The sequence below is a fragment of the Convolutriloba macropyga genome, chromosome 3, assembly GCF_964194025.1.
Source record: "Convolutriloba macropyga chromosome 3, txConMacr16.3, whole genome shotgun sequence".
NCBI lineage: Eukaryota > Metazoa > Xenacoelomorpha > Acoela > Convolutidae > Convolutriloba > Convolutriloba macropyga.
This window is the reverse complement of record NC_134470.1, coordinates 29,663,677-29,807,855: the sequence shown is the minus strand read 5'-3', so window position 1 is coordinate 29,807,855 and position 144,179 is coordinate 29,663,677. Positions and strand designations below refer to the sequence as shown.

At 36.9% G+C, this 144,179-nt stretch overlaps 2 protein-coding genes across 2 annotated transcripts; one reads left to right on the top strand and one right to left on the bottom strand.

Annotated features, from left to right (window-relative positions):
• The first annotated feature begins 41,663 nt into the window (after positions 1-41,663).
• Positions 41,664-99,902, top strand: LOC142336985 (meso-2,3-butanediol dehydrogenase-like). The gene is made up of 2 exons (XM_075385988.1): positions 41,664-41,788; positions 98,895-99,902. Exon 2 carries the CDS (start codon positions 99,083-99,085, stop codon positions 99,755-99,757), a length of 675 nt encoding a protein of 224 aa, XP_075242103.1. The 5' UTR covers positions 41,664-41,788; positions 98,895-99,082; the 3' UTR covers positions 99,758-99,902.
• Positions 99,903-106,014: 6,112 nt separating this feature from the next.
• On the bottom strand, positions 106,015-111,016 carry LOC142336601 (uncharacterized). The gene is made up of 2 exons (XM_075385510.1): positions 110,269-111,016; positions 106,015-106,073 (listed from the first exon to the last, which is right to left on the bottom strand). Exons 1-2 carry the CDS (start codon positions 111,014-111,016, stop codon positions 106,015-106,017), a joined length of 807 nt encoding a protein of 268 aa, XP_075241625.1.
• Positions 111,017-144,179: the final 33,163 nt, after the last annotated feature.

Genomic DNA, 144,179 nt, shown 5'->3' with positions numbered 1-144,179 from the left:
ATCAAAGGGGTTGCGTCTGGCAATGGCGACATGAATTCTCAAGAGATCGAAATGAGTCAATCATTTTAAAGGAACGAGAAACCTCCTCAGATTGTCACGTAAATTAGTATTCATAAGTATTCAATAAAGGAGCATAAATTTTTTACATAAACAAATTTGGGAAGGTTTTAAGTAAAGAAGACTCATGATGAACTGCATTGGAATCCTGTGAACAAGAGTGCTATACTGAACAGGTGCGCAAAAACAATAAAAATCAGAAAGCCGTGGGGCACAGCAATGTAAGTGAGCTCCAAAATTTCAACAACGCAAAGCCATCTATCTAGTGGTAATGAAATACTTTTGTAACAATTTCTGGCGGTAAGAAAAAACTAACTGTTTGTATTATAAAGATATTGGTCTCTGTGTTTTACAAAATTTTGAAACAAAAAACAGTGCTTGATATAAAATCCATAGGCAATGATTGCCTATTATTTCGTGATTTTAACATTGATGTACTATCTGATAATAATAAGGTTTCATTGTGTCTCGCTCCTTGAGTACTTTGACTTCAAAAAGCAAATTAAAAGACTTCACTCCTGAAACAGCCCATTCTTCGACATGCTTTGCCCATCTTGTAAGGGCTGATATTTTGAAACGTCAGTTCTAAAAACTAATTTCAGTGACCGGTATTCCGCTGAGGATTCGCCACACTCATCAAAATAACCACTGAATTATTTTTGCAACCAGGTATCTGAAAACATTCAAAAATTGCCGTAGTTTTCTAAAATTTGTTTTGAATCAAGAATTGCAAAAATTAACAAATAAAGATATGGGAAAAAATGAAAAGACTGATCGTCTGTCACAGTTAATAATCACAATACTTGGCCTTTTTTTGCCATCCAAAGGTAAAAAATGAGAGAAAAACGCAAAACTGGACAAATAATTTTTTTAGAAGAGCATCAAAGACGCGATCTTTATTTCAAGTTTGAATGCGTGAAACACAGCCGTCAGTGAAACACAGCCGTCAGTGAAAACTTGTGATATCTGCTTTGAGTGAGTTAGGTACTGTACAAATTCAGAGGTTATTTTCCCGGGTTGCCACTTCTTTGCAGTCATACAAGGATCATGCATGATGTCAGACACATTATACGCTATTTCTTCGTACATTCCTTGTATTATTGCTAGGATATCATTAATGATTCCCCTTTAATCATACTGTAAACGGGTAAAAGGGAGCCCCACCCCCCAAGCGTGCGCCAAGTAGGAAACTAAGAACAAGCAGACCGGATTAACGTTTTTACGAAATAAGGTAACTAAAACTGCTATTAACCAAAGTTTCGGTTTTCACCTGGTAACACCAAAGTGTTAGTCTGACTTTTCTTAAAAAATTACAGCTGCTGCCACTTATTCAGAAGTGAAGTGAAAGTAATAAGAACCCGAAATTCCGCATAATTCTGATTCCACACATTTCAAAGCTTTATAAATTTAGGCGCGTGTGTGTCGCAGATTGCTGCGAAGAATCGGATAATTATGCCTGATCTTTGTTGTGATCAGAAAAACCAGGTTTAGGTTTCTTAAAAACACATGGTGGAAAACCAGAAAAAAACGGGAACTCTAGGTTGAGCAGAACACCAAAAACTATTTGCGGAAGCCAGTTGGGCTTGAATGTTATAGGAATAGAATTTGAACAACAGAATCCAGTCTGCTTAACCGGTTTAGCTCAGATTCAGAAAATCTGGAAAGCTGAAGTTGGAATATTAAGAATTGTCAAAATTGAAGTTTAAAGATTGGAAATTGTCGAGTAAGCAATTTGGTATTGGAAAATATGTTTATACCAGAACAAAGTAAGTCTCACCCTTATCAGTTACTTTTGTGTGATTGAATTAATTGTGTAAACTGATGTCTGTTCATTTAGGATTTTTCATTTAATTTTAAAAGATCAGAATCAAACCTTTGTCCGTTGAATAAGACTTATTGGGTCCTTTTACAGACTTTGGACATTAAAGTTTAATCTCATAATGGTCGCTTAGATAAAAGGGGTAAATCTATTTACGCGATGTATTAGACAAATATTTGCACGACCTTAAGATTATACAGAATACACCCCACCACAAACTTTTAACCGCGTAAATCTGGTGCGACAGCAGCTGAACTCAATATACATTTTGACATTAACATTACAAACAATTTTAAAGAATCTTTAACTGTGATAATTCTTTTTTCCCTAGGCTGACAACTGATTCAAAATCAGTTCGTCGAATGTATTAGGTGGTGGAAGATAGATGTTCGATTCACAGACTTGAGTTTTCCAAACCAAAAATTTAGATGCTACGTCGTCTCTATGGCTTCGGCCCCAGTGACTAACGAAAACCTCTGTTTCGAACCACGATTCAAGTTCGCTGATGGCAAAAGACGAATTCTCCTCTGTGAATTGTGTTCTATTCTGAAACCGAATGTTCCCTCTTAGATCTGTTTAGCTATTTTTTTTCTGGAATATTTTTATTAGTTGCTGTCTAACCAAAATTGCGCTCGCCTATAACTGGTATTTCTTGGTGTTTCTCAAATTTTATATGGACTAGTTTTGTTCTTCTAAAATCTCCCCCCGCACTTTCAGTTTTTAATAGCATTCACTGGGTAAATAAACTTTTTACTTTTATCATAAACAAATCTTTAACACAAATTTTCCCTTTTAGATTGAGTTTTACATAAAGATCAATTTCTTAACTTGGAACATATTTCCCACCCTTGCTCCATTAAAACAAATTTTATCGAACTCTGTGTTATACTTTCCGATATATTCCGAACGCTGATTTTCTCTGCTTTTTGAAAAATTTTTGTACCACATAAATACTTTTAATTCTCTGTGTTTTGCTAAAAAATTTCATAATGGCCAACATTGTTGTTATCCCGACCTAGCATTGGAAGATTTCACCGGTCTAGACCCATCAGAGGATGCACAAGATTTTTTGAACTTAATCAATAAAAAAATCGACTTTTCACTAGGAATCCGACCTGCCGATCCTGGTGACCAACCGGCGTATGACGCTAGAAAACGAGCACTTTTTGGCTCTGTCTTACGAGGCCCGGCCGCTGAATGGTTTGAAATCCTTCCCGCTGGCCAAACCTGGGGTCAAATAAGTGACGCATTTGTAAATAGATTCTCAGATAACCGAGATCAGTACCGTAAGCGCATCGAAATTGAAAATATTAAACGGCAACCAAACGAATTGATTAAAAGTTATATTCATCGGGTCAACACAGCAGTAGAAAAAGGCTGGCCAAACCCCTTCACAAATGAACAAAGAACCACAAAAAATGGTGTTTTTTGTGCGCGGATTAACGCCCCCAAGTTTAAAACAAAAAGCTCACCAACGACAAATTGAGCATCCAGGGGATACTTGGCAAGATCTACAAGCCTATGTAATTAACAGAGATCTAAGTTACACAGTGAGTAGTGAGTATGCTTGCGCCAGCTCCTCCAATTTTGATAATCAATCCGAAATTCAGGCACTAAAAAATCAACTAACAGAACTTACAAACCTAATGAAAGAAAACAAAATAAATGCAACTTATGACCCCAACCAACCAAGAAATCGACAAAATCATACACGTTTTTGTAATTATTGCAAAAGATCAGGTCACACTATTGCTTATTGTTTTGAAAAAAAAGACATGACGAGCAAAACAGGCAACCCCCTAGTTATTGGGACAAATTTACTGATAACTACCGACGTTCTCGATCAAATGAATACAATAGACAAAACACTCCCCAACAAAATTCTCGGGGCAGAGCTAGGGACTTTATTTCAAGTAATAACAAAAACAATGATTATAATAATAGTCCTAAGTTTTACCACAACCCTGCTCGCTCACCATCGAATTACTCGATGCAACAATATCCCGATTCATATAACCAAAATCGTGTTGCACAAAATGCAGACACGCGATCGCGTTCTCGAAGTTTTGAACCTAAAAACCGCTCTCATGAAAATTATCGAGATAATAGTAGGGAAAGATACCGATCTGAGTATAACAGAGTACAAAATCCTGCGTATTCTAGACAAAATTCCAACAACTCTCGAAGTCCAAGTAGGGACAGAAAAACTGTTCACTTCCCATCAGAGCGTGCACAAGTTCAGGACCTAAGCAGAAATGAGTTTAATTTAAACTAGAGCAGTCTCCGGAAATTGATAAATCTCATATTTACATGAACTTGTATCAACAACCCGTCGGAGACGATAAAAAATATAACGGTTATGAAACTCAGTTCCTTGTAGACACTGGCGCAACTTGTTCCTTGTTAAACTACTATTCATACGAAAACCTTTGTAATGTACAAAAACTAAAGATCACCCCAACAAAGTCAAGCACTATTGCAGTCAATGGTGAACGTCTCAAAATCCTTGGGAGCATAGTTCTAAAATCATCTTTTGACATCGAAGGACAGTACGAAGTGGAACAAAGAATCCTTGTATCCGAAAAAAATGGCGCGAAGCATAACATATTAGGAATGGATTTTCTTCAATCATGCTCAAATAACATTGATCTAACGACACCAAAAATGGATCTAAAAGTTCATCCAGGTGTGTCCGCAAAACTTTTCACATTTCAATCCAAAAGCTTTCCCTACATTGGGATATTCAATCAAGTTTGCCTTGATAATGTTATTGAGATTGCACCGCTAACAACACGCATCATAACAGTACATCCGCCTAACTATAAAATTCCCAAGGGAACAAGTTTTGTTTTAAGTGAAAAAATAACGGCTAAGGGTGTACACTCTTATAACGTTTTTTGCTCACAAGATGAGAAAGAACTTCCTGTAATGCTGAACAATCCGGGACACCGGAAAGTGGTTTTAGGAAAAGGTTATATCGGACATACAATCCTTGATATTGACTACGAGCAGTTCGTTCAATTTTCAGTTTTTGACAATATCGCTTTTATAGATTTAATCTTGAAGAATGATGCGGATATCAATCATTTGTTCCACGTCACGGATTGCGTACTTCCATCAATCATTAATGAACTTGATAAAAAAGAAGATGACAAAATTAATCCAGCCATCGGTAAACGAATAAAACAAAAACAACAAAATTTTTCTGAAAACTATGAGCTACCAACAGATTTTAGTGACGAATTGAAAAATCTGAAACCAAAAGCCGAACAATCTTTTATAACAATAAGGGATGAAAAGTTGGACAAAAAATTATTATCAAAGTTTCAAAAATCTGACCGTGAATTCCTACAAAAATTTGATTTTAGTCAATCAGATATCGATGAAAAACAATTGGCAGAACTTCTAGAAATTCTTGTTCTAAATAAAGACGTTTATTCTCTTCACAAATACGAAGTTGGCGTCATAAAGCAAAGAATTCACGTTAAGTTACTCCCAAATGATCTTTTCCGCAAACAACGACCTTCACGGGTTCCTCTGCACTATGAGGAAAAACTCAAATCATTACTTGAACAATTAATCCAATCGGGTATTATCCGAGAAATGGGTGACGATAATGAAATGGGTTCGATGTTTATTAACCCCATAATCATCCTACCCAAAGGGAACATTGTCAAGCTTGTCATAGGTGTTCGATACTTAAATTCAATTACCGACTTGACGTCGTACTCCTGGCCACTTGAACCAGTGGGTGCTTTAATAAATAGACTCAATGGTAAATATTTCACTACGAGTGATCTTTGCTCCGCATATAATCAAGTCCCTCTAACGGAGGAAACCCAAAAACTAACAAGTTGTGTTATTGGCTCAAAGCAATACACTTTTCAACGTGGTTTTTATGGACTTTATGGTTTGCCAAATTTTTTCAGTAGAATAATGACAATTCATTTTACGCCCTTGATTAGAAACAACCAAGCAATCACTTACATCGACGATACTATCATGCAAGCTCAAACACAAAATGAGATGTTTAGAATTATCGTTCATTATCACCATCTGCTACGAAAATCCGCATTAAAAGCCCAGCCAGAGAAAACTAAATTTTTCCTGCGAAAAGTTCAATTTCTTGGTCATGTAGTAGGTAAAGACGGCATTCAACCTGTTAAAAAAAGGGTAGCAGACCTTCACGCCCTAAAATCTCCTGAAAAAAAGAGAGATGTTATGCGAGTACTTGGTTGTCTAGGTTTTTATAGCATGTACATAAAAAATCTTCACGTCGATTGTAAGCCCTTTTACGACCTTATACGTGATGACACTGTTTTTGAATGGAAACCAGAACATGAAAAATTATTCTGTGAAATAAAAAAATAGATTAAGTTCTGACACTGTACTAGCTATTCCTAACACTAAACATCCTTTCCATGTTCATGTTGATTCTTCTTCAATTGGAACAGGTTCTATCCTTGTTCAGGAATTCCCCGAAGGAAAACGCATTGTGTCGTATAATTCCAGAGTTTTTGATAAGTCTGAACAAAAAATGTCAACTACGCACAGGGAGTTATGTGGTATCGTGTCCGCACTACAAACATACGAACACTATCTTTTAGGTTCGCCGCATCCCATATATGTTTATTGCGACCACAAACCGATAATTTACTTGTGGGGAAGACGCGGAAAACTTTCTATGGTGGCGCCACTTCCTATATTTTACAGCTTATTTCTTATTATATGGAAATTATTTGGGACACTGGCTTAACTTATTTGACTAGTAACAAAGTTACTGTCCATTTTCGCTCTTTTACTGGTAGAATTGTTGCTTTCCATATACCTTCATCAAAAAATACATCCAAATTAAAGTTTGCATTAGCTTAGACTTTGCTGTTCCTGCATTTTCCAGGAGCAAACTGATTGGTGAGGACATTAATGTATTTGTACCGAGAAGCAATGACAACTTTTATAACTTATTAGATTACTTGCAACACGAGGAAAATGTACCTAAGACGTATATGTTGGGAACTAATGTCAAGTTGCTCCTCTAATGACTCCTCCTCTGATTTCTCTTTGTCTTCATCAGATTCTTCAGATGATGGTTATCCTTCTGATATTTTTGTCTCAGAAACTGATCATGAAATCACCATTATACTCAATCAACAAAAATTAGCTCAAGTTAGATCTTTTTTCATACCCCGTTCGCGAAACTTTATTCATCTCTATATTAGTGTTGTTTGGGAACGATATGATGTAATTCTTTACAAAAACGACGATAACTTCTCGGAAATTCTTGATTTTTTTTATTAGTGAGTCTCAAAAACACCGTAAACCATCACATGGACTTTAACCCGTTGGCAATTTTTACCCCTGTTTATTCTCTAGATTTTGAAATTGAATTTTTGAATTATCAGGGAAAAATTGTCTCTTTTTATATCCCCTCATCCAGAAACATCATTCACTTAAAAGATGAAGTTAAACTTGACTTCTCTCTTCGTCTTGAAATAAATGAGACTGTACGACTCTATTATGAACTAATTTTGTATAAAGAACATGATACATTTGATACACTCGTGTTTCATCTTGAATCCGGAACCTCTGCTGATGAAAAAATGTACTTGGCTCCATACTTCCTTAAAGTTCTCTATTAATGGATTTTAACCCATCTGCTTCCTTTACTTCCCTCCCGTCTTCCAAATTGTTTGTGCAGTTCTTAAATTTCTTTGGCGAAGTTTCGTCTTATTATATTCCAAACTCAGAAAACCTCGTTCACCTACGTGTCAAAATTATTAATGAAGGTTTTCCTAAATTTTTAATCAACCTTCCAACTGCATTATATTACGATGTTCTTGTTTTCCCAGTAAACACTACCTTCGACGTGCTAATAGAACATCTTGAATCCGAAAGCACCTCAACTGAAACAATTTTATTGGGTTTCGATGTAAAACTAATAGTATGACTTAAAATCAGTGTGCACATTTTCAGGTTCATCGACCTTATGTACGAAATATCTTAAATAAAACAGATCACGAATCGAATTTTTAGTACCAACATACTTTTTCTGTCCTTCCTTTTTTCCATCCTATATCTTTATTTCCTTTGTTGTTATTTTGAGTTATTCTGCATTTGCAAGCTAAATCTTTTATCCCCCTGGAAAATTTCTTCACTCCCAAATATCTTAAATCATTATCTCTGTAACGAGCGAGATATTTGCAAACCTGCTGCGTTAACTTGAACAGGCTCAATGTACCTATTTATCAATCATCAATTTTTTGAAATCATAGGTTTTGGAAAAACATTCAAAGCAAAACCGGAACCACAAGCTTTTCTCCGTGTTAAAATTCGTTCAATAGGCTCATCAAATGCTGGTGAAATGTCTGTTTATCCTAGTTCAATTTACTGGAAATATTTTATGTTCTGTTTGAACAACCCTGATTGTCTACCACATCATATGCAGTCGAATGATCTGATATTTAAATAATCTTCCTCCCAATGATTTTCAAATTTCAGAACGCTTATGTTGCCCTTACCCACTTCGAACGATATTTTGTTTTTGCACCAGATGAGAATCATGTTTGCCCAGCCATTATAATTTACTTCAACTACTTGGATTCAATAAAAGAAGATTTCATTTATGTATTCCCTGATTCACCATTTTGGAATTTCTTTTTGGCTCTCTCGAATACAACACCCGACCTAGTACCTCATTCTTTAGATTATGTTTAAAAATTTTTCTTTGACTTAGGAATCATGTATTTTTGTCTCCAAGGAAAATTTATAAAAATAACACGAATCGAAAGATCCTTCACGCAGACTTTGGGAAAACTCCTTCCAATGATTATAATTGATTACAGGTTTGAGGAACCTCCTTTCGTTTCTAACACTACTGTTGTTTTCCCTGATAACTTATATTGGGACTTTTTTCTTGCTATAGTCGATATTCCGGATATACCCCCGAACTTAAATCTTTTACCACTCCTCAGAAAGAATCCTCCTGAAGATTCCTAATCGAGTAATATGGAAAACATTAAATTTACTGATATTTGCCCCTACTGTTTTTTAAGTCCAATAAAAGACCCAGTTATGCTTCACTTTGATCCAAATGTTCAAATACAACATGCTGCTTGCAAAAAGTGTGTTCTGTTGTCTTACCATCACATAAAAACTGAAAATGACCCTGACGAATATGGCCTTTACCCTCTGCCTCCCTGCCCTTTTTGTCGTGAACCCACAACAACGCAACCTGATCTGCAACCGTGCGAAATATGTACTATTGGCCGTCATTGCAGTCTTGGTTCCCACATGAAACAGCATACTGGACGACTAAATTGCTGGTCCTGTCTGCAAAGACTTAATTACTGTCCCATTTGCAAAATCAAGTACGACTTCTCGAGCCCCTTCGCCTAATTTTACTTGACCATTAGTTTGCTTACTTTTTGATACATATACGCTGCTTTACTATGTAACCATTTTCGTAAATAAACACAGAAAAATAGTCATAATTCGATCTATGTAGACGAAGGTATGTCGTTGGTTGCTTATTTGCCAGTAAAGGGTAACTCGAAGAACTGGAATAGATACTTTTGTGGTTGTTGATGTTCAGCCACCAATCCTTCAATGCTTGTTAACATCACCCTGAGATCAGCTGTTCCCTTCTCTTTAATAGCGCTCAGGTTTTTCTGCCTATCGGCACAAGCATTACCGTGATAGAGTTACCTTTGGTCACTGGAAATGATTCCTTTCGATATTTCTTTAATTATATAGGTTCTATTTGGCCTACTTCAACTAAGCAGTTGAAATGAAAGAAAAAAATTAGTTTTACTTTAAATACTTAAACAAAAACGGCTTACTGCATTAGTTTACTTTAGCTCTTTATTGTAAGTTTCTTGACTCTTAAATGAGTGAATGTTCCAAGTTAAGATTTTGAGAAATATGATTGCCATTAAATTCTCTTCTACTGTTGCGACATTTAGATGGCAACATCCTTGTACGCAACAGAAAGTTACAAATGCTGCTATTGCTTTGAGGACTCTCCTCAAGATATGGTCGTACTGCACTACGGCACAAAAAGGCTGCACGTGGCGTGCCGTGAGTGTGCCCTAATGGCACGAAAACTATGTACAGAGTTTAAGTGTCCTGAATGCAGGCAGCCCCTCACGGAGTTCCTCTTCGTCAGGACATGTGTGCAATGATTCCAGCAGAAGCAACAATTTCATCACGGCAGACATATGTCTCTGCATCCTGAATATAACTTCTGCTGGGATTGTTCTCAGCGAAAGAAAAGCTGTGTGATTTGTCAACAAAAAGTAGACTTCACTTCGCCTTTCGCATGAAGTCAATACTAAACTACTATTTCTTGATGATATTTCAAATTTCCTCGCTTTAGCTCACTTTATTTAAATTTTAAGAACACATCTCTTTTAATTTTTTTTAAAATGAGCAAACTTAATGTTCAGTATTAAATTAACTGGAATGTCTCTCTAGGTGCAGTGGAACATCATCGTCTTCACAGGTAGAGTATTACAGGTATGTATAAGGTTGCTTTAATCCTCCAGTGGATTAAGCAGAAACGTTTATGGTTAGGAAAAGTTAAGACTTTTTTCCCTTTCTAAATCCTTTTCAACTGGAAGGAGTTATTATCTGAAATCACCAAAGATGTTCTAAGATATTTCTAACGGTTTCTAGAGTTTTTGCGATGCTGCCCACAGAAAAGGCAAATGTTATTGATCTGTTTGAACCCGAAAGCAATCTTGCGGGATTATCAAACGAATGCCCTCCTGCTGAGAAAAACACACTCAGCAAAAGTCAGCATCAACAATATAAACAGCTCGACAAATTTATGGTCGACGAACGTCAAATTGGACGAAATCGTGCCCCGTTTGTAAAACGCAAAGGCCTTCCAGAGCGAGAGGAGCACTCACGAATTATTGAATCGACACTACCTCCAACCAAACGTGTCCTCCTCGATGATGGCTTAAGCCGTTCTCGAATGCCTACGCTGACAACAAAACTCCAAATGCAACGGGAACGAGAGCTGAATATTAACCCACACAAACCAATGTATATACGTACGTTAAGTTATAACCTGCGGTTGGCTGCTAACGACTTTACGTTTGTTGGAAGGGGTATCCTGAAGAACGAGAGATTCGGCATAATCCTTGAGGGTGATGCGAATGATTTCCAACTATCTAACGTGCATTTACCTCACGGTGTCAACGTCTGGAAACTTGATTCTCGCGATCCCGAAAAGCACTCTTATATGTTGCGACAAGACAAAGGAACTCTCCGAACATCAGTGCCATACGATGCTATTACTGCATTTGGCATTCCCATTGACGAAATCGCAGTCAGCGATTATCAGCTTAGAACTTCTTTGTACGAAGCTGAAACCAATCTTCAGGAACTTCAGATGAAATTTGATAATTTAAAGTTGGAAAACGATAAATTATCTGATGCAGAATCTACACTGAAAGAATTGCAAATGAGATTCGACAATCTGAGGTTGGAGAAAGATCAACTATCGCAGGACTGTATTAATGCTAAGAAAATGGGAGATGTTCGGCAAGACAGAGAGAAACGATCAGCTGAGCTTCTCAATATAGAACGACAAATTAATTAGAAAGTCAAATTTATTTATGACGATCAAAGGGGTTGCGTCTGGCAATGGCGACATGAATTCTCAAGAGATCGAAATGAGTCAATCATTTTAAAGGAACGAGAAACCTCCTCAGATTGTCGCGTAAATTAGTATTCATAAGTATTCAATAAAGGAGCATAAATTTTTTACATAAACAAATTTGGGAAGGTTTTAAGTAAAGAAGACTCATGATGAACTGCATTGGAATCCTGTGAACAAGAGTGCTATACTGAACAGGTGCGCAAAAACAATAAAAATCAGAAAGCCGTGGGGCACAGCAATGTAAGTGAGCTCCAAAATTTCAACAACGCAAAGCCATCTATCTAGTGGTAATGAAATACTTTTGTAACAATTTCTGGCGGTAAGAAAAAACTAACTGTTTGTATTATAAAGATATTGGTCTCTGTGTTTTACAAAATTTTGAAACAAAAAACAGTGCTTGATATAAAATCCATAGGCAATGATTGCCTATTATTTCGTGATTTTAACATTGATGTACTATCTGATAATAATAAGGTTTCATTGTGTCTCGCTCCTTGAGTACTTTGACTTCAAAAAGCAAATTAAAAGACTTCACTCCTGAAACAGCCCATTCTTCGACATGCTTTGCCCATCTTGTAAGGGCTGATATTTTGAAACGTCAGTTCTAAAAACTAATTTCAGTGACCGGTATTCCGCTGAGGATTCGCCACACTCATCAAAATAACCACTGAATTATTTTTGCAACCAGGTATCTGAAAACATTCAAAAATTGCCGTAGTTTTCTAAAATTTGTTTTGAATCAAGAATTGCAAAAATTAACAAATAAAGATATGGGAAAAAATGAAAAGACTGATCGTCTGTCACAGTTAATAATCACAATACTTGGCCTTTTTTTGCCATCCAAAGGTAAAAAATGAGAGAAAAACGCAAAACTGGACAAATAATTTTTTTAGAAGAGCATCAAAGACGCGATCTTTATTTCAAGTTTGAATGCGTGAAACACAGCCGTCAGTGAAACACAGCCGTCAGTGAAAACTTGTGATATCTGCTTTGAGTGAGTTAGGTACTGTACAAATTCAGAGGTTATTTTCCCGGGTTGCCACTTCTTTGCAGTCATACAAGGATCATGCATGATGTCAGACACATTATACGCTATTTCTTCGTACATTCCTTGTATTATTGCTAGGATATCATTAATGATTCCCCTTTAATCATACTGTAAACGGGTAAAAGGGAGCCCCACCCCCCAAGCGTGCGCCAAGTAGGAAACTAAGAACAAGCAGACCGGATTAACGTTTTTACGAAATAAGGTAACTAAAACTGCTATTAACCAAAGTTTCGGTTTTCACCTGGTAACACCAAAGTGTTAGTCTGACTTTTCTTAAAAAATTACAGCTGCTGCCACTTATTCAGAAGTGAAGTGAAAGTAATAAGAACCCGAAATTCCGCATAATTCTGATTCCACACATTTCAAAGCTTTATAAATTTAGGCGCGTGTGTGTCGCAGATTGCTGCGAAGAATCGGATAATTATGCCTGATCTTTGTTGTGATCAGAAAAACCAGGTTTAGGTTTCTTAAAAACACATGGTGGAAAACCAGAAAAAAACGGGAACTCTAGGTTGAGCAGAACACCAAAAACTATTTGCGGAAGCCAGTTGGGCTTGAATGTTATAGGAATAGAATTTGAACAACAGAATCCAGTCTGCTTAACCGGTCTAGCTCAGATTCAGAAAATCTGGAAAGCTGAAGTTGGAATATTAAGAATTGTCAAAATTGAAGTTTAAAGATTGGAAATTGTCGAGTAAGCAATTTGGTATTGGAAAATAAGTTTATACCAGAACAAAGTAAGTCTCACCCTTATCAGTTACTTTTGTGTGATTGAATTAATTGTGTAAACTGATGTCTGTTCATTTAGGATTTTTCTTTTAATTTTAAAAGATCAGAATCAAACCTTTGTCCGTTGAATAAGACTTATTGGGTCCTTTTACAGACTTTGGACATTAAAGTTTAATCTCATAATGGTCGCTTAGATAAAAGGGGTAAATCTATTTACGCGATGTATTAGACAAATATTTGCACGACCTTAAGATTATACAGAATACACCCCACCACAAACTTTTAACCGCGTAAAATACATCGGCCATGAATGGTTTCCCTGTATTTGTAATAGAGTCATAAATGTCCTAGTTTTGCTATACTGGTTGTCATTCGAGGCTCATATATGACATCCAGAATAATGAGACTAGGACAATTATGACTCTGTTATGAAAACAGGGAAACCATTTATGGCCGATGTATGATTAAAGGGGAAACATTTAGGATCAAAGTATGATTACCCCGAAATCATATATGCTTTTGTGATACATGATCCCTGAATGACTACAGGGAGGCCAATCAGGAAAAATTCGCTTATAAAACGATAAGTACCATAGTGGGAAACATCAATCATTCTACTAAAATACAAATAATAACAAACTTGGAAGCAGTATGACAATTTTCGGCTGAAAGCAACATTTATTCACACGAATAATAATCAAATAATACGAATAAGTCAAATCGTAAATAAATAGATATAAAAAACGCATGGAAAACTCTTCGATAAACCTAGAACGCTTACAGAAAAATAAAAAAAACAGTGTGTGTGTGTAGTCATTTTAAAGTCCGACTTTTTTGCTGGTATTACTTTTATTTCGACAAAAAAATGATAAGTCAAAGAAAGAACAGTGCTTGAAACTTAGTTTTGTTGAGTTGGTTTTTCGAGTGTCCTCAGTTAATCTTCTGATAATAAGGATTTTCAATTCGTTATCTGAAATTTGCTTGGATACAGGGTAATCATTCATTCGTACACAACCTCGTATGATTAGCAGGACAACAAAGTGAAGCCAAATCAAACAAATTTCGGAGTGAAGCCGATTAGAAATGTTGGAGCGTGGTTGTCTTTTATTTTGTTTGATTTCCGGAAATGAATCATATTCTATTCATTGTCCATATATGATTACCAGGTAAACTTAATCTCATTAATGACCTGGTAGTATAACCTGGTAAATTTTTCAAATCTTCAGAAAGAATTTGAAATAATATCAGTATCCAACCTACTTCTTTCGTAATGAGCTCCGCAATTTTGACGATTTAATCATACTTTAAAAATTTTGAAGACCCTTGTGTGATTAGAAACATATAATAAGAATCATATATGACCTTGAATGAATACCTGGAATCATATATGTACGTATATTATTAACTTTATTACTTTGATTTTTGTTTGACCTCACTAGTCCTTACTTGGCCTCAAAAACACCAAAACCAAAACTATGCCAGGCTTTGTTAAAACCAGTAAGAGCAACTGACTATGTGCTTTGCACAAAGTTTCTCTTACTTAGGAACTTTGTTCCTCAGAAAGAAAGTTTTGAGAATATCAAAGTTAATTCTCTTTTCTCAAGTCAAAGTTAGGTTAAAACTGTACTATCACTACTTCGATCTACAGAAACAAGACACAATAACTAATAATTTACCGCTCAAAAATTGTGCTTCAGTACGCACTGTATGTCAGTTTAATGAGACAAAATTAACGAGTTTTCAACTGATTTTTGGTAGTTTTTCAAGTTTTTATGCAGCTAGTCACGTGGGTTTACATGTCAAATTCAACTATTGATTGGTTGTAGATAATAATTTCGTTATAATGTGAACACTTTTCCAAAACGTCACATTTTCAGTGTAAATTTGCTTTCAAGGGATGTTTGTTAACCATGTAGAAGTTTTGTCGAAAATTCTGTATCAATAACAGGTTGATTCGCAATCCAATCGCAAAGAATCTGATGCAATACTGTTAAGTCGTAGTATTGTTTTGCTGAACAATTGTTTTGATGAGTTTGAGTTTCACTTCAAGTATGACGATTGTGTACTAATAATAGTTGCTAAATAAAAATATTGAACAAAATGAACAAATCCGTATGGCTTCGATAGAATGTAGCATTAAATTTCGCTCTTCATGCTATTCTAGCTTTAATGCTTGAAAAGGCCTTGAAGTGCTATTCAATTTGGGTATTGAGTTAGTAAGCTCAGCCACAACATTGCCGGCCCTGTTTCCTATCGCAAAACATCTTTTCCAGGTATTTCTGGAGCGAGCTTCACCACTGGCCTCTTGTACACTCCGTCGTTCGTTCGAACACCCGCTGATCAAATCACACCCTCAGACCCATCGAGGGTTTCCGTAACTTGACCTAGACTGTAATATCCACGCTCATCGCTGTGTTTGATCAACCAAAAGGGGTCGCCTTCTTTAAGGGTTTCGTTCGCCGTAGATCGCCATTTCTGCCTGTTGTTCAGTATTGGCAGATATTCTATACACAATCTGTCCCATATTAGATTCGCATAGGTTTGAGTTTGGCAAAATGTTTCGATAATAAACAAATTTTTCTGCGCACGGTAGGTAGGGTAAGCAAACGCTCTTGTTGCTAAGCAAGAAGTGATTGGGATTCAAAGCCTCGAAGTCATTAACGTCTGAACTGACTGGAGTCAACGGTCTTGCGTTCAATGTCTGCTTGACAAAATACATCGTTGTTGAAAGAAAGTCCTTGCTGACTGATCTGTTCCAAACACTGAATACACTGCTTTCTTGCAACTTCTCACCAACCATTCCCATACTCCTCCAAAGTGAGGTGCTGCGGGTGGGTTGAACTTCCATCTGATTCCTCTTTGAATTAGATGCTCTTCGATCTTTTCTTTGTTCCATTCCGCAATGTATTCTGCAAACTCTCTTTCAGCTCCAAGAAAATTGGTACCTTTGTCACTGATGATTGTACACCTTTTTGAATTGCGACAACTATTTGTGTCAAACATCTATTTGCACCGCTCTCAAAGTTAGACATGTGAACAGAGAACACCACCGCTTTTCTTTTCTTCGCCCAATCTACACAATGAAAGGGCCAAAGTAGTCAACTACAACATTTGTAAAGGCTGTTGAAGCATCTAACTGCTCTTCGGGTAGACCTGCCATTACTGGTGCTATCGTTTGTGCTCTGCCTTTTCTGCAGGTAACACACTTGTTCTTGATTGATCTTAAGGCGCTCCGTATGCCTAGGATCCCCATCTTCTGCTAAACAATGTTTCTTACATGCTCAGTGCCCTTTTGTTGATTGTCCTTGTGCTCGCTTCGAAAGAAATATTCAGCCGCATGATGTTTCCAATGTAGCAATATTGGATGCTTTGCATTGAAGTCCATTTGATTTTGGCCTATTCTGCCTTTGGATCGAATTCCTTCCCTTCTTCATCTAGGAAGGGTGAGAATTGTAGGATTTTGCTGTTTTTGGGAATTTCCTTTGAGAGATTTCATCTGTACAACAAACTGCTCTTGCTGTAAAAACTTGAAGATTATTGCTTTTGCTTTTTCTTTTTCTTCAATGCTGACTACAAATGTCGTTGTTTTGTAAAAGCTCAATGCTAGATGTACGTATGCAACTGTATTCACTAGTCTGTTAAAGTTACTGAATCGTTCCCACTGATTAACCGCTTTCTTCTCTTCAGCCTGTATCATGAAGACTGATGAGGTTATATTCTCTTCATCTGAGGCAAAGATTAGGTTCACTTGCTCTGGCCATTAGCTTTCTGGTCGTTTTAAACAGGCGGGCCCAGTGAGCCACTCACTTCTCTTGAGTTCTTCAATCTTGATTGCTCTGGTGCCAATATCCGCTGGGTTGTTGATACCGCTCACAGGTTTCCACTGTGAAACATGAGTTGTATCCAGTATCTCAGCCACTGGATTGGCCACAAAGACTTGTTGTTTACGATGGGAACTGTGTATCCACTGCAGTACCGTAGTTGAGTCTGACCAAAAACTGCAACTATGTATTCTCATTTCGTGTTCTTTGACTATCTATTCTTTCAACATCCCTTCCATGACTACCGCTTAAAACTCCAATCGGGGTATTGAAAGATGCCTCATCGGTGCTCCTCTGCATTTTCCAATAACAAAAGCCAAGCCAGCTGAGTTTTCTTGTGGTTGCAAACGTAGATAGGCTACTGCACACATCTTGTCTTCAGGTGCGTCAGCAAACACATGAAGTTCGGTTTTATCCCTCTCTCTGTTGAAGTACCTTCTATCGATGCTTGTTTCAGCCACTATTTTAAGTTGTGCTCTCCATCTCCTGAATTTTCCTTCGTCACCAGGCTCCACTTCGTTGTCCCAATGTTGCCCGTTCTTAGTCTAGATGCTTTTCAGAAGTCGTCTCATGTGAACACTGAACGGAGCAAACAACCCGGTATGGTAGAATACTGAAAAAACCAGTGATAGAATCTTCCTCTGGGTTTTAGGTGCTTCAACTTCCTTGTTCGTACCTCTGCACACTTGAAGACTGTTATCGGTGACGGTCCTTTGCAGCCCTAGCGCTGAGGACCCCTCCGTATTGGGTTTCTATTCGACTAGTTTCCTGTTGCTGATTGACTTCAAGTCCTCTGGGATTGCTTGGGTAACTGCATCGTTATTGCTTATCCACTTCTTCAATTCAAGTCCATGTTGTGAGACAAGGGGTTGTAGTTGATTGAAGACCTCAATTGCCTCATCAGGGGTTTTCGCTGATTTAAAGAAATTGTCCATGTAGAAGTCGTTTTGTACTGCCTTTGCTGCAATCGGATACTCTTTTTCGTTGTCCATTCCCACTCGCTTGAGAGCATAAATTGCACAAGTTTGAGAACTCTAAGCTCCAAATACATGAGGTTAATATTCGTATATCTGAAAAAGTTCAATAGTCATCGGACGCCATAAGAACCTCAAGCAACTTCTATCCTGTTAGGGAACTTGCACTTTTAGGAACATCGATTCGATGTAAGCTGTCACTGCTATTGGTCCTTCACGGAGTCTGAAGATTTTTCTAATCAACTCGTGTAGCAGATCAGGTCCTGCTACTAGCTTGTAATTTAGGTATATTTCTTTTTACTTTGATACATCATTGCAAACACGTCTTACTTTGCCAGGCTTATTCGGGTTTAGCACTGGTTGGTGTGGCAAATACCATTCTTTCATGAAGGTGCCTTTCACTTCGGACCCGTTCAATATCTTTAAGAATCCCTTTTCTACATCTCTACATTTTGACTGTTGATACAAACTCTTCAAGTTTGGGTCCATTTGGAATATTCGCTCCCGTGAGTAAAGCTGACCCAAGGTTGAGCTGTAGTTGTTCGGTAGGTTTGGTTCTGGTTCACTTCACAGCATTCCCACTTCGTACCACTCGCCTGTAAATTTTGTCGTACTCTCTAGCATCTTTTGTGTCTGCAGTTCCTTCTTTGATTGACTGACGACGTTGATTTTGGAAGCATAGAATTCTATTTCTCACTAGGTTTGGATATTCTCAGCCACTTTCACATCTTCTGTGAAGGCGAAATAACAAACATTTGTCTTCTTTTACCCGTCATGGGTCCACTGAATACCCATCCTAGCTCCTATAGAATGGCAAAAAGTTCACTTTGTGTTCCTATCTTGTAGTCCAATCGACGTTGTAGCTCATAAGCATTTTGACCAAAGATGATGCCAACTTCCATCAAGTTGAAGCTTTTGTTGGTGGAACCCTCAAGTGATTGAAGCTTTGCTTCAGCTTGCTTTAGTTGTAGTTTGTGTTTCACAGGGAGATTGATGGGTCTGCAAACGCTGCGATTGAAAGCACCTTTGAATGTAGTCCCTTTAATTTAAGAGGAACCTTTTCTGTCTTCAGATCCTTTGTTCCGTGTATACCAGCTATGTTGAGTGTCAGATCGGTGCCTTGGGCTCGTAATTTCTCTTGCACACTTTGATCGATGAATGAAGCCGTTGATCCACTATCGAGGAAAGCATACGTGTTCAGCCTGTTGCCACCGCTCTGTATTGAGACAGGAACTATCTGATGAAAGCTTGTAACTTCGTTACTCTGGTTGATTTTTGATGCGCTTACGTTGACTGAGTGATTGCTCTCGTCTTTGGTTTTCTGAGTGTAGCAATCGGTTGGGCTTCTTGATGCATCCATCGATACCGCACGCATTGACTTTACAATCTTTGATTGCATGTCCTCTGCCTAGACATCCGTAACATAAGCGTTGGTTCATCAATGCTGCGTACCGATCATTCACACTCATGTTCTGCAAAAGTGGACATTTCCATAGTTTTATGAGTGCCATCAGTTAGCGGATAATGATCACTTTGTATTTGCTTCGTTCCCTTCAGGTTCGAACTAGCACTGATGCTCGATGTTTTCGAGAACCGTTTGTCTCTATTTGTGCTTCTTCAGTCTTCTTCTCTTCGCTCTCCCTTGAAAGCTGAAAACCCTTCGTGCACGAAAGCTATCCTTGATAGCCATTTTTCAAACACAATCAGATCAGGCCAATCGTCATCTTTATCATCAACATAGAACCACCACTTTTCTGTGAGAACTTGAGGTAGTTTACTTACTGCCATATACAGTGTCGAGCTTGATTGCAGATCACCTATCTGCTTGTACTCTTTGAGCAAATTCACAAAGTTTGAAACAATAACTGAGAAACTGATGAGACTTGTTGAGTTGTGAGGTTTCACCTGACTTGCTTTGCGTAGACTCTCCAGTTTTGCATCAATGATCACATGAGGCCTTCCAAACTTTCTCTCCAGAATGCTCCATGCAGCACCATAGAACTGTCCACAATAGCCCATTCCAGAGATTGCTCACCTTGCCTTGCCTGTCAGTAGAGTCTTCAGATGGCTTATGTTCTGTGAGTCTGGTATTGGGCGCTGATCCACTGTAGCATTGAACATACTAGACCACTTCGGCCATTCGAGGGGGTTTCCATCAAAGTTGTTCAACTTCAGCTTTCGTAGGCTATTGCTACCTGCGTACCCGCTGTTGTACCGTAGTAGACCAGCTCTGGGGGAAACATCCCGTTCTTCAACACTTGAGGATTGGTCTCTTGAATTGCAATATCGCGAGAAGTGACTGTGCCTGTTCACTTCAGGGGTTGCTTCGAAGCGAGCTGTTGATCGATCTGGTGTTAGAAGGTTGTCGATTCTACTGGCTCAGTCTGAGACATCTCTCTTACTTGGAGTCCAGTTGAAGGACGATTTGTCTCGAGCACTAGTTGATTGGGAACAAACATCATCATTCTCTAATGCTGGTCTCTTCACTTTGCACTCTAGCTCACGCACTCCCTCCAGTAGTTGATGCTTGGTTTCCATTTCCTTCATATGCATTTCCAGCTCTAGACTCCTCCGGTCAAACCGTGCGCTGGTTCCAGTTGCATTAATGTTTCGAATTAGATATCGAATTTCGTCATCGTTTCCCCATGCCTTTGCTTTGCTGAAGATGTTTCCGAAACATTCTCCGTCTCTTGGCAACTTGCTGTTGCTCCACTTTGCACAGCTTGAGCAACTGGGTTGTCCGTTGGGTAGTTCTTGTTGCTCTCGTTGTTGTTCACTGCTTGGGTTGCGTTGCTTTGCTCTGCATTCATTGCTGGTTGCGTGCCTTTGCTTATATCTGAAAGCCAATGATAGTCCAAACTTGTTTTGCACTTCCTTGTCTCCTTCAGATGTTCTTCAACAAAATTTGCTTGATAGGGCACAAGCTTGTTTCAACGCTACAGTTGCCTGGGTATTTCATCCTCTAGAAGCTGAACAGTCTGTTGGTAGAGGTTCTTTAGTTTGTTGGTTCGATCTGAATCTTCAATTGTTTTATAGCCAATCCCTGTTTTAGTGTTACCTTCTTCCACTAAATCTTGGAGCTTCTTGTCGTTCCTTTAAGCTGTTGATTGAAGCTCCTTTCTGCGGGCGAGTTGTGCTTGGAGTGGTTGGTTGCTGTTTGCTTTTGCTTTGCTTTTTCCGTTTAAGAGAGGTCAACTCTTCAACGTGTTTTGTGAATTGCACTCGCACCTTTCGCTCTGCCTCACTGGCGTTGCGCTGTTGATTTGTTTGCTTTTCTTTAGGGCGTGCCTTCGACAATCTCTTCATCAAATTGGACAGCAGTTTGCCTTTCCACTGTCCTGGACCAAATGTAACGGTTGCTCTCCTATCAAAGTCAAAGAAAACTTTACACCGCGCATTTCGTATCAGCGGTTTCAAATCTGTCCAGATAACGTGTTTTTGCAGTTAACTTTGTGAACTGTATTATACGCTATACTGTAGAATACCGTTGCATTACTTGTTGTTTAATTACTCCTGATAACTAATTGCTCAGCTTTGCTAATTAACAATCTTGTTTCTCTCAGAATAAAAAAAATAATTCAAATTGAAACAATCAAATTTCGCTTGAATTTTGGTTAATAACTCAAAATATAACTCGAAACTTTAAATTATCTTGATGTACAATCCTTGGTAATAGACTGCTCCATAGAATGCAATAATGATTAGCCAGATTAATTTGGTAACCAAAAAGCGCGAAGGCAAAGAAAATCGTTATCTAATTTTCCAATTACTCGCTTTAATAACTAATTTCTAGTCCTCAATTGGTCTCAATAACACCAATATCAAAACTATGCTAGAACTTGTTAAAACCAGTAAGAGCTATTGACTATGTGCTAAGCACAAAGTTTCTCTTACTTAGGAACTTTGTTCCTCAGAAAGAAAGTTTTGAGAATATCAAAGTTAATTCTCTTTTCTCAAGTCAAAGTTAGGTTAAAACTGTACTATCACTACTTCGATCTACAGAAACAAGACACAATAACTAATAATTTACCGCTCAAAAATTGTGCTTCAGTACGCACTGTATGTCAGTTTAATGAGACAAAATTAACGAGTTTTCAACTGATTTTTGGTAGTTTTTCAAGTTTTTATGCAGCTAGTCACGTGGGTTTACATGTCAAATTCAACTATTGATTGGTTGTAGATAATATTTTCGTTATAATGTGAACACTTTTCCAAAACGTCACATTTTCAGTGTAAATTTGATTTCAAGGGATGTTTGTTAACCATGTAGAAGTTTTGTCGAAAATTCTGTATCAATAACAGGTTGATTCGCAATCCAATCGCAAAGAATCTGATGCAATACTGTTAAGTCGTAGTATTGTTTTGCTGGTGGTTGAGGTAGTTCGAGTATGAGTTTCACTTCAAGTATGACGATTGTGTACTAATAATAGTTGCTAAATAAAAATATTGAACAAAATGAACAAATCCGTATGGCTTCGATAGAATGTAGCATTAAATTTCGCTCTTCATGATATTCTAGCTTTAATGCTTGAAAAGGCCTTGAAGCGCTATTCAATTTGGGTATTGAGTTAGTAAGCTCAGCCACAACAACTTCTGAACCCTTATTACATTTTGAGAATTACCTCAAAACAAGGATTTGCTGGTTGATCTACATGGGAATTTGATCTAATAATGTATTGAAAAATAAAATCTAATTCACGCTGGAGTGATACCGGTTCTACATCTTTTAATTTAGCTTGAAGGTGAAAAGAATGCAACCATAGTCTATAAGAATGGAGAAAACGGATAATAGGTTTGATATAAAAACGGATAATAGGTTTCTTTTGTTAAAAACTACGATGGCAAATCTTTGCTATGATGAATAAACATCGATTAAAACTACAGTATTGACAGAAGAACGCAAAGGTTTGTGCCCTTTGTTATCAAAAGAGTTCGAAAAAATGAAATGAAATAATTTTTTGCACGATTGAACTCAATATAATGATAAAGTATCATTTTTTATTCAGGAGACCTTGCAGAAGAAGAGACAGTGGAAAAAATACTGGCAGTGACAGTAGAAAAATTTAAACGAATAGACATTCTGGTCAACAACGCAGGAATGGCCAAATATGGTTCTATAAATGACCAGTCAATGGACTTGTTCGACTTGATCTTCCAAGTGAATCTGCGATCTGTGGTCAAACTGACAAAGTTGTGCCTTCCTTATCTGAGAGAGTCTAAAGGCAGCATCGTTAATGTGTCTGCCTTATCTAGTCAGCGGTCCGTTCCGGAGCTTGGGTTTTACAGTATGAGCAAGGCAAGAATCTTTTTTATTAATCCTTTTTTACCATATTACTGGCATTTTTTTCAAACACAAATGAGACTGCCTATGTTAAAAAACAAGTCGGCTCGAGTTAATAATAAATAAAGTTTATAATAAATTATTGGAAAGTTAAAAAAATATAATTTCTCTCTGAGAACTGTTTTATTCAAAAAAGAAACTACTTGTTCAGTAAATTCAGTTCAACAAGAAAAACTAACAAATCAAAAAGAGGAAAGTCTGTTAGTCAGCACCAAAAATCTCAAGCAGCTGCATCTGAATTTCAGCTGGGAAGAATTGTTGATTTTGACTTGAGACCGGGATACAGGCCTGACAGCAAAGTCTATGTGGGCCAACAGAAAACTGAATAAATGGAGGAGCGAACAAACTAATGTAATTGTAAATTCAAAAAAGAGGAGAAAAAGAATAAAACTTCATTTCAAGCTATCAATCAAAAGTGCAAAAATTGAGTGCTGTAGTCTCTGACAGGCTTTATGAAACAAAACTTATATTCTGTTAATTTCGAACAGTGATCCGTCAGGATCATAATTACAGAGTGCTGGAAAAAATTAGCGCAAGCATTTAAACTCAGGAGTAAAGATTTCAGAGAAAAGATTGCAAATATTTTATCCAAAAGGTTTAAGCACCTTCTTAAGATATTTCGAATCTTGCGATCATTGAACTCTTTAATTCCGTAACTGAGAAAAATGCACGAATGCACGAAGAGGTCAATTGAAAGATCGATTAGACTATCTAAAAACTTCAAAGATCTGATGTAAAATATGATTTTCAAGATTATTACAGATTTTTTATTCTTCCTCTTATACCTTTCCCCATTTTTCTTTGATGCTGTCAATCCATTTTCATTTACATGCTTGGCCTTGAAACTGACAAAGTTTGAAGATCTTAACAACGAGGAACTAGCTATCTTACAAACTACTGAAAAGATTTAGACACATTTAAATAGAAAGTTTTGTTTTGCTCTTCAGAAAAATTTTCACAATTTTCTGCACTTTTAAATTCAGTAAACTCTTCGGCTTATTAATTAAAATCGAAAACAATGAAGGGGAATAATTTGAATTTCAAATTTATTACGGACAGAAAAAATGATGTACCCAATTCGAAAGTTTCTAGCATTGTTTCCAAAAACGTAACTCTCATTGACTTCATTGAGTGCTTTCGATTGCTGTGTTGTTTTAGGTGAGCTATACTCTAGTTTATGGTTTTTCCACATCATTTGATGACTAAGTTAAAAGAAAGCAAAAATGGGAATTTGTGTTTAAAAATTTTCCCAATTTTTAAGAAATAAAAATTATTGATTTTCTTCTCCAAATCATTAGCAAAATTTGTCTGCTCCTGTCGTTGTTTAAAATATAACTGCGTGGCAATGATAGACGATAAACTTAAAGTTAAGGATAAAGCTTTGTTTTGTCCCTCTGCCGTTCTCGATCGACTCTTTCCTCCTTTTCAAAATTTCAAAATTGGAAAATTGTTTATGACCAAAAAGTAGATGATTAAAAAGAACTTCTGAATGGCTTTTTTCTCACATTCGTATACCAGAAACCAAATAGCGACTGAAGAAAAAAAACCTGCCTCTGATATTCATATATATATATATATATATATATAAATATATATATATATATATATATATATATATATATATACATACATTTAGATATATATATATATATATATATATATATATATATACATTTATTTATATATATATATATATATATATATATATATATATATGTGTGTGTGTGTGTGTGTGTGTGTGCGTGTGTGTTTATGTATATATTCTGGCACTTTAGGAAAACTGGAACAATAACAGTAACAATCACGGGTATACAAAACTCAGGCTTTAAATGTAGCCGTTCTAAAATTTAAAAAAAAAACACCGAAATCAATCCATTATTGATCTGCAAAAACAATTGATTAGATTGAGCAAAACAAAATGGCAGAACGAGGTATCAATAATAATAGCAATATCATTACAGGAAAAAAATTTATTTATTCAAATTGGAACCCAAGAAAAATTAGTTTTTAAACCTTACATGTGTATAAGATAAACAATCCAACAACTGCATGCAAGGTCTTTTTTAAATTCCTCAAAACTATGATTGAAGATTTGTTTTTTTTGAATTTTTTTATTTTAGTTCTTTCTTAAGAGACAAGGTAATGAATTCCAGTCCTGTTCAGCTTTTTTAACGAGTGAACTTACTATATTAGAGCTTTTGAATTTATAGACCCAGAACTCGAGTCCAGTTTTTTTTTCATTTTTGTTGATTTTCCAGGTTTTAAGTTCAAATCAAATGCTGGCAGCTGGTTGGTTTTAATCTCTCAGAAGTAACTTATTCGTTTTAAACTCAAAAAATAATGCATAGTTAGAATTTTATATTTTAGTTTCAGATCTCTAAATGAATCGAACTTTTTTCTAAAGAAGCTAGCTTTAACTGCCCAATTAAGTTGTTTGTCAAGTGTTAGAATCAGTTTTTGGTTGATAGACTGAATGATAGTTGCTGAATAATGAAGGTGACTCAAAACTAATCCATTGAGAGTTAGTTTTTTCATATAGTCTGGAATTGTCTTTTATTGTATAAATAGTCTTAAAACCGGCAGCCAATTTTTTTAGTATGCGTTTTGTTTCTTCTTGGAAAGTTAATGATCTATCAAAGTGGACGCCTAAGTATTTGATTGTTTCTTTGTCATCAATGACAACATGTTCAACAACCATATGCGTATAGGTAGTTCCCTTTGTTTTGGTAAAGGCTATGAATTCTATTTTAGAGGCTTCGAGATTTGACGCATTTGATTGGGAAAAAAATTAATTATTTTGAGGTTTCCATTTCTAAGATTTTTTGCCATCTTCGATTGAGGTATTAGATGTGAAAAAGATTGTGTCATCTGCTTATTGAATAAGTTCTGCTTTGTTTTCAATGTCTTCCTGCATGTCATTTATGTATAAATTGAACAGCAGTGGACCAAGGACCGTTCATTGAGGAACTCATCATGTGAGTTCAACTGGATTCGATAGAATATTTTGTATTTTTACTTGCTGCTCGCAATGAGACGAAAAAATTTTGATTTTTAGCCTAAACGATTTATTAAAACCTATCATATCTAATTCTTCATCAAGCATTTTGTGGTATAAGGGAATACGAAAGCCTTGGATAAATCCAGAAGGGCAGCAGATACATATTTACTTTTATCAGTATTTGAACGTATAAACTCAGTACAGAAAGCGATCGCTTCTGTGGTTGAAAAGCTTTTTCAAAATCTATATTGTGTTCTGGTGATGAGTTTTTCACTCCATAAGTAATCCACATTTTGGTCTCTGAGAAGAGTTTCAAAAGTTTTTGATATACGTGTTGTGAGTGAAATTGGTCTATAGATGTCTCGATCCTCTGTGTCTCCTTTTCTGAGAAGTGGTATTATAAGTTCTTTTTTCAAGGTTTCGGAAAACTTAGTTCTTTGATGGATTGATTTATTATGAAAGACAGATGTGGAACACTTTCAGATTCTGCATTTTCAAGTGCTCATGCTGGTATTGATGAAATGCCTTGTGGTTTACTTATTTTGAGATGACGCAAGGCGCCGTGACAGTCCTTGTCTGTGACAAAACAGAAACCGAATGTTCGTTTTAAATGCTGGTTTTTCTCTCTAAGGCCCCTGGAGACTTTTGGTCTTTAGTATTAGGTTATTAAGTTGATAGAATCGAAATTAAAGAAAGTTTGCCTTTTGTATATTCTCGGTTATGTAGTCTCCGAAAACATTTCTCAAACATTTAATGTCCGTTTGCGTTTTTCTCTGATTCCGTATTTCATTATCAGTTGCCGTTTTTGCCTGTCCGTTCCCCCAGTTTCAATGAGATCTGCGTAAAATTTGTTGAAATAATTTGTGTCCAACTTTAAAACATCTTGCTTTAGTGTAATAATATTTTGTAGTTTTCATTGTTTACAATTTCGTCACTAGAAACTTTAGGAGACTTAGTTTTTCTAGTTAGCCACTTATTAGCCAGTTGAAAACTGTTTTTCTGTTTCGTAAGAAACATTTTTTGAGAGGCGCATGAATATTTACTTGGTTTAGTAGATAATCAAAAATTTCAAACATTTGAAATGAATTCAAGTTGTTGTTATATAAAAGTGACCAAATTGAGTCCCGTTCAGATGTTTGGTAGCTTGATTTTTTTATAGTTGCTATTTAATTAATCGGAGTTGATTTGTTTTTGCATGGCAGTTAAAAATTTGCACATCACCAAATTGTTTACTAATTAGGTTAGTATCATATTCGAAAACTTTTTCAAATGAGCTCGGTTAGCATATGAGAGAATCAGTTAATGTTTGAGTTTTTGAGTCAGTGGAGACTGTTGTTGGTTCTTTGTAATTCTGGACTTGTAGTCCATAACGTGTAGTTACTGATCACAATTTCTCTTGTTCTACCTTGTTTAGAAAATCAGTGTTGAAATCGACTGTCACAATTTTGTGTTTATTTTCAGTGGTTGCATAGTTAAGTTTTAAAGCTATTTCTTTTAAAAACAAACTAGATTGTTATTTATTCAGGCAGTGTGAAATATTTAGTAAAATTGTTTTTTATTTGCAATGGTGAGATTTATCCAGATCGATTCAAACTGTGGGATAACTTGGTTTAGATCATGCCTTATTTTTGTCGAGAGATGTTTTGGAACCAGAGCAATAACTCTATATTTAGTAGTGTCAGGTTTTTCTCTCAAATTGCGTTAATCAAGTCTCCTTTTAGCAAAAAATACAGTTCGTATATGTTGTTATCGGTTGTTTTAGTTGAAAGTTTTTTTAAAGATGCTCTGGCAATTCAAGCAGAAAAATTAGAGTGTATTTTGCTTTTCGCGCTTTTTTTAAACTTTTTTTTGAACAAAATTGGTCCTGGATTTGTTTCAATGTCACCAGATTTAAGGAGATTAATTTATTTGAAAAGAAAAGAGGTTAAATTTAGGGTAATAAAAAAAGTTGCACTGAGTTTTACTATTTGTGTAAACTTAAAAAAAGGCCCTTGCGCACAGTCTTTTTATAGCACAATTTGTTTGAATTCTCTTTTGTCGCGGGAACACTTGAGGTCAATAAAGGAAAGAAGACAAAAAAATTTTTTGGGCCAGATACAGCAGAAATATGATCACAGGAAATTGTTATAACTACGCTTCCGTAAACAATTTTTTCAATTCTGCAGTGTTATCAAAAGTTGTAGTTACGGGCAGTTGTGTTGTGACATTGAGCATATGAAGCATTAGCAGCATAATTGGGACTATTTTGATGTTGCCAAAAATTTGAGCCATATAACGGTTTATATCTGCGTTGCCCGTTGTTTTCGATTTTGTTTGCTTTTTCATATTTAACGTCATCTGAACGGCCCTGTAAAAGTTTTGGCACCTTTTTTAGGTTGAACGTTGTTGTGTACTTGACCGTTTGAGATAAGTAACAAATGTGATAGCATCCAATTTTTTCAGCAACAGTAATCCAAATCGATTGTTAAGGTGCACATTATCAAAGAGTAGATAGTTGTATCCAACGTTGTTGTCGTTTGTTTCATTGATAGTAGTTCCTTCATTTTTAACGTTTCTGTTCACATTCAAGAATTTAAATCCAACTTGTTTACTGTATGTGCTATGTATAAGCTCATTAAACTCGACAATACAATTGTTTTTGTCCATGTTTTGCTGTAAATTTTAGTGGAGGAACTTCACATACAACAAAGACTCGTGGCTTTAACTTTTCAATACATTTTTTAACGAGTTTGGTATGGTCTGCAAAGTGGTCTTGGGCATTTTTTGATGATGTTTAAGAACATTATTCGTGCCGTCTTGTAATATTAGCGTTTCAATTTTTCTTTCTTCATATGCACTTATATCCTTTATTTTTTCATTTGTGGTGGATCCCCTCTATGGATGTACAGCACAATCAATTGAAATTGCATTATCAATTTCCAATTGAGCATTTAAGCTACTGCCCAAAAATAAATTTCGAATCTCCTCTCGAAACAGTTCTTTTGGAAGGATCTTACTTTCTCAAAGTCGTGCGTTTGAGTGCTAGTTTCTACCGTGATTCCTGGTAGTGGTTGGAGTCCAGCCTGCAGAGTACTGGCTGAGTCATCTTGCTTTAGTGATCCACCATCAAGCATCTTTTGGGCATATTTGGTAATATCCTCTTTGATAAACATATCCTTTTCCTCTAACTTTATTTGTAACTTATCAAAAATTTTGAACGCGTCCTCCTTTGAGAGGCTCATGTAGGCTTGTTTGTCAATCATTTTTCCCAAGTGATGCAAATAGAGAATCGAAATTGTGTTACGGAAGCAAAAAAACAATTCAGTTATTGTTCATTAGTGTTTAACAGAAGAGCAAATAAAAATTTGCGTCACACAATGGTAAATAGCGTTTTCGAACACAGCAAAGAGCGGCTGTTTAAGAACTAAGCTATGCGGTGTCTGGCAAAGCTAAGCGATGTATGACCTAGGTAAGCGGTGTCTGACAAAGCTAAGCGGTGTCTGACCAAGCTAGGCGGTGTTTGACAAAGCTAAGCGGTGTCTGACCAAGCTAAGCGGTGTCTGACAAAGATAAGCGGTGTCTAAAGTATGTGTCTAAAGTTTTTTAAAGGTCAATTGTAGGCCACACATTCAGCACTCAATAAGAGCGTTTAAATAGAAAAAATGAAAAAAAAGAAATCCGTTAACATCATATCAAATCAAATAAATACCAAACGGCACTTACATGGAACTTACAAGCTGTAATGAACTCATAAAGAACTTGACTTTTGAACAGTCAGAACCATAATTTGAATATAGAACGTGCAAAATGAGTAACACCAAGATAACACACCAAGACAATATGAATTGATGATTAACAACTTTAAGCAGAGTTATAGATGTAGTTGATGACACAAGCCATGAATCATACTATGCATGAAAATTAATCAACCGAAGCAAAATAATGGTTATTTAAATTATTTCATGGACACTATTTAATCCGTCTGACATACATACATAGTAACATTTTCCCCCAGTTTCCAAAAATAGCTGATAGCTGGTGAGTTGAAAAATGGTGGGTTAAAAGGCCCAACAATTTAACAAGTTTTTTATTCTGTAAAACGATGATACTAAATTACCGAATATTTCGGTGTCGCTGTGAAAACTTTCTTCTTTGATTTTCTCAGAAAATGGTCACTATTTGACCAGAAACGCAAATGATTTGTTGACTCTCATTAGCTTTGCTTTGATCATTACAATGATGACTATACAGAACACGCCAGAGTATAATTGTTTTCTAAAATGTAGATTTGTTGAATTATATTATAAAATAATAGAAATTTTTTAGGCAGCACTGGACTTGTTTACCAGAACACTGGCTGCCGAGGAGGGTCAGTATGGCATCCGAGTGAACAGCGTGAACCCTGGAGCAGTTCTAACGGGTGTCCAGGACAGAGTGGGTCTCCCACCAGAAACAATGAAGAAACTGATAGCCGAGTTCAAAAACCCAGTTGGGAGAATTGGCACTTCGGAGGAGATTGGGAACTTAATAGTGTTTCTGGCCAGCAAAGATGCTGCGTACATGAGTGGGTCAACTGTTTTGATTGACGGGGGCTCCGACTGTGCTCGATGACAGAACCCCTTTTTATCATCAAACTCTTATACTGAAAAATTCGAAAAAGTAATACGATTAGACATTTTTAGACAAAACTAATCCAAACGCACTTTAAGTGGATGATTCAATGATGTATGATGTTATAAACTATAAATTTCAACAAACTGTTGGATTCTAATAAATTAGCAATAATAAATATATACAAATCAAGCAAAGATTTATTATTGTTATTAAATTTCATATTATTATTATTACTTCACTCATGACATCCCGGGTCGAGGTTTTGACAAAAAATAATGTAAGATTAGCGGTGAATAGCGGTGAAAAAAAACTTTTTTCACCGCAAAGCGCCTGCATCTTTTAGCGTTGAATGCGCTGAAAGCGGTGAATTTTTGTACGAATTGCGTTGAATTTTGCGGTGAAAAATTTTTTTTCACCGCATTCACCGGAATTCTTACAAAAAAGAAACTGCCGTACAAGGGTTCGAACCTCTACCTCATGCGTGTGACCAACTTCGTAATCCACTGCTCCAGCTGTCACTTACTTCAATGATATTTCCTGTGAATATAAGATAAGCGTTGAAATTAGAGCGGTAAACTTTTGTAAGATTTGCGATTTTAGCGGTGAAAAATTTTTTTCACCGCATTCTGCTGGTAGCGGTGAAAAATTTTTTTTCACCGCATCCTGCTTGTAGCGGTGAAAAATTTTTTTTCACCGCTTGAGCGCTGAAAAAAAAATTTTCACCGCTTAAAAGTTTTTTTTTCAACGCATTCATCGCATTGAACGCAAATCTTACACTTTTACTCAAATTCACCGCAAATCTTACATCTTTTAGCGATTTTTAGCGGTGACACCTCGACCCGGGATAAGTGATATTTAAAATTTTCCATGTCAAGACAATAAACCGGGTTGCTCATCATACAAGTTCTTAGTAGTCATACTAGGTCAAATATAAGTCTTTGTAATCATACTAGGTCATATTTGATTTGTATGTACTCTTGGTAGTCATACAAAGATCATATATGTTTTCCATATAAGATCATACAAGTTCTTAGTAGTCATACTAGGTCAAATATAAGTCTTTGTAATCATACTAGGTCATATTTGATTTGTATGTACTCTTGGTAGTCATACAAAGATCATATATGTTTTCCTAGAGATCAAAAAGGAAACATACAAAAAATTTCAAAGCCAAAAAACTATAATTTTCATTTTCTATTGAAATTGAAAAAATTTCTTGTAAATCAAACAACGTCGCAAGGTCATATATGACCTATAAAACATTGACTAGTGCCACAAATTCTCGTACAATGTAGGCAGAGGACATATGCAATTAATATATTGCATTTGCAGTCCATATTTGACACTTCGTGTGCGCTAAAAACCTAGCAATTTGAACGAATTTATAGGTTAACGAATTTGAAGTTATCTGCAATTTTTTGTTACTGTTTATTTTAAATGAGAATTTAAAAGTACTAACAGGTTTTAGATAGTATCAAAGTTTTAGTTATGTATGTACGGGAAATCACACAAGTGATTAGGGAAAACATAAAAGGTGAAAAGAATTATGAAAATAGATTTATGATTCTTGGTAATCAAACTAGGTTCATATATGACTTCTTGTTGATCAGGCAAGGATCATGTATGATTTCTTAGTAGTCATACAAAGATCTTACTAGGAAATACGTTATGATATGTATGACTTCATATATGATCTTTAATGACTACTGAGACGTGGCGACCCGGGAAGTGAGTGTTTTCAATGGCTATAATTCGAGTGCTTAAAAATGTTTGCCATGCAGTTTAAATTTGTCTTTTTTAATGTTACTTGTATAGCTATCATTTTAAAACACTTCCCAGGTCAACACTTCTTAGTAGTCATACAAGGATTATATATGATGACATACAAATCATAACGTATTTCCTGTTACAATCATTGTAAAAACTAAAACCTTAGAAGGAAGTAAAGAATTTCCAATGTTTTTAATTGTTATTTCCAAAAATTATTTGGTGCCTTTGATTTTTCAATGTAAAAATTTGAATTATCACGATCTAAAAAAGAGCCTCTTTTTGGATGTCGATCACTCGGCTTTCAACATAACAACTTCAAAAAAAAATTTTTGGAGAGTAAAAAAAACTTCAAAAACCTCTCTGGTTTACTTTTCTCACATTAACCTTCAGGATCAATATTCAATAGCCCAAATAAAAATAACAAAATCAGTTAGTCAATAAAAATTGCAAGTCCGAAAACCAAAATTACTTATCAAAAGAAATAGTCTTTGTACAGCTAGCTCCTATGGTGTACGTAATAGTCATTTTGAAGATGAAATCAATCAAAATCAAAATGAAACAAATTAACAAATGTCTTTAGTCTAAATGAAGCTGTCAGCACTAATCTTGCTGCGGTAATTGAGCATTCCTCAAGCAAAAAAAAACAACCTTTGGAGCTCTTGCTCGAAAAATTTTAATTCAGCACTAATAAGGCACAGGAAAGCATCTTGACACTTTCTATATGAGAAACAATTGTTGGAGACGGGTTTTGAAGAGTCAGGGAGAATATATAAAACATTTCTTTTAATTATTTCTCATGTTTGCTTCAAAAATCTTTGATTTAATCTACAGGTGCAAAAATTGACGATATAATTTTTGATAAACAATTGTGGGTTTAGAACCAAAAACTTTTGCTATACTAACCAACACAAATAAAAAAAGCTCATTCAAAAAAGTGTTTAATTAGGTCCGTGAAACGAATTTACATAACTAACATTAAAAAAATGAAATCAATTCGAGCCAATTTACATAGTTAATTTACAGTAACAAATAAAAACACGTGGAATTGCCTGAAAATGGCTATAAATCTTTCAGTATATAATACTTTGAATTGATGGGAGTTTGCAGAAAAGGCGCAGGCAGGTTCAACCGCTCAAGAAACCAAGTTCACTGAAAAAGAGAGAGGGCAAAATTGGAAATGTAAAATGTTGAAATTTTTTGGTATGATAAACCTCAACCAAAATTATTCTTATCGATAATAACAAAAAATTTTGTGCCATGAAATTACGACGGTTTCCAATTCGTTCATAAAACGATATATCAATTATATCATACAAAAATTTAAAACCTCCTTTTCTCTCCAACAGTCAGCTGCTCGTTCCAATGTTTTAAAAAAAAATTAATGTGACTAATAGCTGACGTTTTTTTTTTATTAAATTTAGTGCAGTAAATCTTAATATGATGCGATAATTTAGTTCATATTTATTTGCCCTTCATTAAATTATTTTATTCAGATCTTATTCCATGTTTTCCGCTTGTTAATTGTCTCCAGTTCGCCTTTTTTTCTTTCCCCGCTGCATGATCAGACATGTCTGTTCATACTAGCTATTTCGTTGACAACCACTTCAGTTCTTAATCTTGTTTTTTTTATTTAAATTCAATAATTGGAATCGCTTTTGATTTTGCTCCGCAAAGCAGAGCTCATAATTAAAACAATCTTTTTGCCTGGCAAAATATAATCCTGAAATCTAATCTTGAAAGTGTGTCTTCGCGCCGCGAAGCCGATAGTTAAGTACAAAAATACTAACGTACGACATGACGCAGCCAGCTGATAAACGCACTCCCCTGCGAGTCCATGACTTTCGAGACAAAACTACACCCGAACCATCTCTCTGTTGGGAAATTTGGAGGGTACAATACAAAATAGCCCTGCTAGCTAAGAGGAATATCATGTTAAATACACTTCTTGGTCCTAAACCAGAAATGATAGAATTGCCCCTGGAACCTATATGGGACGAAAGAATCATCGGATCTTCAGCACAATGGGAACGGTAACGTAATGCCCGAAACGCTTACCAGAATTTAAGCCGCAAATTAAATACCAAATACAGATCGAAATTTGCATAATATGTGGGGATAAAACGTGGCCACTCTGACGATCTAAAAAACTGTCTCATTGCTATATCTCGGCATAGGTGTTAAGAGCCGCCGAATTTTTCACAGCAAGAATCCACATATCAGGTTGGATAATCTTTCAACTGCAGAATCCTGGAATATGGTGGAGGAGGCATTCATCAGACTCCGAAATAAAACGTTCGCTAGACACGTTTCTCTCATCATGAAACAACTCCGAGGAGAAACAGATGAACGTTTCTATAGAAAATCTAAAGAACTAGCAGAAAATTGTGACTTTGAACATAAAGGCGGGACCCTAATTAAAGATGTCTTCATCACCAACTTTATTGACGCCGAAAATCATAAAGAGTTGTTGAAACAAACGGTGGAACCGAGGAAAATTCTCAAGTTGGCAGTCATCATTGAGCTCGGGATGCGAAGTCAGCATCAAATACAAGCTGACAAAAAAACTCTTGTCCAGAAAGGCGTTTACACAATACTATACTTTCTCCTCAAATTGGTCTCTCGGAAACAATTTCCACAGACAAGACTCTCCGCCACCATCACACTGCTATAAAATTGCATTGCCAAAGTACTTTGCTAAGTGATTTGCTAACAATTGTGGTTTGCTAATTCATTTCGCCAACGTATGCATAAAACAAAAAACACGAAATGACCCAAACCAAAAGAAAAAATTGAACAACCTAGTAGAAAATGAATATCATCCCGAGGACTCAATGGACAGTTTACACTCATCGCGAGAACTCTATGAATCAGATTATAGTAGCGGAGAAGAAAACTTGATTGCCACAATCGAGGATGGTCTTGAGAAAATAGAACCTCTTAATATGCATATGAAAATCGGTTACATTTTGGATAATTCATTTGCAGCGCGAGTCTTCAGCCGTAAGGCACATGCGACATGGGAAAGCAAAAACAACAAACCAAAACTGCGGACATTTTGCAACAAACCAATTCATATCGAGGGCAAAATTCGAAATCAGTAACAAGCAATGACTGGTATATACCAACTGCCAGTTAACCAACTGCTGCTGATGGTCTTAAACTACTCGTTGTTCGCAATCCCTTTGACCAATTGGACCTGCGGTCAAGCATTACTCCTCACAAGCAGGTAATCGGTTGAATGATATTTTACCACCTAGCGCGATTAAAGAAAAGATAGCGCTTAGAATTCCAAATCTGGTATCTTCAATTGGAAGAACAAGAAATCTTAGAGCAAAATCAAAATTTCACAAACATTTTCAACCACGACAAAAAAAGGGAGATGTACCCCCACTAATCTGCAAAATAAAGTAAATTTTGAGTTTAAAAAAACTATCACCAATTGAAAAACACATCACCAAGATTACAAATTGAGAACTATATTACTTCATTTATTGTATTTTTGGTAAATAAAGAATTTTATCGGAAACTAGCACTTGACTCAAAAAGGCTTTACACGGCGATACAAACAAACATCAAATGCCCAACAATGATTGGGCATTTGATACCCTGCCTCGCAAAGTATTTTTCAACTTGAGATCACAAATAAGCATATAGGCATCTAAATCTAGATCCTGAAACAGCCATTCACTGCAAATTTAAAATAATAGGGGGTAATATGTTGGGCACAAACAGGTTTGAATTTGGATTCTACGGCCTCACAGATATGCCTGCAGAATTTTAAAATCTAATGGATTTTACATTAAGGATTGAAAGTTGACTGTTGCTTCCAAGACAATACAATTATTGTTAGCAGAGAATAAGAACAAGAAAATAGAAAATATGTGTTTGAATAACTTCATACAATTGATGAGGAAATTTTTAGCATCAACCACTCCCAATGTCGGATTGCAAAACTAGAAATAAATTGGCCTGATTACCACATTTATCAAACAGGAATTTCGCCAATCAAAGGTGAATTATTCGCAATCCCATCTCTAGAAGCACCAAAAACCTTGAATAAACTTTGTTCCTTTCTGGGTTCTGTACGAAATATATAGGTAACTTTATACCAAATCTTGCACAAAATTAGTTTTCCATTGTTACAAAAATCTGTTTAAATTATTTTGGATTGAATTTCAAGAAAACTGTTTTCTTGAAATAAAGAAATGCATAGCAAATGCAACTGAAAATTGCTACCATAACCGCCACTTGAAACACCAGTTAACTGACGCTTCACGTGCCGGGCTCATCGCTGCTCTAGAACACCTAACTGCATACGGATGAAATCCCATTGAAATCATATATAGATTCCTAATTTCTTGCACAGAAAGATATAGTGTTATTGAATTAGAATTCTTTGTTGTTGTTTGTTCCATTGAGTGTTTCCATGAATACTTCTAGTAAAAACAGTTTAATATAGTTACAGACCATAGAACACTACCATCAAAATTAACAAAAAACTGTTCCACAAATCATAGAATAGCCGTTTAACCCGTTGGGTTGGTAGACTATTACCCTATCAATTTACAATCAAACACATTCTAGATACCAAAATGGACATCCTTGATTATATTTTTTAACCATTGAAATCAATCTGCACATCATATGCCTAAAACACATGATTCCGCCCCGCAAATGACTACACAATGTGAATCTGGCATAAATTCAATAAATACAATTAGCACACTTCATACCCACTTACGCACGCATGCAATTCACTAATAGCTCAACAAAAATCTATCAGTGAACGCCGGCTATAAATCAAACTATTCTAAATATGCATACCTCCGTCGCAAGTACCAATTAACATTCCACTAAACGAAACCCATTTAATTTCATTAATACTATCCAAAATAAGAAGCTAAACATTCTTGAGGGGCATGAAACACAATTATTTAAGACTATTTTCCCGCAAGTTAGAAGACCTTCATATCATTGTTGCAAAAATCGAACAACAAACTTAAAATCAGTGCTTTTTGCCCAAGTTTTATCAAAAATCAGTAGCATCATATCATTTCCAAATCAAACTTTGATTGACAACATAAATTTTGTTCAAGTAAATAAATAGTTTCAATCATTAAAATCAGTATGCCATGAAATCATTCAATGAAACGTACAACCCGAGTCTGATTCGGTTAATAATCTCGGGCAGCGAATTCAACCTCTGCCTCAAATGCCCTCACAAATAGCCCTCAAATACCCACATTCAACAACATTATAGGAAAGGTCTTTAGAAAAGCTGTAGTAAAAAAATTCTAGCAGCTTTTTTTACAAGTAAAGATGTGGTGCTCAAAAAGGTGTGCGATTGTATCCTCAAAAATAACAAAGAAAGCCTAAAACAGATCTGTCTGCAAATACACTCTTACTGGCTGGATCTTCAAGTGCGAAAAAAGAATTAAATTTGAAATGATCAGAAACAATAGGCATCAAATGAAATTATTGAGAGATTCTTTGATACCTCAATAGAGAGCGACTGAGTTCTTTCATTATCCAGGAAATGTCATACGAATATAAAAAGAACGACAAATACAGGCAAAAACGAAAAATTTGCACAAAAAATTATGCACGAAAAATTATGCACGAAAACGATGTCCCCCCAATCAATTAAATATTAAGCTGACAACTAAAAACAATAAAAATCTTCATTTGCATTTTTTGCAGACAACATTTTAAAATCAAATGACGCCCATTATTGTGATCCTGTGAAAAAGAAATCAAAAACCTACAAAAAAGGGGCAAATATACAAAAATCAGGAAAATTGGTTTTATGAAAACTAGTTGTTCCAAGATGAAGGACCATTTAAGGAAAGTAAAACCATTATGAAGAGCAAATTGTATTCCAATAGACAACTGATGTGAATTGTATATAGAGATGGTTAGCTACAATTTAAGAGAAAAAAAATTGGCGGATCTCAAAAATCTATCTCTCTTTTTTTATTGAAAACAAACATTTTCAAAGTTCTTAGCCAACAAAAGCTTTCAACTAAAAGATTAGACATTTTGTCTTGCAACTACTCGGAAAACAATCGCGACGGTTATTAACGAGACTAAATCATGAGACTATAAAATAAAATTAAATACATTAAACAGCATTAAATAACAACTTTACGAAACCACAGTTTTGAAGCTTTTGAATTTATAAGACATTAACCGCGAGAAAGTAACATCTTCATTTGCGTCTTCTTCGATCATCATAACGTCTTTTTGTAAAACGACTATCACAAAATGACAACAAAAAGAAACAAATAAACTGAAAAGTATCTGAACTTCACAAAATTCTTCTGAAACAAGTTGTAAGCCATGAAGACATTATTTAAAACGTTTAAACAACAGAAAAAAATTATTGATTGATTGAATAAAACTTTAAAAAATGCTCTAAAAGTTAAGGCTAACTTACGAAAATGATACAACATTGTAAAATCCGAAAAAAAACGCAAAGCAGAATAAAAAGGGATAAGTTGAAGAATACAATTGCTCGTTTTTTTTGAAATTTAATTCAAAAGTCAAGACAACCATTAGCTATTTACCGATATCAGAAATTAAGTTCATCTGTTATCTATAGTTGGCGACTGAGAGCTTTAATTACACAATATTTGGCATATGACAACAAAAATTAAGAACAAATAAAGGGCAAAAATAAAAAAAACTCTACCAATTTCTGCAAGAGAACGGTGTCGCAGCCCTTAATACCATATGTTATGATTTTAAAAAATATGTTCAGTTTCAAATGTTTTAATTTTTTTTCAGTTAGATTGTCAAATATTGTGACAATTTACAAAGGAAACAAAAACCACAGCAACAATGTTCAATTAAGCACAAAAATCAGAAAATTTTGTGTGAATACTCGCAGTACCAAAAGCAAGAAAACCTTCTGTTAAAACAATGGGCCACAAATTCAATTTGTATTCTAAAAGGAGAAAAGTTGATCTGTACTGACTGAGAATAAGCAAAATGTTGACTAAGATAATATACAAAATTGACAAGTTCAAAAAATCACAGAAATTTCCTTAAAACAAATACATTAGGTAACATAAGAGACATTAGGTAACAACTGAAAGAACGAAAAAGGTTCACTTGCACCTATTGAGGAAGAAATTTAGATCTGTGAATGGTTAAACTTAAAAAGCAGACTGCCAAAAGAATAGCAATTGAAGACAAAGGACAAGAAATTAGTTAAATTTTACTAAAACTCTTCCTCAAAGCCAAAAAAACCCTTTGCTTCTCTGATAACAAACTGTATCTACATTCAACCTCAAATTTACGTAATGTACGTAATTAACATTAAAAAAACAATGGCAAAACCTTTTGAAAAAAGGCAGCATCAAAATAAAAACCAAAAGGTCGCTGATTCTAAGAATCCATGATATTATCGAACCCCTCCCTGATTTTGTCGCGCGCCCAGCAAACTGACCAATTGTTCCAAGTGTTTGCCAATTAGACCAATTGTTGAGTGGAATTCTTCAAAATTAAAAAAAAAACAACGCTGCATTTTGTATAATTATCGAGTTAAACCTGCAAAAAACGGCAAAATTTAAGTTCCAAAAAGTCTTTCATACGGCGCCTAATTGCAACTAGTGCTCTTTTTGCGATTAGGGAGTCTGTGTTAAGGTTTTTAGGCCACTAAGTCTGGCAAACGTTATCAAAGTGGAGCAAAAAAGCATATTTTATGCCATTTTTGATAAAAAAAGTTTAAATTTTGAAAAATTTATCAAAAATTTTAGCCAAAAAAAAACTTCAATCAAACAATTCAGCAACGCTTCTCTATCTCTAACGGTAACAACAACACTTTCCCGTTAAAAATTTTAACTATATCTGAATTATATTAGCAAAATTGTGCCAAATTTAAGCAAAAATTACTGAAAATGTGAACAAAAACTGTCGAATGTTCACAAAACTTTAAACCTCCATAACTCTCTGTAAAAAAACGAAAATCGAAAAAATCTTTTTAATTCCGTATTCTACGCTGGACGGGCTTTTTAATGATACCACTCACAATTCTCTACGATGAATATATCGATCGGCTAAAATTGACTGAACAAAAAGAACCCAGTTGTGTATATAGTTCCTCGCTCCCCACTAAAGTGGGGGTCGGAACAATGATGTATACTATGTTTTTTTTTTCGATCCTGCGACTGGTTGTTATTTCTTTCATGCTTTTCCCAATTGCTAGTACAACTGCCAAATTTCTCTTCTCATTGCATTTCAGAGAACTTTTAAACTCTGCATGCAATATATTTCTTGCTAAAAACGAATTTGTTGTTTATGCAACAAGATCATTGCCTTATTTTTTTCAATTTATTTTCCATGAAATGCAGTGAATTTGATTTTATATGCGTGTAGAAAAAACTTGTAATTTGGATGACCAGGCAAAAGATCTGATATCTTTGGTAAATTAGATTAAAAATTTCTGTATTGGTCATTACTGACACACATAGGATAATAATGTGGGTTTTTCCAAAAAAAATAATTTGCAAAATTTGAATCGTCTTGCAAAAATCTTGTCTTATTTGAGGCTTTGAGGTCTTTTTTTTAGATAAGGCGTATCTGAACAAAATCATGCAATTTATATGGTGTGTTTTTTCAAAGGGCACGCGGCTGTTCAAAAGATGTTTAAAAAGTCAGTTTAACAGCGCCCTTCAAAGTTTGTCGAAAAATATACAGCTGTACATGAATTGTTTTAGTCTTCAACTTTGCACACCCATGCAGTATAACGAGATGAGAAAACGAACAACAATGGCTCAGAACAGTTTCGGTATTAACAGTTTGCTATTCTGCAATATTATACCATGTTATCAATAAAACAAACACAGCAGTTGAACGAAATAGTACCGAGCTCTTTCTTAATCTTGTGCTCGGCATATCATATCACGTTTCACACCGTAACCATAATATTATCTTAGTTGTTCGTCTGATGTGATATTCGGTGCGTCCGGTGAGTGGATTTTTCACAGTAGCTTAATACCACTAACAGCATCTATTTTGCCAATTTTCCCACAATTAAGGAAAACATTGCTTGGTTCAACCTCTCCAGAGACAAATTAGCATGCATGGTCTCCAGACAGACAAATTAGCATGCTGTGGGTAAATTGCGATAGAGAGCTCAGCAAACAGGAAACTTCACTCTAAATAAAGTTCAGGTAAATTTACCTGAAAAAACACCTGAATTTACCTGAATCGTTCAGGCAAATTGTTCCCACCTGAACTACACCTGAACTTACCTGAAATTTACCTGAAATTTACCTGAAAATTTCAGGCGTCACTGGCTGAACTTTTACCTGAACTTGCCTGAAAATCACCTGAAAAATACACCTGAAAAGTTCAGGTAGTTTTTCTGGTTCAGGTATTTTTTACCTGAATTTCACCTGAAAATTTCAGGTTTTTAACCTGAAATTTTCAGGTGAAATTCAGGAAAAAATACCTGAACCAGAAAAACTACCTGAACTTTTCAGGTGTATTTTTCAGGTGATTTTCAGGCAAGTTCAGGTAAAAGTTCAGCCAGTGACGCCTGAAATTTTCAGGTAAATTTCAGGTAAAAATACCTGAACCAGAAAAACTACCTGAACTTTTCAGGTGTATTTTTCAGGTAATTTTCAGGCAAGTTCAGGTAAAAGTTCAGCCAGTGACGCCTGAAATTTTCAGGTAAATTTCAGGTAAATTTCAGGTAAGTTCAGGTGTAGTTCAGGTGGGAACAATTTGCCTGAACGATTCAGGTAAATTCAGGTGTTTTTTCAGGTAAATTTAAACCAGCCGAAAAACAACCTGAGGAGCTCAAAAACCAGAAAACACTATTAGAAAGCGCAGCAAATGCGGATCCTTACAAGCCCTCACAAACAGAGCACACAAACGAAACAGAGGGCAACAGAGAAAATGAGCAACTGTCGGAAAAATTTTCCCCAGTCAATTTATCAACCGACAATTGAGAAAAATTTTCCAGTATAATGTAATTTTTAAGTGAATCTCAGCTTAGTATGCACATAGTACACACCTTATACAGGACCGCCATCGAGAAGGCGTCCACTAAGGCCCCGAACTATTGGAGAGCGCTAATAGGATGCGCGGCAAAACCGGATCCATAGATGCTCTCACTAATAAAACAAACAAACAAAACAAAAGACAACAAATAAATGAGCAACTGTGGGAAATGTTTTCCTCAGTCAATTTATCAACCGACCATTGAGAGAAAAATTTTCCAGTATAATGTGATTTTTAAATGAATCTCAGCTCAGTATGCACACAGTACACACCTTATACAGGACCGCCATCAAGAAGTCGTCCACTAAGGCCCCGAACTATTGGAGAGCGCTAATAGGATGCGCGGCAAAACCGGATCCATAGATGCTCTCACTAATAAAACAAACAAACAAAACAAAAGACAACAAATAAATGAGCAACTGTGGGAAATGTTTTCCTCAGTCAATTTATCAACCGACCTTTGAGAAAAACTTTCCATTATAACGTAATTTTTAAGTGAATCTCAGCTCAGTATGCACATAGTACACACCTTATACAGGACCGCCATCAAAAGGCGTCCACTAAGGCCCCGAACTATTGGAGAGCGCTAATAGGATGCGCGGCAAAACCGGATCCATAGATGCTCTCACTAATAAAACAAACAAACAAAACAAAAGACAACAAACAAATGAGCAACTGTCGGAAATTTTTTCCTCAGTCAATTTATCAACCTACCATTGAGAATAAATTTTCCAGTATAATGTGATTTTTAAGTGAATCTCAGCTCAGTATGCACATAGTACACACCTTCTAAAGGACCGCCATCAAGAAGGCGTCCACTAAGGCCCCGAACTATTGGAGAGCGCTAATAGGATGCGCGGCAAAACCGGATCCATAGATGCTCTCACTAATAAAACAAACAAACAAAACAAAACACAACAAATAAATGAGCAACTGTCGGTAATGTTTTCCTCAGTCAATTTATCAACCGACCTTTGAGAAAAACTTTCCAGTATAACGTAATTCTTAAGTGAATCTCAGCTCAGTATGCACATAGTACACACCTTATACAGGACCGCCATCAAGAAGGCGTCCACTAAGGCCCCGAACTATTGGAGAGCGCTAATAGGATGCGCGGCAAAACCGGATCCATAGATGCTCTCACTAATAAAACAAACAAACAAAACAAAAGACAACAAATAAATGAGCAACTGTCGGAAATGTTTTCCTCAGTCAATTTATCAACCGACCATTGAGAAAAAATTTTCCAGTATAATGTAATTTTAAAGTGGATCTCAGCTCAGTATGCACATGGTACACACCTTATACAGGACCGCCACGAGAAGGCGCCCACTAAGGTCCCAAAAACTCTGTCAGGGGAACGGAAGATAATCAGAGATAACCGAAGACCACGCATTTGAGTTTCAAGAGAAGGAGATCCAAACAAATCAGAAAGCAGAGCCAAACAAAGATTAAAAAATGAAACAGTAGGGAAACGAAAGCAAAAAAGTAAAAACATCACAAAAAAAAGAACCAGCCCAAGAAGACCAGTACCAAAGTCTCTTAACAACAGACATGACCTCTGAATCAAAAGGGCATGAAAACTAGATATGAAACAATCAACCAGAAAACGTTCCATCAGAAAAATTCAGCGTAAACTTTAGATTAAAGAACCGCAAAAAGACATCGAATGAAAAGACTGTGAAAAAGAGACAAGACAAATGAAAAATAGCGCACAAGAGGGCCCAGTATGGTTTCCTTGAACAAGTCAAAACAAACAAGACGGGAAAAGTTAAAAAAGAAACAAGCGAAAAACTCAAGTAGAAAAACTCAGAACATCAGGCAGAAAATCTATCAAGCTAGAAGCAGATTTTTCCTCAATACCGACCTCTAAAATTAAAAAAGCTATCCTCATTCCTAAATAAATAAAAAACAAAAAATACATCGCTTCGGCAAAGTACCACCAAAACAGCCAAAAAACAAAAACAAAATCCAGAATCAAAAACACGCTGAAAACCCATGGCGATGAAAGATTTAAAAAAACCAAATTACAATTAAACTCAACCAAGAAATCAGCAGTCAAAAAGAAACAACAGATGCGCTCTTTCTACAAAGAATGGAGCTACGTTGCCTCGCCACAAAGAAAGACAAAACTAGAAAAAAAACAAAACAAAACAAATTAAAAAATGCTGTTTGCAAAACAAACTACAGCCAACAGAAGATTGACCAAACCTGTTTATCAGAGTGTTACAGTAGGGAACTGCGAGTAGAAACAAAGAAAGCAGCACAAAAAAGAAAAACAGCATCAAAGTTTAAGAACATCTGACAAAAACAACCAAGCCGAAAGAAGCATTTATACCTCAATGCGGACCTCTAATATAAAGAAGTAATCTCACGTCTAAAAAAATTACAATACAAAGCTCTAATGAAACATTCAAAAAGAACAAAAAAGTAAAGGAGAAGCCAAATACCAATTACCTTTAAATCTAGAACGCAAAACAAAACAGCTCAGTAGTTAAGCCACATAGACAGAACTGGAAACAAACGAGAACAAAAAACAAAACAAAAACACTACAGAAAAATACAACACAAACAGCCACATTTTAAATACAGAACCAAAAACAATACAAACCCATGGCAAAAAAAGATTTTGAAAATCAAATCCAGAATTAAACTCTATAAAAACCAGTAGTAAAAAATAAATAACAGATGCATCCTTTCTACAATAAATGGAAGCTACAAACCGGCGCCTCCCAAAACAGACAGAGACATTAACAGCAAAAAAACTCACAAAATTACAACAAAAGATATCAAAAGATATCAAACTTGACGAAAAGAACACTTAGCAAGAGAAACAGCGGCTGAGCACTAAATCAAATTTAAAAAGCATAGCACGATAATGAGAAAAACAACGAAAAACGGTTGATACAAAAAACTTGAAACCCCAATGCAATCAGTTTTTTTTCTCATCACGTTATCTTCCGCTCAAAAATGATTAGTACCGATGAGTTGCAATGAATGAAAATTGCTGGTTTATTAGGATAGTTTCTATCATGAGAACAGAAATAGGTTGAAAAAAATAGAGAAGTGGAAATTAAATATCTGAAGCCCAAAGAAATTTAATTGGAAACAACTTGCATCTCCTCCCTCAGTATGGCATGAACACTCTTCTTGACATCAAAACTTAAAACAACATCACAAAGCTAGGGATTTCGGGAATTACGTAAATGAAGTGAGTGGATGTTGTACATAAATAAAGGGAGCAGCAACAAGATTGTTATAGTTTATTAGATACATCACCTCAAAACGCAGATTTTAATGTTATTTTTGAAGTTTTGTGCGCAAATGCTTTTTCTTTTTTATTTTCTCTCAAAATTTAAATGAAATCCGTATAAATAAAATGTATAAATAGGATTATCCGATTAGCTAAAATTAAATATGAGATCTCTCGGTTAAAACTCGCCAGATATAGCGATTAAATAAATAACAGGAAACGGAAGTTTATAATCTTAAAAAAAGACGGTCAAGGGAAGTTTTAACCGAGAGCTCAAAGATACTGGATAAAAATTAATATTAAAAGCAGCAAGAGAACGGTATAATAAATGAAGCAATAGTTAAATGAAACTTGAAATAATTAGAATTAACGTCAATTAGAACAATCTTGCATCTCCTCCCTCAATAAGGCATGAAGGTTTTTTTAAATAGAAACACAAGAAAATTGAGTAAAATGAAATCCGTTTAAAGAAAACGCATAATAGGATTATCCGGTTGATTAAAATTTTATATAGATCTCTCGGTTAAAATTCTCCATTTATTAAGATGAAATAAATAACAGCAAACAAAAGTGACTGAAGGCCGAGAAGCCTAACAGTCACTTTCCTACCCTTACAACGTTCCGAAATTAAAATAAGTCAGGGAAAATTTTAACCGATAGCTCAAAGACAGTAGATAAAAATAAACAACTTTAATGTTAAGAAATAGCGGCACAAGAACAGGATAATAAAATGAAGCAATAGTTAAATGAAGCTTGAAGAACTAATTAGCGTTAACATCAATTAGAACAATCTTGCAGCTCGTCCCTCAATAAGGCATGAAGGTTTTTTTAAATAGAAACACAAGAAAATTGAGTAAAATGAAATCCGTTTAAAGAAAACGCATAATAGGATTATCCGGTTGCCTAAAATTTTAAATAGATCTCTCGGTTAAAATTCTCCATATATTAAGATGAAATACATAACACCAAACAAAAGTGACTGAAGGCCGAGAAGCCTAACAGTCACTTTCCTACCTTTACAAAGTTCCAAACTTAAAGAAACAGTCAGGGGAAATTTTAACCGAGAGCTTAAAGACACTGGATAAAAATAAACTTTAACATTTAGAAATAGTGGCTTAGGAACAGGATAATAAAATGAAATAATAATTAAATGAAGCTTGAAGAACTAATCAACATCAGTTAAAACAACCCTGCGTCTCCTCCCTCAATAAGGCTTGAACATTCTTCTTGGAATCAAAATTAAATGCAACACGTCAAAGCGAGGGATTTCGGGAATTCTGTAAATGAAGTGAAAGGATGTTGCACATAGACAAAGGGAGCAGCTACAAGATTGTTATAGTTTATTAGATAAAACATCAACTCAAAACGGAACATGTAATTTTTTTGGAATTTTGCGCACAAAGGCTTTTAATTTTTGTTTTCTTTTTAAAATAGAAACATAACAAAATTGAGTAAAATGAATCTGTTTAAATAAAATGTATAAATAGGACTATCCGATTGGCTAAGGTTAAATATGAGATCTCTTGGTTAAAACTCTCCAAATATTGCGATAAAAGAAATAACAACGAAACGGAAGTGACTGAAAGCCGAGAAGCCTAACGGTCACTTTCCTAACCTTACTAGTTCCAACCTTAAAAAAAGACAGTCAAGGGAAGTTTTAACCGAGAATTCAAAGATACTGGATAAAAAATAATATTAAAAGCGGCAAGAGAACGGTATAATAAATGAAGCAATAGTTAAATGAAACTTGAACTAATTAGAATTAACGTCAATTAGAACAATCTTGCATCTCCTCCCTCAATAAGGCATGAAGGGCTTTTTAAATAGAAACACAAGAAAATTGAGTAAAATGAAATCCGTTTCAAGAAAACGCATAATAGGATTATCCGGTTGATTAAAATTTTATATAGATCTCTCGGTTAAAATTATCCATTTATTATGATGAAATAAATAACACCAAACAAAAGTGACTGAAGGCCGAGAAGCCTAACAGTCACTTTCCTACCCTTACAAAGTTCCGAAATTAAAAAAGTCAGGGAAAATTTTAACCGATAGCTCAAAGACAGTAGATAAAAATAAACAACTTTAATGTTAAGAAATAGCGGCACAAGAACAGGATAATAAAATGAAGCAATGGTTAAATGAAGCTTGAAGAACTAATTAGCGTTAACATCAATTAGAACAATCTTGCAGCTCGTCCCTCAATAAGGCATGAAGGTTTTTTTAAATAGAAACACAAGAAAATTGAGTAAAATGAAATCCGTTTAAAGAAAACGCATAATAGGATTATCCGGTTGCCTAAAATTTTAAATAGATCTCTCGGTTAAAATTCTCCATATATTAAGATGAAATAAATAACACCAAACAAAAGTGACTGAAGGCCGAGAAGCCTAACAGTCACTTTCCTACCCTTACAAAATTCCAAACTTAAAGAAACAGTCAGGGGAAATTTTAACCGAGAGCTTAAAGACAATGGATAAAAATAAACTTTAACGTTTAGAAATAGCGGCTTATGAACAGGATAATAAAATGAAATAATAATTAAATGAAGCTTGAAGAACTAATCAACATCTGTTAAAACAACCTTGCGTCTCCTCCCTCAATAAGGCATGAACGTTCTTCTTGGAATCAAAATTAATTGCAACACGTCAAAGCGAGGGATTTCGGGAATTCTGTAAATGAAGAGGAAGGATGTTGCACATAGACAAAGGGAGCAGCTACAAGATTGTTATAGTTTATTAGATAAAACATCAACTCAAAACGGAACATGTAATTTTTTTGGAATTTTGTGCACAAAGGCTTTTACTTTTTTGTTTTCTTTTTAAAATAGAAACATAACAAATTTGAGTAAAATGAATCTGTTTAAATAAAATGTATAAATAGGACTATCCGATTGGCTAAGGTTAAATATGAGATCTCTTGGTTAAAACTCTCCAAATATTGCGATAAAAGAAATAACACGAAACGGAAGTGACTGAAAGCCGATAGGCCTAACGGTCACTTTCCTAACCTTACTAGTTCCAACTTTAAAAAAAGACAGTCAATGGAATTTTTAACCGAGAGCTCAAAGATACTGGATAAAAATTAAAATTAAAAGCGGCACGAGAACGGTATAATAAATGAAGCAAAATTTAATTGAAACTTGAACTTATTAGAATTAACGTCAATTAGAACAATCGTGCGTCTCCTCCCTCAATAAGGCCTAAATGTTCTTGAAATCGAAACTAAATACACCACGCTAAAGAGGCATTTTGGGAACTCTGTAGATGAAACGAGTGGATGTTCCACATAAATAAAGGGAGCAGCAACAAGATTGTTATAGTTTATTAGATACAACATCAACTCAAACCGGAACTTGTAATTTTTTTTAAATTTTGTGCGCAAAGGCTTTTTTTGTTTTTGTTTAAATAGAAATATAATAAATTTGAGTAAAATGCAATCCGTTTAATAAAAATGTATAAATATGATTATCCGGTTGGCTAATATTTAAAATATGAGTTAAAATTCTCCATATATTGCGATAAAGATAAATCAACGGAACGAAAGTAACCGAAGGCCGAGAAGCCCATCAGTGACTTTCCAAACAATTTTTTGTAAGCTTTAAGCCGGATCTACAGGCAACTGAGAGGTGAATAAGATACCAGTCAAAATTCAACTTAAGGAAAAAAACAATTAAGGAGAATTTTAACTTAGAGTTCGCACAGTTTAGGTTAACACAGACATCTGGTAAAGTAGTTTTAAGGCAGAAAAATCAATAAGTGAAAGAATCTAGGCAAATTTTTCACTATCAAGCATCATACCAGCAATTTTAGCGATTGTTCGGATTAGTTTTTGCTGTCCGAAGTCATCTAGGTGACACTTATCAAATTTGCGAAAATGACATGGATTAATAAGTTTATTAGGGTAAAACATATCACCAAGCTTTTCTTTCATTTTCCTATTAAAAGCTTGAAGTCTAGAATGAGAAAATTTATCAACATCAGTAGAGCTATATTCTGCATGGTCCATTCGAGGCAACAATTCAAGAAAAAGCACATGATGTTTGTAAGGCAAATGTTCAACCAAATCAGTATAATATTTCAAAATTCTTTCTTCTGATGTACTGTTAAAATCATTATTTCCAACACACACTAAAACGCGACGATATTGAACAATTTCTGGGAAAAGCGACATAAGGTCTTTAGCGCACCTACCACCTTTACTTTCATTATGCACAGCAAGATCCTTGATGCAATCATAAAACTCATAATTGTTAAAAGCATTTCGCATATTTGAGTCACCTACAATTAGCACCTTATCATTTAATACTAACCTAACATGCGTTACCAAATAGAACATATAGTCCAGCATTGTTTGAACATCGTCGTTTCTGTCGTTGTCGTAAAAGTAGAATTTGAACCCATTTCTTCTGACCGTTCTTTTGACATCCATATCTACGTCGAAAAAGAACAATAAAAGCTAGAGAAACGGACTTTATCACAAAGACCATAGAACTAATATAATGTTACATAGACAAAAACCACAAAACAAAAGATAGAAACCGACTTTACCTCAAAGACCACAGAACTCAAATAATGCTACAGAGGCCAAAAACCAAAAAAAGCCGTCACAAGCAGAAAAATCCTACTGTAAATCCGACGCGTAATTATTGTATCGCAAAATATGCCTCAAAACAACATGGTCAAGTTTGCAATCTGGAACAGAACACTTATGCAAGGACAAAGGGTGAAAATCAAATAAGGACTCATATTGAATTAGAAAAACGTCGGCCTCATCATCAACTGATACGCAGTAGGAGCGTGACTTATTCTGGTAAAAATGAGTTTTGATGGCTTTACAAGCAAAAAAAATTTTTTCATTCGCAACTAGGATCTTTTGTACCAAAACAAAGACCGGTGAGGCACAATCTTCAATAGTGACATCCGAGATCAGCACATCGTTAACAGAAAATCTAGTCCCTTTTATTATTGCGCTCATTGACTGCATGCACTCCTTCGACGATAAACACTTCTGAAATTCAACGTTTCGACACCAAATGTCAGATATTTTATCAAACTTACAACCGGGAAAACTATCAGACTTCATTGGCACACCATCTTTCCACTCATGATACTCATTTACTTGATGACGTATCGCTAAACTCTTGCAAATGTTTTTGAAATTGCATACATTGTGCGTTAAACGTTTGAAAAACTGGTGTTTTCTTTCATATCGTAAAACGCTCTGATACAGAAAGGGCCCAGAGCATTTAAGAATTCTAGTAAAGTGGATCAACTTATGCTGTTTGAAGGTCACCGATTCCAATGGAAACAAATTTGTATAAGACTGCAGATGATCGTCTGAAACAAAAGATAAAATTTTTGGAAGATTTAATATTTTAGAACAGACAATCAGTAAATACTCACGAATTAAAACTCCAAGCTGTTGGTAGTCGGATTCCACAAACGCCGGGCTAAGCAGAAAACTGATTAGATCAAAAAAGTCAAGGAGAAACTTCGAGACCTCAGTGCATGGAACAAGATCATAAACCATAAGAGGTAAAAAACGATATAGTGTAAACATTTGGTCATACTTTTCACGAAAATGACCGTGACTTTTGTCTTTAATCCTATCAAAATCAAACTCAGAAGGCTTTCCATCAATATCACGTTCGTAACCAAAATTATTGATCCTAGAATTTAAGATATCAACACTGAGACACTCCGGAATAAGGTCATTTAAAACAACCCGAATAATATTAATAAGACTACCCTGAAAAATATCATGATGCAAATCACAAGTAAAGTTTTTGTATGGGTCAAAGTGATCAGTTTGTAACAAACAAAAAGTTTTTACTCCATTTCTTTTCCTGAGGGCATCTTCACGGCACGAGTCGGGTGTCCTAAGATATTGAAAACGCTCTTCGAAGACAGTTTTAAACAGCGATTGAGGTAAGGTACATTTTTCGCAACAAGAGCCGCCTGAAAAACTTTTGTTGAAACCAAAAACAGCGTGATAAGCTAAATTGTCAGCAACAAAAATTAATCTTCTAAAAGCAACAGTATAGGAACATCCTAGTTTTGTTTTTATTTCAGCGCCTTTTTCTAAAGTAAGCAAATCATTTTTTATTTCACATAAAACCTGCTTAAACCCATAAGTTTCGATATCTAAGTACGATACAAGCGCCGCTAAGTGAATCATTCTCATATCGGAAAGCAACCACGGTGGCAAATTTTTTAAGGACCAGTAAAAACAACCAATTTTATGTATTGTGGCCCTGCTACCGATTGGATTCACCGGTTCAATTTCATCGAAATATAATTCCAAAGACAGATAAAAATTCTGCTCGCCAATATCACTGTCAACAGAAACATCAAGTTCACTTAAAACCGTAGATCGGTTGAGAGAATTAGAGAAACTGAGCTTGCCTTCAGTTTGCATGCAATCTAAAATTATTCCACTCTTGCTTAACGTTTTCAAAAGTTCTCTATAGGCACTCATAATCTCAAAAATTTCATCATGAAATAAGATTGTTTTTTTCAAAACCTGAGAAATGGGCACAAACTGACCCGTTCTCTCTGCCTCAATATAAACAGTTTTCCCCCTTACTGATCTAGTTTCGTACTCGGAACCGAACACTAAATCTTTTGGTGGAACAAATTGAGTGTTTTGTTTCAAAAGCCTTATGAGCTGATATTCGTTTTCAACGGAACAAAACTTAAAATTTTCACAAGCACTCATCAGCTGTCTAGAAATATCGTTTGATAAAAGATCTGGACGTTGTTCGGCAATCTTGCTTAAACAAAGCGATACAGTTTGTATTAGATCTTTTGTTATGTTACCAGCAGATCCTAAAAAACGAAAAGCTTGGTTCCAAGTAGCAGAAGTATCACGTAAAGAATTAAGAAGTACATCCTCCCCAGAGCTTCCATTAATGAAGCGCGCAAGTCTTGAACTTAATGCTTTTTGGCTGTCTATTTCAACAGGAGGTGAGGGAACATCGAAATCTATCACACTCTCGGTCATGTTTGGCGGGTCAATATTTTCACTATCACATGTTACATCTATTGACCTGTGATATTTTCTTGTGTGCTTATAAAGATATGTTAGGCTTCCAAAAACTCTAGGACAGGAAGGACATGTAAAAGAAAATGCGGAGCCGTGGTAATTACTGAGATGAGAGGAATAGTTTTTCAGAGTTAGAGATTGCTCCGGACAATTTAAAAACTTGCACTTAAAACCAGTCGTTGAAGCAGTTCCCAAAATCTTCTGCTTGCACCAATCGTATGTCCTGGGCTGGGTTTTTCCTAAAAAAGAGGAGGATAAAGTACTGTAATTGTTATCTTCCTGAGTGTCAGAAATTACTTCTTCCACATCATATTCACTCGTTTCGTTAGCGGAAGATTTAACTTTAGGTTGGGCAAATGATTGAATCAAAAAAATTTCTATTTCAGTTGATTTCTTTTCGGCCATTTCTTCCTCGTGTTTCTTAATGTGGTTCACAAAGCTATTAAAACCCGAGAAAAGCCTTGAACAAGCAAAGCACTTGAATTCCGCTTCTAAACGATGCTCATCTCGCAAATGACTCAAAAAATTATAGCTGGTGAGCTCTACTAATTTGGTGCAAAAATCGCAAATCGTCTTATAAAGAGGTCTTGCACTATTGTAATCTTGAGGAGCACAGTACTCGAAATTGCTTTTTGATGACCTTACAAATTGAGAGTTATCCGTTAAGTTACAGGAAAAGCTGTTATCAATATTTGAGTTCTGAGCTCCATTAAGGTGAGATTCTCCACCGTCGTTTACAAACTCTGCACTAGAGTTTGTATGAACTATTTCTTTAGTTCCAGTCATATTTTCTATACCTTCTTCAGACCGATTACCGTTTTGGATTATACAATCAGAACACGTGCTAGTTTTTGTAGCAATCAAGGCATTATTGGGATCTCCTGCTCGATAGTCATTAACACAATTTGAGCTATTGTTTTCAACTAAAAGTAGCTTATTATTGTCTACTAGATGTTCACCGGACCAATCAACCTCTGTGACCACATATGGCGAAACTGCATCAGAAGTTGTTTGGGAACTATCAGGCTCATCAATTAACTGTGAACTACATTCATTAATACAGTTTGAGCTAGAAACGTGGACACTATGAAATGTATCGCAGCCTCTTATAATTCCATCGCAGGAATCAACTTCACTGATACTCGAAAAAATTTTACCAGACCGTGTGCTACGCGTTGGCGCAGTGAATATTTAACCTATATCTTTTGATTGATGTTCTTCAGTGAACGGACACATACAAAACTCTTTGTTTCTGCCAAAATAGCTTTTACAATATGACACCGTTACTTCGTCGCCCTTATTGATGTCGGTTAAAGTTCTGATAAACACTATTCCGTCTTTACCTTTTGATGTCTCATACTTGCAGTTCGGACGACAAGAATGGTTCACGAAGGACAACGGTCCCTGAAGCGAGAATGTTGACGAATCTCGAAAAAAATGGAAAAATTACACTCGGGCATGCTGTCAATACTCTCCGGGCAATACGAAACTACACCGGACAGACCAGTTTTTACTTTATTCGGTGCAATATTTACGTTAGCTACAACTTTAATTCCAGCATAACCTCTATTCTGGTCATCCAAGTACATAGATTCCTTTTCATACGAAACATTTTCAAATGAAGCTAAGTAAAGATATCTCATATACCTAAATATCGTGGACTGTTTACTGATAGCAATTCTCTGATCGGACCTAACAGCCCGGTGACTTCTTTGCTTCCCTTTATCAACCAATTCGTCTAAGAGGATCCAGTCAGCACTAGCAACCTCAAAAAAGTCCTGCAGATTTTTCTCGATTTCAGAATACTCCATCCGAGAAAGTGAATCACTGTTCGATAGCATGCAATAGCATCTAAAAACAGTCCTGAGAGGAGCACAAATCCTAACAATACAACATAAACCTTGACGAACAAAACCAAAAATTGCTATAGTCGACTGTCTCAGCAAATGAAGAAAACAATAACGATGAAGTATATTGACTGCAGCTCAATTGTTTCAAAAGGCAAAACATTACATATTACTCCAACAAAACATAAACAAAATGTGATTTCTGCAACAAAGGTTAAATAAAACTGCGCATCGTATTATGGAGAAACTTTGACTAAAGTTTGAAAGATCTAATTCCACAAACTATTGAGAGGACGAAGAAATTCTCAGCACGAAAGCTCCAATATTACTGAATAATTAAAGTAAAATTGATACCAGTTTAAAACAAAAATCATGAGAAAACTTCCGATAGACTTATTACTATCACTTTATTGAGTTCGGGGAGATCAAGATTCAACTGCTTTGATTTTCTACATCTTCAGCCAACTTTCGAGCAAGCATGTCTACTTGGCAGGTCACCTTGCTACACGAGATCTTGAATACCATTATTTGTAGAAACGACCAAATAACAAACTTAGCCTCCGGATACCTCATGTTTAACACGTAGAAGACACGCATTGCAATATCAATCGCATTAAAGAAGTCTCTCGCTTCAATGAGTCCAATCGGCGAGACGACAAAGCACTAAAACAATTGTGTAAAAAGTTTTGATACATAAAAAAGTTTTGAAAAAAAGAAGAGAAAGCAGATAAACCTGGGGCGAAGATTTCAAAATCGTTCCGGTTTGATGCTTGTGAAGAAGCGATTCGATGTTAGTTACGTCCTAAATTCGACATTGAAAGACATTGAAATAACAATCGAAAAGAATCGAGAATAGTAAAAAGCTTAAAATTACAGGTATGTCAACAATGAAGTTCTCTTGTGCCATCCTGATTGCCTCCACTATAGTTGGGCGACTTTTCACTCCAGCTGGAAGCTTCACAGGCGAGAGCAAGGGTAAAGCACGCAACGCAAGCTCGCTTTCAGGTACTAAATGAAATGACATACAAAATTTGAAAAACGTCGGAAAAAAACCAAAAATTTACCTTGCTTTGCTCTCAAGTCAGCAATCCTATCACGAGCCTCTTTAGGGGGATCACGGATATACTTAGACAACGTAATTACAAAAGGAAGAAACAACTTCGCAAAGCTCTCTCCAGAGGCCGATGGAACCCAGAGTTTGAATTCTTCGTTCAACTGAAATCAAACGTCCAATATTTTCAAAGGCAGTATTAACTTTTGTAAAGAAAATCTACCAATAAAACTGAACAACGGAAATAACCTTGTCAAAGATTCGAATATCTAATTCTATACAGTAAAGGTCGTTGGAGTAGTCAACGGCTGCCTTCTCCGACAACAACTTCTGCCTTTCTAGCAGCGTTTTTTGTCTCAAATCAGAGCTGCTCATATCAGGCTCAGTAAACAACCTCATGAGCGGCGTTAGATCAGCCGGCTCCTCATTGTCAACAACTTTTTCCCTTCGGGTTCGCTTTGCGGTGACCTGGGATCCTACCAGAAAAAAAATACTGAAAAATATCTCCACGTATAATTGAATAATTCAAATGAGTTAGAAGTAGACCTTCTCCTTGGCGACTGTCCCTCAACTTTGCCTCCGTTCGCCGGCTCTTCAAATTTTCCTCTATAGTTCCAGTGGGAGTATGCTTTCGCATTTTTCCACCGGCAAGAGTTTCCACAAAATATGGTTTGAATAAAACAGCCTAAATTCAACAAAAAAAATCACTTAGAGAAACGCGCAAGAAAATCTAGAGAACTAACATAAGGGCAGTTTTCGTCGACAGAGGTCAGCTCAGGGAACGCCTCAATGGCTATTTTCGCATACTTAATTTTTGTTTCCGTGCTGGGTTTTAGTTTATCAAGGGTATTGTATCCGGGTGATCTCTAAATAAAGAAAGGTAAATCGTTAAACACTGAAGCTATCAAAGACATAAATGTCTTATACCTTTGTCATTTCATCAACTATCACACGGGTCAATTGCTTGAGACCGCTGTTAGATTTGACACTGATATGGCTAGCAAGTTCTCGGAGCGTCACGGCCGTGAGATCTTCTAATTCTGGGGCAACCAAAGGAGTAGTGGGTGTAGCAGATTGCGCTAAACCTGATTGTGAAACAGGCGTGGTGTTCCTATCGACACTCACTAATGGTGAAGAACTCTGACTTATAAGGTCTTTCAATTCTAATATTGCCGGCAGAGGGAAACCAACAGCCATCAATTGATCGTCCGTCATTAATTTAAAAGAAGCAGGAGTCAGACACGATCGAACAATTGATTCTCTCAAAAGAGCCTGCTGAGGAGCATCCAAATCCATTTGTTGAAGATAGCTAATTAGAGGCATTTTCAATCTACAAAAAACCAATGAAAACTTTTGAATAAATTTTTCCTTTAGTGAACGGACCGGAAAAATCCAGAAGCAAAATCTCAATGAAAACATACATCAAGCAAATCAGTAACCTGGAGAAAAGGTAATGAAATGCCAATTGCTCTCGTGATCAACTGAAGGTCGAGAAACCTACCAGTTACGCAAACAACAAAAAATAAAAGTTTTTGAATGTTTTCCACAAACGAACCAACAAGCAATCAAGAAGAAAATGTCCGTAAAAATTCATATTGAGCAATTCAGGAAACTTTAAAGCAGATGAAAGGTCGCCCACTTGCACTTATGCTCAACTGAAGGTCGAAAAACCTAGCAGTGAGCACAACTCCCCGATAAATCAGAAATCTAATCCTTTAAACTCTTTCCTCAAAGGAAGAAGTATAACAATCCAGCGGCAAATTCTCAAACAAAATCATATATCAAACAAATCAGAATCTATAAAATCAGATAATTAGGTGACAACTGTGACCTATGTCCAACTGTAGGTGGAAAAACCTAACAACAAGCACAACTGCCACATAAAAACGCAGGCTATCAAGTCTTTGATTTAGTAAACGAACCAGAAGCAAAATCTCAATGAAAACATACATCAAGCAAATCAGTTACCTGGAGAAAAGGTATTGAGATGCCAATTGCTCTCGTGATCAACTGAAGGTCGAGAAACCTACCAGTTACGCGAACACCAAAATAAAAAGTTTTTGAATGCTCTCCACAAACGAACCAACAAGCAATCAATAAGCAAATGTCCATATAAATTCAAAACGAGCAATTCAGGAAACTTTAAAGCAGATGAAAGGTCGCCCAAGTGCACTTATGCTCAACTGAAGGTCGAAAAACCTAACAGTGAGCACAATTCCCCAATAAATCAGAAATCTAATCCTTAAAAATCTTTCCTCAAAGGAAGAAGTATAACAATCCAGCGGCAAAATCTCAAACAAAATCATATATCAAACAAATCAGAACCTATAAAATCAGATAATTAGGTGCCAACTGTGACCTATGTTCAATTGTAGGTGGAAAAACCTAACAACAAGCAAAACTACCACATGAAAAACGCAGGCTATCAAGTCTTTGATTTCGTAAACGAACCAGAAACATCCAGAAGCAAAATCTCAATGGAATGATACATCAATCAAATCAGGCACCTTCAAAGAAAATATTGAGATTTCCAATGGCTTTTGTGCTTAAGTGCAGGTCGAGAAACCTACCACTTAGCACAAACACCACAAACAAACGATCAATCAAGCAGCAAATGTCCGTACCAAATCATATCAAGACAACAGTTTTCAATTCATGAGTCAATATGATCTGCTTGGATAACGCAACCATGATCTTGCTCGCAGTTAAAGCATATTGCTTGAAGACAATGCTGGCAAATTCGAGTAACACTTTCTCGGAAAACAAGGTCATAACAGTTGCCGCACTCCGCCGTCTCGGAAAGAAACTTCGTTCCATTTCTCACGAAGAGTCCCACAACGTAGTATCTCTCGAGAAAACTTCTCAACCACCTGCGTCCAGGTGATTTGTTTTTGCGCCAAGATGACGGCACTTTCAGATTCCACGCTAAACTTCTTTCGTACACAAAATTGAGAAAAAATTTTTTAGACTTCACAAAATGGCTTGTAAGTCTAACGATCTCCTTTTCCTGTTCATCGTTAAATATTTTTCGTCGCCCGCCTTTCTCAGTGCCAAAGAGGCACCATCTTCTTAGACTTGAGTATGGAACATTACAGCGTCGTGATGCCTCACGCATAGAGCTTTCTTTCACCATTTCGACAGCCGAAGCTTTTTGGCTCTCGGTGAAACCTTTGAATTTTTCTATTTTCGAGACCACCATTTCTCTAAACAAAGAACTGACAACTCAGACTTATATTTAAGTAGAATGTGAGAATATGTATGGAAAAAGTCCTTCACTAGACTGAAAATCGCTTTTCATGAAACTGAGTATTTTTTGAGCTCGAAATTTGACAATGTGTTAACTACTTCCATCTCAGATCACCTAGAACAATAATTCCTTCTGCTTTAGATCCCATTTGGACTTTCCCACTCCTACTTAGGCACTCAATTGATTTGAATAAGTCCTCCACTATGTTGAAAAACACTTTTTGTTAAACTGTATAAAGATCGTATTTTGAGCGCGAAATCTGACAACGTGTTAAGTACTTCTATCACAGACCACCTACAACAATAATTCCTTCTGCTTTAGAACCCATTTGGACTTTCCCACTCCTCCGTAGGCGCTCAATTGATTTGAACAAGTCCATCACTATATTGAAAAACACTTTTTGTTAAACTGTATAAAGATCGTATTTTGAGCGCGAAATCTGACAACGTGTTAAGTACTTCTATCTCAGACCACCTAGAACAAAAATTTCTTCTGCTATAGGACCCATTCGAACTTTCCCACTCCTACTTAGGCGCTCAATTAATTTGAATAATTCCTTCACTGAGTTGAAAAACACTTTGTTAAACTGTATAAAGATCGTATTTTGAGCGCGAAATCTGACAACGTGTTAAGTACTTCTATCACAGACCACCTACAACGATAATTCCTTCTTCAATGGAACCCATTTGGATTTTCCCACTCCTCCTTAGGCGCCCAATTGATTTGAACAAGTCCTCCACTATATTGAAAAACACTTTTTGTTAAACTGTAAAAAGATCGTATTTTGAGCGCGAAATCTGACAACGTGTTAATTAATTCTATCACAGACAACCTACAACGATAATTCCTTCTGCGTTAGAACCCATTTGGACTTTCCCACTCCTACTTAGGCGCTCAATTGATTTGAACAAGTCCTTCACTATATTGAAAAACACTTTTTGTTAAACTGTATAAAGATAGTATTTTGAGCGCGAAATCTGACGTGTTAAGTACTTCTATCACAGACCACCTACAACGATAATTCCTTCTGCTTTAGAACCCATCTGGACTTTCCCACTCCTCCTTAGGCGCTCAATTGATTTGAACAAGTCCTTCACTACGTTGAAAAACACTTTGTTAAACTGTATAAAGATCGTATTTTGAGCGCGAAATCTGACAACGTGTTAAGTACTTCTATCACAGAAAACCTTCAAGGATAATTCCTTCTGCTTTTTGAACCCATTTGGACTTTCCCACTCCTCCTTAGGCGCTCAATTGATTTGAACAAGTCCTTCACTACCTTGAAAAACACTTTTTGTTAAACTGTATAAAGATCGTATTTTGAGCGCGAAATCTGACAACGTGTTAAGTACTTCTATCACAGACCACCTACAACGATAATTCCTTCTTCAATGGAACCCATTTGGATTTTCCCACTCCTCCTTAGGCGCCCAATTGATTTGAACAAGTCCTCCACTATATTGAAAAACACTTTTTGTTAAACTGTAAAAGGATCGTATTTTGAGCGCGAAATCTGACAACGTGTTAATTAATTCTATCACAGACAACCTACAACGATAATTCCTTCTGCGTTAGAACCCATTTGGACTTTCCCACTCCTACTTAGGCGCTCAATTGATTTGAACAAGTCCTTCACTATATTGAAAAACACTTTTTGTTAAACTGTATAAAGATAGTATTTTGAGCGCGAAATCTGACGTGTTAAGTACTTCTATCACAGACCACCTACAACGATAATTCCTTCTGCTTTAGAACCCATCTGGACTTTCCCACTCCTCCTTAGGCGCTCAATTGATTTGAACAAGTCCTTCACTACGTTGAAAAACACTTTGTTAAACTGTATAAAGATCGTATTTTGAGCGCGAAATCTGACAACGTGTTAAGTACTTCTATCTCAAGCCGCCTAGAACGATAATTCCTTCTGCTTTAGAACCCATTTGGACTTTCCCACTCCTCCTTAGGCGCCCAGTGGATGTGAACAAGTCCTTCACTATATTGAAAAACACTTTTTGTTAAACTGTATAAAGATCGTATTTTGAGCGCGAAATCTGACAACGTGTTAAGTACTTCTATCACAGAAAACCTTCAAGGATAATTCCTTCTGCTTTTTGAACCCATTTGGACTTTCCCACTCCTCCTTAGGCGCTCAATTGATTTGAACAAGTCCTACACTATGTTGAAAAACACTTTTTGTTAAACTGTATAAAGATCGTATTTTGAGCGCGAAATCTGACAACGTGTTAAGAACTTCTATCCCAGACCACCTAGAACGATAATTACTTCTGCTTTAGAACCCATTTGGACTTTCCCACTCCTCCTTAGGCTCCCAATTGATTTGAACAAGTCCTTCACTATATTGAAAAACACTTTTTGTTAAACTGTATAAAGATCGTATTTTGAGCGCGAAATCTGACAACGTGTTAAGTACTTCTATCCCAGACCACCTAGAACGATAATTACTTCTGCTTTAGAACCCATTTGGACTTTCCCACTCCTCCTTAGGCACCCAATTGATTTGAACAAGTCCTTCACTATATTGAAAAACACTTTTTGTTAAACTGTAAAAAGATCGTATTTTGAGCGCGAAATCTGACAACCTGTTAGGTACTTCTATCTCAGGCCACCTAGAACGATAATTCCTTCTGCTTTAGAACCCATTTGGATTTTCGCACTCCTCCTTAGGCGCTCAATTGATTTGAACAAGTCCTTCACTACGTTGAAAAACACTTTGTTAAACTGTATAAAGATCGTATTTTGAGCGCGAAATCTGACAACGTGTTAAGTTCTTCTGTCTCAGGCCACCTAGAACGATAATTCCTTCTGCTTTAGAACCCATTTGGACTTTCCCACTCCTCCTTAGGCGCCCAATTGATGTGAACAAGTCCTTCACTCTTTTGAAAAACACTTTTTGTTAAACTGTATAAAGATCGTATTTTGAGCGCGAAATCTGACAACGTGTTAAGTTCTTCTATCACAGAAAACCTACACGGATAATTCCTTCTGCTTTAGAACCCATTTGGACTTTTCCACTCCTCCTTGGGCGCTCAATTGATTTGAACAAGTCCTACACTATGTTGAAAAACACTTTTTGTTAAACTGTATAAAGATCGTATTTTGAGCGCGAAATCTGACAACGTGTTAAGTACTTCTATCCCAGACCTCCTAGAACAATAATCACTTCTGCTTTAGAACCCATTTGGACTTTCCCACTCCTCCTTAGGCACCCAATTGATATGAACAAGTCCTTCACTATATTGAAAAACACTTTTTGTTAAACTGTAAAAAGATCGTATTTTGAGCGCGAAATCTGACAACCTGTTAAGTACTTCTATCTCAGGCCACCTAGAACGATAATTCCTTCTGCTTTAGAACCCATTTGGGCTTTCCCGCTCCTCCTTAGGCGCTCAATTGATTTGAACAAGTCCTACACTATGTTGAAAAACACTTTTTGTTAAACTGTAAAAAGATCGTATTTTGAGCGCGAAATCTGACAACCTGTTAAGTACTTCTATCTCAGGCCACCTAGAACGATAATTCCTTCTGCTTTAGAACCCATTTGGACTTTCCCACTCCTCCTTAGGCGCCCAATTGATTTGAACAAGTCCTCCACTATATTGAAAAAAACACTTTTTGTTAAACTGTAAAAAGATCGTATTTTGAGCGCGAAATCTGACAACCTGTTAAGTACTTCTATCTCAGGCCACCTAGAACGATAATTCCTTCTGCTTTAGAACCCATTTGGACTTTCCCACTCCTCCTTAGGCGCCCAATTGATTTGAACAAGTCCTCCACTATATTGAAAAACACTTTTTGTTAAACTGTAATAAGATCGTATTTTGAGCGCGAAATCTGACAACCTGTTAAGTACTTCTATCTCAGGCCACCTAGAACAATAATTCCTTCTGCTTTAGAACCCATTTGGACTTTCCCACTCCTCCTTAGGCGCCCAATTGATTTGAACAAGTCCTCCACTATATTGAAAAACACTTTTTGTTGAACTGTAAAAAGATCGTATTTTGAGCGCGAAATCTGACAACGTGTTAAGTACTTCTATCTCAGGCCACCTAGAACGATAATTCTTTCTGCTTTAGAACCCATTTGGACTTTCCCACTCCTTCTTAGGCGCTCAATGGATTTGAACGAGTCCTTCACTATGTTGAAAAACACTTTTTCTTAAACTGTATAAAGATTGTATTTTGAGCGCGAAATCTGACAACGTGTTAAGTACTTCTATCACAGACCACCTAGAACGATAATTCTTTCTGCTTTAGAACCCATTTGGACTTTCCCACTCCTACTTAGGCGCTCACTTGATTTGAACAAGTCCTTCACTATATTGAAAAACACTTTTTGTTAAATTGTATAAAGATAGTATTTTGAGCGCGAAATCTGACAACGTGTTAAGTACTTCTATCACAGACCACCTACAACGATAAATATTTCTGCTTTAGAACCCATTTGGCCTTTCCCACTCCTCCTTAGGCGCTCAATTGATTTGAACAAGTCCTTCACTACGTTGAAAAACACTTTGTTAAACTGTATAAAGATCGTATTTTGAGCGCGAAATCTGACAACGTGTTAAGTACTTCTATCTCAGGCCACCTAGAAAGATAATTTCTTCTGCTTTAGAACCCATTTGGACTTTCCCACTCCTCCTTAGGCGCCCAATTGATGTGAACAAGTCCTTCACTATATCGAAAAACACTTTTTGTTAAACTGTATAAAGATCGTATTTTGAGCGCGAAATCTGACAACGTGTTAAGTACTTCTATCACAGACCACCTACAACGATAATTCATTCTGCTTTAGAACCCATTTGGACTTTCCCACTCCTTCTTGGGCGCTCAATTGATTTGAACAAGTCCTTCACTACGTTGAAAAACACTTTTTGTTAAACTGTACAAAGATCGTATTTTGAGCGCGAAATCTGACAACGTGTTAAGTACTTCTATCACAGACAACCTACAACGACAATTTGTTCTGCTTTAGAATTTATTTGGACTTTCCCACTCCTCCTTAGGCGCTCAATTGATTTGAACAAGTCCTTCACTATGTTGAAAAACACTTTTTCTTAAACTGTATAAAGATCGTATTTTGAGCGCGAAATCTGACAACGTGTTAAGTACTTCTATCACAGACAACCTACAACGACAATTTGTTCTGCTTTAGAATTCATTTGGACTTTCCCACTCCTCCTTAGGCGCTCAATTGATTTGAACAAGTCCTTCACTATGTTGAAAAACACTTTTTCTTAAACTGTATAAAGATCGTGTTTTGAGCGCGAAATCTGACAACGTGTTAAGTACTTCTATCACAGACCACCTACAACGATAATTCTTTCTGCTTTAGAACCCATTTGGACTTTCCCACTCCTTCTTGAGCGCTCAATTGATTTGAACAAGTCCTTCACTACGTTGAAAAACACTTTTTGTTAAACTGTATAAAGATCGTATTTTGAGCGCGAAATCTGACAACGTGTTAAGTACTTCTATCTCAGGCCACCTAGAACGATAATTTCTTCTGCTTTAGAACCTTTTTGGACTTTCCCACTCCTCCTTAGGCGCCCAATTGATTTGAACAAGTCCTTCACTATATTGAAAGATACTTTTTCTTAAACTGTATAAAGATCGTATTTTGAGCGCGAAATCTGACAACGTGTTTAGTACTTCTATCACAGACAACCTACAACGATAACTCCTTCTGCTTTTGAACCCATTTGGACTTTTCCACTCCTCCTTAGGCGCCCAATTGATTTGAACAAGTCCTTCACTATGTTGAAAAACACTTTTTGTTAAACTGTATAAAGATCGTATTTTGAGCGCGAAATCTGACAACGTGTTAAGTACTTCTATCTCAGACCACCTAGAACAATAAATACTTCTGCTTTAGAACCCATTTGGACTTTCCCACTCCTCCTTAGGCGCCCAATTGATTTGAACAAGTCCTCCACTATATTGAAAGACACTTTTTGTTAAACTGTATAAAGATGGTATTTTGAGCGCGAAATCTGACAACGTGTTAAGTACTTCTATCTCAGGCCACCTAGATTGATATCTCTTTCTGCATTAGAACCCATTTGGACTTTCCCACTCCTCCTTAGGCGCCCAATTGATTTCAACAAGTCCTTCACTATATTGAAAAGTACTTTTTATTAAACTGTATAAAGATAGTATTTTGAGAGCGAAATCTGACAACGTGTTAAGTACTTCGATCTCAGGCCACCCAGAACGATAATTTATTCTGCTTTAGAACCCAATTGGACTTTCCCACTCCTTCTTAGGCGCTGAATTGATTTGAACGAATCCTTCACTATGTTGAAAAACACTTTTTTGTTAAACTGTATAAAGATCGTATTTTGAGCGCGAAATCTGACAACGTGTTAAGTACTTCTATCTCAGGCCACCTAGAACAATAATTCCTCCTGCTTTAGAACCCATTTGGACTTTCGCACTCCTCCTTAGGCGCCCAATTGATTTGAACAAGTCCTTCACTATATTGAAAAACACTTTTTCTTAAACTGTATAAAGATCGTATTTTGAGCGCGAAATCTGACAACGTGTTAAGTACTTCTATCACAGACAACCTACAACGATAATTCCTTCTGCTTTAGAACCTATTTGGACTTTCCCACTCCTCCTTAGGCGCTCAATTGATTTGAACAAGTCCTTCACTATGTTGAAAAACACTTTTTGTTAAACTGTATAAAGATGGTATTTTGAGCGCGAAATCTGACAACGTGTTAAGTACTTCTATCTCAGACCACCTAGAACAATAATTCCTTCTGCTTTAGAACCCATTTGGACTTTCCCACTCCTCCTTAGGCGCCCAATTGATTTGAACAAGTCCTCCACCATATTGAAAGACACTTTTTGTTAAACTGTATAAAGATGGTATTTTGAGCGCGAAATCTGACAACGTGTTAAGTACTTCTATCTCAGACCATCTAGATTGATATCTCCTTCTGCTTTAGAACCCATTTGGACTTTCCCACTCCTCCTTAGGCGCCCAATTGATTTCAACAAGTCCTTCACTATATTGAAAAGGACTTTTTATTAAACTGTATAAAGATAGTATTTTGAGAGCGAAATCTGACAACGTGTTAAGTACTTCTATCTCAGGCCACCTAGAACGATAATTCCTTCTGCATTAGAACCCATTTGAACTTTCCCACTCCTTCTTAGGCGCTGAATTGATTTGAACGAATCCTTCACTATGTTGAAAAACACTTTTTTGTTAAACTGTATAAAGATCGTATTTTGAGCGCGAAACCTGACAACGTGTTAAGTACTTCTATCTCAGGCCACCTAGAACGATAATTCCTTCTGCTTTAGAACCCATTTGGACTTTCCCACTCCTCCTTAGGCGCCCAATTGATTTGAACAAGTCCTTCACTATATTGAAAAACACTTTTTGTTAAACTGTATAAAGATCGTATTTTGAGCGCGAAACCTGACAACGTGTTAAGTACTTCTATCTCAGGCCACCTAGAACGATAATTTTTTCTGCTTTAGAACCCATTTGGACTTTTCCACTCCTCCTTAGGCGCCCAATTGATTTCAACAAGTCCTTCACTATATTGAAAAGGACTTTTTATTAAACTGTATAAAGATCGTATTTTGAGCGCGAAATTGGACAACGTGTTAAGTACTTCTATCTCAGGCCACCTAGAACGATAATTCCTTCCGCTTTAGAACCCATTTGGACTTTCCCACTCCTCCTTAGGTGCCCAATTGATTTGAACAAGTGCTTCACTATATTGAAAAACACTTTTTGTTAAACTGTATAAAGATCGTATTTTGAGCGCGAAATCTGACAACGTGTTAAGTACTTCTATCTCAGGCCACCCAGAACGATAATTCCTTCTGCTTTAGAACCCATATGGACTTTCCCACTCCTCCTTAGGCGCTGAATTGATTTGAACGGGTCCTTCACTATGTTGAAAAACACTTTTTTGTTAAACTGTATAAAGATCGTATTTTGAGCGCGAAATCTGACAACGTGTTAATTACTTCTATCACAGACCACCTACAACGATATTTCGTTCTGCTTTAGAACCCATTTGGACTTTCCCACTCCTTCTTAGGCGCTCAATTGATTTGAACAAGTCCTTCACTACCTTGAAAAACACTTTTTGTTAAACTGTATAAAGATCGTATTTTGAGCGCGAAATCTGACAACGTGTTAAGTACTTCTATCACAGACAACCTACAACGATAATTCCTTCTGCTTTAGAAACCATTTGGACTTTCCCACTCCTCCTTAGGCGCTCAATTGATTTGAACAAGTCCTTCACTATGTTGAAAAACACTTTTTGTTAAACTGTATAAAGATCGTATTTTGAGCGCGAAATCTGACAACGTGTTAAGTACTTCTATCTCAGACCACCTAGAACAATAATTCCTTCTGCTTTAGAACCCATTTGGACTTTCCCACTCCTCCTTAGGCGCCCAATTGATTTGAACAAGTCCTCCACTATATTGAAAGGCACTTTTTGTTAAACTGTATAAAGATGGTATTTTGAGCGCGAAATCTGACAACGTGTTAAGTACTTCTATCTCAGACCATCTAGATTGATATCTCCTTCTGCTTTAGAACCCATTTGGACTTTCCCACTCCTCCTTAGGCGCCCAATTGATTTCAACAAGTCCTTCACTATATTGAAAAGGACTTTTTATTAAACTGTATAAAGATAGTATTTTGAGAGCGAAATCTGACAACGTGTTAAGTACTTCTATCTCAGGCCACCTAGAACGATAATTCCTTCTGCTTTAGAACCCATTTGAACTTTCCCACTCCTTCTTAGGCGCTGAATTGATTTGAACGAATCCTTCACTATGTTGAAAAACACTTTTTTGTTAAACTGTATAAAGATCGTATTTTGAGCGCGAAACCTGACAACGTGTTAAGTACTTCTATCTCAGGCCACCTAGAACGATAATTCCTTCTGCTTTAGAACCCATTTGGACTTTCCCACTCCTCCTTAGGCGCCCAATTGATTTGAACAAGTCCTTCACTATATTGAAAAACACTTTTTGTTAAACTGTATAAAGATCGTATTTTGAGCGCGAAACCTGACAACGTGTTAAGTACTTCTATCTCAGGCCACCTAGAACGATAATTTTTTCTGCTTTAGAACCCATTTGGACTTTTCCACTCCTCCTTAGGCGCCCAATTGATTTCAACAAGTCCTTCACTATATTGAAAAGGACTTTTTATTAAACTGTATAAAGATCGTATTTTGAGCGCGAAATTGGACAACGTGTTAAGTACTTCTATCTCAGGCCACCTAGAACGATAATTCCTTCCGCTTTAGAACCCATTTGGACTTTCCCACTCCTCCTTAGGTGCCCAATTGATTTGAACAAGTCCTTCACTATATTGAAAAACACTTTTTGTTAAACTGTATAAAGATCGTATTTTGAGCGCGAAATCTGACAACGTGTTAAGTACTTCTATCTCAGGCCACCCAGAACGATAATTCCTTCTGCTTTAGAACCCATATGGACTTTCCCACTCCTCCTTAGGCGCTGAATTGATTTGAACGGGTCCTTCACTATGTTGAAAAACACTTTTTTGTTAAACTGTATAAAGATCGTATTTTGAGCGCGAAATCTGACAACGTGTTAATTACTTCTATCACAGACCACCTACAACGATATTTCGTTCTGCTTTAGAACCCATTTGGACTTTCCCACTCCTTCTTAGGCGCTCAATTGATTTGAACAAGTCCTTCACTACCTTGAAAAACACTTTTTGTTAAACTGTATAAAGATCGTATTTTGAGCGCGAAATCTGACAACGTGTTAAGTACTTCTATCTCAGGCCACCTGGAACGATAATTCTTTCTGCTTTAGAACCCATTTTGACTTTCCCACTCCTCCTTAGGCGCCCAATTGATTTGAACAAGTCCTTCACTATATTGAAAAACACTTTCTTAAACTGTATAAAGATCGTATTTTGAGCGCGAAATCTGACAACGTGTTAAGTACTTCTATCTCAGGCCACCTAGAACGATATCTCCTTCTGCTTTAGAACCCATTTGGACTTTCCCACTCCTCCTTAGGCGCCCAATTGATTTGAACAAGTCCTCCACTATATTGAAAAACACGTTTTGTTAAACTGTATAAAGATGGTATTTTGAGCAAGAAATCTGACAACGTGTTAAGTACTTCTATCACAGACCACCTACAACGATAATTTCTTCTGCGTTAGAACCCATTTGGACTTTCCCACTCCTCCTTAGGCTCCCAATTGATTTGAACAAGTCCTTCACTATATTGAAAAACACTTTTTCTTAAACTGTATAAAGATCGTATTTTGAGCGCGAAATCTGACAACGTGTTAAGTACTTCTATCACAGACAACCTACAACGATAATTCCTTCTGCTTTAGAACCTATTTGGACTTTCCCACTCCTCCTTAGGCGCTCAATTGATTTCAACAAGTCCTTCACTATGTTGAAAAACACTTTTGTTAAACTGTATAAAGATCTTATTTTGAGCGCGAAATCTGACAACGTGTTAAGTACTTCTATCACAGACAACCTACAACGATAATTCCTTCTGCTTTAGAACCTATTTGGACTTTCCCACTCCTCCTTAGGCGCTCAATTGATTTGAACAAGTCCTCCACTATGTTGAAAAACACTTTTGTTAAACTGTATAAAGATCGTATTTTCAGCGCGAAATCTGACAACGTGTTAAGTACTTCTATCTCAGACCACCTAGAACAATAATTCCTTCTGCTTTAGAACCCGTTTGGACTTTCCCACTCCTCCTTAGGCGCCCAATTGATTTGAACAAGTCCTCCACTATATTGAAAAACACTTTTTTTTAAACTGTAAAAAGATGGTATTTTGAGCGCGAAATCTGACAACGTGTTAAGTACTTCTATCTCAGGCCACCTAGAACTATATCTCCTTGTGCTTTGGAACCCATTTGGACTTTCCCACTCCTCCTTAGGTGCCCAATTGATTTCAACACGTCCTTCACTATATTGCAAAGGACTTTTTATTAAACTGTATAAAGATAGTATTTTGAGAGCGAAATCTGACAACGTGTTAAGTACTTCTATCTCAGGCCACCTAGAACGATAATTCCTCCTGCTTTAGAACCCATTTGGACTTTCCCACTCCTCCTTAGGCGCTGAATTGATTTGAACGAGTCCTTCACTATGTTGAAAAACACTTTTTTGTTAAACTGTATAAAGATCGTATTTTGAGCGCGAAATCTGACAACGTGTTAAGTACTTCTATCTCAGGCCACCTAGAACGATAATTCTTTCTGCTTTAGAACCCATTTGGACTTTCCCACTCCTCCTTAGGCGCTAAATTGATTTGAACGAGTCCTTCACTATGTTGAAAAACACTTTTTTGTTAAACTGTATAAAGATCGTATTTTGAGCGCGAAATCTGACAACGTGTTAAGTACTTCTATCACAGACAACCTACAACGATAATTCCTTCTGCTTTAGAACCTATTTGGACTTTCCCACTCCTCCTTAGGCGCTCAATTGATTTGAACAAGTCCTTCACTATGTTGAAAAACACTTTTGTTAAACTGTATAAAGATCGTATTTTCAGCGCGAAATCTGACAACGTGTTAAGTACTTCTATCTCAGACCACCTAGAACAATAATTCCTTCTGCTTTAGAACCCGTTTGGACTTTCCCACTCCTCCTTAGGCGCCCAATTGATTTGAACAAGTCCTCCACTATATTGAAAAACACTTTTTTTTAAACTGTAAAAAGATGGTATTTTGAGCGCGAAATCTGACAACGTGTTAAGTACTTCTATCTCAGGCCACCTAGAACTATATCTCCTTGTGCTTTGGAACCCATTTGGACTTTCCCACTCCTCCTTAGGTGCCCAATTGATTTCAACACGTCCTTCACTATATTGCAAAGGACTTTTTATTAAACTGTATTAAGATAGTATTTTGAGAGCGAAATCTGACAACGTGTTAAGTACTTCTATCTCAGGCCACCTAGAACGATAATTCCTTCTGCTTTAGAACCCATTTGGACTTTCCCACTCCTCCTTAGGCGCTGAATTGATTTGAACGAGTCCTTCACTATGTTGAAAAACACTTTTTTGTTAAACTGTATAAAGATCGTATTTTGAGCGCGAAATCTGACAACGTGTTAAGTACTTCTATCTCAGGCCACCTAGAACGATAATTCTTTCTGCTTTAGAACCCATTTGGACTTTCCCACTCCTCCTTAGGCGCTAAATTGATTTGAACGAGTCCTTCACTATGTTGAAAAACACTTTTTTGTTAAACTGTATAAAGATCGTATTTTGAGCGCGAAATCTGACAACGTGTTAAGTACTTCTATCACAGACAACCTACAACGATAATTCCTTCTGCTTTAGAACCTATTTGGACTTTCCCACTCCTCCTTAGGCGCTCAATTGATTTGAACAAGTCCTTCACTATGTTGAAAAACACTTTTGTTAAACTGTATAAAGATCGTATTTTCAGCGCGAAATCTGACAACGTGTTAAGTACTTCTATCTCAGACCACCTAGAACAATAATTCCTTCTGCTTTAGAACCCGTTTTGACTTTCCCACTCCTCCTTAGGCGCCCAATTGATTTGAACAAGTCCTCCACTATATTGAAAAACACTTTTTTTTAAACTGTAAAAAGATGGTATTTTGAGCGCGAAATCTGACAACGTGTTAAGTACTTCTATCTCAGGCCACCTAGAACTATATCTCCTTGTGCTTTGGAACCCATTTGGACTTTCCCACTCCTCCTTAGGTGCCCAATTGATTTCAACACGTCCTTCACTATATTGCAAAGGACTTTTTATTAAACTGTATAAAGATAGTATTTTGAGAGCGAAATCTGACAACGTGTTAAGTACTTCTATCTCAGGCCACCTAGAACGATAATTCCTTCTGCTTTAGAACCCATTTGGACTTTCCCACTCCTCCTTAGGCGCTGAATTGATTTGAACGAGTCCTTCACTATGTTGAAAAACACTTTTTTGTTAAACTGTATAAAGATCGTATTTTGAGCGCGAAATCTGACAACGTGTTAAGTACTTCTATCTCAGGCCACCTAGAACGATAATTCTTTCTGCTTTAGAACCCATTTGGACTTTCCCACTCCTCCTTAGGCGCTAAATTGATTTGAACGAGTCCTTCACTATGTTGAAAAACACTTTTTTGTTAAACTGTATAAAGATCGTATTTTGAGCGCGAAATCTGACAACGTGTTAAATACTTCTATCTCAGGCCACCTAGAACGATATCTCCTTCTGCTTGAGAACCGATTTGGACTTTCCCACTCCTCCTTAGGCGCCCAAATGATTTCAACAAGTCCTTCACTATATTGAAAAACACTTTTTGTTAAACTGTATTAAGATCGTTTTTTGAGCGCGAAATCTGACAACGTGTTAAGTACTTCTATCTCAGGCCACCTAGAACGATAATTCCGTCTGCTTTAGAACCCATTTCGACTTTCCCCAGTCCTACTTAGGCGCTCAATTGATTTGAATAGGTCCTTCATTGTGTTGAAAAACACTTTTTGTTAAACTGTATAAAGATAGTATTTTGAGCGCGAAATCTGACAACGTGTTAAGTACTTCTATCTCAGACCACCTAGGACGATAATTCCTTCTGCTTTAGAACCCATTTGGACTTTCCCACTCCTCCTTAGGCGCTCAATTGATTTGAACGAGTCCTTCACTATGTTGAAAAACACTTTTTGTTAAACTGTATAAAGATCGTATTTTGAGCGCGAAATCTGACAACGTGTTAAGTGTTTCTATCTCAGGCCACCTAGAACAATAATTTCTTCTGCTTTAGAACCTATTTGGACTTTCCCACTCCTACTTTGGCACTCAAATGATTTGAACAAGTCCTTCACTCTATTGAAAAGGACTTTTTTTTAAACTGTATAAACATAGTATTTTGAGAGCGAAATCTGACAACGTGTTAAGTACTTCTCTCTCAGGCCACCTAGAACGATAATTTCTTCCGCTTTAGAACCCATTTGGACTTTCCCACTCCTCCTTAGGCGCTGAATTGATTTGAACGAGTCCTTCACTATGTTGAAAAACACTTTTTTGTTAAACTGTATAAAGATCGTATTTTGAGCGCGAAATCTGACAACGTGTTAAGTACTTCTATCTCAGGCCACCTAGAACGATAATTCTTTCTGCTTTAGAACCCATTTGAACTTTCCCACTCCTCCTTAGGCGCTAAATTGATTTGAACGAGTCCTTCACTATGTTGAAAAACACTTTTTTGTTAAACTGTATAAAGATCGTATTTTGAGCGCGAAATCTGACAACGTGTTAAATACTTCTATCTCAGGCCACCTAGAACGATATCTCCTTCTGCTTGAGAACCGATTTGGACTTTCCCACTCCTCCTTAGGCGCCCAAATGATTTCAACAAGTCCTTCACTATATTGAAAAACACTTTGTTAAACTGTATTAAGATCGTTTTTTGAGCGCGAAATCTGACAACGTGTTAAGTACTTCTATATCAGGCCACCTAGAACGATAATTCCGTATGCTTTAGAACCCATTTCGACTTTCCCCACTCCTACTTAGGCGCTCAATTGATTTGAATAGGTCCTTCATTGTGTTGAAAAACACTTTTTGTTAAACTGTATAAAGATAGTATTTTGAGAGCGAAATCTGACAACGTGTTAAGTACTTCTATCTCAGACCACCTAGGACAATAATTCCTTCTGCTTTAGAACCCATTTGGACTTTCCCACTCCTCCTTAGGCGCTCAATTGATTTGAACGAGTCCTTCACTATGTTGAAAAACACTTTTTGTTAAACTGTATAAAGATCGTATTTTGAGCGCGAAATCTGACAACGTGTTAAGTGTTTCTATCTCAGGCCACCTAGAACAATAATTTCTTCTGCTTTAGAACCTATTTGGACTTTCCCACTCCTACTTTGGCACTCAAATGATTTGAACAAGTCCTTCACTCTATTGAAAAGGACTTTTTTTTAAACTGTATAAACATAGTATTTTGAGAGCGAAATCTGACAACGTGTTAAGTACTTCTCTCTCAGGCCACCTAGAACGATAATTCCTTCCGCTTTAGAACCCATTTGGACTTTCCCACTCCTCCTTAGGCGCCCAATTGATTTGAACAAGTCCTTCACTATATTGAAAAACACTTTTTGTTAAACTGTATAAAGATCGTATTTTGAGCGCGAAATCTGACAACGTGTTAAGTACTTCTATCTCAGGCCACCTAGAACGATAATTCCTTCTGCTTTAGAACCCATTTGGACTTTCCCGCTCCTTCTTAGGCGCTCAATTGATTTGAACAAGTCCTTCACTACCTTGAAAAACACTTTTTGTTAAACTGTATAAAGATCGTATTTTGAGCGCGAAATCTGACAACGTGTTAAGTACTTCTATCTCAGGCCAACTAGAACGATAATTCCTTCTGCTTTAGAACCCATTTGGACTTTCCCACTCCTCCTTAGGCGCCCAATTGATTTGAACGAGTCCTTCACTATGTTGAAAAACACTTTTTTGTTAAACTGTATAAAGATCGTACTTTGAGCGCGAAATCTGACAACGTGTTAAGTACTTCTATCTCAGGCCACCTAGAACGATAATTCTTTCTGCTTTAGAACCCATTTGGACTTTCCCACTCCACATTAGGCGCCCAATTGATTTCAACAAGTCCTTCACTATATTGAAAAGGACTTTTTATTAAACTGTATAAAGATCGTATTTTGAGCGCGAAATCTGACAACGTGTTAAGTACTTCTATCTCAGGCCACCTAGAACGATATCTCCTTCTGCTTTAGAACCCATTTGAACTTTCCCACTCCTCCTTAGGCGCCCAATTGATTTCAACAAGTCCTTCACTATATTGAAAAACACTTTTTGTTAAACTGTATTAAGATCGTATTTTGAGCGCAAAATCTGACAACGTGTTAAGTACTTCTATCTCAGACCACCTAGAACGATAATTTCATCTGCTTTAGAACCCATTTGGATTTTCCCACTCCTCCTTAGGCGCTCAATTGATTTGAACGAGTCCTTCACTATGTTGAAAAACACTTTTTGTTAAACTGTATAAAGATCGTTTTTTGAGCGCGAAATCTGACAACGTGTTAAGTACTTCTATCGCAGGCCACCTAGAACGATATTTCCTTCTGCTTTAGAACCCATTTGGACTTTCCCACTCCTCCTTAGGCGCCCAATTGATTTGAACAAGTCCTTCACTATATTGAAAAACACTTTTTGTTAAACTGTATAAAGATCGTATTTTGAGCGCGAAATCTGACAACGTGTTAAGTACTTCTATCTCAGGCCACCTAGAACGATAATTCCTTCTGCTTTAGAACCCATTTGGACTTTTCCACTCCTCCTTAGGCTCTGAATTGATTTGAATGAGTCCTTCACTATGTTGAAGAACACTTTTTTGTTAAACTGTATAAAGATCGTATTTTGAGCGCGAAATCTGACAACGTGTTAAGTACTTCTATCACAGACCGCCTACAACGATAATTCGTTTTGCTTTAGAACCCATTTGGACTTTCCCACTCCTTCTTAGGCGCTCAATTGATTTGAACAAGTCCTTCACTACCTTGAAAAACACTTTTTGTTAAACTGTATAAAGATCGTATTTTGAGCGCGAAATCTGACAACGTGTTAAGTACTTCTATCTCAGGCCACCTAGAACGATAATTCCTTCTGCTTTAGAACCCATTTGGACTTTCCCACTCCTCCTTAGGCGCCCAATTGATTTGAACAAGTCCTTCACTATATTGAAAAACACTTTTACTTAAACTGTATAAAGATCGTATTTTGAGCGCGAAATCTGACAACTTGTTAAGTACTTCTATCACAGACAACCTACAACGATAATTCCTTCTGCTTTAGAACCCATTTGGATTTTCCCACTCCTCCTTAGGCGCTCAATTGATTTGAACAAGTCCTTCACTATGTTGAAAAACATTTTTGTTAAACTGTATAAAGATCGTATTTTGAGCGCGAAATCTGACAACGTGTTAAGTACTTCTATCTCAGGCCACCGAGAACAATATCTTTTTCTGCTTTAGAACCCATTTGGATTTTCCCACTCCTCCTTAGGCGCCCAATTGATTTCAACAAGTCCTTCACTATATTGAAAAGGACTTTTTATTAAACTGTATAAAGATAGTATTTTGAGAGCGAAATCTGACAACGTGTTAAGTACTTCTATCTCAGGCCACCTAGAACGATAATTCTTTCTGCTTTAGAACCCATTTGGACTTTCCCACTCCTCATTAGGCGCCCAATTGATTTGAACAAGTCCTTCACTATGTTGAAAAACACTTTTTTGTTAAACTGTATAAAGATCGTATTTTGAGCGCGAAATCTGACAACGTGTCAAGTACTTCTATCTCAGGCCACCTAGAACGATAATTCTTTCTGCTTTAGAACCCATTTGGACTTTCCCACTCCTCATTAGGCGCCCAATTGATTTCAACAAGTCCTTCACTATATTGAAAAGGACATTTTATTAAACTGTATAAAGATCGTATTTTGAGCGCGAAATCTGACAACGTGTTAAGTACTTCTATCTCAGGCCACCTAGAACGATAATTCCTTCTGCTTTAGAACCCATATGGACTTTCCCACTCCTTCTTAGGCGCTCAATTGATTTGAACAAGTCCTTCACTACCTTGAAAAACACTTTTTGTTAAACTGTATAAAGATCGTATTTTGAGCGCGAAATCTGACAACGTGTTAAGTACTTCTATCTCAGGCCAACTAGAACGATAATTCCTTCTGCTTTAGAACCCATTTGGACTTTCCCACTCCTCCTTAGGCGCCCAATTGATTTGAACGAGTCCTTCACTATGTTGAAAAACACTTTTTTGTTAAACTGTATAAAGATCGTACTTTGAGCGCGAAATCTGACAACGTGTTAAGTACTTCTATCTCAGGCCACCTAGAACGATAATTCTTTCTGCTTTAGAACCCATTTGGACTTTCCCACTCCACATTAGGCGCCCAATTGATTTCAACAAGTCCTTCACTATATTGAAAAGGACTTTTTATTAAACTGTATAAAGATCGTATTTTGAGCGCGAAATCTGACAACGTGTTAAGTACTTCTATCTCAGGCCACCTAGAACGATATCTCCTTCTGCTTTAGAACCCATTTGGACTTTCCCACTCCTCCTTAGGCGCCCAATTGATTTCAACAAGTCCTTCACTATATTGAAAAACACTTTTTGTTAAACTGTATTAAGATCGTATTTTGAGCGCAAAATCTGACAACGTGTTAAGTACTTCTATCTCAGACCACCTAGAACGATAATTCCATCTGCTTTAGAACCCATTTGGATTTTCCCACTCCTCCTTAGGCGCTCAATTGATTTGAACGAGTCCTTCACTATGTTGAAAAACACTATTTGTTAAACTGTATAAAGATCGTTTTTTGAGCGCGAAATCTGACAACGTGTTAAGTACTTCTATCGCAGGCCACCTAGAACGATATTTCCTTCTGCTTTAGAACCCATTTGGACTTTCCCACTCCTCCTTAGGCGCCCAATTGATTTGAACAAGTCCTTCACTATATTGAAAAACACTTTTTGTTAAACTGTATAAAGATCGTATTTTGAGCGCGAAATCTGACAACGTGTTAAGTACTTCTATCTCAGGCCACCTAGAACGATAATTCCTTCTGCTTTAGAACCCATTTGGACTTTCCCACTCCTCCTTAGGCTCTGAATTGATTTGAATGAGTCCTTCACTATGTTGAAGAACACTTTTTTGTTAAACTGTATAAAGATCGTATTTTGAGCGCGAAATCTGACAACGTGTTAAGTACTTCTATCACAGACCGCCTACAACGATAATTCGTTTTGCTTTAGAACCCATTTGGACTTTCCCACTCCTTCTTAGGCGCTCAATTGATTTGAACAAGTCCTTCACTACCTTGAAAAACACTTTTTGTTAAACTGTATAAAGATCGTATTTTGAGCGCGAAATCTGACAACGTGTTAAGTACTTCTATCTCAGGCCACCTAGAACGATAATTCCTTCTGCTTTAGAACCCATTTGGACTTTCCCACTCCTCCTTAGGCGCCCAATTGATTTGAACAAGTCCTTCACTATATTGAAAAACACTTTTACTTAAACTGTATAAAGATCGTATTTTGAGCGCGAAATCTGACAACTTGTTAAGTACTTCTATCACAGACAACCTACAACGATAATTCCTTCTGCTTTAGAACCCATTTGGATTTTCCCACTCCTCCTTAGGCGCTCAATTGATTTGAACAAGTCCTTCACTATATTGAAAAACACTTTTTGTTAAACTGTATAAAGATCGTATTTTGAGCGCGAAATCTGACAACTTGTTAAGTACTTCTATCTCAGACCACCTAGAACGATAATTCCATCTGCTTTAGAACCCATTTGGATTTTCCCACTCCTCCTTAGGCGCTCAATTGATTTGAACGAGTCCTTCACTATGTTGAAAAACACTTTTTGTTAAACTGTATAAAGATCGTTTTTTGAGCGCGAAATCTGACAACGTGTTAAGTACTTCTATCGCAGGCCACCTAGAACGATATTTCCTTCTGCTTTAGAACCCATTTGGACTTTCCCACTCCTCCTTAGGCGCCCAATTGATTTGAACAAGTCCTTCACTATATTGAAAAACACTTTTTGTTAAACTGTATAAAGATCGTATTTTGAGCGCGAAATCTGACAACGTGTTAAGTACTTCTATCTCAGGCCACCTAGAACGATAATTCCTTCTGCTTTAGAACCCATTTGGACTTTCCCACTCCTCCTTAGGCTCTGAATTGATTTGAATGAGTCCTTCACTATGTTGAAGAACACTTTTTTGTTAAACTGTATAAAGATCGTATTTTGAGCGCGAAATCTGACAACGTGTTAAGTACTTCTATCACAGACCGCCTACAACGATAATTCGTTTTGCTTTAGAACCCATTTGGACTTTCCCACTCCTTCTTAGGCGCTCAATTGATTTGAACAAGTCCTTCACTACCTTGAAAAACACTTTTTGTTAAACTGTATAAAGATCGTATTTTGAGCGCGAAATCTGACAACGTGTTAAGTACTTCTATCTCAGGCCACCTAGAACGATAATTCCTTCTGCTTTAGAACCCATTTGGACTTTCCCACTCCTCCTTAGACGCCCAATTGATTTGAACAAGTCCTTCACTATATTGAAAAACACTTTTACTTAAACTGTATAAAGATCGTATTTTGAGCGCGAAATCTGACAACTTGTTAAGTACTTCTATCACTGACAACCTACAACGATAATTCCTTCTGCTTTAGAACCCATTTGGATTTTCCCACTCCTCCTTAGGCGCTCAGTTGATTTGAACAAGTCCTTCACTATGTTGAAAAACATTTTTGTTAAACTGTATAAAGATCGTATTTTGAGCGCGAAATCTGACAACGTGTTAAGTACTTCTATCTCAGGCCACCTAGAACGATATCTTTTTCTGCTTTAGAACCCATTTGGATTTTCCCACTCCTCCTTAGGCGCCCAATTGATTTCAACAAGTCCTTCACTATATTGAAAAGGACTTTTTATTAAACTGTATAAAGATAGTATTTTGAGAGCGAAATCTGACAACGTGTTAAGTACTTCTGTCTCAGGCCACCTAGAACAATAATTCCTTCTGCTTTAGAACCCATTTGGACTTTCCCACTCCTCCTTAGGCGCTGAATTGATTTGAACGAGTCCTTCACTATGTTGAAAAACACTTTTTTGTTAAACTGTATAAAGATCGTATTTTGAGCGCGAAATCTGACAACGTGTCAAGTACTTCTATCTCAGGCCACCTAGAACGATAATTCTTTCTGCTTTAGAACCCATTTGGACTTTCCCACTCCTCATTAGGCGCCCAATTGATTTCAACAAGTCCTTCACTATATTGAAAAGGACATTTTATTAAACTGTATAAAGATCGTATTTTGAGCGCGAAATCTGACAACGTGTTAAGTACTTCTATCTCAGGCCACCTAGAACGATATCTTTTTCTGCTTTAGAACCCATTTGGATTTTCCCACTCCTCCTTAGGCGCCCAATTGATTTCAACAAGTCCTTCACTATATTGAAAAGGACTTTTTATTAAACTGTATAAAGATAGTATTTTGAGAGCGAAATCTGACAACGTGTTAAGTACTTCTATCTCAGGCCACCTAGAACAATAATTCCTTCTGCTTTAGAACCCATTTGGACTTTCCCACTCCTCCTTAGGCGCTGAATTGATTTGAACGAGTCCTTCACTATGTTGAAAAACACTTTTTTGTTAAACTGTATAAAGATCGTATTTTGAGCGCGAAATCTGACAACGTGTCAAGTACTTCTATCTCAGGCCACCTAGAACGATAATTTTTTCTGCTTTAGAACCCATTTGGATTTTCCCACTCCTCCTTAGGCGCTCAGTTGATTTGAACAAGTCCTTCACTATGTTGAAAAACATTTTTGTTAAACTGTATAAAGATCGTATTTTGAGCGCGAAATCTGACAACGTGTTAAGTACTTCTATCTCAGGCCACCTAGAACGATATCTTTTTCTGCTTTAGAACCCATTTGGATTTTCCCACTCCTCCTTAGGCGCCCAATTGATTTCAACAAGTCCTTCACTATATTGAAAAGGACTTTTTATTAAACTGTATAAAGATAGTATTTTGAGAGCGAAATCTGACAACGTGTTAAGTACTTCTATCTCAGGCCACCTAGAACGATATCTCCTTCTGCTTTAGAACACATTTGGACTTTCCCACTCCTCCTTAGGCGCCCAATTGATTTCAACAAGTCCTTCACTATATTGAAAAGGACTTTTTATTAAACTGTATAAAGATAGTATTTTGAGAGCGAAATCTGACAACTTGTTAAGTACTTCTATCTCAGGCCACCTAGAACGATAATTCCCTCTGCTTTAGAACCCATTTGGACTTTCCCACTCCTCCTTAGGCGCTCAATTGATTTGAACAAGTCCTTCACTATGTTGAAAAACACTTTTGTTAAACTGTATAAAGATCGTATTTTGAGCGCGAAATCTGACAACGTGTTAAGTACTTCTATCTCAGGCCACCTAGAACGATATCTCCTTCTGCTTTAGAACCCATTTGGACTTTCCCACTCCTCCTTAGGCGCCCAATTGATTTCAACAAGTCCTTCACTATATTGAAAAGGACTTTTTTTTAAACTGTATAAAGATCGTATTTTGAGCGCGAAATCTGACAACGTGTTAAGTACTTCTATCACAGACAACCTACAACGATAATTCCTTCTGCTTTAGAACCCATTTGGATTTTCCCACTCTTCCTTAGGCGCTCAATTGATTTGAACAAGTCCTTCACTATGTTGAAAAACACTTTTTTTAAACTGTATAAAGATCGTATTTTGATCGCGAAATCTGACAACGTGTTAAGTACTTCTATCTCAGACCACCTAGAACAATAATTCCTTCTGCTTTAGAACCCATTTGGACTTTCCCACTCCTCCTTAGGCGCCCAATTGATTTGAACAAGTCCTCCACTATATTGAAAAACACTTTTTGTTAAACTGTAAAAAGATGGTATTTTGAGCGCGAAAACTGACATTGTGATAAGTACTTCTATCTCAGGCCACCTAGAACGATATCTTCTTCTGCTTTAGAACCCATTTGGACTTTCCCACTCCTCCTTAGGCGCCCAATTGATTTCAACAAGTCCTTCGCTATATTGAAAAGGACTTTTTATTAAACTGTATAAAGATAGTATTTTGAGAGCGAAATCTGACAACGTGTTAAGTACTTCTATCTCAGGTCACCTAGAACGATAAATCCTTCTGCTTTAGAACCCATTTGGACTTTCCCACTCCTCCTTAGGCGCCCAATTGATTTGAACAAGTCCTTCACTTTATTGAAAAACACTTTTTGTTAAACTGTATAAAGATCGTATTTTGAGCGCGAAATCTGACAACGTGTTAAGTACTTCTATCTCAGGCCACCTAGAACGATAATTCTTTCTGCTCTGGAACCCATTTGGACTTTTCCGCTCCTCATTAGGCGCCCAATTGATTTCAACAAGTCCTTCACTATATTGAAAAGGACATTTTGTTAAACTGTATAAAGATCGTATTTTGAGCGCGAAATCTGACAACGTGTTAAGTACTTCTATCTCAGGCCACCTAGAACGATAATTCCGTCTGCTTTAGAACCCATTTGGACTTTCCCACTCCTCCTTAGGCGCCCAATTGATTTCAACAAGTCCTTCACTATATTGAAAAGGACTTTTTATTAAACTGTATAAAGATCTTATTTTGAGCGCGAAATCTGACAACGTGTTAAGTACTTCTATCGCAGGCCACCTAGAACGATATTTCCTTCTGCTTTAGAACCCATTTGAACTTTCCCACTCCTACTTAGGCCCTCAATTGATTTGAATAAGTCCTTCCCTATATTGAAAAACACTTTTTGTTAAACTGTTTAAAAATAGTATTTTGAGAGCGAAATCTGACAACGTGTTAAGTACTTCTATCTCAGACCACCTAGAACAATAATTTTTTCTGCTTTAGAACCTATTTGGACTTTCCCACTCCTACTTTGGCGCTCAAATGATTTGAACAAGTCCTTCACTCTATTGAAAAGGACTTTTTGTTAAACTGTATAAAGATAGTATTTTGAGAGCGAAATCTGACAACGTGTTAAGTTCTTCTATCTCAGACCACCTAGAACGATAATTCTTTCTGCTCTAGAACCCATTTGGACTTTTCCACTCCTCATTAGGCGCCCAATTGATTTCAACAAGTCCTTAACTATATTGAAAAGGACATTTTGTTAAACTGTATAAAGATCGTATTTTGAGCGCGAAATCTGACAACGTGTTAAGTACTTCTATCTCAGGCCACCTAGAACGATAATTCCGTCTGCTTTAGAACCCATTTGGACTTTCCCACTCCTCCTTAGGCGCCCAATTGATTTCAACAAGTCCTTCACTATATTGAAAAGGACTTTTTATTAAACTGTATAAAGATCTTATTTTGAGCGCGAAATCTGACAACGTGTTAAGTACTTCTATCGCAGGCCACCTAGAACGATATTTCCTTCTGCTTTAGAACCCATTTGAACTTTCCCACTCCTACTTAGGCCCTCAATTGATTTGAATAAGTCCTTCCCTATATTGAAAAACACTTTTTGTTAAACTGTTTAAAAATAGTATTTTGAGAGCGAAATCTGACAACGTGTTAAGTACTTCTATCTCAGACCACCTAGAACAATAATTTTTTCTGCTTTAGAACCTATTTGGACTTTCCCACTCCTACTTTGGCGCTCAAATGATTTGAACAAGTCCTTCACTCTATTGAAAAGGACTTTTTGTTAAACTGTATAAAGATAGTATTTTGAGAGCGAAATCTGACAACGTGTTAAGTTCTTCTATCTCAGACCACCTAGAACAATAATTCTTTCTGCTTTAGAACCCATTTGAACTTTCCCACTCCTCCTTAGGCGCTCAATTGATTTGAACGAGTCCTTCACTATATTGAAAAGGACTTTTTATTAAACTGTATAAAGATCGTATTTTGAGCTCGAAATCTGACAACGTGTTAAGTACTTCTATCTCAGACCACCTAGAACGATAATTCTTTCTGCATTAGAACCTATTTGGATTTTCCCACTCCTACTTAGGCCCTCAATCGATTTGAATAAGTCCTTCGTTATATTGAATAACACTTTTTGTTAAACTATATAAAGATAGTATTAAGAGTGCGAAATCTGACAACGTGTTTGGTACTTCTATCTCAGACCACCTAGATCGAAAATTAGCTCTGTACAACGCAGGAAAAAACCCACTCAGTGGGTGCACACTAGACTCAAATAATTGCTTAGCCTCACCACAGGAGGCTGAAGAGCACTCGGTGAGTGCTGACACACGACCTAAATAATTGCCTTGCTTGGTCACAGGCGGTCTTGAGCAAAAGAAAAAACAAAGACACGCACTGCTCAAGCCGTCACTATGTTGCCCAAGAAAGAGCGCTGCACCGCAGCACTGCTACAAAAAGAACAAGGCACTCGATGAGTGCTCACAGGACTCAAACAATTGCAGCGCTTCATCACAGGAGGCTCAGAGCAAGCACAAAAAAAAGCTCAGGCCATCACTGTGAGCGCTGAAAAGCAAAGAGAGCACAACGTGCGAACTCACCGTTTGAGGGCTGAAGACAGCTGTTGTTGCGCCAAACAAGCAAACAAATGCTCTGAAAGAGAGCATTTAGTTTAACATGAAAAGAAACATAAACACAGAGAAACACAACGAAACGCACCGAAACGCAACGAAAGACGCCCGCAAAACTCGCCCGCACCGCGCGTACGTCCCCATCATGAGGTGCACCAAAGCCCAGAGTGGGGGGGGGGAGCCGACTAACCGGTGTCTCAACGGGACAGGGGGGGGGGAGGTGCACCCCATGGGGCGAAACGCCCTCACCTTAGAATAATAGTATACATAAGTAATAAGGGGAGAGAAGATCAACCCCTCGACCAATATGGCTGAAAATTGGAGTAGAGTTTTCCCACATTATGTGGGGACTACAGTGCTTATACTGGTACCCCAAAACAAAATTTTCCCTTTTTCCCAAGGAAATTACATGATTTTGGGTATATATTCACGGGGGTTGGGGGGGGGGGGGGGGTCACTTGCAGAGTGAAAATTGACCCCCTAGATCTCAGAAAACCCTATACAAAATATATATGGGGAGAATCCCCATTACAAATGGAGTTGAACAAGCCTATTCGTGCAGTCAAAGTCATTATTTTCACCATTTCACATGTAGAAACGTGAAACGTACCAGTCACTAAAAGGACAAAATGACCGTATGTGTCGAGGCCAATTTCTCAAAAACGGCTGAAAGAAACAAAACGCCATTTACAGGGATTCAAGTACTGCTCAAGCTGAGTTCAAATCAAAAAACAGATCAAAAATCGGTTCACTTAACGAGGAGATATTCCAACATAAAGGTACCGTACCAAATGGCCAAAATGACCCATTTGGGGTCCTGTTTCTGTACTATAACCAACAGCCTCATTATAACCAACTGTAAAATATACATGGAGAGACTCCCCACTAACGGGGGACTCTAACGCACTAAATTTCACCGTGGATTGAACCCACAACAAGGATTAATATCGTACTCAAGGTGGTGTTTCTCTACACAGGAGGTTAAACTGGGGTCAAATTTCCTGGCCAATTTCTCAAAAATGGCTGAACAAAAACAAACGCCCTTAGTGCCAATTGTAGCACTGCTTGAGACACGCATCATATCAAAAAATGAGCCCAATCGGTGCATTTTTCAAGAAGTTATAGCAAAAATAAGGTACCGTACCAAATGACCCTGTAATAGAGGTACACCACCTACAGAGCTAAAATTGAACACCTAAACCTCTGAAAACGCTATACAAAGTATACATATTCGGAATCTATGTTACACGGGCTGTTCAAAACACTAATTTTTGTAACACAGTTCAAAGTGTCAACTGCTGGTCAACCGGTCAACCGCTGGTGTCAACCGCTTCTGGTGCTAAAACCGAGGGCAAGTTTAACATGAAAAGAAACATAAACACAGAGAAACACAACGAAACGCACCGAAACGCAACGAAAGACGCCCGCAAAACTCGCCCGCACCGCGCGTACGTCCCCATCATGAGGTGCACCAAAGCCCAGAGGGGGGGGGAGCCGACTAACCGGCGTCTCAACGGGACAGGGGGGGGGGAGGTGCACCCCATGGGGCGAAACGCCCTCACCTTAGAATAATATTATACATAAGTAATAAGGGGAGAGAAGATCAACCCCTCGACCAATATGGCTGAAAATTGGAGTAGAGTTTTCCCACATTATGTGGGGACTACAGTGCTTATACTGGTACCCCAAAACAACATTTTCCCTTTTTCCCAAGGAAATTACATGATTTTGGGAATATATTCACGGGGGTTGGGGGGGGGGGGGTCACTTGCAGAGTGAAAATTGACCCCCTAGATCTCAGAAAACCCTATACAAAATATATATGGGGAGAATCCCCATTACAAATGGAGTTGAACAAGCCTATTCGTGCAGTCAAAGTCATTATTTTCACCATTTCACATGTAGAAACGTGAAACGTACCAGTCACTAAAAGGACAAAATGACCGTATGTGTCGAGGCCAATTTCTCAAAAACGGCTGAAAGAAACAAAACGCCATTTACAGGGATTCAAGTACTGCTCAAGCTGAGTTCAAATCAAAAAACAGATCAAAAATCGGTTCACTTAACGAGGAGATATTCCAACATAAAGGTACCGTACCAAATGGCCAAAATGACCCATTTGGGGTCCTGTTTCTGTACTATAACAAACAGCCTCATTATAACCAACTGTAAAATATACATGGAAAGACTCCCCACTAACGGGGGACTCTAACGCACTAAATTTCACCGTGGATTGAACCCACAACAAGGATTAATATCGTACTCAAGGTGGTGTTTCTCTACACAGGAGGTTAAACTGGGGTCAACTTTCCTGGCCAATTTCTCAAAAATGGCTGAACAAAAACAAACGCCTTTAGTGCCAATTGTAGCACTGCTTGAGACACGCATCATATCAAAAAATGAGCCCAATCGGTGCATTTTTCAAGAAGTTATAGCAAAAATAAGGTACCGTACCAAATGACCCTGTAATAGAGGTACACCACCTACAGAGCTAAAATTGAACACCTAAACCTCTGAAAACGCTATACAAAGTATACATATTCGGAATCTGTGTTACACGGGCTGTTCAAAACACTAATTTTTGTAACACAGTTCAAAGTGTCAACTGCTGGTCAACCGGTCAACCGCTGGTGTCAACCGCTTCTGGTGCTAAAACCGAGGGCAAATTTCCTGGCCAATTTCTCAAAAATGGCTGAACAAAAACAAACGCCCTTAGTGCCAATTGTAGCACTGCTTGAGATACGCATCATATCAAAAAATGAGCCCAATCGGTACATTCTTCAAGGAGTTATAGCAATTATAAGGTACCGTACCAAATGCCCAAAAAAGCGAGGTGACCGATGTTCGGAGCCAAAGTTCAACGTCTGAAGTACATAAAACACCATATAAAATATATATGGGAAGACTCCCCACTAACTGAGGATTCTAAAACACTAACATTTATTGGGTAAATCGGGCGTTTTGTTGTACCGAAATTTGGGTCACCCAGAATAGCCCGAAAATCCGATTTTTTTCAAATTTAATCATTAATAACTTTTTGATTAGGACGATTTGAGAAACCAACCAGACACTGCAAGCAAGAAAGGTTCAGTGCTAACAAAATGCGACCACTCCCGTTTAATATGGTCCAGTACTTTAGCAGATATTCACGAATTACTGTTCTGTACCCAATTTTTTGGGCTAAAATCGAAGCCCAAGATCTCCGGAACCGACGTAAAACAACGTGAAACAGCGTTCTCGGCGTACTTGTGGGTGTAATTTTGGTCCACTTCAACGTTCTAGGTCACGGCAAACCTTCAGGGTGAGGTGGGAAAAAATTTCCCACCTCACCATGAAGGATATGATGTTTTGTGTGTTTTGACATAAAACAACATCCAAAGAAATTTGACGAAATCGTTAACCCCATAAATGAGTTAACCCCATTTATTGGTACAATTAGCTTCAAGAACTTAAATACTGTCCAGAAAACACAAAAAGCACGCCTAAAAACTTTTTCAAATGCAAAAAAACACCACTTCACTCATTCATTTGGTCAAATTATCTGTTTTGACTACCAAGTTTAACGTTTCGCTAAAATAAACCATCAAAACTTGTGCAAAAATGGTAAAATATGTATATAGTGATACTTCCCATCAACTGAGAAATCTAAAACACTATAATTTTTAATCTTGGCACCAAAAATTTCAACATTATTTCACCACCGAAATAGCGGAAACTGGCCGAAAATCGAGGTTTGGCGCATACAGAGCCAAAATTGACCCCTTCAACTCCATAATACCATATGAAGAATAAACATAGGGATACTCCCCACTAACCTACAAATTCAACGAACCGATATATGTAGGGATTCTATGGTTTTTTGTGGCACCCAGTTTTGGGGAACACCAATATCACTAAAAAATTGGTGACTTTTTTTCAAATTTACCAATCAATTACTTTTTCAGCACGCCGATTTAGGACAGCACTTTGACAGCAAATGCAAGGGGGTTACAGCGTAGGAAAAATAAGCCTACGCCCGAAAAAATTGATACAGTAATTTAGAAGATATGAGCATATTACTGAATTGGACCCCTTTTTTTGAGCTAGAAGCAGAGCCCGAGTTCCGCAGAAATCAAGCATAATTGAGCAGAACAGCCAAGCTAACGTGTTTGTGGTAAAAACTTAGGTCCACATAGTAGTTTTTTGTCACGGCAAGCCTTCATGGGGAGGTGGGAAAAAATTCCACCTATCCATGAAGGCTATGATGTTTTGAGTGGTTTGACAAAATGCAACACACACACAGAAAACTGTTGAAATTTTCAAAAAAGAAAACTTGTTGAATTAACTATTACCACCGCCAACATTGGCTTCAAGGACAAGAATGTGGTGTAGAAAACGCAATTTAATCAGGGAAAGGACGCATCATTGAAATTTTAACATTCCATCTACAAAGACAGAAAAAAAAGGCAAGTTTTCGATGACTTGCAACAAAATAACATACTAAAAAGCAATTGCCGATTAACCAATGATAAAAGAGAGCTCGGCCATTACTGACTTCAATGAAATGCGTGTTTAATCACAGAAATTACAGCAATACTCATGCAGAAATTGCACAATTTCTGAAAAACAACGTCGCTTTTGTTATTTCGTCCAAGAAAATCTTCTTAGAAACCACGCAAGACTGAGTGGCTAATCAATTGAAAACCGGTTTCCAGATGTCTAAAATGATCTGTTAGAGGCTCATTTAATCGAAAATCTGATGGTGATTAGCAGAAAAGCCAAAGGATGAGAGAAGTCAGTTGGTTAACAGAAGGTACAAATGGAATAATTTCTCTGCTGTTTCACGTTTCGTTAAAATACAACATCAAAACGTGTATAGAATTAGTGCAATGAGTATATATATATATATATATATATATATATATATATATATATATATATATATATATATATATATATATATATAAACATACTCCTCAATAAATGAGCAAAATAAAACACTACAATTTATAATCTTGACCCAAAAAATTCAACTTTTCTATGTCACTGTCGAAATAACCGAAAATGGACGAAAACCGAGGTTCGGCGCATACAGAGCAAAAATTGACCACTCCAACTCCATAAAACCACATAGAAAATGAATATGGTGATACGCCCCACTAACATGCAAATCCAACGAACACATAAATGTAGGGATGCTATGGTTTTTTTGGGGCACCCAATTTTAGGGAACACCAATATCACTAAAAAAATGGTGACTTTTTTTTCAAATTTACCAATCAATTACTTTTTTACCACGCCGAATCAGGGTAGTACAATTAAAGAAAAAATCAGACAGTTACAATACCAACAAGAGGGTAAAATAAGCCTATGCTGGTAGAGTTTTGCTAAGCACTTGACCACTTATCAACAAAACAACTAATTGTGCCTCTATCAATCTGAATCTAAAAGACTTAAAAAAAATGGAAGCTACATTGGGACCATATGTCGTTACCGCTTCTATAATAGTGTAATCTAGTTTTCCAGAGATCTATTTTATGCAGGTATATTAGTTTTTCATTTAATATCTAAGGAAGAGAGATTGGATTCATGTTGGTCCACTTTAAAACCACTGCGTTTCCTGTTGTTATGATTTAAAGAAATTAAAGTCTCTTTAAACCGTTTTTCTGAAACTTCAGGATTGATATTCAATTCAGACAACCCAATTAGCTCACAAATTACTTGTTCGATCTAGAAACATCAGTAGGGCTGAATAGTGGGAAACCTTTATATTAAACTTAACCGTAGCTTTGCTAAAATTAATAAACGGCAGGAAATAGTACCATAAATGTTTGTTTTGTCCTCTATACTTTCTAGAGAGACCAATTACAAAAAGATGCACCTAAAATTAACAGGCAAATTTCAGTTCGACGGACAGGGTATTGAAGCAGTGCTTAGGTGGGAAAATGGAATTAGTTCGAATTAAGAAGAATAACAATCTGATTCTGAAAGACTTTAAATAAATGGAAGCTAAATGAGGACCATATGTCGTTACCAGTTCTATATACGTATAATCCAGTTTTCCAGAGATCTACTTTATGCAGGAATTATAGTTTTTGATTTAATATATAGGGAAGAGTGATTGCATTCAAGTTGATCCACTTTAAAACCACTGCGTTTCCTGCTGTTATGATTTAAAGAAATTAAAGTCTCTTTAAACAGTTTTTCTGAAACTTCAGGATTGATATTCAATTCAGACAACCCAATTGGCTCACAAATTACTTGTTCGATCTAGAAACATCAGTAGGGCTGAAGAGTAGGAAACCTTTATATTAAACTTAACCGTAGCTTTGCTAAAATTTATAAACGGCAGGAAATAGTTCCATAAATGTTTGTTTTGTCCTCTATACTTTCTAGAGAGACCAATTTCGGAAAGATGCACCTAAAATTAACAGGCAAGCTTCAGTTCGACGGACAGGGTTTTGAAGCAGTGCTTATGTTGGAAAATGGAATTGGTTCGAATTAAGAAGAATAACAATCTGATTCTGAAAGACTTTAAATAAATTTAAGCTAAATGAGGACCAAATGTCGTTACCGGTTCTATATATGTATAATCCAGTTTTGCAGAGATCTACTTTATGCAGGAATAAGAGTTTTCGATTTAATATATAAGGAAGAGAGATTGGATTCATGTTGATCCACTTTAAAACCATTGCGTTTCCTGTTGTTATGATTTAAAGAAATTAAAGTCTCTTTAAACAGTTTTTCTGAAACTTCAGGATTGATATTCCATTCAGACAACCCAATTGGCTCACAAATTACTTGTTCGATCTAGAAACATCAGTAGGGCTGAAGAGTGGGAAACCTTTATATTAAACTTAACCGTAGCTTTGCTAAAATTAATATTCGGCAGGAAATAATTCCATAAATGTTTGTTTTGTCCTCTAAACTTTCCAGAGAGACCAATTGTGGAAAGATGCACCTAAAATTAACAAGAAAACTTCAGTTCAACGGACAGGGTTTTGAAGCAGTGCTTATGTTGGAAAATGGAATTAGTTCGAATTAAGAAGAATAACAATCTGATTCTGAAAGACTTTAAATAAATGGAAGCTAAATGAGGACCATATGTCGTTACCGGTTCTATGTACGTATAATCCAGTTTTCCAGAGATCTATTTCATGCAGGAATTATAGTTTTTGATTTAATATATAGGGAAGAGTGATTGCATTCAAGTTGATCCACTTTAAAACCACTGCGTTTCCCGCTGTTATGATTTAAAGAAATTAAAGTCTCTTTAAACAGTTTTTCTGAAACTTCAGAATTGAAATTCAATTCAGACAACCCAAATGGCTTCCAAATTACTTGTTCGATCAGAAACATCAGTGGGGCTGAAGAGTGGGAAACCTTTATATCAAACTTAACCGTAGATTTGTTTAACTTAATAAACGGCAAGGAATAGTTCCATGTTTGTTTTGTCCTCTATACTTTGTAGAGAGCCCAACTTCAAAACGATGCACCTAAAAATAACAGACAAACTTCAGTTCAACGGACAGGGTTTTGAAGCAGATCTTATGTTGGAGAATGGAATTAGTTCGACTTAAGAAGAATAACAATCTGATTCTGCAAGACTTTAAATAAATGGAAGCTAAATGAGGACCATATGTCGTTACCGGTTCTATATCTGTATAATCCAGTTATCCAGAGATCTACTTTATGCGGGAATAACAGTTTTTGATATAATGATTAGGGAAAAGGGATTGCATTCAAGTTGATCCACTTTAAAACCACTGCGTTTCCTGTTGTTATGATTTAAAGAAATTAAATTCTCTTTAAACCGTTTTGCTGAAACTTCAGGATTGATATTCAATTCAGACAACCCAATTGGCTCACAAATTACTTGTTCGATCTAGAAACATCAGTAGGGCTGAAGAGTGGGAAACCTTTATAATAAACTTAACCGTAGCTTTGCTAAACTTAATAAACGGCAGGAAAAAACTCCATAAATGTTTGTTTTGTCCTCTTTACTTTGTAGACAGCCCAATTTCGGAAAGATGCACCTAAAATTAACAGGCAAACTTCAGTTTGACGGACAGAGTGTTGAAGCAGTGCTTATGTTGGAAAATGGAATTGCTTCGAATTAAGAAGATTAACAATCTGATTCTGAAAGACTTCAAATAAATGGAAGCTAAATGAGGACCATATGTCGTTACCGGTTCTATATACGTATAATCCAGTTTTCCAGAGATCTATTTTATGCAGGAATAATAGTTTTTGTTTTAATATATAGGGAAGAGTGATTGCATTCAAGTTGATCCACTTTAAAACCACTGCGTTTCCTGTTGTTATGATTTAAAGAAATTAAAGTCTCTTAAAACAGGTTTTCTGAAATTTCAGGATTGATATTCAATTCAGACAACCCAATTGGCTTACAAATTACTTGTTCGATCTAGAAACATCAGTAGGGCTGAAGAGTAGGAAACCTTTATATTAAACTTAACCGTAGCTTTGCTAAAATTTATAAACGGCAGGAAATAGTTCCATAAATGTTTGTTTTGTCCTCTATACCTTCTAGAGAGACCAATTTCGGAAAGATGCGCCTAAAATTAACAGGCAAGCTTCAGTTCGACGGACAGGGTTTTGAAGCAGTGCTTATGTTGGAAAATGGAATTGGTTCGAATTAAGAAGAATAACAATCTGATTCTGAAAGACCTTAAATAAATTTAAGCTAAATGAGGACCAAATGTCGTTACCGGTTCTATATATGTATAATCCAGTTTTGCAGAGATCTGTTTTATGCATGAATAAGAGTTTTCGATTTAATATATAAGGAAGAGAGATTGGATTCATGTTGATCCACTTTAAAACCATTGCGTTTCCTGTTGTTATGATTTAAAGAAATTAAAGTCTCTTTAAACCGTTTTTCTGAAACTTCAGGATTAATATTCACTTCAGACACCCCAAATGGCTCCTAAATTACTTGTTCGATCTAGAAGCATCAGTAAGGCTGAAGAGTAGGAAATCTATATTTTAAACTTAACCGTAACTTTGAGAAAATTTATAAACGGCAGGAAATAGTTCCATAAATGTTTGTTTTGTCCTCTATACTTTCTAGAGAGACCAATTTCGGAAAGATGCACCTAAAATTAACAGGCAAGCTTCAGTTCGACGGACAGGGTTTTGAAGCAGTGCTTATGTTGGAAAATGGAATTGGTTCGAATTAAGAAGAATAACAATCTGATTATGAAAGACTTTAAATAAATTTAAGCTAAATGAGGACCAAATGTCGTTACCGGTTCTATATATGTATAATCCAGTTTTGCAGAGATCTATTTTATGCAGGAATAAGAGTTTTCGATTTAATATATAAGGAAGAGAGATTGGATTCATGTTGATCCACTTTAAAACCATTGCGTTTCCTGTTGTTATGATTTAAAGAAATTAAAGTCTCTTTAAACCGTTTTCCTGAAACTTCAGGATTAATATTCACTTCAGACACCCCAAATGGCTCCTAAATTACTTGTTCGATCTACAAGCATCAGTAAGGCTGAAGAGTAGGAAACCTATATTTTAAACTTAACCTTAACTTTGAGAAAATTAAGAAACGGCAGGATATAGTTCCATAAATGTTTGTTTTGTCCCATATATTTTGTAAAGAGCCACTTTAAAATGTTGATCATGTTGATCCACTTTAAAACCACTGCGTTTCCTGTTGTTATGATTTAAAGAAATTAAAGTCTCTTTAAACCGTTTTTCTGAAACTTCAGGATTAATATTCACTTCAGACACCCCAAATGGCTCCTAAATTACTTGTTCGATCTAGAAGCATCAGTAAGGCTGAAGAGTAGGAAACCTATATTTTAAACTTAACCGTAACTTTGAGAAAATTTATAAACGGCAGGAAATAGTTCCATAAATGTTTGTTTTGTCCTCTATACTTTCTAGAGAGATCAATTTCGGAAAGATGCACCTAAAATTAACAGGCAAGCTTCAGTTCGACGGACAGGGTTTTGAAGCAGTGCTTATGTTGGAAAATGGAATTGGTTCGAATTAAGGAGAATAACAATCTGATTCTGAAAGACTTTAAATAAATGGAAGCTAAATGAGGACCATATGTCGTTACCGGTTCCATATACGTATAATCTGAATATTCGTAAAATTGAAACACTTTGAAAAATGCTGGACACTGCCTAATAAATGTGTTGATGTTTCTCCTAAAGTTTGTATTTGTATTGTGTTTTAGTTTCTGCTAAATTTTTGTTGTTTCACTGCCGAATGCAATGAAAGTTATTTTCAGGTAACCACACCTGAACTTGTTCATGTAAAAATTTACCTGAAATTCAGTTCAGGTGTATTTCAGGTGCTTTTACACCTGAACTTCACCTGAACTTCTAGTTACCTGAACTTGGTTCAGGTAAATTTACCTGAACTTTTTTTAGTGTGTTTTTAAATTAGACTTCATATTGCTGATGAAAGAAGAAAAGTTAACTAATTCCCGATAATACATAAAATGCGGGACATTTTTCAAGCCAAAACACCGTAGTTGCCTGAAAACATTCTGTCTATTCTTTGATGAATTTCAGTCAGCAGGTTGTTAGAGATCGTCATAAAGTTTTATAGCGGTGACTTCTGGCATTTTGACTTCTGCAGACTTTCGGCACAGAAGTACACACTGCCAACTTTTGGCATTTTAAAATGTGCACGTGAGTTTTTTAAGCTTGCTTTCAGCATTTTCCGAATTGAAAACAATGAACGCAAAAACGATGGCGCAAAGTTAGGGCAATTATGATAATGCAGGAAACTTGACATAGTTTTCGCCAAAAAATTCGCATATTTTTTATACCACGTGCTAAATCAAGTGCGCTTTCTCATTCAGGGAACGAGATTTTCAGGAAAATTATGTAAGAAAAGCGCTGACAAGAGCTGAAAGAAAATACTTTTCAGCGGATAAATCTTACATAATTATCCGCTTATTGTGCTGAATTTTCAACACATTTTTATACAATTTCAGCACGTGTCAACACATTCAGCGGACAATTATGTAGGATTTATCCGGTAAAAAAATTTTTTTTTCAGCGCTCGTCAGCGCATTTCTTTCATTTTTTACTTTTTTTTCACCACCTACCTAACATTATTTCAACGCTTTCCGTACACAATTTCGGCTTTTTCTGGACTTATTATATAAATTTTAATTTTTTTTGGATTTTTTCTCTTTTTGTGTATACAGAGGCAGCACCAGAGCAAGACACTTATTATACAAATTTTAATTTATTTTTTGGATTTTTTTCTCTTTTTGTGTATACAGAGGCAGCACCAGAGCAAGACTAAAGAGCATTGCACAGGAGCAGTCCAATTTAAAAGCAGTTGGAAATCTGCCAAAAGCCTTTAGAATTTAGTCAACTCTTAAGATAAAGCAGTTATCGCAACCGGAGTGTGTAACCAATTTACCTGATTGAATGAATTCAGGTAGCTCAAGCATAATTGTCTTCTTTCCATTAGATAAGATGAAATTGTGACGCTTTTCTGTTGCTATGTTTTTCAAAAATATGACTTATCTTTAAAAAATAGCGCATGTTTTTGGTTGGTTAATGGCTCTATAAAATTGCAAAAGATGAGGCACCGTATACACTGACTACGTGATATGCAATAGTGAGCAATAAAATTCAACGTAAAAGTTTTTGTTGGCAACGCGCTGAAAGCGCTGAAATTCTTTTTTTTCTGATGGGCTTAAACTCTGTATGAAGTCGGCTGAACTTTTGAAGTGTTGAATTTATGTAAGGAATCTGTTTAAACATGTGTTGAAATTTTGTAAGAAAAGTGTTGGAGTTATGTAGGGAATGTGCTGAAAGTGCTGAATTTGAGATCAATGGAAATGCTGATTTTTTGTAAGAGAAGTGCTGAAAATTGTGCTGAAATTATGTGAGAAAAGCGTTAACAAGTGCTGAAAATTTTTCTATTCAGCACATTCAGCGCCTAAGGCTAAACTTTCATCACATTCAGCATATTCCTTACAAAATTTCAGCGCACTCAGCTCATCTCTTATAAAATTTTCCGCTTACACCCGCTCACATCTCGACCCGGTTAGTTGAAAATTAGTTTTCTAAAAAAAAACCGAAAAAACCGAAAAAATACGATTACTCGATGTTCTATCTTTTTGTAAGCTTCTCAATGCACTCCTATTATAGAAAGGCAAATGCTTTTAAGTACCACAGGATTACCGCAAAACGATGAAAACTGTGCCATGTAGACAAATTTGAAGACAATCTCAGTCCAATCGCTAGTTACTGAGCAGTCAAGACCTCCACTGCGAAGTGGGAAAAAATCCCACCTCGACCTAAGGCCGGGGTGTTTTTTGCGTTTTTATAAGAAAAACTCAAACAAAATTTTCATAATTTCGCAAAAATGAAAAAATGTTCATTTCGCAATTCGAAAATTCTCATGGGCCCACAACATCCTAAATAACACAAATACACAATTTAGAAGAAAAAAGACGTAATTACTGATAAACATTTAAAACATCATTAGTTTTTAAATTTTTAAAATTTACAGCCTAATAATGTTCTGAGCAGGCCATTTTAGACACCAATTGAAGACTGCTGACCTTCAGAAAACTTGCAATCAACAGAACGCGACAATGCCCGGTCAAATTGGTAAGTTAGTTCAGCAGAATTCTTCAGAAACAATAAGCGTGCCAAAAAATTTTAGTTTTTACATCAAATTTTTCAAATTTAATAATCCATGATAACTTTTTGATTAGGCCGATTTAAGAATTTAACAAAACACTTCAAGCAATCAAGGTTTAGGGTGACAAAATGCGACAATGTCCGCCCAATTTGGTACAGTAGTTTTGGAGAAATCGTCAATCACATGAAGCGTAGCCTGTTTTTGGTCTAATGGGAGACACCAATTTCTGGCAAAATCAAGCAAAACGACTAAAAACGGTGCCACGTAGACAAAATTGAAGGCAATTCAAGTTTACTCAGTATAGTTATTAAACACTCAAGACCTCTACTGCGAAGCGGGAAAAAATTCCACCCGCCCAAAAGGACAGGGTGTTTTTTGTGTTTTGATAAAAAAAAACACAAAAACGAGAGTTTCATGATTTCGCAAAAAATGAAAAAATTTAGTTCCCAAAAAATGAGAATTTGAAAAACTTCATGGAATCAAAAAAGCGTAAATAACACAAATTGCTAGCAACATAAACCAGTTTTAGAAGAAAAACGACATCATTACTGAAAAAAATTTAAAACATCATTAGTACGTTACGGTAGCAAAGTCCAAAATTGACCCAAACCGACTGACGTTTCGCTAAAATACACTCTAATTTCTCGATTACGTCTGCAAGAAAGTTTCATAATGTACTTGCAATTTTTAAAAAGAAATCAGTTGGATGCAAGTAAAACAGGAAAGTGTTGAAAGGAGACAAAATTAGTGCAAAAGTCAAAAACTTTTTTTAAATCATTTTTTTATGATGCAGCAAAAATTCGAGCCCCGTAAATATGTTTTCGAGTTCTTTCTGTAATCTACCTTCAAATGATTCCTGAAAATTTTCAAAAAAATAAGTTGGGTGCAAATGAAATCGGAAAGTGTTGAAGGGAGACAAAAGTAGTGAAAATATCAAAATTGTTCATTTTTAAGTCATTTTTTCTAAATGATGGAGCAAAAAATCGACCTCCCCAAACTATGTTTTTTAACTCTTGCTGTATTCTACTGTGCAAAAGATGGGCATTTGGTAGTACAGAACTTTTTAATGGAAAATTTGTAACCATAAAACAAACGGTCCAGAAGAAAGTTTTTTATGGCATTTTATGGTAAGTAAGGTACCATAAAAGTTCATTATTTGTTTTGTTTGACTTTTAATGAATCTAAAACTTGGCTTTCGAGTTCATTTGAAAAAGAACCCCTGGAAATCGGCCACTTAATAATACAGAATTTTCTATGGAAAATTTGTAACCATAAAACGGTCCATAAGAAAGTTTTTTATGGCGTTTTATGGTAAGTAAGGTACCATAAAAGTTGATTCTTTGTTTTTTGGATTTTTATTGAATCTAAAACTTGGCGTTCGAGTTCATTTGAAAAACAACACCTAGAAATCGGCCATTTAATCATACAGATTTTTTTATGGAAAATTTGTAACCATAAAACGGTCCATAAGAAAGTTTTTTATGGCGTTTTATGGTAAGTACGGTACCATAAAATTAAACTACGGAATTTTGAAATTTTATGCACAAAAACGTTGCTTTGGAACTGCATATAGACCTTTGGTCGTCTTCTCAAAAATTTTTATGGTCGTTGTATGTTTAGTAAGTTTCCATAAAATCCATATATGGCGTTTTATGATTAGTAAGTTTCTTTTATGGTGGTCAACCCGGGTTACGTATCAGTTGAGTTTTGTACTGTTTTACTAGAGTACTGATTTACCGTGGATATTGGTCGTTTGAAACGAGTTTGTTTCCGTATAATCTGTTTCAGTACAATCTGCGCTGCAGCAATTTGATCGGACCTAATTTCCAAATTGAGTTAATCAAAAGTCAAATAAAACGCACAAGGGATCATTGGCAGTGGAATTTTCACCGGAACAGGTGGCAATTATTACTGGAGCATGCTCTGGAATTGGAGCTGCAGTTGCTAAACAGCTAGCTGAAAAGGGTCTAGGTCATATGACAATAACTGGATTAACTGCTGATGGCCTCGAAAAAACGAAACAATCGGTTCTAAACGCTAAATCAAATGCACAAGTTTACACCGTCCATGGTGATTTACGCACTACTGGGTTTTGTGAGCAATTGGTTCAAGAAACCGTGAGCAGATTTGGACGAATCGATGTTTTAGTTAGCAATGCCGGTTGGTCATCGGCTGGGTCAGTTTACGATCAATCTGTGGAAGTTTATCAAGAAATATTTGATATAAATGTGACGCCAGCTGTCAAATTAACTAAACTATGCTTGACCTATTTACGTCAAACAAAAGGGACGATTGTGATCACTAGTTCTCATTTAGCAATCAAACCTTCGGCTAATTTTGCGTACTATTGCATGAGCAAAGCAGCCCTGGATATGTTCACACGCTGTGTTGCTTCAGAAGAGGGTCACAATGGAGTGAGAATCAACAACGTGAACCCTGGACTAACTGATAGTGGATTCCCACAGAAAGTTTTAGGCGAAGAGAAAGCAGCACAGATATTTGAGGATTCCAAGAATTTTCCCATCGCGCGAGGAGCTGACCCGTCAGAAATTGCGAATGTGATCACGTTTCTGGCTGGAAACAAGTCATCCTTCATGACCGGAAGTTGTGTAGTGGCCGATGGTGGATTAATTTGCTACAATCCACTTTGAAGTCAACTTTTTAACCGGACAGATACAATTATATTATTCTCTGATACCTTCATCTTACGCTTATCTTAATGGTTTGTCATAATGGCTAAATCATAATTTATGCTGATCATAATGGTTTCAAGAAAACCAATGATTTGACAGCTGATCCAATTTTTGATTGCCGAAAGAGTTTAAGCATAAGTTGAAGTCACTGAAATTCCTGCATTATTTGCGTACTTTGGTCAATGTGCGATCAGAGGATTAGAACTGGTAACTATTCATAGTTTTCTGTTATTAAAATGTGAGAACAAGTGAAAGACGCCGATTATCACAAAGTAGACGAAAAAAAATGCTTTTTCACTTTGGAAAAAATGAAGACATGAACTCTTTACAGGAACCCAGTTCCTTTATCTTTCCGTTCCCCAACCTGCATCGTTTTTATTTAGATTTCTCCACTACTGCTCGACTTTATCGGAAGAAGTGACTCAATGTGTGATATTGTTTCTGTTATTTTATTTATAGTAAGGAGTTTTCCGTTTTTAATCAAAACTTCTCCTTGTAGTTGCACAAATGATTCTGCATTTATGTATCTTTTTCACAATAATCCCTAAAATGTTCCGGATATCAGCATATAAAACATGACTCATTTGTTACTCTAATTTGGGAAATTCAGAAATTTGAATATACTGTGGAAGAAGTCTTGGCACGCAGGACAAATAGTCGAATAGCATTAATATTTTGGGCCATTCTTTGACAAAAGGATCAAAAATATTGCTGGACCGAGTTTTTTTAGTCTTTTGGTAGACAAATGGGCATGAGCATTTTTTTTTGGTTTTGCCATTTGAAACTCTGGTATTGGTTACTTCAGCTAGTTTATTTAAACATCAACGTCACAAAAGATACAAATGATATTTAATTTGTTCTTTGAAAAGAAACCGAGATGATAGTTCTCTTGAAGAGCACACTTGCGTTGCATGCCCTAGTTTTGAATGATGGGCTAGAAGCTCACATTTAATAGGTGTTCAGGTATCGTTGACTCAACATAGATATTAATTAGTTACCAATTCGAGAGCGGAGAATCCTCTTAACGAGGTTGAAATTTAACAATCCACTCATATAACAACTTATGACGTAATGCAAGACCTTATAAACCCATGCTAGTCTAAAATTTGTAGGCACCTGAAATTATTTTTCCTGATAGTCTCTGAAAACACCAACTCTAGATAAAAAATGACCTCCACTGATTAAAGCTCGTCTAACGTGCTCGACCAAATAATGACTCAATTTCACTGATAAGGGAAATCCAGTAACACTGGGAAATCCAAAGACAAGTTAAGACACGTTGTAAAGTCACTCACATCGCAAGCGCTTCCCTAACAGTCCAGAAGTCACACAAAAAAATTATTTTCGAGTCTTGGTGTACTCAACAAACAGCGTCCGATGAAGGTTATTTTTTCAGTTACAATGATTTTCCCAATCCGTTACAGGCGGCAAACGGAAAACCATCCACCAACAGAATTTCTTTAAAAAAAGGTATGAATTTAATGATTGACCTGGACAAAACATGAACAGTTGTGTCCAAGCCTGTAAAACTGAACTTGAGAAGACATTCCATTGGATACCACCAGACACACAACAGCTACAAAAGAATCACTAAGAGCGACAACAGAACAAAAACATTGATTACAAAAACCACCCACATTTGTTTTCATAAAAAAAGTTTTTCCTACATAGGATGCAACAGCAAGCACTCATCTCGCTGAATGCAATGAGTTTGCCAAAAACAATGGACAGTTTCTCAGGTGATCCTCTAAAATGACACCACCGGTTCAGTTTTTTCAAAGCTAATAATATCAATAACTTTGGCCTTTAAGGCACACAGGAAATTATTTATCTGTAGGAGTTGGCAACCCTAAAAACCAAAGACTCAATCAATGGGTATTCTTCTAATGTCTAAATCTAACAGGATGCAAATTGTGAATTGATAAAAAAGTTTGGCAGACCTCAGTGGCAGCGTACTTGAGCCAGTATAAGAATTTGCTCGAACCAAGAATTGAGGTTTCAGCTAACTTTTTGGGGCACTCATTTTATTCTGAGGAGACTGGTCCAGACTTTCCGTCTACATTTTCTAAATATTTTTGAGGCAGATCTCAAGTCATCTGCAGTGCTGAAACTGGCCCGTGATAAAATGAGCGTAACCACGATAAAGAGATCAACTCAGCAGACGAGACTCTGGGGGTTTTCTGAACCAAACCTTACTAATTTTGTTTATTGGAATGAGTAATATGCATGAGTTTTGAAAGGATCTCTCTACAATGAAGCTCATATTGTGATTATCAGAAGTCCCCTGAACAATTTGCACTCAAGGATGTTTTATTTGCAGATGTCTGGTCAACTTCCAGAAATCTATGTTTGACCGCGCAAGGGTGCGTGAACAAGATCAATTTTTTACCCTAACTGCTTGCAAACACATTGCAGAAGATGTTGTCCTTAAGGGTTTTGAATAGTGACTGACACAACTGCTAGAACCTTAGTTTTAACTATAACAATCCAAACCATAGCCAGAGGCACTAAAACATTTCATTGTAGAATTGAAATTGGCTACCAAACAAATGCGATAACAACAACTAGCAAAGGCAACTGGAATCAGGTTGAAACATTTGATTCAACAGGACAGCAAAAAAGAGCAATAGGGCAATAGTCAAGTGCTCATTTGACGAATGCCTCAAGAACCTGTTGTAGACTATACCAGTCAAACTATATATATAAAAATGCTTAAACAACGATGTATTTGGTTTGTTGAAAAGTGAGACCGTTTGTACATCAATATCGAAGCGAGTTGTTGATGCACTGCAGATACATATCCCCAAGGACATTAACCTTCTAATAGCTTCTCTTCTTGGCAAGCACAATGTAAAACAGCAGACGTCATTGTTGGCATTGTTTCTTTTTAATTAACTGCCGTTTTTGCCACAGTTTTATTCTGTACCACCTTGATAGAAAAGTATTTAATGCCAACAATCCCAGGAAGTTTGCTGAATAAAGTTTGCAAAGACGAGGCTTATCTGCGCAACATAAACCTCCTAAACAACAAAGACCACAGAATTCGGTTGCTGATTGGCGCTGGTACATTTACAGCAACAGGTCCTCAAGAGTTCAAAACAGCTCGAACTGGCACCCCAGATTTTGTTTTTAGACTAACTGGTTCAACATTGACGGCCCCCTACACCAGAAATATCGCAGAATGGACAATGGAAGTCCCATAGCAGGAAAATTCGACTACACGAGCTCATTAAGGAGGACACACACACACACACACTTGATCCTAATGAGTACTGCTACAGCTGTTCAGTAACTGATATTGGCACGCTATCGAAGAAACTCTCCACTCATTTAAATAGTTACTTCAATGAAAAATTTCAGTGAAATACACTGTAGGAATGTCAAACAAACGCTACACTGAGAAAACCAGGATAGGTCTAGAAAAAAAAATTTCATCTCAGAGATGGACTGTTACACGAAAAATGTTGTTTGGTCTTGTTCCAATCAAAGAGCAGAAGGCGGTTAATACTCGAGGGGTGACAAAAGGAATTCAAATTACAAGAGCATCCACTCAATTACGCTTTTCTGACCGTTGCTGATCTTGTCCCCAAAATACATTGTCTTTTCTATTACTTCAAACAGTACCCAGAAACAGTAGCTTCAAAAATAGAGGCAGTGATCATTCAAGTGCGATCCCAAACAAAAGATCTAGACATCTAAAGTTTTCTTGTAGAATGGAAATTTAATTTTAAAAAACTTCTAAGCAACAAAATTGATAACATTAAGTTCCTCCCAGACAAATAAAAAACCAAGATGAAACCACAGAGAATTTTTGTGCAGATGTGGGACCTAGGTTTTGACGTATTCTTGTTTTCAAAGACAAAATTTGTTACCAAGGACAAAGACATTAGGCAATTGAGAGTACATACGGGCACCCGAAGACTCCCGGAGGCTGACAGAAAATAGTCTCACTCATTTTTTAGAATTTCTGATTACAGATTGACTGCCACAATCTGTTCTGATTAAATTGGTGAAGTTTCAACGGCCTCTGCTAAATAACATCACAAGTACACTATTGAGAGCTGTACAGCAACTCAAATGAAGGCTTGCGCTCAAGAGACAGAACTAGCTGACTCAATCATTTGGGAATGCTTTGCATCAGATGAACAAGTTTCAAAAACTGTTCTTGTCAAGTCATCAGAGCTCCAATTTTTGAACTAGACCATTTCCTGTTTGCATGGTGAAACTCCCTGGAGAACAGAGACAAACTCATGCCGCTCCACACCTTCCGAAATAGATACAAAGAGAGAGAGAGAGAGAGAGAGAGAGAGAGAAGACTAAAAAAAGAACCACTGACCAAAAGCACCACATATCTTTCAGTTATTGATAGCAGGGGCAAAATTCCGATTTTACTGATTGAAAATGTACATCTGCGGGCATTAAGGATTGGGACATGTGGATGGTCATCCGCAAGACGTTTTCCTTATTCTAAGAGTTCGAAGAGCTATCAGCCTTGGTAACTGCTGCCTCATATGCAGACGTTCGAGAGCAGACAAAGTGGCACCCAAAAAGATCAAATTGCCGAGTTCAATTCAAGCGTACAGAAGTATCAGAGCATTACCCTTTTATCAACACAGTTTTGGAAATGTTTGGATTCTTCCAAATTGAAGAGAGAAGACGGGAAGGGCAGGTAGAAAATGTATGCTTCTTCACACCTCTTGTGAGAGAATAGTTCATCTCAAATTTTGTCTTGATCTCTCAACAGCGCTCTTTTTATGCCCATACGAAGATCTGGAGGATTTCCTCGGATGAGAATGGACAACGGAAATCCCATAGCAGGAAAATTCGATTACACGATCTTATTAAGAAGCACACGCACACTTGATCCTAATGAATACTTGCTACAGCTGTTCGGTACCTGATATTGGCATGCTATCGAAAAAAACTCTTCACTTATTTAAATAGTTATTTCATTGAAAGACTTCAGTGATAAGAACTGCAGAAAAGACTGATGAGGGACAACAATCAAACCAACGCTACACTGAGAAAAACAGGAAGGGTCAAGGAAAGAATTTCATCTTAGAGATGGACTTTTACTCAAAGAATGTTGTTTGGTCTCGTTCCCATCAAAGAGCAGAAGCCGTTTAAAATACAAGGGGAGACAAAAGGAACCTCAAAGTACATGAACATCTCTTTCAATTACGCTTTTCTGACCGTTGCTGATCTTTTCCCCAACATACATTGTCTTCTTCTCTATTAATTCCAACAGTACCCAGTAACAGTCACTTCAGAAATAGAGTCAGTGATCAAGCAAGTGCGAATCGAAACAAAAGATCCAGACATCTAAAGTTTTCTTGTAGTTTCATTTTAAAGTTGAAGTTCCATTTGAAATAAAATTCTAAGCAACAGAACTGATAACTTTATGATCCTCCCAGACAGTTAAAAATCCGAGTTGAAACCGCAGAGACTTTTTGGGCAGATGCGGGACCTAGATTTTGACGTACTCTTGTTTTCAAAGACAAAACTTGTTACCAAGGACAAAAATATTAGGCAGTTGAGAGTACAGTCAATGTAGCATCTTGTTACGACTGATCCCGTTACGACTGATCTCTAATTTTTTATTCAAAATCAGTTGCATTTTGTAATCAATGATCAAAAAGGAAATCAATTGAGCTCAAACAGTGAGGCAACGCTACCAAAAAGACCTTGAGAAATGGCAGCATGCCAAACATCCAGAAGTCCCATAACTTCATATTTTACTGAGGCTTAAGTGAAAGCAGTTGCTGCAATTGGCTACATCAGAACAACCTACACAAATGGAGCCAGCACCTTATATTGCAAAAAAGTTCCCCAATCAAGCATCTCACAATCCCAAAGCTTGTGTTGGATGTTGCAGCGTCTAGAGCAGAGCTTCGACAGTTCTGTAAAAACCAATTGACATCAAAATACTGCTCAAAAAATTTTCGACGAAGAATTTTACTGCCACACTCCTCGGTTCAATCCAAACAACAGAACTACACAAGAGGATGTATATTCCAAAACTATTGGCAATATTTTGAGTGTACTCAAGCCCTGTGGACTGGAAACACATCCCAGGACGGCTGAATCAAGCTGGTCATGGTACATGAGATATAGTCAAACAATTTTCACGCTCTCACCTCCAAGCTGCCTAAGGGCACCCGAGGACTCCTGGAGGCTGTCAGAAAATGATCTCACTCATTTCTGAGAATTTCAGATTACAGATAGACAGCCAAAATCTGTTCTGATTGAATTGGTGAAGTTTCAACGGCCTCTGCTAAATAACATCACAAATACACTATTGAGAGCTGTACAGCAACTCAAATGAAGGCTTGCGCTCAAGAGACAGAACTAGCTGACTCAATCATTTGGGAATGCTTTGCATCAGATGAACAAGTTTCAAGAACTGTTCTTGTCAAGTCATCAGAGCTCCATTTTTTGAACTAGACCATTTCCTGTTTGCAGAGGTGAAACTCCCTGGAGAACAGAGACAAACTCATGCCGCTCCAGTCCTTCCGAAATAGATAGAAAGAGAGAGAGAGAGAGAGAGAGAGAGAAGACTAAAAAAAGAACCACTGACCAAAAGCACCACATATCCTTCAGTTATTGATAGCAGGGGCAAAATTCCGATTTTACTGATTGAAAAGGTACATCTGCGGGCATCAAGGATTGGGACATGTAGATGGTCATCCGCAAGAGGTCTTTTTATTATAAGAAATCAAAGAGCCGTCAGTCTTGGGAACTGCTGTTTCATTCGCAGACGTTGGAGAGCGGACAATGTGGCACCCAAAAAGATCAACTTGCCGGGGTTCAAGTTTCCAGAAGTATCAGAGCATTACCTTTTCATCAATACAGTTATGGAATTGTTTAGATCCCTCCAAATTGAAGAGAGAATACGGGAAGGGCAGGTACAATTTGTATACTTGTTCACACCTCCTGTAAAGAGAGTAGCTCATCTAAAATTTTGTTTTGATCTCTCAACAGCGCAATTTTTATGCCCAAACGATGATCTGGAGGATTTCCTAGGATGAGGATAATCCAACGTCTATGAGAGAGACAAATGAAGTTCTCCAGAAAGACTATTCGCTGGACAATGAACGCCTCAGATTTCAACTGGCTCATTGGATCTTCAACGACTTCATGGCACCGGACTTTGGTGTTGTCTATTAGAGGCTCATCCAGACATCACAGAGAAGACCGATGATTGTGCTCGGGAGTAGAAAACTCGGGAGTAGACAGTTAAGTTCCTAGACAAATATTATCACATGCGAAGGCTATTCTGAATACGAGGTCACTGACGCATGTGGGTTGCAACATTTCAGACGAAGGGCACCAATTCATTTTTCACTCACATGATCCCACGTTTGTCTCAGGCCAGTTGTTGGCGCTCATCAACGGCCCTCTGCAACTGACTTCAAGCTGACGCAGGCAATCAGTGCTGATGGGCGTTAATCCATCTTGCAAAAATTTTGAAAGCTCAAAGGAGTTCAGACAATATAGTCAGAAATTTGGTATAGGATTGGTTCAGAGAACAACAGTCGCACCGAGTCAAGTCAATGAATAATCCCCATTGAGTTCCAAAAGTGAACAAATGATGCACAGAAAATTTCAAACGAAATCTTTATTTTGTATTTTGTTCTAAAATTCATTTACAACCTTTAAATTTAAATGGAGGCGAGTGTAAGGGAACGAGATTCCTTTATTCTTCCGTTCCCCAACCCACGTAAAGTTTGTAGTATTTTCCATTAATGCCTGATTTTTTCGGAATAAGTGACTTAACGTTTTACTTTGCTGCACTTGCACTATTTATTGTTGGGAGCTTGTTTACTACTTATTCACAAGAGATTTCCAGATAACAATGAATTGATAGGTTGCACAAGTGGGTAAAACATAAAACCCGCAAATTTTACAAATCAAAACAAATCAGAAGTCATCAAAACAATCAAAACAAATTAAGGAAAATCAAGCTTGTGCTTGAACACTCCGGGCATCGTGCATGAGGGTAAAACTGAATACTCTTGTTGTATTTTACAATTTAAGATTTTCGACAATCAAGTTTATAATATTCTTTTGCTGATCTGTGATTTCAAGATTCTTTTGTAATGTCGAAGTTGTAAAGATGATCTGCTTTCAAAATTGAAGGCATTTTTGGCTTTCTCTCTCTCTCTCTCTCTCTCTCTCTCTCTCTCTGTGTGTGTGTGTGTGTGTGTGTGTGTGTGTGTGTGTGTGCGTGTGTAAACTTGTTGTACACTCTTCCGGGGCGACACATATACACCGGCTACATGTTGGTGAAATTTGGTGATCATACATTTGCTTCGACGTTTTCATTTGATGCGTGGTAGTTGGAATATTGTGTTGTTGAATGACAAATATGTGAAAGTAGTTATTAGGCTTCATGGGGGCTGTGAAAGTTGAAGTTTAATCGAAGATTGTTGGCAGCATATACTGTAAACTCTGTTGATGTGAAGTTGTATACTCTGTCGATCAAAAATTATGTGGGTTGGATTCCGGAGACGTTAGTTTTTGTCGAACTAGCAAATGGGGGCAAAATAACAAAAACTTGATGATCACTGTTGTCGGTGAGGGAAAAAAACTATGAGCTGGATTCCGCGTAGCTTTAGGGAAGTTAAGGACTTAGGGAAGTTAATAATATCTTTTCGTTTTGTAGTTTCACAGTGTTGTTACTTCTTCATGTGCTCGATCGTTTGAGCTTGTGTGAGTTGAATATTCGATACGCTGACTTTGGACACGATGATTATGGAAATTTAAAACCAATATGTCGTTTGAAATTTAAAATTTAATGGTTTCAAGTATTGTGTAAAACTTTAGCTAATTTGACTGCTGGTCTGTTGAGCACTCCAGTTGATGTGTTGATATCGAAAGATCGTGCTCGTCCGTCCGATCCATTGTGGCATTTCGCAATTCGACCCATTGGCCAAATACCTCTCGGAATAAACTCATGCAATAACCAGACTATATCGCCTTCTTTCAATTGCTCTGATTCTGTTCTCCACTTTGGTCGGCTGATAAGATCTGATGTGTACTCATTTTGCAAACGTTTCCAAAAATGATCCAATAAGGGCGTCAAAAATGATGTAAGGGCGTCTTAATAAGAAATGATTAGGGGTTAGTGCTTCTTCATAGTTTGTGTCTGAGGAAACATATGTAATTGGTCTGGAGTTGAGAAGTCCTTCAGTCTCGGCTACAATTGTCTGAAAAATTTCGGCTTTCAATTGTTGGCTGCCTAAAATTATGAGCAAAGTGCGTTTAGCAGACTGAATTAGCCTTTCCCATATCCCGCCGAAGTGAGGGGCTAGAGGTGGTTTCAGTTTCCATGTAATATTTTGCTGCTGTAGCTGGGACTTGATGTAGTCGTTGTCCACATTGATTTTGCTCAGATCCAACATTTTTTTCGCTGATGTGAAGTTCGATCCATTGTCAGAGATGATTAACTCGGGATATCCTCGTCGCGAAACAAACCTTCTAATGGCTAGTAGACAACTATCTGTGTCCAATGTCTGACAAACCTCCAGATGCACAGCTCTAGTGACAAGACAGGTGAAAAGACATACATATTGTTTTTCCAATTTGCGATTTCGGTGCTCGACCTAAAAGGGTCCGAAAAAGTCTAAGCCAACATTTAGAAAAAGATATTGTTTTCCTGCTTCGGCGAATCGGAAACTGGGTAGGTCGGCCATGAGGGGGGTGATATTTTGTGCTCTCCATCGTCGGCAAATGAAGCATGTTTTACTTAGTTGTTTCAAAAATCGTCTAAGACCTATAATGATGAAATATTGTTGCAGATGTGCTCGGACAAACTCTGTTCCAAGATGTCTACAGTCGTTGTGGGCTTGCTCAATTATTAATTTGGTAATATTATCCTTACTGTCAAGAATAATTGGATGTTTCTGGCTGTAGGGTATTTTAGCGTGCTTTAGTCTGCCTCTTGCTCGTAATAAACCATCTTTGTCCAGGAAGGGAGTGAACTGTAATAACTTGTACTTTTTGTCTAGTTCATTTTCCCGTTCAAGGTTTCTTTATGCTTTCAGAAAAAGTTTTATGCTGTGATTGTCTCAATAGATAGTGTCGTGCGTCTTCATAACTGTTTGTGACTGGTCGTTTTCGAAAGATATTGACTGCTTGCATTACTGTTTCGGTCCATCGCATAAGTTTATTCCAACTAGAGAAATCATTAGTGTCAATAACTGTGTTTGAAGTTTCTGTACGTAAAACGTTTATCGCTGTAAATTGCTGGTCTTTTTGGAAATTTGGAACGGGATTTTCTAGGAGAAATTTTGGCGCTGACAGCCATTTTTCTTTCAAGTGTGTTAAAGAATGTCCTCTTGTTCCGTGATCTGCAGGGTTGATTTTACCGGGTACAAAATTCCATTGTTCTGACTTAGAGTTGGCTAAAATTTTTGCAATTCTATTTGCTACAAAAACTTTTTGGTGTTTTGTTGATTTAATCCAACCTAATGTGGCCATACTGTCAGTCCAGAACTGAATTTTGTCAAACTGTGCTGTCATTTCGCTTCGAACAAAAGAAGCAAGTTCTGCTCCCATAGCTGCTGCTTCTAGTTCTAACTTCGGGATGGTTGTTGTTTTAATGGGGGCAACTCTTGCTTTGCTAACACCATATTGAGTTGTTATTTCTTCTGCGCTTGTTGATCTGATGTATATTGTCGTTGCTATTGCTGTACTTGATGCATCGCAAAATATGTGAAGTTCATGCTTAGCATCTGGGTTGGGGATCAGACATCTGCTAATAGAAATCTCTGGCATCTGCTCATATTCGTCGACCCATTGCTGTAAGTCGTGTTGGAACTCTCTTGGAATCTGATTGTTCCAGTTGTTACCTTGTTTCACTATTGATTGAAGAATGCATCGTACTCTAATGGAAAACGGCGTGATGATTCCAAGGGGATCGAACAATGATGCGGCGAGTGAGCGCAATTGACGTTGTTGCATGCTTTTGACATCCAGTTTTAAGTCTGGTCTTTTGAAGATGAAAATATCTTCCTTGGCATTCCACATTTGTCCTAAAATGCGTTGCTCTATCGCTGTGTCTGCATTTTCTCCAGTTATTTTCATGACTGTGTTTGTGTCGTTACTAAATAACTTTGTAAGTTTAAAGCCACTTTTGTGTAATGTATCCTTTACCTCTGTTGTTGTGATTACTGCGTTTTCGGTTGTGTTGAAACTTTGAAGGTAATCATCCATGTAGAAATTGTTTCTTATGGCTGAGTAGGCTTCGGGATTACTTAATTTGTTGTCTTCCGCACAACATTGTTGTCTTCAATTTCGTTGTCTTCGTTGTCTTCTTCTGTGGAGTATGTAGATTGTCTTCGTTGTCTTCTTCTGTGGAGTATGTAGATTGCACATGAAGGGGAACAAGTTGCACCAAATATTAGTCTCTTGTACTTGAAAATTGTTTCTTCTCCATCTTTGTTCCACAAAAATCTTAGTGTGTCTTGGTCTTCTGTTCTGATGGCAACTTGCATGAAAATCGCTTCGATATCACCGGTTACTGCAATCTTGTACTGCCGAAATCTCAGAAGAAGTCCAACAAGGCTGCATAGTAGATCTGGTCCGGCCAAAAGAGCTTTGTTAAGTGAATGCCCTTTGTATACTGAAGCTGCATTTGTGACCCGTCTTACTTTTTTCTTCATTTTATGTTCAACGGGGTGGTATGGGAGATACCAAAGTTGTGAATTCATGAAACTGGGTTGACGTTGTGTCTCTTCAACAAATCCATTTTCGATGTCTGCTTCGATGGTTTGGTTGTAACGACAAAATAGGTCTGGTTCCTGTTGAAGTTGGTTTTCAAGTGATTGTAATTGTGCTTTGGCAAGAAAGTAGTTGTTCGGTAGCTTAGTGTCATCTTTCCACGGTAGTCCGATCTCATAACGAGAACCGTTGTGGCATGTCGTCGTTTTCAGTGTTTCAAGAGCTTTCCTGTCATCTGCTGTCAGTGTCTTTTTTCCGCTCACTAAACTTTTTCCTCCATTGTCCAAAACATTTGAAGCATGTCGTTCTCTATTTCCTGTTCTGGGTTCTTAATTCTGTTGTAAAGCGTGATGTTGTAATTGATTTCTTGTTTATTAATGGTTGGCTTGTATTTCTGTGGTATTGGTCCTGTAACGGTCCATCCAAGCTGCGTCAAGACTCCGTATGGGGTTCCTGGTGGTCCTGTTGTGAATTTAAGTGGTACTGTTGCTATGAAGGCATCCGCTCCGATTAAAACTCCTATTCTGTTATCTCGTATTTGTGGAAATGTGATGTTGTTAAGATGATCGTAGTCGGCGCAGATAGAGTTCAACATCTCAACGGGTACATTCGGCATTTGAAATTCAGATGCTGACGTGGCGTACACCGGTAGGTTGAAAAGAGGTCGGGTGCTGTCGAGTGATCCAATTCCCAGAAGAACTTCAGTTGATGTTATGATATGTTCTCTGTAAAGTGAAGAAATTGGTACTGCAATGTGATCTGTGTTTTTTATTCCGAGTGCTTTTGCCATTGAGTTTGTTATTTGTGTGTTGTCGCTCCCGCTATCCAGAAGACCATATGTTTCTATTGATACGTCTTCAGTGTAAAGAATAACCGGAATGGCTTGAAGTTGAACTTGAGGTCGTATCCACGAGCTGATTTGGTTGTTGCTGCTTGTGTGATTTTGTGGTCCTGGGTTGCTGCTGTTGTTGTTAAAGTTCTGTTGCCTTTGGCTTTGATTTTGTGTGTCTGTTTGGTTATGAGAATGTCCGGTGTTCTGTTGTCGTGAATTTGTATTTGGCATGAAGTTGTTCGGATTGTTATAGTTTCTATTGAAGGTGCTTCCATTGTTGTTGTTGGGATTGTAATTCTGATTGAAACGGTTAGTGTTATTGTTTTGACCAAACGAATTACGTGTGTTGTTGTTATGATTGTAACCAGCCATTCTTCCATAGTTGAATCCATGTGGTTGAAACTGTGATCTGTTTGCAGTTATCTGTGTTTGGTGTCCGTTGTTTTGCAGACCACGATTGTTGTGATAATTGTATGCAGATTGGTTTTGAACCTGGTTGTTTGTTTGTTGTTGATGTTGTTGCTGTTGGTTTCTTTGCTGTTGCTGAGTTGGTGAAAATGTCTGTGAACTGTTAAAGTTGTTTCTGTGGATTGTTGAGTGATGAAATCTGTTGCAGTTTTCGATTCGACATCGGTAATGACTGTTACACTGTCCTTTTGGGTGTTCGGTGAGGCAACTTGGGCAAATTTTCAGTTGTCTTACTGTTTGTTGTCTTTCGTTAATATCTTTATTGAGGAATTGGTTGCATTTTCCTAAGTTGTGACTGTAACCACATAGAGGGCATCTTTTGTTACTTTGCTGTTGGAAGAGTCTGTTTGATTTCTTAGACGAACTGTTTTCTTGATTGGTTGATCTTTGTGATGTTGACAAATCTTCGCAAGCTTCTGCATAATTATCGATCCAGTCCTTAAAATGTATTAAATTAGGTTGAACAATAGCTTGTCTAAGGACGTATTCGTTCCATCTGATTATCATTGTTGGCGCAAGTTTATCTTTTGCAATCTTAAGGACAGCTGAGGATTGAAGATCTGATGTGAAATTGTGAAGTATGAACGTTTGAACCATTTGTCTAAGAAACGCTGCAAAAGATACAAAACTTTCGGGGTTTTTAATGGTCGGTCTGGGCCATTGTTCCAACTTATCAAGGTTAGCTGCTGTAACATGCTGTGGTTTCCCGAATCGTTTTTGTTATTCTTGCATTGCTTCATTATAAAACTCTCCGTTGTATGAGTATCCAATAATGCTGTCTTTGGCTCTGTCTGTGAGGGCGTTTTGAAGATATGTCATCCGATGGGCATCTGTCAGTGTTACATTGTCATGTATTGTGGCTTTGAAAAAACTAAACCAGTCGTGCCATCTCAATGGATCTCCGCTGAAGGATTTGAGTTGAGTTTTTGGAAGATTAATGGTGGATGTGACATGTTGTTGTTGTGCTTGTCGTGGCAAGAAAATGTTTTCTGTTGTCTGTGTATGTTGAAACTGTCTGTCTGGTTGTTGGCCAGTTCTGTTGATGTAATTTGGTAGTCTTTGGTCCTGTGCGTTTAGATTAAAATTGCCAAGATTGTTGTTCGTTTCTGGGATTAGGTTGTTGACGGCTTTTCTTCTCAATTCTCTGTCATTTGATTGGTTACCTCTATTGATTTTGTTCGCATCGTGATAGAAATCGATGCTTTGAAGACATTGCTGTTCTTGATTTTGAACATGTTCGTGAATATTTGAAGTACCTTGACCTTGGGTCTCCTGAAATTGGGTCTTTGTTGAAGCAAGGTTAACATCATGGATCTTGTCTATTTTTCTTTCTCTTTTTTTGGCTCCTTGTATTTTCGGTTGTAGTCCATAATGCGTTGGGTTACTGCTTAGTCTGATGTTGTCAATTTGTTGATGATCGTCGCTTTCATCGTCTGTTGATTGTAGATAATTACTGTCGTAGTCTGTTGTCTGTTGATTTCTTCTGTGTAAAGGCGTGATTTTATTTGATGATTGTTTCCTGTTAAAAGGATGTAAGTTTCGTTGTCTTGATTGTTGCTGATGTGGCTGTGTTTGCTTTTGTGTTTTCCGTTGGTCTGGGATATTAGTGTCAAATGTCTGATATGAACTGCAATCAGATTTGGTACTTACATCTGATTGGTGTATTTTTTGTTTCCTTTTAGCGTGTTCATTGGATTTGGGTTTGTTGTTTGATGTAGTGGTACCCACATCGCGTCTTATGGCGATTGGTCCGATGTTTTGCTCTTTGTAGTTAACTTCAATTGCTTCTCGGGTTTTTGTCAAGTCCTCACTGCCATTGCTTTTTCTTTGCTCTGCTGTTATGTGATGGTCACCATTATTGTGTGGAAAACTGGCTATCATCCTTGACGAAGTGCATTCTGTGTTTGACTCATCATTCGGCTGTAATGTTTTCTCGCGGACTTGTGTGAAGTTGGTTTTTGGATCGGTGCGTCTCTGTTTTTGACTGTACCCAAAAATTCTCAGAGGAAACTCAATGTAAGAATTCGGGTTACACTGGTTGTTACTTTCTTTGTTGTCGGAGTCCCCTCCTTCCAATGACGTTGTATCTGAATGGGTAGCGCTCATTATCAATTGGTTACTTTGTTTTCTGTCATCGTAATATTTCTGTCCATGTTGGGGTTTTCTGCTGCTTTGTTGTTTTTGTTTTTCTGAATCTGAAAGTGTAGGTACTTTATCTGTTCTGTTCTCTGCTTTTGATCTGCCTCTCAAATTGTACGTTTTTTGTCTATTGTAGAAGGGTTTAAGAGTTGTTGAGGGTTCGTCATTTTGGGTGTTAGTTTGATGTGGTTGTGCTCTTCTTTGCTGCTCTGGCAAATGGCTATCGGAGTCAGTAGTAAATTCTCTTGAATGGTCTTTGCCATATTTTTTTTCCATTTCAAGATAACTAGACTTCGTTCTGCTGATCTCTCCATTATTTCTTTCAATTCATTTTGTGTGAAGTTGAATTTAAAAAGGTCGTCACAGAGTTTGTCTAGTTGCAGCTTTTGTTGAGAAAGAGACTCATAGGACAAATTGATGCCCTCTAAATTCTCCTCTTGAATCATTGCCTCAAGATAGTCGACATTGACTGCCCATTCTGCTTCTCTCCTCTGCAGCTGTTGTTGTATAGCCTTTTTCTTATTATTGGCGCCAGGCATATTGATACAGGTGCTTTTTGCAAGAGTTTTGAACTTTGTTCTTGTTTGATCTACCAGTTTGTCAGTTTTAGCTTTTATTAAGTTTTTGTAACAGCTGAATGAAACAAGTATTATCAAAAGCAACTTCAAAGGACACGCGTAAGAGTTTTCAGTTTGTTTGCTGCATTAAAACAGCCGCTCTAGCGCTTTTTTCTTGTTGTCTTGTTATTGTTTTGAGGGTGTTACTGCTCTGTGGGAGGACGATATGACTGCTTTTATACGTAAGCTACAGATTTAAGTGTTTTACCTTTTCGATACAAAACTCCTTTGTTCTGAAATTTGAGTTAAAAAGCAATCAGACCTGTTTTGTTTTTAATGAAGTAAAGTGTGTTGTGGTCTGATTTTTCTTTTAACCTAAACTTTGTTGGGTCTGTTGAACTTTGCAGATTGTCAGAGAACGTCAATTTTTTTTGCTGACGAATAATATCAAAATGTGTTTGTTATCGCCTTTGACGCTAAACGTTATTCCTTGACGTTTAAATCGTTTCTGCAACGAACAACCTAAATCCGAAGTTTTTTTTAACGTGCCCTCTGAAGTAGAAAGCGTTTGACTGTAATTGCTGTGTTCTTTCTTGCTTTACATTCTTTTTGAATCAAAAAATCGGAAACTTGATGATAATTAACTACGATAAAAACAAATTGTGGGTGTTCTTCTATTTTTTTTAATGTGTGTGTATGTGTATGAACACTATCTACTCCAGAGTTAAAAACAATGTACACGCTTCCTGAGAACTAAAAAACGTTATTGAACGCTAATCTCATCGAGGAATCTGGAATATTTTGTTGCAAATCGAAAAAGTGCAAAGCTTGTTTTTGTTTTTTTTTAAACAGGAGCGTGGACAAAGTTTTCTTATTTTAGATAACAGGTATATAAATAAGATATTAGTATATAAATATGATATTAGTAGGTATTTTATAGGTATATAATTTAATAAATGTTACTTCGGATGAAGACCCTTTGATTTTTTCTGTTAACTTTGTTCTTCGTTAGAATTTGAAATTGAAATTAGAACTATTTGGTTGCTGCGAGACAATCTTCTGTAGACGTCACTTCTTGTTACACATTTTTGTACTTATCTATTCCTTTCTTTCTTCTTTTTTTTTAAACTCTCTATCTTCTTTATTCTGGTTCTTCGTTATTGTCGCGAAGTGACGGCTCCTTTCTAAAAGGTTCTAAAATACAGCAAACATTTTGAGTTATAGGAACAATGGAAATGGTATTGAGAAAATTTTTTAAAGTACTCCCTGATTTTGTTAACTTTTTTTGTTTCAGTTTCAGAATTTTGGTTGCTTTCAATGTGTTTGTCGTTAAAAAAGGTCACCAATGTTTACTACTTATTCACAAGAGATTTCCAGATAACAATGAATTGCTAGGTTGCACAAGTGGGTAAAACATAAAACCCGCAAATTTTACAAATCAAAACAAATCAGAAGTCATCAAAACAATCAAAACAAATTAAGGAAAATCAATCTTGTGCTTGAACAGAGCTTCCTGGTTTCAATCAAAACTTATTGTGATTCAAATTTTTTGATTATATAGTTCACCTTATTTATCTTCTCATCCATTTTCCATAAAAGAGCTCAAAAATCAATTTAAAAAACGTAGCTGCTTGAAGAATCTTATTTGAGAGTCAGACGTGTAAGTATTTTATGAATTTAGTTTTGGTACGCAAAACCAATAGCCGAATAGCACTAGTAAAATTTGAACTACTTGAATGTTGTCTATGCCACACTCATCATAGTTTTACGTCACAATTCTTAAATTTTAGAATTGAAAACCATAAAAAAGGTACTCAATTGACAACAACTCAATTGACAAGAAACTAAAAACTGCTCTTTTCGCGACGCTGAGAAAAGGTGATAAAAATAACGAGTTTGTTCTATTTTTTTGTAAAAGTATGAATAGAAGGGTGTCGAAAACTGAAATTTTGTTCTACTAGAAGGAGGTTTTGGTTGGAACTATATGAAATTGACCAATGAAAATTCGGGACTATTTTGAGAAAACAACAGGAGAACTTGAAATCAATTTACCAAAATGCTAGCCACCTCATAATTGTCTGCATATAATTGACATGTAGTGAGAATCAACAAATAACATTACAATTTTCAGCAATTCTTGCATTTTAATTTGTTAAAAATCTTTTCATTACATCATCTCCCGCAATAATGCCTCGATAAAGAAACTAAATACTTTGGTATGATTTTTTTGGACTCTTGAAAACAACATTTTACGAAATGACGTTAGAAGAAGCTGTCAATAGAATCCCCTAATAAGATTTTTTTGTTTTAAGATGAAAGAAAAGGGTCGGTCAATTTTACAGTGACATTATACTTTGAGGTATTAATCTAGTAGTATAATAAAATGCATGTATTGTCACGGGGGTGGACGTCCCCCCGTGACGAATTGTGCGTAATGTTTTTTTACGGGTGTGGACGTCCCCATCCGTTAGGAATCGTGCATAACGTTTTGTCACGTTTCGTCCTCACCCGCTACGAATTTTTCGGTTTATTTTCTTATAAAATTCATAGTTTTCCATGGGAGTTTGCTCAGTGGGACATTTATCATGCCGGATATTGTTCATTTTCAACCCTTGTTTAATTTCAAGCCTTCCAATTTCCCTTCCGTAAGGTAACCGCAATTCTCCTCTTTCAATAAAACCTTATGTTTAGATTATATTCCCCTCGAGCTCAGCTTAGTTTGACTTTACAAATTGAAATGAGTGAACGAATTTTTAACTTTCTCTTTTAATCTATTTTATTACAGAAAGAGTTTGAGTTTTGTTTTTTCGAAGAGAAGCTGTTTTGGCGAATAGTTCAAAGGTTTGTACTGATTCAGAATCAGTTTCTATTACTACCCGTTATCCTTTTCATTTACTAATTTGAATCAAATCTGGACTCTCAGTCCCAAATTCTTCGGCTTCTGAAAAAAAGGAATTTGTTTGAAACTGGTTCCAAAGTTTTTTCAGTTAATCCGTATGCATTGCTATTTGTATCTAATTCACTTTCGGTATATTCGCGTTGTAGAAAAAAATCCCCAATCAACTGGCTGAAAATTCGGGTTTAACAATCCTTGTTGGATCAAATTTGAAGGGTTGCTTTCTAGATTCTCCCTTGTTTTACTTTCTGAATAACCAATTGTTTTACTTCAACTTGAACAACGTATTACCTGATCCATACTATTGTCCCCGTTTTCAAGTATTTGACGAAAGAAAACATCATTGACAACCGAATGACGACCGTACGGCAGGCTCTTTATTCCTTTTTGAAGATAAATTTTTTGTCATCATAAGCGTTAAACCATATTCGGCTTGACTTCACTGCAAATAGTTGATGGTCATCTGAATTTATCTGTAAATTTAACGCTTGTTTATTCTCACAAGTTGAGAGAACGTTCTTGAAACAATCATAAGTGAAGAGTTTCTGTTTGTTTGCTGTAACCCTTTTCACGCTCATGTTTTCTGTGCCTGAAACAAAAAGTAACTGAGAAGAAATGATGATTTCTCTTATTTCTGTTTAAAGTACTGCTTTCTAGTAAATAATTTTTCTTCTCCAATTGTTACAGTTTAGTTCCCATGTTAAAATGCTAATTAGAGGAAACAATTTTGAGCAAGAATAGAGTAAATTTTTGGTTTCAAACCCACAAACTCCTCCATAACTTCACCGCATAATTCATTTTTGAAGAGTAAAACTTTTTCATGTTTGCTGTGCTGTAAAGTGGAGTTGTTTCTGGATAATTTGAGAAATCAAAGATTGCCTTCAGTTCTCTGTTCTCAGCCAATTCCTTGTACAAATCTTCGGTAAAGTTTGTAAGTTTGCTGGTCAGTGTCACTGGCGAATAGTTCAACTTTCAAGTATTTTTCGAAACGTTGTAGCTGAAGTGATACGTAAATAGTTTTGACAGATCCGGATCACTTGTTCCAGTAAGCAGCGGTTTAAACCATGTGAAATGGGGTTTTCTGAGAGTTAATACATTAAGATCTTTCGTAAAAATTTTGAATGACTTGAAATAAAACTTTGATGTACTTTCAAGGAGTTTGTCCTCGGTTCGCAACAAATATGCATTTACTCGATTCCTTTGATTCTCACAAATCTTTCCAGTAAAAATATTTATCATCAGTTTGTAAAAGTTTTCATCGAACTTATTCTTCGATTCTGCTCTATACTTACAATTCAGTTCAATATAGTCAGCTAACCATTTGCTCTGAACAAACTGAATGACTCGGTGAATTTTTGTAACAACTAATCCTATATTAATTTATACTTTCAGTGTGAGATAGTGTATAGTGTAGTTTTACTTATCATATAATGTCTGCAACAGTTTTTTTTGTTGAATGTATGCATAGTTTTTCCCGTATTTTTTCTTGATTTTCGCTAAACCAATCAATTTTGACAAATTCTTTTATTGGCGCTAGAGGAAAATCACTCTGCAAATTATGCAATTCTTTTCCATACTGCAAATCAACCTCAAGGATATAGCCTACTGACGAATCTTCTGAGGTTGCTAAAATATCTTGCAGGTTGTAATCATTCGGTTACTGGAAGTCACCTTGAGACAGGTGGAACCGTCGTTGCACTTGTAGTCGTTGTATCTATTGTTGGCAATAAAAAGCCGCGTCGAGGAAACATCCGGCCACGCCTCAGATTTTTAGCAATATCTAAATGCTCTTTTTCAGTCAGCAGGTCGAGACTCGTTCCAAAAACATCCAGGAAAAACCATCTGATAAATTCGAGGCTGAATAAACTTGCACACAATCCGTAGACCGTAGGTCACGGTAACAAACCTTTCGGTGCTGTTCAAAACTTACTGCAAGCAAAAGCGGTTCTGATTTCAAATAGAGATAGTGTTAGTCGCCTAATGACTCACAGTTAATTTTATGAGTACCTCATTTGAATGGGAAAGTTCTTTGTCAGTGACAGAGACTCTTCCACCGCGAAGAGTATCTACCCATTGATCAAGGGGGAGGGGGTAATTTCGTTTCGTTGAACTTTTCAAAACCATCTGCATTTAAATAGGGGTAAAATTTTTTCGATGAAGAACCTTTATTTCTTCTGTGGTATGGCTTGCTGAAACTGGTTGTCTATAATACGGAAAGCCAGTTTAGCTAGAATAGCGAAAGCACTGTTGGGAAAGAAACCAATTTATCTAGACTTATGTTCGCGAACCGGTACGAATCGATAAAACTCAATTCTTCGTAAATTGACACTCCTTCTTTCTTGTAGACTCCAACAAACATTTTAAGTGAAAGCAATACATATTTCGCCTCTGTCTCTGGATTTATTTTAATCGAATTGATTGTGCTGCATGCATGTAACGCCAAGCATAAATTTCAAAATTTCTTGTTTTGTGAGCTACAATCGGAGCGCCTTTCTTTAATCGCCGTTTAAAGTAGCAGTCACTATGTGCATATCCAAGGAATCTGCCCAAATAGTGACAGTGGTCAACTACTTTCTCGCCCAATTCATGAAAATCTTCCTCGCATATCCAAAGTTTCACTGCTTGTGCTTCGTCCTGTTTCCGAGCCGCTGAAGTTAGATTCCTAAACTGTTGTTTCTTGTTATAGATGTCGTGCGGCAAAATTTTGATTGTTTCTACAAAATCAGACATGCAGTCAGAAAATCTGTCTAGCCTCATCATCAATTGTTTCTCGGTATGTTGCTCTATTCATTAAATGGACACTTCTTTGCCGTCTTCTCTCTTGTAGACTCCAACAAACACTTTACGCGAAAGCGATAATTATTTCACGTATGTCTGTGGACTTATTTTAATCGAGTTGATTGTGCTGCATACATGTAACGCCAAGCGTAAATGATGAAGGTCATTATTTCTTAGGTTGTGAGCTACAATCGGGGCGACTTTCTTTGATTGCCGTTGAATGTTCCAGTCACTATGTTTACAGGCAATTAACCTGTCGGAATAGTGATAGTGGTTAACTACTTTCTCATCCAATTCATGAAAATCTTCCTCGCATATCCAAAGTTTCACTGCTTGTGCTTCGTCCTGTTTCCGAGCCGCTGAAGTTAGATTCCTAAACTGTTGTTTCTTGTTATAGATGTCGTGCGGCAAAATTTTGATTGTTTCCACAAAATCAGACATGCAGTTAGAAAATCTGTCTAGCCTCATCATCAATTGTTTCTCGGTATGTTGCTCTATTCATTAAATGGACACTTCTTTGCCGTCTTCTCTCTTGTAGACTCCAACAAACACTTTACGCGAAAGCGATAATTATTTCACGTATGTCTGTGGACTTATTTTAATCGAGTTGATTGTGCTGCATACACGTAACGCCAAGCGTAAATGATGAAGGTCATTATTTCTTAGGTTGTGAGCTACAATCGGGGCGACTTTCTTTGATTGCCGTTGAATGTTGCAGTCACTATGTTTATAGGCAATTAACCTGTCGGAATAGTGATAGTGGTCAACTACTTTCTCATCCAATTCAAGAATTTTTTCTCGCATATCCAACATTTCACTGCTTGTGCTTCGTCCTGTTTCCGAGCCGCTGAAGTTAGATTCCTAAACTGTTGTTTCTTGTTATAGATGTCGTGCGGCAAAATTTTGATTGTTTCTACAAAATCAGACATGCAGTCAGAAAATCTGTCTAGCCTCATCATCAATTGTTTCTTGGTATGTTTGTTGCTCTATTCATTAAATGGACACTTCATTGCCGTCTTCTCTCTTGTAGACTCCAACAGACACTTTACGCGAAAGCGATAATTATTTCACGTATGTCTGTGGACTTATTTTATTATTTTAATCGAGTTGATTGTGCTGCATACATGTAACGCCAAGCGTAAATGATGAAGGTCATTATTTCTTAGGTTGTGAGCTACAATCGGGGCGACTTTCTTTGATTGCCGTAGAATGTTGCAGTCACTATGTTTATAGGCATTTAACCTGTCGGAATAGTGATAGTGGTCAACTACTTTCTCATCCAATTCAAGAATTTTTTCTCGCATATCCAACATTTCACTGCTTGTGCTTCGTCCTGTTTCCGAGCCGCTGAAGTTAGATTCCTAAACTGTTGTTTCTTGTTATAGATGTCGTGCGGCAAAATTTTGATTGTTTCTACAAAATCAGACATGCAGTCAGAAAATCTGTCTAGCCTCATTATCAATTGTTTCTTGGTATGTTGCTCTATTCATTAAATGGACACTTCTTTGCCGTCTTCTCTCTTGTAGACTCCAACAGACACTTTACGCGAAAGCGATAATTATTTCACGTATGTCTGTGGACTTATTTTAATCGAGTTGATTGTGCTGCATACATGTAACGCCAAGCGTAAATGATGAAGGTCATTATTTCTTAGGTTGTGAGCTACAATCGGGGCGACTTTCTTTGATTGCCGTTGAATGTTGCAGTCACTATGTTTATAGGCAATTAACCTGTCGGAATAGTGATAGTGGTCAACTACTTTCTCATTCAATTCAAGAATTTTTTCTCGCATATCCAACACTTCACTGCTTGTGCTTCGTCCTGTTTCCGAGCCGCTGAAGTTAGATTCCTAAACTGTTGTTTCTTGTTATAGATGTCGTGCGGCAAAATTTTGATTGTTTCTACAAAATCAGACATGCAGTCAGAAAATCTGTCTAGCCTCATCATCAATTGTTTCTCGGTATGTTGCTCTATTCATTAAATGGACACTTCTTTGCCGTCTTCTCTCTTGTACACTCCAACAAACACTTTACGCGAAAGCGATAATTATTTCACGTATGTCTGTGGACTTATTTTAATCGAGTTGATTGTGCTGCATACATGCAACGCCAAGCGTAAATGATGAAGGTCATTATTTCTTAGGTTGTGAGCTACAATCGGGGCGACTTTCTTTGATTGCCGTTGAATGTTGCAGTCACTATGTTTATAGGCAATTAACCTGTCGGAATAATGATAGTGGTCAACTACTTTCTCATCCAATTCAAGAATTTTTTCTCGCATATCCAACATTTCACTGCTTGTGCTTCGTCCTGTTTCCGAGCCGCTGAAGTTAGATTCCTAAACTGTTGTTTCTGGTTATAGATGTCGTGCGGCAAAATTTTGATTGTTTCTAAAAAATCAGACATGCAGTCAGAAAATCTGCTTAGCCTCATCATCAATTGTTTCTCGGTATGTTGCTCTATTCATTAAATGGACACTTCTTTGCCGTCTTCTCTCTTATAGACTCCAACAAACACTTTACGCGAAAGCGATAATTATTTCACGTATGTCTGTGGACTTATTTTAATCGAGTTGATTGTGCTGCATACATGTAACGCCAAGCGTAAATGATGAAGGTCATTATTTCTTAGGTTGTGAGCTACAATCGGGGCGACTTTCTTTGATTGCCGTTGAATGTTGCAGTCACTATGTTTATAGGCAATTAACCTGTCGGAATAGTGATAGTGATCAACTACTTTCTCATCCAATTCAAGAATTTTTTCTCGCATATCCAACATTTCACTGGTTGTGCTTCGTCCTGTTTCCGAGCCGCTGAAGTTAGATTCCTAAACTGTTGTTTCTTGTTATAGATGTCGTGCGGCAAAATTTTGATTGTTTCTACAAAATCAGACATGCAGTCAGAAAATCTGTCTAGCCTCATCATCAATTGTTTCTCGGTATGTTGCTCTATTCATTAAATGGACACTTCTTTGCCGTCTTCTCTCTTGGCGACTCCAACAAACACTTTACGCGAAAGCGATATTTATTTCACGTATGTCTGTGGACTTATTTTAATCGAGTTGATTGTGCTGCATACATGTAACGCCAAGCGTAAATGATGAAGGTCATTATTTCGTAGGTTGTGAGCTACAATCGGGGCGACTTTCTTTGATTGCCGTTGAATGTTGCAGTCACTATGTTTATAGGCAATTAACCTGTCGGAATAGTGATAGTGGTCAACTACTTTCTCATCCAATTCAAGAATTTTTTCTCGCATATCCAACATTTCACTGCTTGTGCTTCGTCCTGTTTCCGAGCCGCTGAAGTTAGATTCCTAAACTGTTGTTTCTTGTTATAGATGTCGTGCGGCAAAATTTTGATTGTTTCTACAAAATCAGACATGCAGTCAGAAAATTTGTCTAGCCTCATCATCAATTGTTTCTCGGTATGTTGCTCTATTCATTAAATGGACACTTCTTTGCCGTCTTCTCTCTTGTAGACTCCAACAAAAACTTTACGCGAAAGCGATAATTATTTCACGTATGTCTGTGGACTTATTTTAATCGAGTTGATTGTGCTGCATACATGTAACGCCAAGCGTAAATGATGAAGGTCATTGTTTCTTAGGTTGTGAGCTACAATCGGGGCGACTTTCTTTGATTGCCGTTGAATGTTGCAGTCACTATGTTTATAGGCAATTAACCTGTCGGAATAGTGATAGTGGTCAACTACTTTCTCATCCAATTCAAGAATTTTTTCTCGCATATCCAACATTTCACTGCTTGTGCTTCGTCCTGTTTCCGAGCCGCTGAAGTTAGATTCCTAAACTGTTGTTTCTTGTTATAGATGTCGTGCGGCAAAATCTTGATTGTTTCTACAAAATCAGACATGCAGTCAGAAAATCTGTCTAGCCTCATCATCAATTGTTTCTTGGTATGTTGCTCTATTCATTAAATGGACACTTCTTTGCCGTATTCTCTCTTGTAGACTCCAACAAACACTTTACGCGAAAGCGACAATTATTTCACGTATGTCTGTGGACTTATTTTAATCAAGTTGATTGTGCTGCATACATGTAACGCCAAGCGTAAAGGATGAAGGTCATTATTTCTTAGGTTGTGAGCTACAATCGGGGCGACTTTCTTTGATTGCCGTTGAATGTTGCAGTCACTATGTTTATAGGCAATTAACCTGTCGGAATAATGATAGTGGTCAACTACTTTCTCATCCAATTCAACAATTTTTTCTCGCATATCCAACATTTCACTGCTTGTGCTTCGTCCTGTTTCCGAGCCGCTGAAGTTAGATTCCTAAACTGTTGTTTCTGGTTATAGATGTCGTGCGGCAAAATTTTGATTGTTTCTAAAAAATCAGACATGCAGTCAGAAAATCTGCTTAGCCTCATCATCAATTGTTTCTCGGTATGTTGCTCTATTCAATAAATGGACACTTCTTTGCCGTGTTCTCTCTTGTAGACTCCAACAAACACTTTACGCGAAAGCGATAGTTATTTCACGTATGTCTGTGGACTTATTTTAATCAAGTTGATTGTGCTGCATACATGTAACGCCAAGCGTAAATGATGAAGGTCATTATTTCTTAGGTTGTGAGCTACAATCGGGGCGACTTTCTTTGATTGCCGTTAAATGTTGCAGTCACTATGTTTATAGGCAATTAACCTGTCGGAATAGTGATAGTGGTCAACTACTTTCTCATCCAATTCAAGAATTTTTTCTCGCATATCCAACATTTCACTGCTTGTGCTTCGTCCTGTTTCCGAGCCGCTGAAGTTAGATTCCTAAACTGTTGTTTCTTGTTATAGATGTCGTGCGGCAAAATTATGATTGTTTCTACAAAATCAGACATGCGGTCAGAAAATCTGTCTAGCCTCATCATCAATTGTTTCTCGGTATGTTGCTCTATTCATTAAATGGACACTTCTTTGCCGTCTTCTCTCTTGTAGACTCCAACAAACACTTTACGCGAAAGCGATAATTATTTCACGTATGTCTGTGGACTTATTTTAATCGAGTTGATTGTGCTGCACACATGTAACGCCAAGCGTAAATGATGAAGGTCATTATTTCTTAGGTTGTGAGCTACAATCGGGGCGACTTTCTTTGATTGCCGTTGAATGTTGCAGTCACTATGTTTATAGGCAATTATTCTGTCGGAATAGTGATAGTGGTCAACTACTTTCTCTTCCAATTCAAGAATTTTTTCTCGCATATCCAACATTTCACTGCTTGTGCTTCGTCCTGTTTCCGAGCCGCTGAAGTTAGATTCCTAAACTGTTGTTTCTTGTTATAGATGTCGTGCGGCAAAATTTTGATTGTTTCTACAAAATCAGACATGCAGTCAGAAAATCTGTCTAGCCTCATCATCAATTGTTTCTCGGTATGTTGCTCTATTCATTAAATGGACACTTCTTTGCCGTCTTCTCTCTTGGCGAATCCAACAAACACTTTACGCGAAAGCGATATTTATTTCACGTATGTCTGTGGACTTATTTTAATCAAGTTGATTGTGCTGCATACATGTAACGCCAAGCGTAAAGGATGAAGGTCATTATTTCTTAGGTTGTGAGCTACAATCGGGGCGACTTTCTTTGATTGCCGTTGAATGTTGCAGTCACTATGTTTATAGGCAATTAACCTGTCGGAATAATGATAGTGGTCAACTACTTTCTCATCCAATTCAAGAATTTTTTCTCGCATATCCAACATTTCACTGCTTGTGCTTCGTCCTGTTTCCGAGCCGCTGAAGTTAGATTCCTAAACTGTTGTTTCTGGTTATAGATGTCGTGCGGCAAAATTTTGATTGTTTCTAAAAAATCAGACATGCAGTCAGAAAATCTGCTTAGCCTCATCATCAATTGTTTCTCGGTATGTTGCTCTATTCAATAAATGGACACTTCTTTGCCGTGTTCTCTCTTGTAGACTCCAACAAACACTTTACGCGAAAGCGATAGTTATTTCACGTATGTCTGTGGACTTATTTTAATCAAGTTGATTGTGCTGCATACATGTAACGCCAAGCGTAAATGATGAAGGTCATTATTTCTTAGGTTGTGAGCTACAATCGGGGCGACTTTCTTTGATTGCCGTTAAATGTTGCAGTCACTATGTTTATAGGCAATTAACCTGTCGGAATAGTGATAGTGGTCAACTACTTTCTCATCCAATTCAAGAATTTTTTCTCGCATATCCAACATTTCACTGCTTGTGCTTCGTCCTGTTTCCGAGCCGCTGAAGTTAGATTCCTAAACTGTTGTTTCTTGTTATAGATGTCGTGCGGCAAAATTATGATTGTTTCTACAAAATCAGACATGCGGTCAGAAAATCTGTCTAGCCTCATCATCAATTGTTTCTCGGTATGTTGCTCTATTCATTAAATGGACACTTCTTTGCCGTCTTCTCTCTTGTAGACTCCAACAAACACTTTACGCGAAAGCGATAATTATTTCACGTATGTCTGTGGACTTATTTTAATCGAGTTGATTGTGCTGCACACATGTAACGCCAAGCGTAAATGATGAAGGTCATTATTTCTTAGGTTGTGAGCTACAATCGGGGCGACTTTCTTTGATTGCCGTTGAATGTTGCAGTCACTATGTTTATAGGCAATTATTCTGTCGGAATAGTGATAGTGGTCAACTACTTTCTCTTCCAATTCAAGAATTTTTTCTCGCATATCCAACATTTCACTGCTTGTGCTTCGTCCTGTTTCCGAGCCGCTGAAGTTAGATTCCTAAACTGTTGTTTCTTGTTATAGATGTCGTGCGGCAAAATTTTGATTGTTTCTACAAAATCAGACATGCAGTCAGAAAATCTGTCTAGCCTCATCATCAATTGTTTCTCGGTATGTTGCTCTATTCATTAAATGGACACTATTTTGCCGTCTTCTCTCTTGTAGACTCCAACAAACACTTTACGCGAAAGCGATAATTATTTCACGTATGTCTGTGGACTTATTTTAATCGAGTTGATTGTGCTGCATACATGTAACGCCAAGCGTAAATGATGAAGGTCATTATTTCTTAGGTTGTGAGCTACAATCGGGGCGACTTTCTTTGATTGCCGTTGAATGTTGCAGTCACTATGTTTATAGGCAATTAACCTGTCGGAATAGTGATAGTGGTCAACTACTTTCTCATCCAATTCATGAAAATCTTCCTCGCATATCCAAAGTTTCACTGCTTGTGCTTCGTCCTGTTTCCGAGCCGCTGAAGTTAGATTCCTAAACTGTTGTTTCTTGTTATAGATGTCGTGCGGCAAAATTATGATTGTTTCTACAAAATCAGACATGCGGTCAGAAAATCTGTCTAGCCTCATCATCAATTGTTTCTCGGTATGTTGCTCTATTCATTAAATGGACACTTCTTTGCCGTCTTCTCTCTTGTAGACTCCAACAAACACTTTACGCGAAAGCGATAATTATTTCACGTATGTCTGTGGACTTATTTTAATCGAGTTGATTGTGCTGCACACATGTAACGCCAAGCGTAAATGATGAAGGTCATTTTTTCTTAGGTTGTGAGCTACAATCGGGGCGACTTTCTTTGATTGCCGTTGAATGTTGCAGTCACTATGTTTATAGGCAATTATTCTGTCGGAATAGTGATAGTGGTCAACTACTTTCTCTTCCAATTCAAGAATTTTTTCTCGCATATCCAACATTTCACTGCTTGTGCTTCGTCCTGTTTCCGAGCCGCTGAAGTTAGATTCCTAAACTGTTGTTTCTTGTTATAGATGTCGTGCGGCAAAATTTTGATTGTTTCTACAAAATCAGACATGCAGTCAGAAAATCTGTCTAGCCTCATCATCAATTGTTTCTCGGTATGTTGCTCTATTCATTAAATGGACACTTTTTTGCCGTCTTCTCTCTTGTAGACTCCAACAAACACTTTACGCGAAAGCGATAATTATTTCACGTATGTCTGTGGACTTATTTTAATCGAGTTGATTGTGCTGCATACATGTAACGCCAAGCGTAAATGATGAAGGTCATTATTTCTTAGGTTGTGAGCTACAATCGGGGCGACTTTCTTTGATTGCCGTTGAATGTTGCAGTCACTATGTTTATAGGCAATTAACCTGTCGGAATAGTGATAGTGGTCAACTACTTTCTCATCCAATTCATGAAAATCTTCCTCGCATATCCAAAGTTTCACTGCTTGTGCTTCGTCCTGTTTCCGAGCCGCTGAAGTTAGATTCCTAAACTGTTGTTTCTTGTTATAGATGTCGTGCGGCAAAATTATGATTGTTTCTACAAAATCAGACATGCAGTCAGAAAATCTGTCTAGCCTCATCATCAATTGTTTCTCGGTATGTTGCTCTATTCATTAAATGGACACTTTTTTGCCGTCTTCTCTCTTGTAGACTCCAACAAACACTTTACGCGAAAGCGATAATTATTTCACGTATGTCTGTGGACTTATTTTAATCGAGTTGATTGTGCTGCATACATGTAACGCCAAGCGTAAATGATGAAGGTCATTATTTCTTAGGTTGTGAGCTACAATCGGGGCGACTTTCTTTGATTGCCGTTGAATGTTGCAGTCACTATGTTTATAGGCAATTAACCTGTCGGAATAGTGATAGTGGTCAACTACTTTCTCATCCAATTCATGAAAATCTTCCTCGCATATCCAAAATTTCACTGCTTGTGCTTCGTCCTGTTTCCGAGCCGCTGAAGTTAGATTCCTAAACTGTTGTTTCTTGTTATAGATGTCGTGCGGCAAAATTATGATTGTTTCTACAAAATCAGACATGCAGTCAGAAAATCTGTCTAGCCTCATCATCAATTGTTTCTCGGTATGTTGCTCTATTCATTAAATGGACACTTTTTTGCCGTCTTCTCTCTTGTAGACTCCAACAAACACTTTACGCGAAAGCGATAATTATTTCACGTATGTCTGTGGACTTATTTTAATCGAGTTGATTGTGCTGCATACATGTAACGCCAAGCGTAAATGATGAAGGTCATTATTTCTTAGGTTGTGAGCTACAATCGGGGCGACTTTCTTTGATTGCCGTTGAATGTTGCAGTCACTATGTTTATAGGCAATTAACCTGTCGGAATAGTGATAGTGGTCAACTACTTTCTCATCCAATTCATGAAAATCTTCCTCGCATATCCAAAGTTTCACTGCTTGTGCTTCGTCCTGTTTCCGAGCCGCTGAAGTTAGATTCCTAAACTGTTGTTTCTTGTTATAGATGTCGTGCGGCAAAATTATGATTGTTTCTACAAAATCAGACATGCAGTCAGAAAATCTGTCTAGCCTCATCATCAATTGTTTCACGGTATGTTGCTCTATTCATTAAATGGACACTTCTTTGCCGTCTTCTCTCTTGTAGACTCCAACAAACACTTTACGCGAAAGCGATAATTATTTCACGTATGTCTGTGGACTTATTTTAATCGAGTTGATTGTGCTGCACACATGTAACGCCAAGCGTAAATGATGAAGGTCATTATTTCTTAGGTTGTGAGCTACAATCGGGGCGACTTTCTTTGATTGCCGTTGAATGTTGCAGTCACTATGTTTATAGGCAATTAACCTGTCGGAATAGTGATAGTGGTCAACTACTTTCTCATCCAATTCAAGAATTTTTTCTCGCATATCCAACATTTCACTGCTTGTGCTTCGTCCTGTTTCGGAGCCGCTGAAGTTAGATTCCTAAACTGTTGTTTCTTGTTATAGATGTCGTGCGGCAAAATTTTGATTGTTTCTACAAAATCAGACATGCAGTCAGAAAATCTGTCTAGCCTCATCATCAATTGTTTCTCGGTATGTTGCTCTATTCATTAAATGGACACTTCTTTGCCGTCTTCTCTCTTCTAGACTCCAACAAACACTTTACGCGAAAGCGATAATTATTTCACGTATGTCTGTGGACTTATTTTAATCGAGTTGATTGTGCTGCATACATGTAACGCCAAGCGTAAATGATGAAGGTCATTATTTCTTAGGTTGTGAGCTACAATCGAGGCGACTTTCTTTGATTGCCGTTGAATGTTGCAGTCACTATGTTTATAGGCAATTAACCTGTTGGAATAGTGATAGTGGTCAACTACTTTCTCATCCAATTCAAGAATTTTTTCTCGCATATCCAACATTTCACTGCTTGTGCTTCGTCTTGTTTCCGAGCCGCTGAAGTTAGATTCCTAAACTGTTGTTTCTTGTTATAGATGTCGTGCGGCAAAATTTTGATTGTTTCTACAAAATCAGACATGCAGTCAGAAAATCTGTCTAGCCTCATCATCAATTGTTTCTCGGTATGTTGCTCTATTCATTAAATGGACACTTCTTTGCCGTCTTCTCTCTTGTAGACTCCAACAAACACTTTACGCGAAAGCGATAATTATTTCACGTATGTCTGTGGACTTATTTTAATCGAGTTGATTGTGCTGCATACATGTAACGCCAAGCGTAAATGATGAAGGTCATTATTTCTTAGGTTGTGAGCTACAATCGGGGCGACTTTCTTTGATTGCCGTTGAATGTTGCAGTCACTATGTTTAAAGGCAATTAACCTGTCGGAATAGCGATAGTGGTCAACTACTTTCTCATCCAATTCATGAAAATCTTCCTCGCATATCCAAAGTTTCACTGCTTGTGCTTCGTCCTGTTTCCGAGCCGCTGAAGTTAGATTCCTAAACTGTTGTTTCTTGTTATAGATGTCGTGCGGCAAAAATATGATTGTTTCTACAAAATCAGACATGCAGTCAGAAAATCTGTCTAGCCTCATCATCAATTGTTTCTCGGTATGTTGCTCTATTCATTAAATGGACACTTCTTTGCCGTCTTCTCTCTTCTAGACTCCAACAAACACTTTACGCGAAAGCGATAATTATTTCACGTATGTCTGTGGACTTATTTTAATCGAGTTGATTGTGCTGCATACATGTAACGCCAAGCGTAAATGATGAAGGTCATTATTTCTTAGGTTGTGAGCTACAATCGGGGCGACTTTCTTTGATTGCCGTTGAATGTTGCAGTCACTATGTTTATAGGCAATTAACCTGTTGGAATAGTGATAGTGGTCAACTACTTTCTCATCCAATTCAAGAATTTTTTCTCGCATATCCAACATTTCACTGCTTGTGCTTCGTCTTGTTTCCGAGCCGCTGAAGTTAGATTCCTAAACTGTTGTTTCTTGTTATAGATGTCGTGCGGCAAAATTTTGATTGTTTCTACAAAATCAGACATGCAGTCAGAAAATCTGTCTAGCCTCATCATCAATTGTTTCTCGGTATGTTGCTCTATTCATTAAATGGACACTTTTTTGCCGTCTTCTCTCTTGTAGACTCCAACAAACACTTTACGCGAAAGCGATAATTATTTCACGTATGTCTGTGGACTTATTTTAATCGAGTTGATTGTGCTGCATACATGTAACGCCAAGCGTAAATGATGAAGGTCATTATTTCTTAGGTTGTGAGCTACAATCGGGGCGACTTTCTTTGATTGCCGTTGAATGTTGCAGTCACTATGTTTATAGGCAATTAACCTGTTGGAATAGTGATAGTGGTCAACTACTTTCTCATCCAATTCAAGAATTTTTTCTCGCATATCCAACATTTCACTGCTTGTGCTTCGTCTTGTTTCCGAGCCGCTGAAGTTAGATTCCTAAACTGTTGTTTCTTGTTATAGATGTCGTGCGGCAAAATTTTGATTGTTTCTACAAAATCAGACATGCAGTCAGAAAATCTGTCTAGCCTCATCATCAATTGTTTCTCGGTATGTTGCTCTATTCATTAAATGGACACTTTTTTGCCGTCTTCTCTCTTGTAGACTCCAACAAACACTTTACGCGAAAGCGATAATTATTTCACGTATGTCTGTGGACTTATTTTAATCGAGTTGATTGTGCTGCATACATGTAACGCCAAGCGTAAATGATGAAGGTCATTATTTCTTAGGTTGTGAGCTACAATCGGGGCGACTTTCTTTGATTGCCGTTGAATGTTGCAGTCACTATGTTTAAAGGCAATTAACCTGTCGGAATAGTGATAGTGGTCAACTACTTTCTCATCCAATTCATGAAAATCTTCCTCGCATATCCAAAGTTTCACTGCTTGTGCTTCGTCCTGTTTCCGAGCCGCTGAAGTTAGATTCCTAAACTGTTGTTTCTTGTTATAGATGTCGTGCGGCAAAATTTTGATTGTTTCTACAAAATCAGACATGCTGTCAGAAAATCTGTCTAGCCTCATCATCAATTGTTTCTTGGTATGTTGCTCTATTCATTAAATGGACACTTCTTTGCCGTCTTCTCTCTTGTAGACTCCAACAAACACTTTACGCGAAAGCGATAATTATTTCACGTATGTCTGTGGACTTATTTTAATCGAGTTGATTGTGCTGCATACATGTAACGCCAAGCGTAAATGATGAAGGTCATTATTTTTTAGGTTGTGAGCTACAATCGGGGCGACTTTCTTTGATTGCCGTTGAATGTTGCAGTCACTATGTTTATAGGCAATTAACCTGTCGGAATAGTGATAGTGGTCAACTACTTTCTCATCCAATTCATGAAAATCTTCCTCGCATATCCAAAGTTTCACTGCTTGTGCTTCGTCCTGTTTCCGAGCCGCTGAAGTTAGATTCCTAAACTGTTGTTTCTTGTTATAGATGTCGTGCGGCAAAATTTTGATTGTTTCCACAAAATCAGACATGCAGTCAGAAAATCTGTCTAGCCTCATCATCAATTGTTTCTTGGTATGTTGCTCTATACATTAAATGGACACTTCTTTGCCGTCTTCTCTCTTGTAGACTCCAACAAACACTTTACGCGAAAGCGATAATTATTTCACGTATGTCTGTGGATTTATTTTAATCGAGTTGATTGTGCTGCATACATGTAACGCCAAACGTAAATGATGAAGTTCATTATTTCTTAGGTTGTGAGCTACAATCGGGGCGACTTTCTTTGATTGCCGTTGAATGTTGCAGTCACTATGTTTATAGGCAATTAACCTGTCGGAATAGTGATAGTGGTCAACTACTTTCTCATCCAATTCAAGAATATTTTCTCGCATATCCAACATTTCACTGCTTGTGCTTCGTCATGTCTCCAAATCGCTGAAGCTCGGTTTCTAAGCTGTTGCTTCTTGTTATATATGTCGTATGCCGAAGTTTCAATTGTTTATACAAAATCAGACACGCAGTCAGGGAATCTGTCTAGCCTCATAACCAATAGTTTCTCGGCATGTTGCTCCATTGCTACTAAACCGTAGTCTGATGGTTCATGTTTTTCAATTTTGTTCAGGTTACTTTTATCAGGGTCACTCTGTGCACTGTCAATTGGTATAGGCAATGACTCTATGTCGAAATATAAGACCACGGGTGCAAAGTACCGAGCCTGAAAATTCTTGAAACTCAAGAAATCATTTTTACCAGTAGCTATGTTTATTCTAGCGGCATCATGTTCATAGTAGAGCTCTTTGGGCCTTGCGAGAACTTCTTCGTCCCCGACAACATGAAAGCAGTTTCGGCAAATTTAACGTCACAAATTTACTGTTTTTCCTCTAACTTTTTGGACTATGTTAATCAAATTCAAAATCAGCACGTAGTGGAACATATTTCTGTCGCAGAGAAGAAAGAGGTCAACAGTGAATGATTGATCAATTTTTTGTGAAATTTTGTAGGTCACCAGTTCGTCTTTGTCTGTGAACCTAAATTGTTAACTTTTCATTTTCGGGGCCAATCTGAAAAAATCTACCAAAAAAGCTTGAAACTTATTAAAAGTTTGTCGGTGTTGCGTTGCTAATATTTTATTAGTACCCTGTGCTTTGGTTTAGATTGTTACTCACCAGAAAACGTTCATTTGGACATCATTTTCTTCCTCGAAGATACCAATCTCGCTCACTGCGATTGGCATTTCGAAGTTCCCGGCAGGTTGAAAAGCTTTTGGATTGTTTGCATCATACAAATCAGGACTCTTTCTTACACGCCAAGAGGTTTTCAGAACGGCTAGTTGACTGCCCTTGAAGATGTGAAAAGCTGCCATGTAGCAATAATTGAAACAAATCGCATCATTGTAGTTCCGGATATTCAGCTACGGTTGATCCAACTCGTATTTAGAGCATTGTATGATCCGTCTCTGATGAGTAAAAATCGAGCAAATTTTAGCTCAAATTTTAGCAATTTTTCAAACCTCCATCCACTTCGTTGTGAGGTGAATGTTGAAACGCTGTTCAAAATTTTTTCAACCGCCCCTCAATACTGGTCATCAGGTAGTCCATTCCCGGGTAGAGAAGTTTCCATTGAGAGTTTGCCCAAATTTTTGTATCTTGTTCTCCTCATCATTGCCAGCACCGTCACTGTGAATATCCTTGATCATTTGAATGCCCGCACATAGGCCAAGTTTCCTTGGATTAGCTTTGGTTTGGACGTCGACAATTGATTGAATGTGTGCCTTCCTGTTGTTTAGGCATTCCAACAAATCCATTTCAACTCCGTTAGCTGGTAGTTGAACATTTTTCAGCTTTCCACCAATTGAAGATTGAACTGAGTGGGGCCCATTGTAGCTCTAGTTGTATAATCAGGCATTCCATGTCGAACAAGCATTTGTTCACTAAATATTTCTTCGCTAACAAAAGTTGTGCGGCAATACACACACTCTTTTGGAGACTTAGAACTATGAGCCTTCTCTGAATGTTGCTTCATTCAGACCATCGATGGAGTCTTGAATCCACATTCATTGCTTTTCAACGGAACTTTTTTACCATGAAATTTTGTAAAGACTAAACATTTTGTCAAATCGATTTGAAATCAACGTGCGATGCAATTTAAAAGTTTGCCAGTTGAATGACAAGACAAAAAGTATTTGAATAAAAAATTGGAGACAATTATTTAGCAAAGGTGCACACGGTATTGTTTCAATTGTCCATCAAACAAAGTTTCATTGAATTTTTAAAGAACATTTGTTACCTAGATTTTTTTGCCGACGTACAAAACTTTCACACACGTTTTTTCAAATTGCTGGCAGTATGTTTTGGTACAAAATCGAAGCGAATTGTATCTGAAATTTTTGTTGGTCTCAATTTTCTCTGAGTTAAATGTGAAGGAAGTCCCAGTCGTTCTTTAGAATAGGTGTACTGCAATTGTTTTTGTGATCGTGGTAGACAGTAATCAATTAGTTTTCATTGGTAAATTAATTGAACAGATTTCAAAACCATTGTAAATACCACCTGGACAAACATAAAATTTAATTGTCTCGATTGTCGGAGTGTACAAAAATGAATGCTTAAGTGCGTTCAACTAAAACCGGATTGGATTCCGATGGAATGACTGCCTTATCATCCGAATTCAAGTGGTCTCGTTTGCGGAAGTTGTATATGAAAACCCCCAACGAAATGGATATAAAAATGATTTTATTAAGCGGGGCTATCCATTTCGTTGACAGAGGGTAACAAGAGCACATTGATTTAATAGAGCTCTTATTTAGCATTATTGGGAAGTAGGAGAAGAGAATGGGGTAGTGGAAGACTTGACAGAGCTGCTTGTCTTACCAGTTTACACCAAGCATTGGGGGACAAGCCATAATCTTCTTCAACACAATATTCAATTGCATGAAATTTTTTTAATTGTTCAAACTTTCTTCCTTTAATTAAAGTAGCGGTTTTTGATACCACCATGAACAAAAAAAGTACTCGAGCGATGTAGCTGCCGGTAGCCATCTTCTTTATCTGAATTTTGAAACGAATTCTATATTGTCATTAATATTTCGGAGATCAGTTTGAGTTGTTTTAAGCCTGAAGCTATTAAATGACGTTTGTTTTACTTGTGTTTTCTAAATATTGAAATAGACCAGTAGTCTAGATTTAGATTGTTCCCGAAACCTTCAAAAAAGGATGTGAGCTGGTATTTTTAAGAAAAAGTGTGTCTTTTTAACAGCACTTTTTTATAAAAAATTGTTTGATAGGGTTAAAAACTGCCAAAGACTTTTTGAACTATGCTTATTAGAAGTCAAAAACGGTGGCATTTTCGGCCTCTTAGGACGAAATCTTCACCCATTTCTGACTTAGGTGGTTTCAAATCTCAGTTTTGATAAATTGATTTTTTGTGAAATAATGGTCGCAATAGGTCAATTTTTCGGCTACATCACTGGAATCACTGCGAAAAGTGAATCACAATATTTTTTCAGAAATCAAAGACTGTTTTTTTGATTCTTTGAAAAAATATGCTCTAAGAAAGGTTAACATTTCTTTCAAGAACAGACCTCTTCAACTTTTCTCGAGAACCTATGCGTTTTGAGAGCTGAGAACTAGAACTAACTGGAATCACTAACACTGACAGGATCAATTTAAAAAAGGCATAGGAATTTTTTTTCATTTCACCCTAAGCATTTAAATGTCAGAAATTTGTTCAGAATTCAAATTTTACATTCAACTGGGAAAAAGAAATTTTTTCTCAAAATTTAAATTTCTCATTTATTCTCATTGAAATTAAAGTAACTGTACTGCAGTTAACAAACGCAAACATGAGTTCTCTGGGAAAACATAATCTGTTTCGCTCTAAATATAATGAAAATAAATAAGATATTAAAAAATTTAGAAAATACTTCTCTTCCCAGTTGTTCCTATGCCGATTCTTTAATTGAACCTAGCAGTGTTAGTAATTCCAGTTAGTTGTAGGTCTCAGCTCTTAAAACGCATAAGTTCTGGAGAATTTTTGAAAAAAAATGTTTCTTAGAGCAAGTATTTTTTTTTCAAAACTTCAAAAAAACGATCTTTGAAGGTTTTAAAAAACCTGGCCTTAAAAAATGGCCTCTTGTGACCTTTATTTCTCAAAAAATGAGTTTCATCAAAGTTGTGACTTGAAACCGATTAAGTGAAAAATGGGCAAACACTTCGTCCTAGGAGGCAGAAAATTCGTTTTTTGGAGTCAGCTACCACAAAAGCAAGGCGTACCCCCCGTACTCCCCCGTTTCGACCCTTATTAATCATAGTTTAAAAAGTCTTCGACAGTTTTTCAACCAAATCAAACCCTTTTTCTAAAAAAAATGCAATTAAAAAGACAGAAATTTTTTTTTAAAAAAAAATTTCGGGAACAATTTAAATCTAGACCACTTGTCTATATCAATTTCTAGAAAACGCAATAAAAAACAAACGTCGTATAATAGCTTCAGGCTGGAAAAAATCCTAACTGATTTCAAACTATTAATAACAAAAAAGAGATCATTTCTTAATTCAGAGTAAGAATCTTTTTTTCGCTCGCTCGAGTATCTTTTTTTTATTCAAGGTGGTATTAAAAAGCGCTACTTTAATAAATGGAAGAAAGCTTGAACAAATTAAAAATTGTCATCCAATTGAATAATATGTTTTCAATAAGTATAAAGGCTTGTCCCCAATGCTTGGTGTAAACCGGCAAGACCAGCAGCCCAGTCAAGTCTTCCAGTTCCTCATTCTCTTCTTCAGCACCCCATGAATGCTAAATAAGAGCTCTATTAGATCAGTGTGCTCTTGTTCCCCTCTGTCAACAAAATGGATGGCCCCGCTTGATGAAATCATTTTTGTATCCATTTCGTGGGGGTTATCATATCCAGCTTCCGTAAGCAAGACCACTTGAGTTTGGACGATAAGGCAGTCGTTCCATCGGAACGTAAACCGGTCGTGGTTGAACACACCTAGGCACTCATTTTTGAACGCTCCGACAAACGAGACAACTAAATTTTATGTTTTTCCAGATGATTTTTACAATGTTTTGAATTCTGTTCAGTTAATTACCAATAAAAGCTGATTGATTACCGCCTACAACGATCACAAAAACAAGTGCAGTACAACTAAAGACCAATTGGGACATCCTTCACTTTTAACTCAGAGAAAATTGAAACCAACAAAACTTTCGGTTAAAATTCGCTTTGATTTTGTACCTAAACATACTGCCAGCTATTTGGAAAAACGTATGTGAAAGTTTTGTACGTCAGCAAAAAAAGATAAGTAACAAAAATTTTGTGAAAATTCAAAAAAAATTTGTTTGGTGGATAATTGAAACAATACCGTTTAAGCCTTTGCTAAATAATTGTCTACAATTTTTTATTCAAATACTTTTTGTGTTGTCATTCAACTGGCAAACGTTTAAATTGCATTGCACGTTGATTTCAAATCGATTTGTCAAAATGGTTAGTCTCTACAATGTTTGTCAAAAAACCTTTGCCAGTGAGCTAAGTCCAAGACGGCATGGAAAAGACATTCACATAATTTCACCGAAAAAAATTTCCGTTCAAAAGCAATGAATGTGGATTCAGGACTCCATCGATGGTCTGAATGCAGCAACATTCAGAGAATGCTCATGGTTCTAAGATTCCAAAATAGTGTATGTATTGCCGCACAACTTTTGTTAGCGAAGAAAAATTTCGTGACCAAGTGCTTGTTCGACATGGAATTCCTGATTTTACAACTAAGGGCGGCAATGGGCCCCACCCAGTTCAATCGTCTCTCCGTGGAAACCTGAAAATTGTTCTACTAAATGATTTTATTGGAATACCTAGGCAAAAGGAAGGCATAAACTCAAGCAATTGTCGACGTCCAAACAAAAGCTAAGTCAATGAAGCTCTGTCTAAGTGCGGGCATTCAAATGATCAAGGATATTCACAGTGACGGTGCTGGAGATGGTGAGGAGAAACATATAAAAATTTGGGCAAGCTCTCAAATGAAATTTCTCTACCCGGGGAATGCATTACCATTTCGACCAAATTTGGGAGGCGGTTGAAAAATTTTTGAACAGCGTTTCAATATTCAGCTCCCAGGAAAGTGGACGGGGGTTTGAAAAATTGCTAAAACTTGAGCCCAAAGTTCCTCAATTTATACCCATCAGAGCCGGATCATACATTGTGCTATCACCAAAACATGAGTCGGATCAATCGTTGGTGAAAATATGGAACTATATTAGTGTCAAATTTTTTTAAATATTGCTACACGGAAGGTTTTCACATTTTCAATGGCAGTCCACTAGCTGGTCCAGAAAACTCTTGGCGTGTAAGTAAGAGTCCTGATTTGTAAGGTGCAAACTATCCAAATGCTCATGAACCTGCTGGGAACTTCGAAAAGCCAATGGATGTGAGCGATATTGGTAACTTCGAGGAAAAGAATGATGTCCAATTTAATGTGCTCCGGTGAGTAACAATCTAAAAACAAATTACATGGTACTAATAAAACTTTAGCAGCGCAACAACAACAACAAACTTTTAATATGTTCTAGTCTGATTTGGTGGATTTTCTTAAAAATGAAATATTAGCAATTTAGGTTGCCAGTCAAAGATAAACCTTATGCTAAAAAAGTTTACGAAAAAATGTTGAATCGTTCATTGTTGACCTACTTTTTCCCTGCGACCTACTTCTTTGTCAGAGAGAGAAGTCCAAGACGACATCAAAAAACACTCAGAAAATTTTACCGATAAATTTTCCGTTGAAATGCAACGAATGTGGATTCAAGATTCCAACAATGTTTGAAACGAGGTGAAATTCAGAGAATGCTCATGATTTTAACTCTCCGAAAGAGTGTGTGTATCGCCGCACAACTTTTGTTAGCGAAGAAAAATTTCGTGACCAAGTGCTTGTTCGACATGGAACTCTTGATTTTACAACTAAGGGCGGCAATGGGCCACACCCAGTTCAATCGTTTCTCCGTGGAAACTTGAAAATTGTTCAACTAAATGATTTTATTGGAATACCTAAGCAATAGGAAGGCATAAACTCAAGTAATTGTCGACGTCCAAACAAAAGCTAAGCCAATGAAGCTAGGCCTAAGTTCGGGCATTCAAATGATCAAGGATATTCACAGTGACGGTGCTCGAGATGGTGAGGAGAAACACATAAAATTTTGGGCAAACTCTCAAATGAAATTTCTCTACCCGGGGAATGGACTACCATTATTACCAAAATTCGGAGGCGGTTGAAAAAATTTTGAGCAGCGTTTCAACATTCACTTTCCAGGAAAGTGGATGGGGGTTGCAAAAATTGCTAAAACTTGAGCCAAAACTTCCTCAATTTATACCCATCAGAGCCGGATCGTACATTGCGCTATCACCAAAACATGTGTCGGATCAATCGTTGCTGAAAATACGGAACTAAAATGGTGCCAAATTTTTTCAAATATTGTTACCTGGAAGTTTTTCTCATCTTTAATGGCAGTCCACTAGCTGGTCCGGAAAACTCTTGGCGTGTAAGTAAGAGTCACCTAAATTGTAATGTGCAAACTATCCAAATGCTCATGAACCTGCTGGGAACTTGCCAAATGCCAATGGTTGTGAGCAAGATTGGTAACTTCGAGGAAAAGAATGATGTCCAATTTAACGTTTTCCGTTGAGTAACAATCTAAAAACAAACTTCATGTTACTGATAAAACTGTAGCAACGAAAAAACAGCAGATTTTTTAATAAGTTTTGGTCTTCTTTGGAGGGTTCTCTTAAAAATGAAATGTTAAAAACTTAGGAAATTTGAAACTTAACAACTGACAGACAAAGATGAACTTGTGTCCTACAGAATTTCACGAAAATGGTCAATCGTTCAATGTTGACCTACTTCTTCTCTGCAACGGAAATATGTTCCTCTTCGTGCTGATTTTGAATTTGATTAACTTAGTCCGAAAAGTTGGAGGAAAAACCGTAAATTCACGACATGAAAATTGCCGGAACAGCTTTCATGTTAAAAGGGACGAAGAAGTTCTCGCAAGGCACAAAGAGCTCTGCTATGAACAGAGTTTCGCTAGAATAAACATGCTTACTGTTAAAAATGCTTTCTTGAGTTCCAAGAGCTTTCAGGCTTGGTACTACATGCCCGTGGTCTTATATTTCGACGTAGAGTCATTGCTTTTGCCAAATGAAAGTGCACAGAATGACCCCGATAAAAGCAGCCAGGACACAATTGAAAAACTTGAACCACCGGGCTACTGTTTAGTAGCAATCGGGCAACATACCGAGAAACAATTGATGATGAGGCTAGACAGATTTTCTGATTGCATGTCTGATTTTGTAAAAACAATCAAAGTTTTGCCGCACGACATCTATAACAAGAAACAACAGTTTAGGAATCTAACTTCAGCGGCTCGGAAAATGGACGAAGCACAAGCAGTCAAACGTTGGATATGCGAGGAAGATTTTTATGAATTGGACGAGAAAATAGTTGACCACTGTCACTATTTCGGCAGATTCATTGGATATGCACATAGTGACTGCAACTTTCAACGGCGATCAAAGAAAGGTGCTCCGATTGTAGCTCACAACCTAAGCAATTTTGACATTCATGTTTGGCGTTATATGCATGCAGCACAATCGACTCGATTAAAATAAATCCACAGACAGACGTGAAATATGTATTGCCTTCACTTAAAGAGTTTGATGGAGTCTACAAAAGAGAAGGAGTGTCAATTTACGATGAAATGACGTTTATCGATTCGTAACGGTTCGTGAACATGAGTCTAGATAAACTGTTTTCTTTCCCACCAGTGGAGGATTTCGCTATTCTAGACAACCATTTTTCAGCAAGCCACACCACAGAAAAAATAAAGCTTCTTCATCGAAAATTTTTTACCCCTATTCATTTGCAGATAGTTTTGAAAAGTTCAACGAAACCAAATTACCCCCCCTTTGATCAATGGGTGGATACTCTTCGCGGTGGAAGAGTCTCTATCACTGACAAATACCTTTCCCATTCAAATGAGGTAATCAAAAAATTAGCTGAGTCATTAGGCGACTACACTTATCTCTATTTGAAAAGAGACCCACTTTTTCTTGCAGCAGTTTTTGAACAGTTCCGAAAGGTTTTTTACCGTGACTTACGGTGTACGGATTGTGTGCAAGTATATTCAGCCTCAAATTTAGCAGGTGATTTTGCCCCGAAGTTTGTGGAACGAGTCTCAACCTGCTAACCGAAAAAGAGCATTCAGATATTGCTAAAAATCTGAGGCGTGGCCGGATGTTTCCTCACCGCGGCTATTTGTTGTCAACAATAGATGCAACGACGACAAGTGCAACGACGGTTCCACCTTTCTCAATGTGACTCCCAGTAACTGATTGATAACAACCTGCAAGATATTTTAGCAACCTCAGAAGATTCGTCAGAAGCTATATCTTTGAGGTTGGTATGCAGTATGGAGAAGAATTCCCTAATTTGCGCATTGATTTTCCTCTACCGCCAACAAAGGAAGTCGTAAAAATTGAATGGTTTAAGGATGATCAAGAAAAATTACGGGAAAAACTATGCATGCATTCCAAAAACAAAAACAAAAGACTGTAGCAGACTTTATATGATAAGTAAAACTACACTGTACGCCATCTCACACTGAAATTATACATTAGTTTAGGATTATTTGTTACGAAATTTCATCGGGTCATTCAGTTTGTTCAGAGCAAATAGTTAGCTGACCATATTGAACTGAATAGCAATTGTAGAGAGGAATCGAAGAATAAGTTTGAGGAGAACCTATACAAACTGATGATAAATATTGTTAATGGAAAGATATGTGAGAATCCAATGTATCGACTAAATGCATTTTTGGTCCGAGGACGAACTTTAATATACAACAAAGTTTTATTTCATGTCATACAAAAGTTTTACGAAAGATGTTGCTGTAGTAACACTCAGAAAAACCCAGTTCACTTGGTCTATTTAAATATAATTTGGTTAAACAATTGGTTATACAATTGGTTATAAATATAATTTGGTTAAACAATTGGTTATACAGAAAGTAAAACAGCGCAGAATCTAGAAAGCAACCTTTCAAATGGGATCCAACAAAGCTTGTTAAACCCAAACTTTTAGCCAGTTGATTGGGGATTTGTACAATGCGAGTATGCCGAAAGTGAGCTAAATTCACATGCCAGTGCATACGGATTATCCGACAAAGCTTTGGAACCTGTTTCAAACGAATTCACTATTTCAGAAGCGAACAAATTGCGACTGAGAGTCCAAATTTGATTCAAACTAGTCTACAAAAAGAAATCGGGTAGTAATTGAAAGTTATCCTGATTGAGTACCAAACTTTGAATTTTTCGCCAA

What these genes read in the sequence shown, in the direction of transcription:
- LOC142336985 (XM_075385988.1), top strand. Translation starts at nt 99,083, where the DNA reads ATGACAATAACTGGATTAACTGCTGATGGCCTCGAAAAAACGAAACAA.
- LOC142336601 (XM_075385510.1), bottom strand. Translation starts at nt 111,016, where the DNA reads ATGGATGATTACCTTCAAAGTTTCAACACAACCGAAAACGCAGTAATC. An exon ending in TGACAGTATGGCCACATTAG is followed by an intron (nt 106,074 to 110,268) that starts GTTGGATTAAAT and finishes GATGTTATTTAG; the next exon opens with CAGAGGCCGTTGAAACTTCA.